The sequence below is a fragment of the Cryptomeria japonica genome, chromosome 2 (assembly GCF_030272615.1).
Source record: "Cryptomeria japonica chromosome 2, Sugi_1.0, whole genome shotgun sequence".
Lineage (NCBI taxonomy): Eukaryota > Viridiplantae > Streptophyta > Pinopsida > Cupressales > Cupressaceae > Cryptomeria > Cryptomeria japonica.
The window spans coordinates 670,364,784-670,508,962 of NC_081406.1; the positions used below are offsets into that span (position 1 = coordinate 670,364,784).

The 144,179-nt window shown below is 35.6% G+C and overlaps 1 long non-coding RNA gene across 1 annotated transcript; it reads right to left on the reverse strand.

The window, feature by feature from the left end:
- Positions 1-2,443: 2,443 nt before the first annotated feature.
- LOC131034050 (uncharacterized) lies at positions 2,444-65,291 on the reverse strand. Its single transcript, XR_009103732.2, has 3 exons — positions 65,049-65,291; positions 64,901-64,929; positions 2,444-2,686 (listed from the first exon to the last, which is right to left on the reverse strand). It is a non-coding gene; the product is annotated as an uncharacterized LOC131034050 (long non-coding RNA).
- Positions 65,292-144,179: the final 78,888 nt, after the last annotated feature.

Consider the following 144,179-nt stretch of genomic DNA (forward strand, 5'->3'; position numbering starts at 1 on the left):
TCTCCCATCATGTCCACCAATTATGGATCCAACTCATGATCCAAGGTTATATATCCATCCTTTAATTTCATCTCAAAAAATCTATCAATTCAAGTTTAATACTCTATTTTCATCACATACCAAATTGAGCAAGCCGATATTGCAACACCAAACAATGAGCATGCAAACATCACATCCACTCCATTGTAGTTGGCCATTTGTATTAGTTATTCCCTTCATTTTTTTTGGTTCAAATTATTTTTGCACACAATCAAAAGTTATGAGTTTTTAATTCATTTAAAATTTGTTTTTTGCTATTTTATTCTACTTTTTTTTTGGTTTGATTTTCCTCACATTATTTTATGTGTTTCAAATGTTGGATTGAGCTTGTATACAAGTACTTTAGTTGATTTTTTGAATTTTTTATTGGGCTTTATTTGAAGGGAGTGTTGTATCAAGTTAGGCTCTCCAAGTTATATGAAAACAACCCGTGTTGAAAAATTACAATGCTTGATGTATAAGTTTTGGCTGGACAAGTTTAACTAAATTTTATGAATTTTGGTGGTGTGGTTTTAACTTGGAGTATTATGAGATTTTAATGAGCACCGCTTAGATTACTATGTTAAATTTGTTCATCTATGGATATCAAAATTGTTTCAACATTATTTGTGAATTATGCATCATATCTATATTTCCTTGTAATATGATATTTTAAACTTGTTTCCCCAAATGGAGAGAAATTATTCTCATCTTCCCCTAATACTATGAATCTTGCCAAAATTTAATAGCTTAGGGGCATTGGGCTTGTAAGCAAGTCCTATGGTTTGGAGGTGAACAAACCTCTATTTACTTAGATATAAAAAAATATGTTTTTTAGATTTGTTCAAGGCTAGAAAGAATGCATTCTTGTGAACCAAAAAAGGTTGTTGAGATCTTGACAACCCATCTTGAAGCTAAAATGACACTTATAAAACCTTATTATGACTATAAATTTATTTTCCCAATTGTATATTTGGATACCTTGGACCTTATTTAGAATAAAAAAACAAATTTGTAGAAAAACAAATATTTTATTTAGTTTGAAAGAATTCATGATGAAATAAAAGAATACATTTACACATTTTTTATTTATATAAAATATAAATTTTATTGTTAACTTTCTTCCTTTCAACTTTATCAATTTTACATATAATATAGAATAAAGAAACACACATACATATATGTACTTTGATGAAAAAGTATTGATTATTATGTTTGATTTTTGTTAAATAAATAAACATCAACATCTAAATCTAACCAATGTAATAATAATTGATAATTACTAATATTTAAAAAACTATTATTATTTTTATCATATATAAATTATTAAACTCTTGAGAAAAAAAATCTAATGCAGTAGCATTCAAGTGTAGGAGCAATCTTTGCATCATCCAAAAATATTGTTTCTTTTTCAATAAAGGCTAAAAATGGTAGGGTTAATATTTTTAGTAAGTTTTCATTTGTGCATACATAAACCTAAAAACCGACCCCAAGGTGTGGAAAGAGAATATATAATGATTGTTGAAAGAATCATGTCAATATCCTATATATTGTTTGGGAGATACTAATATTTCAAGGTTCAAAAATGTTAAAAAAATGTTCAACCTGAATTTTAGATTTTTAAATAATCGAATGAGACTTTGATGAAGTTCTAATCAAATGACGATTTAGGAAAAGAAAGGTGTAGATCTCTTTGAGATCCTCTGATTAAAGAAGAAAAACTAGGTCCGATCGAGTGCCCACATCAAAAGTTATGGTCTCTGAAAGTTGCATTACTTTATGAAGGAAAAAAAAAATTCAAAATACCTCGATGGACATCAAACCCCCTTTTAGACATTTTTGGCATATTTTGAGGGAAGAAAAGGGAGAGAAAAGTGGTTAGTCACAAAATAGAGAGGTGACACCTTCCAGAAGATTCTACAATAGTTATACTCCATACAATAAAAAAAAGCAAATAAGGGTTACATAGGGCAGTTTGATCGTGCAAATGGTTACCCTCACTTGAAGATTTTTGTAATGAGAATATCCATGTGGTTGTAGATGTTATTTTCCAAATGTTGTAATTTCCTTTCATTGAGATAATTGAAAGCAAGCGATTTTTTCTTGCATTTTTCTATTTCTTTCTCTATTGTTGTTGTGTTTAAGTTTGTAAAGAGTACCATTCAACGCAATTAGATTAATTTGCGAAATTTTATCAATAAAATAATAATTATTAAAAAAATAAACCTGAAATAAAATAACATAATAACAATACATAATTAAACAAAAGATAAAATATACCTATAAATCTCATCACCAAACAAATATATTTAATATACTTTTTTCTTATAAATAAAAAATAAAAAAATCCCTTCCTCTTTGTATTGTCCTTCGCCCCTTGTGTCACACATGAAATTAAAAACATGAATTAAAAAATAAATGAAAATATATTTAGTATTAATTATATTTTGATTATTCATTTACGTATACAAATATGTGTAACAAAATATAAGCATATAGTTTATATAAAATTAGAATAATAATAATAATAATCTCAAAACCAATATTTATTATTGAAATTATTTCTAATACCATAGAAAGGTAAATAAGGAACTATAAAAAGGGGGAAAAGGTGATTAAGGTTAGGAAAATCTAATGCCCTTCTTCAAAATTGTCGTCATATTCCTCCCTGCAAATAAGAAACAAAAAGAAAAATGAGTATTCAATCAAGAGTATAGAAAGAAAATAATTTATATTATGAAATAATGAGTAGTTGTCTTAATTTTAATAATAAATTAATTAAAATAATTGAAAAATAATTTCATTTTATAATATTAAAATTAAATTTATTGATTTAATAATTAAATGTAATTCAATTTAATTTAACTCAATTAATTTAAAAGAACTTTTAAACTATCTTTTTGAAATCTATGTTTAATAAATTTTAAATTTATTAATTATTCATCTAAAACATAATTTATTATCAATTATATTTATTTGTTTTTATAATATTCATTTGTCATGAAAAAAACTTATAAAAAGGAGCCGCGTACGAAGGGTTTTTCTGTCGTCGACGTGGAGTGCAGGCGGCCTCCTCCACGTGGGTAAGTTTCCTCTTTTCATTCTTTTATTTTGCCTACTTTTCATCTATTTCATTCTTCATCCTTTGGCCACCATCTAATCTTTTATGTGACCTTAGCAACCATATGTGAGAGTCCACAAGCTCGTACTTTTAATGTCGAGCGATTCGAGTGGGGATCCCCCTGACAAGGGTTCGGCCCCATTTAAGACTTTCAAATTGGCCTTGGTTGATAATTTTGACACCATCATTTTGGATTCTACCAAGTTCGAAGTTAGGGTTTCGTAGTCTACTGAATGTGGCAATGGTGGGGAGAGAGAAAAAGGTAAGCAACCCCTCACTTCTGGTTCTTCCCTCTTTATTGCTCCAAATTCTTCCATGGTCGATGCTATTAACAATGAAAGGAATATATTAAAGGATGTGGCCATATTTCTTGTAGCCATAGATACAACGTTGTGTCCTACCTGCAGATTTATGGAAGATTGACTTAGAAATATCTAGCTAAAAAAATAGGGTTTCAATGCTCTTTCTACCGTATGATTCAAAAATGATTGTTTATAATAATTTTTAAAGATCATAAATCTCAAATTCAAGCGGTTGATAAGCAGTTCTGGTCTACTGGCAAGTGTACTTTCAGGGCGATTAAATGGATGCTTGAGGCTATGAGTGATGAAATTTTAGCCCTATCCTGCCCCAGATGCCTCATAGTTAAGAATCTCCCCCCCCCCTTTTGTGGAGGTTCATTCCACAACTTTTGGAACCAATTGGCAAAGTGATTAGGATTGACCACTCACTCTCTTTGCTTCCACACCTCGATGTTTGGGCCCTCATTTCGATTGATCGGAGTAAAGATATCCCTAATTCCATCGAAGTTATGATGGAGGATAAAAATCTCACCTGCTCTATTGATATTTGGGGAGGAATTAATGCTTGTTTCCTTTGTCGACAAGAAGGGAACCTACGAAAAAATTGCCCTATTTTGGGCAAAAAAAAATTGAATTCAGGTGCCAAAGTTGACTCCAGCAGTTCTAGAAAAAAGTTTCCCTCATCTGCTTCGTTCGAGGTCCAAGCTCCCATTTTAGAAAAACTAGGTAACCTTAAGCAAGAAATGGCTAAGGCAATGGCTGATTCGGCTGCCCCCCTCCCTTGTTTGATACCAACATGGACTTTGGTTATTTTGTGGCGGATCCCCCCCCTCGGATCTCCCCACCCCCCTCCCCCCCCACATTCCGCGATTGATGTCTCTTTGGCTCAAATACATAATGTTGATTCGAATCCTCCCCAATCTCCCAAATCAAGGAGAATGAGGATTAAAAACGCCCAAGAGTTGGTCAGTCGGGTAGTCACCCTATCATCTGCGATCAGGAAGTTGTTAGCATTGAAATAACCGAAGCCAAACCCATTGTTAGCAATCAAGACTCGATCCATACTGCAGAATATATTCCTAAACATTTTGGCAGTATTAGAGCCAGCCCCTTATACAAGGATTCTAATGGAGAGCAGGGATCTCTAGCTAGTGACCCAACCAACATTGAAGATAATACCTCGTTTATGGATTCCGAAGAAGGAGAGATCCATAATGCTAAGGTTGAAGGCCCCTTCATTATGGTGAAAAGAAAGAGAGGGAGACCAATAGGTAAAAAAAAGGTGTCCCCCTTCCTAAGAGGAACAAAAACAGAAAAGGTACTCCCAAATGCTTTCATATCTTTAAAGCTACCAAGGACTCATCTACCTAAACTTGTCTCTTATGGAATTGAAAGCCATTTCTTTGAACATCAGGGGTCTTGAATCCCCTGATAGAAAGCACATTACAAGGAGGTTCTTAAACCAACATAGAAATCTAGTGTTGGCTTGATGATGTTTGTAATGTATTTATCACTGGTTGTCATTGATGAAACACTCTCACACACACATATGATTCCATTGACTACCGGTGTAACTTCAATTAGTTTACACTGTCAACTAGTACGTTTAAGGTTTATCTCTAACCGATACTCTGTGTCAATCGGTATGTGCTTAAGAGATAACCCGTGGCTACACTAAGTCGGCATCAAATGAAGATGAAGATGAAGATGAAGATGGAGATCAAGTGGAAGGTTCCAGGACAACAATTCACATATTTTGTTCCAACAAGTATTGACTGTTCTAACCGGTATCTGATTTTGTGACAAGTTACCAGCACCATTTTCTTGGCAGTCATTTTTGTGATGAGTTATGATTACTTGTCTAGATACACTGCACCTAGGAAATTGTGTTTTGATTTCCTTAGGCTGACATAAGATTTGAATATCTATATTAAGACATATTAGTGAATCATTTAAAACTGATAGAGATAGAGAGGATGTTATGCGAATACTGATATGCATCAAGAGTGAAAGTTTTTGTTGAAGAGCGATAAGTGTTAAGATGAAGAGCAGTGTTGAATATACTTAGAATGATCTGATCAAGCAAATATTGTGCTACTCAGAATAGATCAAACCATTCTTGTTGTTTTCTAATCATTACAACAGAATCAAATCCCCTAACTGGGTAAGCTCTAACAAGCTTCATTGTACAAATCCTCTAACAAGGTGATCCATTAGTTTGGATTCTCAAATCCTGCAACGAGGTTACTCCTAACAGGGTAGTAAACTTAACAGGGTATAAACTTCTAATCAAGCTTTGGGATCTCTAACAAGATTTGCTCCTAGTAGAGCACTTTGTAAGACCTTAACCGGCCAATTCTCTATTACTGCAGATAGTTAACTTGTGAGTTCCATCTCAACTTGGTTTTTACCTATTTGGGTTTTCCACGTATAAACACTTGTGTTATGGTGGATGCTTTACTTTTTGTGGATGTTGTTATATCATGTTGGATAGCATGTATTTGGTTTAAATGATTGGTTAAGTTCATCTACTGGTTAGTGTTTGAAGTAGTGTTTTATTTGGTGTCACTGATTCACCGCCCCCCGCCTCAGAGCTTTTCAAGTCCATCATCTAGATGTCCTCCTACTCCAAGAAGTTAAGGCCTGTAAGTTCCAGGTAGATGTGAATATCAGATTCATATGGAGAGATGCGGTCCAATTTGTCACCAGTCATGAAAAAGGAAGGGGGATGTAGTTATCATGATCAATAAAATATGGTCCCCGTTGATTAAGGAAAGTGGGTCCTCCCCTTGCAACAGAGCCTCCTGGGTAATCTTGGAGAAGGATAACTCAAAAATAGGGTTCTCCTCTATCTATGCCCCTAATGACTATAGGGACAAGATCGAATTATGGAAGTGGCTAGCTAGCCTCCCTAACCTCCCCTAGATTTTGGGAGGAGATTTCAACATGATAGAAAATCAAGAGGATAAATCTGGCGGTCTAAACACGGATTGGAAAAGTGATAAAAAATTGCAGTAGCACAAAATGAAATCAAGACTTCACCTTTTTGACCCTCTAGAGGGTAGTAAGAAGGATAATAAACACATCTGGTTCACTTGGTTAAATTCCTAGCAAGGATCCAAGAGGATCTACCCTAGGCTTGATCGCTTCTATCCAAATTCCAGTTGCTACTCCTTTACCCTTGACTCTGATGGTTGTGTTGTTAAAGTTTTACCCATTACCCTCTCCGACCATCACCCCATCCTTGCTCACATTGTTGTTAATGACCACTTTCCTCCCCATTCTAAGAGGCCCAGCAACTTCATTCTCAATTCCACACTCCTTGAGAACCAAGATGTCAGAGATGCCTTCTATATAGTCATGCGAATCAGCAAGTGGAACTCCCAGTGCCAGTTTGCCATCAGTATGTGGAATAAGAATGTAGAGTGCTAGAAAACACTCTACCAAACACTAGGTACTAAGTTTGCTAAGGATAGCAAAAGGGAGGAGAGAGAATTCACCGATCTACTTACCACCCAGGAAGCACTCATTCAGCAAAATCCTCACAACTCGGATCTGTCTCAAAGATTAACATCTACCCGAGATAAGCTCAGGAAGATTCAACACAAGAAAGCCCAAGGGGCCAACATCCCAGCTAGACTTAATTGGATGAAATTCAGTGAGATGGCTTCCAAGTTCTTTTTCAACATGCTCAGACAAAAGGAACACAAAGAAAGGATTGACAAGATTTGGGATGAAGGGATTGAGCTGGTTAGCACAGAGGACATTCAACTTGCCTTCTCTTAGGACTATGAGAAGCTATTCACCACAGACCGGGACCCATCTAGGTTTGATCCAACCCTTAGACAATGCAAAGAACTCATCCCTAAGAAAGTTTCAGACTAGGATGTTGGGGCCTTGGATAGACCCCTCAGAGTTGAGGAAATCAAAAAGGACATTCCAAGTATTAAGAATGATAACGCCCCTGGTCCTGATGGGCTCCCTCCAGAATTCTACAAGAAAAATTGTGAATGGATCTTGGATGACTGAGTACAAGTGTATGAGAAGGCAATACACATAGGCTCCCTGGGTGCAAATATTAATAAGGGGGTTATCAAACTTATCCCTAAGGAAGGAGACAAGTCTCTTGTGAAGAATTGGAGACCTATAACTCTGTTAAATGTCTCCTACAAAATCCTAACTAAAATGCTAGCCCTCAAATTAGAAACAGTCCTCCCTAAAATTGTCAGTAATACTCAGACAAGATTTATCAAAGGAAGATACATCCTAGAAAATCTGATTACTAGTTGGGAAGCCATGAATTGGGCTAAGCACACCAACTAGCATGTTGTTATGTTCCTGATAGATTTTGAAAAGGCCTATGATCGGGTGGAATGGAGATTTCTTCTGATGATGCTCGAGGCATTTGGCATCCCCAAAAGTTTTTTTCCATATGGTGGAGACACTCTTAAAGGATGCTTCGGTATAAATTGGGATCAATGGATCCTGATCCCCAAGTATCCTCCTCAGCAGGTCTTTTAGGCAAGGTTACCCCCTAACCCCAACTCCTTTTGTTATAGTGACCGATGCTATGTATTACTTGCTTAGAGATAGAACACTATCCCCTAAAGTGAAGGGGGTTATCCTTCCCAATAGTATGTACAATTTGTCGATGACACTACATCCTTTCTACAATCAGAAGAGGACAATTTCAACTCTCTGATTCATAAGATTAATATCTTATGAGAAGCCTTAGGAGCCAAAATTTTTGCTCCCAAATCCATATTGCTAGGATGGAATGAATCTCCTCCAAGATGGATAACCAAGTTTGACTTCCAATGGGGAGGTCCTTCTAAACAAATCAGATACTTGGGTATCCCATTTGCTCTGAACCCCTATCTAAAAGATATGTGGGTTTGGATCAAGGCCAAATTGGACAATAAGATGAACAAATGGAATAATATGTACCTTTCACTAGAAGGGAGATTGCAAGTTTGCCAAAAAATCCTATCATCCTACACCCTATATTACTCCTTTGTTTGGATGTTCTGTAACTACTAGATCAATGAAATTCAGAAGTCTATCAGGAGGTTTCTCTGGTTTAATGGTAGAGGTAATAGTAAGTGGCACTCAGTTAAATGGAGGTGATGTTGTTTGGATAAGTGTATGGGTGGTTTAGGCCTCAAAGAGTTAAGGCTTCAAGGCATTTCATTGGCAGCTAGATGGATATTTCATGTCATAGAAGGGGAGGAACCCTAGAAAATCCTAGTGAGAAACAACATTAGCAGAGCAGTTCCTAAACAATCTAAGGGGTGGAAAAATCTTCCCTTTGTTGACTTGATCGCTGGTAGATTCCTTGTATCCCCAGTAGGATCCTCAGTTTTCAAAACCATTTGGAAGGCGTGGGATTGTATCGGACACTTGATTGCTAACAATGGGGTGGTGGATAATAGTAACACCATTGCTGGAGAAAAATCAATATGGTGGAATTTAATGCACAAGGACAAACCCTTGGCTCTTATCCAAGGGTGTTTTACTAAAAATTGGGCCCAAAAAGGCATCAATTCTTTCAATGATATTATTTCTAATGGTACACTCATTTCATGGGATATTTTACAGGATAAGTATTGTGTTCCTAAATCTATTTGGAGAACATACTCAATGCTTAAATATGCTTTGAGCATACTGGACCTATCCATTCCATGTATAGTGAAGAAGGATTGTCCTTCCTCCTATACATGGATGAATGGGCCCCCTCTGCACACGGTTAATGCTAAAGTTATGTATAAGGCTTTGCTGACCAATGAGGATATTGTATTACACCTTAACATTGTATGGCATGTGCAGTACACCAAGGAAGACTGGCAAAAGTTACTCTCTACTCATTGGCAATCCTATGTTTCATCGAAGCTTAAATGCTTCAAGTGGCTACTCATTCTACAAAGGCTCCCTATAAAAAATCTACAAAGTAACTCTCTAAATTGCTCTATATGCAAGACTCCTGAGAACATCATGCATATCTTTTTCAGTTGTATATTTGCTATAAAAATTTGCAGTATGTTTTGTATTAACTTTTACAAAAGTATTGTTAGAATTTTGGCATTAATTTGTCATTGATGTCAACTGATTTGGCAAGGTCACTGGTAAGAAAGGAAGAGTGACCGACATGATGGCAATGTACATGAGATTGAGCAAACAAAATGAAGGCTTATCGATAAGGCATAAACCGGGATGAAGGTTGTGTGTGTGTTAACATGTTGAGCAACAATCAATAGAGCAATAAATCGGTCTGGAGGTTGGCTGCCTGTTTATGATGAAGAGGCAGAATGTTGAAGTTATCACAAACCACCAGAGGTGAAGATGTGTTACTGGTACAGTATGCACTATCGATTAGCAGAAGAAGAAGGTCTCACCGGTAAAGGCGTGTACCGGTATGAGTTTGTTGAATGTTCAAGTATCAACCGACTGTGTGTTGGTGAGCTGAGTGATTGACCATGGTGATGCCAGGTGGAGCTAAGGTGACAAATATGCAAAGGTTGACAAAGTCACCATCGACTTGGTTGTTGAAATAGCTAGTTGACATTAATATAACAACTGCAAATCACGAGATTGTAACTGACTGATGCGGCTCAAAGAAGAAAGAATAACAAAGGAAGATCAGGGAGCAGTTGGTGCCTATATCAATGCAAAGGAAATCTAATCACAAGAAGACCTCGAAAAGGAAACAGCTAAGTGTTCTATGAGTCGATAGATTTCAAAGAAGGAAATCTTGTACGTGATTGCTATCTTTAAAAAATATGCATTGGGTAATGGGAAATGTGTACATATGCATATCTGGAGTACATGTGATCGACCCATGATAGACTGCATTGGATCTCATGCAGATTGTGTCGAGAAAACGAAACCCTAACTGCTCCGAATTTGAATTGTTTTTTGGCGGGCAACCATGGAATAAAGAGAGGAGCTCGAGATAGAGCAAGATGATGCTATAGAGAAGAAGAAGAGAAAAGAGAGATTGAGTGCAAATAAGAATTGTCAGCCTTAGAACTTATTCTAAGAAAGTTGCAAGGTAAGCGAGCAAGCAAATCCGTGAGAGGGTTTAACCGGCACTAATTGAGTACCGGTATAACTATAGTTTTACAGTTATGCAAAACCGACAAGGTGTGGTAGAACATATAGCATCCAAGTGTGACATAGTGTGTGTGTGTGTGTGTGTGTGTGTGTGTGTGTGTGTGTGTGTGTGTGTGTGAGAGAGAGAGAGAGAGAGAGGCCAAGAATCAGAGAGAGTAATCTCACAACCTTTAGTGTGAGATTCAATGGAGGAGAAAAGACTGTCAACCGGTAGTAGGATGTTTAATCAAGAGTTACAGAATTAATTTGCAAAAAGAAGCCTTAACTGTATTCAAATTGTATTTCAATATACATCACCAAGTTGGAGCTTGGTGCAGGGGTCGGTGCTCTAAAAAACAGAAGGAGTTGATGCTCCTTGGGTTGGTGCCCTAAATCTTTGTAATTTAGTGTTTTACCTATGAGGCTGGATTGGAGCAGTAGTCTCCAACAACTTTTCTCACTGAGGTTTTTCCCACATTGGGTTTTCCTTGTACATCTGGTGTTGTGAATTGCATTTGTGTGATTTATCTTTTGGCTCTCCTTCTTGCTTTACAGGTTTGATTATTTAGTTCTTAAGTGGTTAACTGGTATTCTAAAATTTGCTTTGAAAGTCAAAAAGTTTAGGAACCACTGATTCACCCACCTCTCAGTGGTACTCTATGTTCAACAGGTATTTCTCTCCTTGATGTTATTAATGGTTACATTAAATGATTGAAAAAAGATACTAATGGTTTCTAGTCAGTTTTAACGTGTGAAGTTTTATGGATTATTTAGAAATATTATAATGAGGATAAGTATCAGAATAGTGAGAGGTTGCTTACTAAGTCTCTTAGGAGACTCATCTATTACAATGTTTCTTCGCAAGTGACCCTTATTATGAAGATCTCAAAGGAAAAATTTGGCAGACTCTTGAACAATCAATCAGTCTGAGTGTATATCAATGAGCTCTCCTAGGGTTATGGATGGTCCAATATCACTGCTGAGAAAGCCCCGTTCATCACAACACTTAGAACCACAATCAGAGAAGTCTATAATCATGGAGGGATGCCCCAGTACTAGCCAGTGCAACCTACGCTTGCCATTTTCCAAACTAGCAAGACATCCTAGGTTGACAATTGAAGACTATTAGCTGAGGCAACATTTTTGCTATACTTTTTACCTCATAATGGACAAAACTCACGATGCATAGATTTAGGATAGTATGAGACTTTCGATATCACTATTTTTGACAGGCTATGTTTTTTGGCCAAACTCTTTGAACAGTAATCCTAATTTCTTGATGTACCAAGGATTTGACCTCATAAGTACTCTTATGTAATGTTTACACCTTTTATTTAATATAAAAAAAAAATCATTTGTCATGGAAATGCAACTTGTTAATAATTAAATATAAAAACAAATATTCAGCAAATTGATATTATTTATAATTATTTTAAAAATAATTTAATAAACCTCATAAATAAGTACATATTTGTAAATATAAATATAGTGTTCTTGTAAACACCATATTTATTAAAGCTATCTAAACATAAGATAAAAAAAAATTATGTTGGTTTTCTTAAATTGAACATAAGAATTTTTTGTTTTGTTATTATAATATGTTTTTTGGAATAATTGAGAAAAACTAAAAAACCAAGTCAAAAAATACATACCACTACAAAATCCGTAACAAATGAACCTTTCAACCTACAAACAACCTATTGAACAAGTCAAACAAAACATCAAATGATAATAACGTCATTGGAGACAATAGTAGCTACACGATAACCATCAACCAAAGATAAAAGATATTCTAAAGTAAACATAACAATTGCCTCTATCAACAAAAAGTGTCTATTTTCAAGAACATAAAGGCACAAAATTAAGTCATGCCTGCTACCAAAGTTTCATTATTGCATCGTGAAAGAGGATTTAGCCAATTGTAAAAGTAAATGTTTTCATAAAGCTTATACTCTGTAACCATGGCAGTGACACAACCGCTGCAATAACAATCATCCTCCAAATCATGAGAAACTTTAGTTGTTGTCCTTTATAGCATGCAATTTAAGAACATTCTTGAATTACTACCTTACATATTGGCTTAAAAATCTTGAATTTGTGCTTGCAAATTGACCAAATTGTTTAAAAGATCAAATAAGCTTTGAGATTATGAACTATAAGATGGTAATATAGAGTGAGAAATTTGCACTAAGCATCAAGTCCACAATTTGCAAAGAGAAAAAGGTATGAGATAAGGATTCTAGGCACCAAAATCTCTAAATAAATTTATGGATAATTTTCTTGAAGGTTTGAGCAATGATACAGTGGTGCTAGGAAAGTCTAAGAACTATAGATCGTCAAGTCTAATTCTAGGGAAAAATCTAGCAAGAAAAATGGAGAGATACCACCATAGAATATGAGCATGAGTGTAGAGCCAAAAAGAATGCTTAATAACTCCCTTTTAGAAGTAGAGGCAAAGATGAAGGAAAGGAAAGCACCAATAGGCAATTTAAAGTGAATAACTTTCCTCTCTATTTGTTGTGACTGACTATCAACTTTGGAACTCCAAATCTAGGAGCTTAACTTGTTCAATGTAGACTAGTTAAAATTGCATTTCTATTTAACATTGAGTCGATGAGAAAAGGACAGGGGAGGTAGGGGCTTCCATAAGAGGAAAGTAAGGGACGCTACAATTATTGGGCCATTTCAAATCTTTTAGGAACTTATCACAATATTTGGATAACAGACATGATAACTCAAGGTTAACAAGATGTCATATTTTTAAAATAGGATCCTTGTCAACTGAAGAAAGGTTGAATTATGCTTTGAGACATTGCCAAGAATTTTAATAAAGGTATCTTCATGTAAGGCAATTAATCTTAGCATTGGGAATATTGTCTTGCTGAACTAGTCAATTCCACCAAATAAAATGCAAAGCAAAGCTTGTGCCATTACTTAACAATTGATCATACAAAAATATTTTTTTCAAAGTGATCTACCCTATGGTCCAAATGGAGTTAAATGGTCCAAAACCATAAGCCTTGAAAAAAAGTGGTATAAGAACCTTATGTTTCCAATTGACCAACTCCCAAGATCGACCACCTAAAGCAGTTTGTATGTCATGCCAAACCAAATGCTTCCAAGAAGATCCCCATCTAATGCCCTAATAATCAATTTAGTTGTTATACAAATGCCTTGAGTAAAGGGGTCAATGATTCCCAACCCCCCTCTATCTTTTACTTGCATGCAATGAATCCATGAAGTAGGCAAAAAAATTTTTTGTCCAAATTAGCCCAACAAAAAACCCCTAATAAACTGCATAAGTTGAATCTTAGAACACGTTTTAGAAGGATTCCAATAAGAAGGGGTGTACACATGATTGGCCAAGAGAAACTTGTAGACATCTTGTATCAATCAAATCAAAGATAAGAATTGATTAGTCGAATTTAATACTTTACATTTACTTTTGGATAAGAATGAATTCTACAAATACCCCTATAGAAAAGGGAATACCAAGGTATTTGATATCATGTCATGTGTTAACTTCAAGACGTTCACTTGGAATCCAACGTAATCAAGAGCTAGGTCAGGTAATATAAAAAACTCATTTTTATGTGTGACTAGCCTTGATCCATAAATAGAAGGAGAAAAGGTTCGATATGTGAAGAGTGTGGGCTACTTCATCCGTTTTATTATAAATAACACTAATTTATCAATAATAACCTTCTATAAAAGCAAGTTTCAGAAACTATATTCCTAACTGTTCGGAGATTGGTCTTGCCAAGAATGGGTTCATGCACTCCAAGGGAATTCTGGGTTGGACTCGAAGATTCAAATTTAGAATGAGATAAATGAGTATAACTACCTCAACTACAATCTAAAGGGTGCTCCACAATGTTAAAATTAACCCCCAAAACCAATTCTACATTGAAGAGTGAAATACTAAGCTACTCTCAAAGAACACTTCTCTTAATAAAAGAGTTAGGAGCATAAATAGAACAAAATCTCATTAGCATGCCATTAATGATGGTAATAGTCTAAACATAATAATGAATAAGGTTTGAACCTGTAGCCACTATATGCTTGGGTAATCATAGATAGGCCAAACACAACACCTCCACCCTCATCAACATTGTTGGTATGATAGAAGAGAGCATTTAGCCAGATGAAAGGTAGGATTCAACTTAACAACTCCAACTTTTTCTCCTAGAAGCATGAGAACAATAGTCTAAGTATTTTAGATAGAATGTTTCATATGATATTTATGAGAAAGGGTTCTTAGGCCCCGCATGTTCCAAGATTGAATGTTACACCTTATTAGGAAGAGTCAATGAGTCACTTCATTGAATTTTTAATATAGATAACTCCAAATTTTTACTAAGCCCATTAATATTCACTTAATAAATTTATATCATCAGTTTCAATTAAGGAATATTTATTAAATCTCTTATTTTATTTATTCTATTAAGTTCTATTAGATAAAACGGGAAACAATGGCCTCGATTCTATTACACAGTCAGCACTTAGTCTGGGGCAAAAAGAACATCTCAAATAAAATATGACAACCTCTTAAATGCGAGTAAGAAAACTAAAATCATATTCCCAAGAATGAACCAACATATCAACATTAACTAAAAGAGAACCCAAGTATCTAACCTAAACAATTAGAACTCCAACATTATTCAATCCCACTATGACAACCTATTAAATGTGAGTAAGAAAACTACAATCATATTCCCAAGAATGAACCAACACATCAACATTAACTAAAAGAGAACCCAAGTATCTAACCTAAACAATTAGAACTCCAACATTATTCAATCACACACCCTTCACTCTAGTATGAGATTGGTAAACAAGTTTGGGAAGACTTTTCTTTTGTCCAATTATCCAAGAAATATTACTCTAGTATGAGATTGGTAAACAAGTTTGGGAAGACTTTTCTTTTGTCCAATTATCCAAGAAATATTATCTTCAAAGTCATTAGATTTAGGAGAAGGGGGTTTCCTTGAAAAGCAAGTTTGGGAAGACTTTTCTTTTGTCCAATTATCCAAGCAAGTTTCATTAGAGAGAGAGAGAGAGAGAGAGAGAGAGAGAGAGAGAGAGAGAGAGAGAGAGAGAGAGAGAGAGAGAGAGAGAGAGAGAGAGTTTTCAAAACTTAATTGACCACAATAATAATATTTCAAAACATAATCATCCATAAAAATAACACACATGCAAGATCTAGCAATAAAAAACACAAGACAAACACACAATTTACATGGTGTTAGCTATCAAATTTGACACTTAAATTTGTATTCTCGCGCCCAAACAAATGACAAATGAAACTAATAGTTAAGTCAGATACAATGATATTTCATATCAGCTCTCTACTTATTCTACAAGGTGTAGCTACCTTCGAATAATATGCAATGAATGAAAACCATATGTGCTTTTAACCAAAAAATAGATGAAAGGTGTAGGTTTTTACCAAAAAGATTTAAAAGGGGGCAATAACAATAACTAAATTTAGAATAGGATAGAATACAAATATCCTATACTAAAATAGCCAGAACACAACAACTTCCAATTTAAAGGTTGTTATAATATCCATTCAAAGATGAATCATCCATACTAGTGGCATGAATAAAATTTTAATCACTACTGAAGACAATAAGAAATTATCCAAACAACGATACATTCAACATAAGAAGAATAAACTATTTGTCAATCATAACACAAAGTTCATGATTTTCAAAAACCTATTCGGGTAGCTTTCATTAATTATCCCTTCAAAAATTATATTAACCTCTCTCAAAAATAGAAGAAAGAGAGAATCCCTATAGAGGTACCTCCCACTCTAATTTATAGCCAACTCTCAATAACTGTCATCAAAGATAACGACTTCTTGAAGACATTTATTTTAAAGATAATTAAATAAGCTACTAAAATAGAAAGATAGGCCTATAGAGCCTATAGTTTATGAGATGGAATCAAATCCTTCAAAGCTTGAAAAATAGAGCTAATTAATCACAATGGTCCAATGTCTTTTCTCTCACTGAAATGATTCCATCCCTTCTTTGTAGATACATCCACCAATTGGTCCTAGTTAGGTGTTTTCAAAGCTTGTGCAACAATTTTTGGATCAATTCTTTTTATTGTAGAGCCATCATGAGTTTGAATTTACTAGAAATCAGTAGGAGAGATATTTTCATGCTACATTTTTTCTCAAGATATATTGAAGGTATGTCTCTCCCATATTTGTATCCTTTATACCATAAAGGCCATCTCCCATTGTTGGTGACACTAGAAAAACCAAGCTTTCAAGCATGATAAACAATCATCCAGAAATTTTGTAGTACTAGAGTTCAAGTCGAGCTTACAAAAGACTCGGAGGGGGTACATTACACAGAGTCGTGAGAGAAATACTACAGCTTTCAAAACAACTCTCTTTAAGAGAGTGTTGACATTAAAAAGAGAGGAGAAAAAGGAAATGGGATAGATTGATTCTAACATGTCTCTTTGCTTCTCTGCAACCTCCTTCGTGTCGTAGAAAACTCAATTCTTCTTGTTGCGTGCTTGGGAGGAAATTCAAATTAGAAAGATGGTGGCCATTTTAAGGCTCAAGACATTAATTGCATTTAATTTTGATGACTAGGGTATTGCATTCTTTCTTCAAAATTGAGTTAACAAACTGCACATGTCTTCCACCACCTAATGGCTATTAATGAACTGAACCGACTAAATTCAAAATTGAGTTAACACACTGCTCCTCCTTGTACTTTTAGATGTAGTTGTATGTCCTCCTTGTACTTTTAGATGTACCTCTACAATGTCTTGAACTCTTTGAAGGTGTTTGATCAAATTCCCTCCCTGCATGTTTATTTTTACATAACCCTATCATGATAATTCTTTTTACTATCCAACCAAAAACCAAATCCAATCACACCAAGTGAATGCAATTACCACCCCATAGGCTCACAGGTTTATGCTCTAATACCACTAAAAGATGCCAAGTACTGATTGAAGCAATCTGATTTAGTTTTCTGATTTTGATCTCTTTGGCCAACGGTAGGGGAATCTGGTTTTTATATGTTTGTTTTTGAGGTTTTATGTGTTTTTTGTGTTTTGTAATATATATGCCTTGGGAATTTGACAATGCAACTGAACAACAATGATAAAACATGAACTAATGACTCGAAATAAATTTTTCAGGTTGACTGATTTTATAACAGCAATTAACAAATGCCAATAAATAATGGAATTCAACAATGGTATGCCAAAATTGGCCTACCAGGAGTCCAACTCCTTGTCTGGAGGACTTTTTTATTGATTAAAATGAATCCAATTGCTGCTACAGGAGCTTCCAAGGTATTCTAACTACTCCTTGAGGTTTTATTCTCCTAAATAATAATTATCAAAAACAAATCTTACACAAATAGATAGAACTGCTACTATTTCCTTCAAGCCCCTAGGAGACTTCACTGAATTTGGTCAATTTTCCCCACCGATTTGCTCATATCTCTTTCCAATGATATCATAAACCTGAAAGAATGATTCTATTTTGTATTCCTAATGATAACAATAAAATTTGGACAAAAACCCAGATGTAAACCCCTCCAATTTATTTTATGTGAATCCCCACGGAAGCTAGGAGTGTACGGCTAGGCTGGAAGAGGTATGGTTGTCACAAACTGCAATAATTCACCAAAATCTGCCCTCTAATTGTTCAGATTTGATTCTGGCAACCAATTGCTACTTTAAGTGTCAACATTCTTCTGATTAATCCCCTTTGTTGGATAGATATAAGCATTACCAACATTCTAATTTGACAAAATATGAAAGGGTTTTCATCCTTTCTCTCAGAAATGGAGGTCTACATCCCCAATTCCAATCCACACACCTGCAAAATACGTTGCAAACCTGCAAAAGAGTTTTCTTCTCAAAAATTCTCAATCACATAATGCAAAAAAGAGCTCCCAAATTCTCTTTTAACATTCCTCAAACCCTAATTCGAATTTGGGGTTAGGGTTGGACTTTTAGCATCATTAAACATCTTAAAATGTTTATTTTTATTTAAAAAATATTTCCCCTAAGTGGTTTGACCCATTGAGGGTCTAATTCCTCATTAAAAGCGATCATATATTTAAGTTATAACTTCTAGGAAAATTAGCCAAGGGGCCACTTTATTAATATAAAGTGATTGTATTATTTCACTTTATTATTATTAATTTTATCCAATTTAGGAAATATTTAAATATTTCCTAATTTATTCATAAAATGAAATCCACGACTCAGATTTGAATTTCGTTTGAAGCACTGTGATCACTAATGTTGTCTAAGTCCCAGAGGCCTCTTGACAGTTCCTCCTAAAAGGTAGGGACTCACCCTAAAAAATAGGAACATCTCTCTAAACACTTGCAACTGCTCAAAAGGATCCTGCTCTACTCCCTGGTCCCCCAGGTGGTCATCCAAACAAGTGCCAGTTCTCCTTAAAAAATAGGAGACTTCCCTAAAAAGTAGGAATTGTTGTCTGAAGGTCCAAAACGGCTCACAGAGCCCTTGCAAAGATCCATGACCCTCTAAGTAAGTCCCCTAGCCATAAGGTTGACCTATGGGAACTCGAATGGTACGTCAACCCTTCTCATCTTATATTGCCTAGAAAAGGGGATATTACATAAACCCTTATGAGTAAAAAACCTACCACTAAAGCCAATCTCTTGTATTACAGTAAAATGTATATTACATACAAGGTATAGATTTAGCTCTTAGGTATATATTACACACTTTGTTCTAGCAACACTCAACCTACAGATAGAATTCAACCCACACACCACATAGGCAAGAGGCACAACATTCTGCACTTCGACATCTAACACAAACCAACCACTCATCAACCTCAGCATCCAACCATCAAAATTAGTCGTTACTAACTTCTGGTCTACAAGGTAATGGTCTTTCAGGCCTCAATTACACACCTTTCTACAACAAGTCTTCTAGACTTCTCACACCTCGTATTTGCAACCGTTTCTTCATATGATTATATCTCTACTCCAAGAATGGTTTGTTTATGTTTCTTCTATACTAACTTCAACCATCAAACTTCAAACCGTCGAATAACACACAGTATTCTGCACCAAAACCTCTGATTCATTCCGACATGAACTTATCAATAATAGACAAATTAGCAGGTCAACATGAGTCCTTCATGGTCCCACCTAGTCTCAAGGACTATCGACAACTATTCCCATTCAGGCCAATCATTGGCTTCCAAGTTAGCATGACACCAAAGTTAGTCATGGTCCCCACCAAGACCATCTCAAAGCATATCGAAAGATTGCCACTCGGTGGAAGTGTAACTCATTAATTCTCATTGTCACCAAGCTTTGTTCCACCTGATCTTTAATCCCCAAAATTGGGCCCCTCACAAGTCTCTTGTCGATTGATCGCCATCTGATGGTAATGTAACTCATTAGTTCTCATTTTCACCAAGCTTTGTTCCACCCAAGCTTTGATCCCCAATAGTGGGCCCCTCACAAGTCTCTTATTAGTCGATCACCACCAAGTGAGACTTTCGTTACTTCCTTCAGACAATCTTATTGAAACCCCAACCTACACCAAAATCTTTGTCTTCACCAAGACTCACCAAAGCTATATCGAACTCGGACTTGTTGGTGTAGCAACATTACTTCGGTTGGTTATTGTGGGAGACATACCAAAACTACAAGTTATACCTATATACCACTTCATGTCGGCATGACACATCTACTATCTCAGTGACATCGGTAAGAGGAGTGACTTCTCTGAACTACCTGGTAGTCATACCGAACCCAGATGCGATACCGAAATCACTGCTTCTCCAGATAAGTGTGTAAAGAACGAAAGGTATTCAACCGCCTTTGGAGCTAGTCAACAACATGATAATTTTCCACACCGAACTGATCACTGCAAAAACCAAATGCCATCTAAATGAGATCTCAACCAGTGAGTTTGAGACATGCCATGGTGAGATCTATATTGATCAACACTCTAACTTATCCTCCATATCTTATATTGACCAAAAGAGCATAATCCAAACAAGACAGATCAACAAAACAACTAAGACTCAACACAATAGAGCATGCTGAGCACATACCAACATAACTAACTTGTGAAACAAAACCAACACCTAAAATTTAAATTGGAATAATGCACAAATCAAATGAACATGTCCTTTGATTTGTAACCCTCAAATCATCATATTTGGAAGCCAGCAAGTAATTTTCAAACCAATCTAACAGACAACTTTATTGTTACAAAGTAACAACTAACCTCAACATTTGAGTAATCAGAGGACCTGCAATCCTAATAGTACATCATTAACAAAACATAACCAATGTATCCAAATTTGCACATCATGATCTTCACAACCTGGAAGGATGCAAAACATTCTTTCAATAGAATATTAAATACTCTTCCCTACATATTTTAACCTTCAAAAACCAATTTATGTATGCAAAACATTAGTAATAGGCAACGCAACATCTGAACATCCTCGATCGTATACATTACTAAACATTTGCAATCAAAGACAAATGACTAAGAATGACATTTAGGACTGATATCCATGACAACACAATGCATCAACAAACATCTAGTAGTTTCCATACATCCCTATCATAACTAAATATTTGTTGCATATTCTGCATAAACTAATAGTGACAAACCAAACAAGGTACCATTTTCTGCACATATGACATAAATACTAGTTCCTGCATATTAAAGCTTACTCAACATTACTATCAAATTATATACTAGTTCTCTTCTCCATCCTGAAACATCCACAACTATAGATGATAGAAAAGACGCACACATAAACAACAACTCCAATATTAGACAAAACATCAAAATCTGAACACATAATTAGCAAAATCTACACGAATATTTTTGAACCATGTAGTCTACACGAGAGATCATAACTGGGCACCAAATAAATAATCAATAGCTAAAGAATCAAACAAACCCATCAATTGATCAGTACGAAAATCATCAACTGAAACACATCAATTGAACATCAGACAAATCATCAATTGGATCTAAAACTAGACAACCACCATATAGGTAGACCATATTCAGCATCCATGAAACTGATCATATATATCAATTGATTATGACAAACACCAGACAAGTTTTTCATCAATGACAACACAACAGAGCATTATTTAGGTTTTCAACAAAGGTCATATAAACATGACTAGAAAATGGATCTATTCACTCCAATGTTGTTTATTTATTTGAGTGTGTGTGCATGCGCATGCACGTGTGTGTGTACGTGTGTGTGCATGCGCATGCACGTGTGTGTGTACGTGTGTGTGCATGCGCATGCACGTGTGTGTGATTTTACTATTGTACATAAGGGGCATTTTAAGAAATGCACGATTGTTAACATTGTATCAAAAGAATTTCTAATATTATTATATATGAAGAATATTAATTCTAAGTCTTTTTATTAAAATGAAATATTATAAGCATAAAGAAAATATGTTATCAAAATTGTTGTAATTATTAGTTTATGATTCATGTAAGTGATAAATTTTGTAATTATTAGTTTATGTTTCATGTAAGTGATAAATTTTCCTTTGATTCTTCATATTTCTCTGAGAATATGTCTTGAAATATCTATCTTTTTTGTGAGAAATGCATCTTGAATGAAATCTTATTCATGAAAAAATCACAAGCTAAAAGAATTTTATAAAAAAAATAAAAAATTTAATAAGTTTATAAAAAAATAAACATAGAGTTGGCCTCTTTTATTATTCACAATAGAATTAATTAAATGGCATTTTTATTCTTCTTTTTCTTCTTCTTCTCCCTTCCTTATCTCAACTTTGATCCCTTTGCTTGAAATTCATGTACTTGTTTAAACAATTTGTATACCATGTAATGTTATTAATTACAAATTTACATCAAAGTAGGTTCTAACTACCTTTTTGTCTTCTTTCTCTACTTTTCCTTAATTTCAACTCTTGTTCCAGATATTAAAAATCATATGACATTAAATAAATTAATGACTATATAATTTTATCAATCAATGCATGTAAAAAAAAAATACAATAAATAACAATTTTACATCATAATAATCTTATGACAAGCGACTATTTAATAATCTAAGACAAATAAGTATTATCTAAAAGTCTTTTTAATAATCTAAATATGAATTCATTTATACCTGTAGATAAATTACTAACACAACGTTGGTTCACTTCAAACTAATCAAGGTGAACCAACAAATTGACAACAATTAGGCAATTGTTGTAATACTAGTTAGTTAGGGAAGAGGATTTTAAGGGTTTGGTGGAAACTAAATACTAAAAATATAAAGCGTCTGTCAATGTTGTCCTTTTTGACAAAGTCTAATATAACTATTGTTCAATAGTAAAAAAATGTTTGGTGTAAACCAAATACATAAAAATATCAAGTGTCACTTAGTACTCTTCTCCTTGAGAAAGTCTAATATACCTCTTCTTGTTCAATATTAAAAAAAATAACTCTTAAAATAGAAAAGGCAATTTGAATGACGTGAAACATAGGTATATTTATAGACAAGCACATAGTATAAGATATTCCATATCTTAAAAGAATACAAGCTTCTTTTCCGTTCCAAACAAAAATAGAGTTTCTATTTCCATCTGGTACTTCTAATGTCAAGTTTAGTCATCTTATATACATAGATATTTTTTTAAAAACCTTTATATAGTCCTACAACCAGGCCTGGAATTTAACGGTCACCCCTACTTGTCATACGAATTTTTGATGACGGTTTAGTCATTTCAATGCCTTTCATTTGACGTTTTAAGAAAAATAATAACTGTCAAAAAATATAAAAGTAGAAGATTGAAACAATTAATAATTACTAATTTAGTAATAATAAACATTTAAATTTTAAAATTATATATATTATGACAAGTTTCTATGACAAGCTCAATAAATATATTTAAAAAATTAAATTGACTAAGTTTCTAAATTCATATATAAAAAAATAGAATATATTGTAAAAATTCATATTAAAATATTTTATCAATTATATTCTATCATTTCAATTATGACAAGTTTCTAAATTCATATGAAAAAATAGAACTATTCTAGAAAATCATATTAAAATATTATAAAATTAGAAACAACTACATTCTTCCATATTCTAAATCCTTCCATTTCAAAATATTCTAAATAATTTGTATTTTTATAATAAACATTATATATATATATTACCTAGTATTTTTTTTTACGGTTTATTTATAATTTGAAGTGTCATCTATACGGTTTTAGAAAAAAATAGCATGTCAATGTATACGTTTTACGAATTTTTTAAGTTGTCAAATACGGTTCAAAAGTGAAAAAACGGCCATTTTGACTGTCAAATTCCAAACCTGCCTACAACAATGTAACTTCTAATTGCAAACGACGACCATTCAAATTTCATCCTTATAGCTTTGATTTACTTTTTTATTTACATAGATGTACATTTTAGAACTATTACAAATAATTAAAATAATTGACCTACTTAATCTATTAGAGAAGATGATCTAACAGTTCTTTATCGTAATGTAGCACCTATCAAGCTCATAATTGATAAGTTTAATTTATGTGAAAACAATCAATTTGAAGAATTAGATTAAAACATACATGTCCATGCATTTGTCATCTACCATATTCTATATCACCATACAATTTACACTTTTTTATATACATGATTTCCAAAAATAAAATAAAATAAATTAAAAATCCTCCCTACTTAACACCATAACAACTACTATTAGGGTATGGAATGTGTGAGCCAATAATGAAACCATAACAACTACTATTAGGGTATGGAATGTGTGAGCCAATAATGAAATGAAATGATATACACCATCATTGTCTGTCAGTCAATGTTTCCTTAACACACAAACAAAACGTTACGGACAAAATGGCCTAAAAAAGAATCTACTTTAATGGCAGATTGTGCCGTTTGATGGGAAACATGTGGTCTCTGTGCTCCATCAAGCATGTGACTCTTTCCATAATCACATGCTTACATATATAAAATAGAGCCCACAAATCATTTCTATCACTGGATACGAAAAGTCATCACCTTTTTAATTTCAAATGATTTGATTTCAAAGTGAAATTTGCATAATGATTTGTCTACATATTAGCTTTTAAGCCTTTATTTGGAAATCCACTACACCTCATGGTTGATAACAACTATAGTAAAGTAAATTTGTGCAATGAGAACATAATAATTTAACCATAACGTAATAACATTCTCATAGAATTTTAGTCTTGGGAAGAATCACAACATAATAATTTAACCATTACATATCATTATGATAAGATATTAAAATATTTTTTTATAAAATTTTAATTTACATTTTTTTTTTTTAAATCTATTTTAATTTATCTTAGAGTCTCATTTATAAATACTAAAACCACTTATGATTCGGATGTATACCTAATCAAATGGTTATAAGAAATTATATTTTCATTCTATTAATTTTTATCAAACATTTATCCGTAGAAATTGAGCCCTGCGCCCTTCTAATTACAGTCGTTTATTCAAAGTGTATTTCATTGACGTAAAGTATAAAATTATAAAATAAAATAATGAAGAAAAGAGTTAATGATGCTTATAAAACGACAAGATTAGACATTGACATTTTGCTTCATAGATATTTTGGTAGATTTGGTAAGAAAAGCCTTGCCTCTGCCACTTGTCGTAAAATAGGAGTTTTCTTCTAAAAGAAACGGTCCCCACTTCCGTTGCATTCTCCATGAGTTGTTTGAAAAATTCAAAAACATTAAAATTGCAATTATCAAAAAGGAAGAAATGTCAAATATATTGAGTATTTATTATCCTATCACCTCTCTATACTCCACCATATTTATTAGTTAAAGGTTTTAAGTTTTAATTAATTATTAAGATTTAGAATACAATTCTATAATGACAATGGGTTTATATGTGGAAGCAAAACAAACAACAAATCTGATATAAACACATTCTACTTTTTCAAGATTTGAAAAGCATTTAAAGTAAAAAGTGTAGTGCAAAAGCATTGTTTCTAAAAATGGTTATGATTTTTTTTATTATTTGTTTGGAAGCAGATTTTTTATTTTATTTTTATAAGACTTTTTGTGCATGTGAATCTTTATCTTCATTACTTTCTCATCATATGGCATCTTCATAGTCTATATTTAGTACATTTGAGCCTTGCCCCATGTCACAGATTTTGATGGGAAATCATACATAAATGGATGTGATTGGGAAAGGATCTATTGCCATTGGGGATAACTCCTTCAATGATGTGTCGTGTGTACCCCATTTGACAAACAATCTTCTTTCCATCTATCAAATCACAAATGGGGCAACTAAGAAAACTGTGGAGTTCACACCTAATTCAGTTATCATTAGAGACTTGGAGAGTGGAGCTATCATTGCGACTAGGGTGGTTGATCATGCATCTTAGTTGTACTCTTTTTCACATTTTGGTCCCTATTGATGAGATTGATTCTTCCTATGTTGATGATTTAGATTTTGAGAACTTTGGGCACTTGAACTTGGGGATTCTCACATGTGACCTCGTTCTTGAGCCTTTTATTTCATCTCCTCCTCTTGATATCACACCACCTATTGCACCTGATGATGCAACTAGAGCGACTCTTTTGCCTTCTTGTTATTCAATGCAGCAGGATATTTCTTGTCTTCCAACTTCAGTTGATTGGGATGCCTACTTGACAGACATTGCAAGTTTGTTTGTGGAGTCCTGCATTGCAGATTTGCGAGACATCCTTGATGACATTCGTCTTCTCTTTGATGAACATGATCCTTCTTCGATTGTTGCAAGGGAACACTTCGACCCTCTTGTGCATTCTCTACATGAACATTCTTTCGACGTTGACATGATTGTGGATACTTTCATACAACAGTTGGAGAAGGTCTATTCTTTGAGGAGACGTGAGTCTTTGGGAATTGTTCTAGTTTCTTCTCCACTAGATCTTGGAGTGCCCTTTAAGGGAAGAAATCATAAAATGATTTTGCAATCTTTAAAAAGACTATAAATAAAAAGTATTATTATTATTATTATTATCATTATCATTATCATTATCGTTATCATTATTGATGAGGAAATAAATATATGCCAAAATCAAACTCAAACTGGTGAAAAAACCACGCTCACAGACCAAAAATCTTCCTGAATACGCAAGGAATAGTACACACTTCCCCACTCTCTACATAAATGCACACTCCTCAGCCTTCGCTGCCACTGTAGGATAAATCGGCATTAATTGCCAACTTCAGTCGAGCTAGCATTTGTTCTCAGAAATAGAACTAGGCATCTACACACGCTTCACATTGACAACTAGGTATAAAAGCGTAAAGGCTGATTAAGAATGCCATTGGACATTGGCATCATTACCCCTCCACCATCTCATCACACATCTATCCAATTCACACGACACGTTAGATAATGCATCTGCCAACACATTCCCTCCCCCCCTCCTGATATGAGAAATAAGAAAATCCTGAAAAACATTCAATTTTGAGCAAATAATTGATACAAATTTATTTAGTCTCTAGCTCAAAGACACTCCTTTCACAATTACATCCACCACCACTTTAGAATCCCCTTCTAAATGCACTCTTGGGATATTCATGTTACTGGCCAAGTCTACCGTTAATAAGGCAGCCTACATCTCAGCGTCATTGTTTGTCCCATCTTGCAACCTTTGCGTCGCTTTGAAAAGAACCTTCCCCTCATCATCACAAGCTACACACCCAACACTTGAGATGCTCGAAATACCTCTCGATGCCCTATCAAAAGTGATCTTAATCCATCACTGCTCCAGCTTGGTCTTCACCTCTCCTAACCACCTTACTTGATGGATGAACCCTAGAAAACCCACGAACAGGTATTTTAAATGATACTGATATTGATATGTATGTTTTTAAATAATATAAACTAATCGTTGGTTAAAAGCTTTAAAATGATTTATGTTTATAATTTTTTTAAATTAGTTGGATATATGTTTTTATGCATTCAAAAAAATAAAATTAATTGCTCAATTTGTTTTGAAATAAAAGTGAAGTCATAAAAGATTTAACACGTTTAATTTTATTTTTTAAAAGACTTCTCATTTAGATAGCATTAAAATTTAATGGAGGAAAAAATGATATATATATATATATATTTTTAAGTTAAATTTACAATGTAACATGTTCTATGGGATGTCTATCTATGTCTAAACTTTTTATGATAAAAAAACTACACTTTCTTGGAGAAAAGTATCTCCTCTAGCATTATATATTTTTTAAATTTTAATTTTAATTTTAAGAACATCTTGTTTGATTATAATAACAAATTTATAAATAAAATAAAAATATACATACTATAAAAAAAATATTTTTGAAAATAGATTCTATACTTTGCTTGTTATAAAAGAGTGTTATTTTTATGGAAATACTTTTGGTTCCAAAAATCTAATTTTTTTTTTCTTGAATTCGTTTAAAAGGAGGGTTAGGATAGCTACATTGACAACTTTGAACAAAAGTGTTTTGCTCAAAACTCTTTGCTTCAAACATGATTTAAACTCATAAAGAGTAAGAGAAGCTTGAGTGGTTGTACAAGCTTACAAGTCTTATTGAAAGTTTGAGTTTAATATAAAAAATATATGTTAATTATAAAAGATAATAATCTAATACTTAAAGCTCTTCTTATAAAAAGATGATAAAAACACTTTCAAAAATTTACTATTCAAATTTGACTTCAATACTTAAAAAAGTTAAAACCTATTGCTTTAATATTTCAAAACTCTTCTTATTAGGTAAGACAAATAAATTTCTATAGCAATCCATTATTAAAATTTTGATTTTAAGATAAAAATGGCCATTTGCAAAATCTTAATAATTCATGGATAAGGCAAAAATATTTTTTTATAGAAATCATCATTAAAATTTTGCATGATCATTTATAAAAACTTCATAATTTACCTAATAATTTACCACTTTTGAAATCTTATTTTATTTAATAAGGACAATAAGACAAATTTTACTATTAAACACATATTTTAATATTAAAAGATATATCATTCTCAATAATTTACCCATTAAAAATTTATAAATCTTTTAAAAATGTTATTATTAAAAACATGACTTTAATACTAATAGAATATTTATTCACTAAAATATAATAATACTTTTTGAATTGAATTTTTTTACATCTTAAAACAAAATGTTTTAAAGATATACTATTAGAAACTTAAGAAACACTTGCATAAAATTCAATTATGAAAATTTAATGATTTAAAAATTCTTGTGTAACAAACTTTGAATTTCAAGTGGGCCATAACCTAAATTTGGTAGTTTACCTTTTAAATAAAGTAGATTTTTTAAGGTTGGGAGTTACATTCTAATTACCAAAACGACCAAAGATAGATGGAGTGAACCCTCTAATAATGGCCTTTCTACACCCTCAAAGATTTATTTAGCTTTGTAGCAATGTGACCACTTTTTTTTTCCAGACTTCTTTATTGAATTTTAGAAGCATAGCCATCTTTTATGTGTACTATTATAAATCATTCTTATATATTTTGACACAAAATGTGGACTACAATTAGTCATGGCTTCTAACGATTCTCTTGCCCTACCCATTTCAAACAGATCTATTAATGTAGTTACCCTTGTGTCTGTTGCCCTTGCATCCTCCTCAACTGTTGTTGTTGCGTTGGCAATGGGGGGGGGGGGGCGATGGGGGTGGTGTCGTGGATACCCTTCCTGGTGTTGTTGTTGTTATTGTTGTCATGGGTGCAGGTGTTGTAGCGGCTCCTTCTGGTCTTGTTGCATCTGTTGTTGATGGCGATCCTCTGGGTACTAAAGTCCCTCCTATACCTCCTCCTTTTGTTGGTGGGCTAAGCTTTGTTCCCATGGCCAAATTTGCTGCTCATCCCTCCAAGGGAATTCCCCTGTGGTGATCTATGGCCAAGAGGTTGTGAAAAATGTTAATTTCTACCAAGGTTGTGTGTTGGTTTACAGATATTCTAGGTTTTGGCCTTCTCTCCCAGACCTCCATCACTAGGTGATTGATTATGGGAAACTTTTAGTTGCTCATACCACTGAGCCTTTCCCTTATGCTAAAGACTTTTTCATTACTTCCTTTGCTTCTTCTCATGATCACTCTCTCTTTGTCAAACCCTAGACAACTCTATTGGCTAATTTTTCAAGGTTGATGATTCTACGTCTTGCACGGGTCATTCTACATTTGCTCGCATTTTGGTCGATATTGACATCTCTAAACCTCTCCCAAGGGATGTGGTTATTGTGGTTGGGATAGGCCATGGACTCAATCATTGCATTATGAGGGCCTTCGTTTTTGCGATCAGAGATGTTTCTCATTAGATCACTTAGTTTCGAATTGTTCTCACTCTTATTGCAGAGGTGCTACAACACGGTGGAAGAATGCTATTATTGACCACTTGATCATCAATGCTTATGATTCCAATTTTGATGACTCCTCTTAGGAGGAGGATGTCTCCTCCCAAGATGAGGTTGCCCCTCTTATGGTTGTTGAAGCTTTTGTTGACCCTCTCGTTACTACTATTGTTGCCTCTTATGTCCTTGAGGCTCCTACACATGTTGCTCATGTTCAACAACATCATTTTGCTCCTAGTGATTTATTAAGCTTTTTAGCAATGTTTTCTATTTTTCTAGACTTTTATATTGAATTTAAGAAGCATGACTCCATTCTAACCATCTTTTCTGTGTACAAATATAAATCATTTTTATATATTTTAGCATAGAATGTGGACTAGTCATCATAAGAATGTTATTAAATATTATAACATCTTTTGTTTTAAAATATATATCATATAAGATACATGTATATAACTATTATTATATAGAAATGTTGACAATCTATCTAAAAATATTTTTCACGTGAAATAGTTTTCTTAAAATTTTGATTGTATTTTAAAGAAATTTAGACTTCATGCTAGGTTGTTTTGAAAAACTTTGTACAATTCTAAAAGATAAAAAACCATGAGATGCTACAAAACTCCAAGTAAATACACTACATTACTAACAATGAGGTATTATCTAAATTTAATAAAACTTAAATTTCAAACTACTTAGTGTACACATGTCTGTGTTTTCTCATTTGAATAGCATAGAATTGAATGCTCAAGCATTCAATAATGATTTTATATTGGATGAATCTTGAATTGATTACTCTTTAATTTCTTTCTTTAAATTTCTTAAAACTGTAATTTATTTCATCCCTAATCAAAAACAAAATTTGTTACAAATTAAATTTCATTGTTCATTTTTAACTCTTTTGATTGAGTAATGAGCTTGGAGTTGGCTCCATTTTTATAAAATAACAAAATGCAGAATAAAAAAAGCTTCAACCTTTTAAACATAGGTGCTCCAAAGGTACAAACTCTTATAAGTTCTTTCCATTTCCACCCTTTTTGTTGGACCTTAATGTTATTACGGCTTTATATTATGATGAGATTTTTCTAATTCTAACCAAATTAAAATTGCAATTTGTGGTGGTGAATGTTTCTTTATTTTACCCCTTAAACCACCATCTTAGTGTCTATCTTTACTATTGAACATGTTATAGCCTCAAAATCTAATCTAATATTGTCACTATTTAAAACCTTCACCATGAGATATGTAGGGAGTGTAACCTCAAAGATCTTTGGTAGAATTTGCTAACCATTAAATTTTAGTAATGAGACAGCTCACAAATCTCACAAATCTGGTCAAATCTCTCAGAAATTTTTTTGACATTGAAAGTAAGGAGTCAAAGAGATTCAGCTTAAAGTTCATACTCGTATCATACACCTAAAATCGATTTTGTAGATAAATAATCCAACTACTTAAAAAAAAAACCAATAGAATAACATGTACACCTAAAATCAATTCTTCTATAACCTAAAAGATGCCTCCAACTCTTATTACCAACCCCTTTACACAGATCGATATCTACACACAAACGCACATTGGTAGATTATGCTAAATCAATCGTCTCCATTAAAATACAATGATAATTACCTAGTCTATCGCCAATAGTTCTTAGCCTTTCTAATTCCCAAAATTAGAAAACTTAAATAAGTCAACCGACCCCATATGTAAACTCAAGGAAAGGAATCAGTTCGAGGATCGAAAGTTTGAAACCATGATTTCCTGCAGAGAAAATCCCCCTGAAAGTTCCACGAACATTCTTCTGATCCTCTAGAGAATCAACTTACAAAAATGAAAAAAACCCTAGCAAAGGGGAGAGTCCTGATATCTTCCTTTATTCGTTCTTTCCAATGCTCTGTGCTCGAGCGTGAAGATCGCACAGCTTGGACCAGAATCTATAAAACCCTAGCAAAGGGGAGAGTCCTGATATCTTCCTTTATTCGCTCTTTCCAATGCTATGTGATCGAGCGTGAAGATCGCACAGCTTGAACCAGAATCTATAAAACCTACAAATTAGAGCGCTTTCTTCTATATATAATTACTTCTTCCATGCTGCCTTCTGGGGTGGGACCTGAATGGTGGAAGGGAAGAGGATTTTCACGTCTATATCCCCTGAAATCTTCACGACCTTATCAGAAATCGGGAGAGTCGTGGAAACCCTAATTATGCGGATTCCTAGTAAACGTCCCTTTCATTGCCTAGTAAACAATGCGGACTATATAATATTGATTTCATTAAATTACTACTTCAAACTCTTTATTTACTTAGATAGCTTCGAAGTCTTGATAATTATAAGTTTATCCTAATTTGAAATTGAAACTACCAAACACACTGTTTAACTACTGACCAGTATATACTGTGTCAGAGTTGATCTAGCAGCCCACTGAAAAAGCTTGACTATCAAAAAAATTTTTGTAGAAATATGATTGTTCCGTAGATCTGTTCAATTCTGCGTGTTGTTGCATTACTATATATGTAAACATGTATTTTATAAAGACTGACTTTTTCTTTGAATATTTTGCTTTTCACAGACCAAAATTTATGATTGTTCCCTCTCTATTCAAAGCTTCTTTATATCTTGATTCATATATTGCCAAAGAATTTTACATACAAAACAACAAAATGTAAATTCGATTTCTATTTCTTGAAGTAGATAAGTCCTCTGTGATGTATGCATGCTTCAGAAGCAATCTTTCATTCGTTAGCTTATATAGGGAACTAAAAGTTTAGAAAAAGGATATGCCCAAAAGCTGAATCCAGGGTTTTTAACTTCTGTTTTCCGCTCGGGCTTAATAGTGCAGCTCCATTTTTTCAGAAATGTAGCTTTCAAGGCAAGTTATGTCACTAGTGGTAGCCACAGCACGTGAGTTGTTAATAGTTTCAAACACCATACATATGATGTTTATCCATAGTTCCACGGAGTTTCTTAATGGGGATGCGGAGACGCGGACAGGTTTCTGAGAGGTTTCTGGGACGGCAGGGGATGGCAGTACTGATATAAAAATTGAAGTGGATTGAAATCTTTAAGCTCTACAAGTGTTTAATGAAAATTAATTTTTTGAAGTTCAATTAGTATGTAATGGCATGTGTAAATTAATTTTTTGAAGTTCAATTAGTGTGTAATGGCATGTATCATATAGCAAGCAATCTGTTCGCGTCCCCAGAGCTGGTGGTTCTGTGGGAGGACGTTTACTCCAATTTCCCAAGTCTTGAAAACGTCCTTCTATAAGAGACACCGGTTATTTTGGGGGAATGCATCCTTGAAGAAGACCATGTCAATATCTTCCACCAAAGCTTAGACTATGCTGATATCTACAAATTCATCACATGAGATTCAGATCATACCAGTGCCTTATCACATGAAAAAGCTCCATATTTATGGTAAACTTTTGAGTAAAAACCTTTGAAATATTAAGTGATTCATGTACTATTGTCAATGGGTCTTTGATTTGTTAGTGAAGTTAAACAGTTCTTAATGAGTCAATTAGAGATAAAGTTGTGTTGAGTGCAAGGCTCCAACATTGTAAGGGATGAGGCCAGGATCATGCCTCATGAGAATTTGGTTGTATGGATACTCCTAGAACTCCTTCAATTTTAATCAAAGAGACTTCAATCTGAAAGCTAAAAATGATATCAACTACATGATTTTGTGAATGATATAAATTGTTCATATAAAATATTACATTAAAAGAAAACATACTACTATTGAATGCTAAAAATGCTAATTAACAGTTGATATTTATTGCTATACTTGAGAATAATTCCTCAAGTTGAAGAATTGCTTTCAAAGATAGGAAAATTGCTTTCAAAGATAGAATCCATTGCTTTTAAGTCTTATGTTGTATAGCCTTTGTCATCATGAAATATAGTGTTGATTTTGAAGAGTTGATACCTACAATTAGTAATCATAATGCAGAAAGGTATTGACGATGTGACTACTTTCATGTGTTTGATGTTATTTATATTTAATGGTTCTTGCATTCTAGAGGTTTGTAGAAGGGAGGACCAAGAAATGCTAGACAAAAATTGTGATATTGGTTAGTTTAATCATAACTTTGCTTAGTGGGCTTAGTGCTAGAGTCTGAAATTATTTAACTCTTTTATGATGTTCATGGAAATGTTTGAGACTATTTTACAAAAGAAAAGTTGTAATGTTGATTATAAAGATTCTTGATAAATTTAAAAAATTGGGTTATTGATCATAGAGATTAGTGTTATATTGTTATATCTAAAAGCTTGTGATGTTGATTGTAGAGATCGTGATTTTTTTTTGTAAAAAGTGTAGCATTGATCAAATAATTATTTTACAAAATTCAAATTTTGAATTAAATAAAAATATTTAAAAAAATTTGAGGTGAATTAAATAGATGCAACTATATTAAGATTATAAATTAAATGAGGAAAAGAAAGAATGGGGAGTGAGAAATAAAATTACAAGCAGAAGAAAAGAAAGAAAGTTGTGAGAAACAAAGATATATGAGGATTAGGGAGAATAAGAGGGAGGAGAGTAAGTGTAGAAAGAGAGAAAAAGACAAGAAACAAACAAACCCATGAGAGAGGAGAGATGTGAAACAAGAAAAATTAAGATGAAGAATAAGGCTTGTGACTAGTATAGTTTATAATGAGTTTGATCATAACTTAGATTCCAATCATCATCTCTTTTAAAATTATATAGGGAGTAGGTGCAAGAAGTTGAGTCCGCTTTTTGACAATAAAGTAGAAGTGTTTTTTTGTTTTTTTTTCAGAATTTGTTGCAATTAATCTAAAAATTTAAAGCACTTAAAGATTGAATTTTAAATAGGTTCAGTGATATGAAATATAGTGCTTTGAATCTAGTTTTCAAGTATGTAATTTATTTTAATATCCAGATGATAAAAATTGAATTTCAAACAAACATGTCTAAAAACATATGTTTAAAAGTCGCTTTTTTAGGACCATGCCATGCACAAGTACAAGCACTATATTTTGACCTAAATAAAAGTATTTTTCTAAATCCTCTTGAAAAATGGTGTAAAACATTGAGTATTGATGAGAATAATTTTTTATAATTTTTCTTAATAGGTTTTCATTAGTTTTTATCGGCTCTAATTGTTGTTTTGAAAACCCCTCATGTACAACCACCATAATTAGAGCAAAGTTTTTGTTTTTTAAATTCTTCTTTTCACTATAAAAAGGAATTGTTTGTTGATTGATGTCATATTTTTTTCAAATAAAAAATAAAATTAGAAGTCATTATTAGAAAAAACTATTCTTTCACGTTTATTGACTAATTTCATTAAAAATAAATGAAAAATAGAAAAATAACCCAATCCAAAAAGAAAATACATATTTGAAATCCAAACACTGGCATCTATGATGGGTTTTAATTTTGTAAAAGAATTCTATAAAATAGGTGATCAAACATATGTCCAAAGTCACTCTTTTCTATTGACATTGACATGACCTTGTACTTGTAGGCCCAAGGCTAAAGATTGGTTCGCCATACCTTTTTCAAGCTAAAACCTAGAACAAAACATGAATCAACAATTCAAATTTATAAAAAGAATACTCATTTGTAAAATAAAACAAGTACCTATTTTCCAAATAAAATAGGTACCCATTGTACCTATTCCTTATATATCGAGTAATCTTTTTTTAACAATAACGGGTACTCATTTTTTCAATAACGATACCCATTTTATTTTTTCAATAACGAGTACCCATTTTTTAATAATAATGGCTCTTTATTGTTTACAAAATGCGTCCCCATTTATGTTGACATTTTTTGGTATTTTTCTAAGGCAAAAGATTCCCCTAGAAGTGGATGCAACTTCTTGCGAGTGCCCTACGTGTGTGTCAATTTTAATTATAATGTCATTAAATTCTATGATGATAATTTTCTTCTTTCACAAGCATTTTGATAGCTTATATGTAGATATGGTGTTTAATATGGAGATGATATTCTGAAACGAGTGGACGTTTCATTGCATTGACAGCTAAATTTAATTAGTATTAATGGCAGTGCCAAAAATCAAAAGGGGCATACATGTGGTCTTCAAATTTGATAGTGTAGTTAGGATAGCTTGTCAAATGCTAGGGAGTTTGGTAGGTACATTATATTTTATAACCCCTAAATTTGAATGATATTAATGGTAGTGCCAAAAATAAAAAAAGGACATAAATGTGGTTTTGAAATGTGTTAGTGTAATTAGGTTGTATGTGTGATATTAATGGAAGTGCCAAAAATTAAAAGGAGTATAAATGTGGTTTTAAAATTTGGTAGTGTAGTTAAGCTAGGTGTGTGTGTGTGATATTAATAGAAGTTCCAAAAATCAAAAGAGGCATAAATATGCTTTTGAAATATGATAGTGTAGTTAAGCGAGGCAGGCATGCGTGTGCATGTGTGTGTGAATGTTTCATTGCATTGATATTAAATGAACCAATGTGGGGGTTTTGTAAGTACATTATATTTTATAGACCCCTAAAATGGGTGTGTATGTGCATGTGCGAGTTTCTCTATGTGCATGTGTGGCACATTCTCTCTATAACCCCTAAATTTGAATGATATTAATGGTAGTGCCAAAAATAAAAAAAGGACATAAATGTGGTTTTGAAATGTGTTAGTGTAATTAGGTTGTATGTGTGATATTAATGGAAGTGCCAAAAATTAAAAGGGGTATAAATGTGGTTTTAAAATTTGGTAGTGTAGTTAAGCTAGGTGTGTGTGTGTGTGATATTAATAGAAGTTCCAAAAATCAAAAGAGGCATAAATATGGTGTGTGAGTGTGATATTAATAGAAGTTCCAAAAATCAAAAGGGGCATAAATATGGTTTTGAAATATGATAGTGTAGTTAGGCGAGGCAGGCATGCGTGTGTGAACGTTTCATTGCATTGATATTAAATGAACCAATGTGGGGGTTTTGTAAGTACATTATATTTTATAGACCCCTAAAATGGGTGTGTGTGAGTTTCTCTATGTGCATGTGCGACACTCTCTCATATAGAGGCCTTTAAATCACTATTGTAAGATTTATTATGAGATGTGGTTAAACAAATATTTAAATATTCATTTGGTAAGTCCTTCATCCAATTTAAGGACTAGAAATTCCCAAAGTTATTTGTGTTGGAATCAAGGAACACTATGAGGGGGAGGAGAGGTGAATCAGTGTTCTGCAAATTTTAACCTTATAACTTGTCTTTTTAACCACTTAATGCAAACGAATGAAAGAAAGATACAAATTCACAAAGCAATCAACAACAACACCATAACACCATATTTTCTACATGGAAAACTCGATTAAGGGAAAAACCACGGTGGGGATGTGACCTACAATATAAATATACTTTTTTATAAGTATAAAAATATTACAATTGGAATGCACATGCATTCAAGCACACTACCTAGAGCTCACTGCTCAAAGAAAGAAGGGCAACAACCATAGAAGGCTCATTGCGTTATAAAATATTTTACAACAAAAAATTGAAATGTATGAAATGAAAAAATAGCATCTACAAATGCTAGGGTACAGTTTCGATTAAGCACAAAACTCTTGATCTCACAGTGCTCTGCTACACTACTCTATTATATTTTTCTTCAATATTTTGGAGCAGAAATCCTTCACTTGCGCGCAATCAATCACTAACACTTTCCACATATCCACCGATATGCAAAATGATCATATCCATTGGTCTTTTATATCTGCAACATGAAATTAGGTCTTCTTCATGTCGACCTCAAGAACACATAACAAATGATGAAACGTGCATACAAAGTCAGCTCAATTCGAACTCCAATGCATATGCGGACCAAAAAGAATTGTCCACACACTACCCATATGTTGGCTAAACATCCTCAAACATAGAAATGATCACCAAAATTACTCCACCAATTCAGCACAATGATCAACTATTCAAAACGGCCATACCACATTGTTCAACCCAAAAACTTGTGCACTGGATCTTCCAACTCACTCAAGAATCAACATCGAAGGCTAAGATTCTGGAATGAGGTACTCCAGACATCTAACTACCATCCTCTAGCTCCACAACACAAAACATTCAACAAAAATGAAATGCCAATCAAAATATTACTCTACCGAATACTCTATTCTAACCCACCGGACTTAACCAACTCTTCATTCTGACTTCCAGTAGGATCAGATCACACACTGCGGATGGAATATTTGACTTCGGTTGCCATCAATGATAACACCGGATGATCTATATAGTGTCTCTTGCCAACAATTTGAATATCAATGTCAAACTAGTATAATAAAGGATATTCCAATTCCTAGTATTTTTCAAAAACCTAAATAGAAAAATATGGGCTAGTTGGCAAAAGAAATTGATAAACACATTGAGGAATTAGAAAAGATAAAATAGTTGTTTAAAAAAAATGTGTTTAGTAAACATTTGAATAAAATGAAGAGAAAATTAGTTTGAAAAACTCCCCTTCAAAAGGGATGAGAAGGGGAAAGAAATTGTTCCCAAATGCACAACAAACAACTTCCTTATGAATAAGGAAGAAAAGGAAATGTGTGAAAAAAAAATGAAGAAATTACTAGAGTATGCCTATAAGGTATGCCTCTAGCACGTTCACACAAGCTAAGAAAAAATATCATCCCACTCATAAGGAATTGTTAGTCACTGTCTAAACTTTTCAATCATTTCAAATATTTGTACATGACACTCATTTCTTGTTGAAGTCTAATTTGTAGCATGTTCAAAGTTTTCCCATCTTGGATACAAAGAACAAAATCAAAAGGAATCGCCTTCTTAAATGGGGCTCAATATCTGAACATGTTCGATTTTGATATCGAACACATCCAAGGAGAAAAAAAATTCCTAGCTAATTTTCTTAGTCGAGAACATAGTAAAGGTAAGGTAAATATCATCACCCATCAGATGATAACATTTTGAAGAAGTTGTTCTAGCTATCAATCTTCAAATATTCAGAGTTATGGATAAAGTCGGTTACTTGGAAGCCAAACGATAGCTTCTCTCCCAACAAGTTATTAAAACTTGAACACCATACTCTAAGCCTTGTCAATACGACATACACTGTAATCCTTACGCGAATGAGTTGCAAGGAGGATTATGTGAAATCACCTCCTAAGAAATTAAAATTCAACAATCAAGGTCTAATAGTATGCAATGGGTTTGAGATCAAGGAGAGTGCATGTGTCAACTTTTTGACTTACCATGTATGGTACCTCGACCAGGACATCCAAATCATGAATTATGCTATGGACAATTGTTTAAGGTAGCATTTTCACCTTAGTTCTATTGAGATAGCATTGTACCAAAAATCTACAAGACTGAGGTGAAAATTCTACACAAACATGCACTTTGAAGATAACTTAGACCTATTAGCTTGGCTTGATTTATAATGATTCTAAAAGAATCAAAGCATACTCTCTACAAGCACTTACAAACTCTAGACTTAAGACTTAAGCTTCACAAAGCTCAGACTTATGTCGAATATTGAATGAAATGCAAGGCGTCCCTCTTGGCCATATATAGGCAAGTGTGGGCATATCCTTAACCTCAATTCATAATACATTTTGAAATCCATCCATATAAACTTGACACGTGGACAAGGAATATTTTTCATAGCCTTTCACAAGAAGCTATTCAAACAACTGACAGTCGAGAATTTGAGACCCACTATCCTGAAAAGTGCTCTCTTAACATCTGTAAGAGTATGGTGATTCTATTTTGATACGAGGTAGTTACTTGTCTCTATTTTAACGTTAGTGGAGTTACACCTTTAATCACGAGGTAGCATCTCACTTTATCTTTTGAATAAAGTGGAGATAAACTAACCACTAGTTTTTTGTTGATGAATCATTTTCAGAATCAAGATGGAGACCTTGCAGGTTGTTAGGATTGTCAGCCCAAGTTGGTGCGAGACCAACGGTGTCTTGATAGTAGACCATGATGTAATGCCCTTCTTCCTGGTTTTCTGTGGTAGTGAGTTGGTTGTGCCAATAAATGATGACTTGTTTTAGCCGAGTGTCTTGTTCTTGTGTATTGTTGGCATTATGGGTAAGGCAATGGTGACTTTGAATCCATATAGGCATCTCTCATTCCATCATGTGCGTTTCTTGCTGGGGAGGTATCATTTCTAATAATCTTCCTCCTGGTTCGTAATGATTGCAAAGCCATTCAAACATTTGAGAGACATTTGGATTATACAAATTGCATTGTAAAGTTACCTTAAACAATTGTTAATAGCTTAATTCAGGATTTAGATGTCCTAGTCGAGGTTCCATGCATGGTGAGTCAAAAAATTGTCAGAACAAGCGTTGTCCTTGATCTTGAACCCATTGCATACTATTAGACCCTGATTGTTGAATTTCAATTTTCCCGAGGGTGATTTCACATAATCCTCCTTGTAACACATGCTCGTAAGGATCATGGTGTATGCCATATTGATAGAGCTCAGAGTATGGTGGTCATGTTTTAATAACTTGTTGGGAGAGAAGTTGTTGTTTGGCTTCCAAGTAACTGGCTCTATCCACAAGTCCGAATGTTTGAAGATTGTTAGCTAGAATGACTTCCTCAGATGTTATCATCCAATGAGTGATGATATTGACTTTTCCTTGACTATGTTCTCAACTGAGGAAATCGAACAAGAAATTATTTTGTCCTTTAATGTGTTTGATATCAAAGTCAAACGTATCCAGATATTGTGCCCATCGAAGAAGACGATTCCTTTTAACTTTGTTCTTTGTGTCTGAGTTAAGAAAACCTCAAACATGTTACAAATCAGACCTTAACAAGAAATTATTGTCATATACAAACATTTGAAAAACTTGAAAAAAATTTACAATGACAAATAACTCTTTATGAGTGGAATGATATTTTTTCTCGGCTCTTGTGAACATGCCAGAGCATACCTAAATGTTCCACTTTAGGCCGCTTAGATACCTAGCCACCTTAATAGATTCATATTCTTGGACTTTGGATCTAAGAGAAAGTTTTTGAAATTCTTCGATGTAGGAGGTCACATCAAGGTCTTTTTGCTTCAAACCCTGTCTCTTCTTATGAAGTTGGACTTCATAATCCTTTGGTAAGTAGTTCTCTTTGATCTTGCTCACCATGGCCTTCCAATTGGCAATAGGTAGCTTCCCCATGCTAACTCTCTCTTCTTGCAGATACTTCCACCATGTCAAAGCTGCTTCCTTGAATCTTGATTTGGCAACCTTAACCTTCTGAGCCTCTATCACTCCCTCACACTCAAAGTGGTTTTCCATGCCCTCAATCCATTCCATGACAATGTCAATGTCCATCCTTCCACTAAAATGTGGCAATCCTTCAAAAGCTTTGGTGGTCCAAGCCTTAATAGCCTACAAAAGGTTCTTCATTAAACAAGGGATCTGGTTCAGGTATGATATCATCTATGTCTATAGTTTTCTTACCTCTATCCTTGGTGTCTTCACCCCAAGGTCCTTGTGTCCTCTGATCCACCACTTCCTGCAGTTTATCCCTTATCTCACGCATAGCTTCTTCAAGGAGTCTATTCTTCTCCTTTTGTTCTTCTACCTCTCTAGCTAGCTCTGCATTAGTGACCATTTTTCTCTCCCCTACTGATTCACCAGTATATAGAGACATACACAGTCCTCCAAATCTTTAACTTGCTTTGATACCAATTTGATGGGATGGTGCTTGGGATAGACTAGCCTAGTCTATGCTCCTGGATCCTTTCCTTGGATCACCTGGTGTTCTCTACACACCCTAGGGTCTCTAGGACTTCCTTTGCTTGAGGAATCCCTTGACCTTGCCCAATTCCACCCACCAATGAGTTGCAATGCTTCTCCTAAGGTCTCACCTACTCATGAGACTCAAAACCCCTTACTATGGCTAATAAGGGCTAGGCTTGTTCTACACCTTCCAAGGTCTTAGCAAGGTTAGGACAAGTCTTAAACCATGTTTTACATCCATCCATGCGCCCCCAAGAAGTTACAACCTTCATCCCTCCTACCAATTTCACTATTTTGTGTTTTGCCTACAAAATAGGGCTACAAGGATTAGGACTAATTAGGCCTCCTACCCGGTCCTTTAGGGCTCCCTCTCACAAACGATACATAAACTACCCAAACTCCCAAAATGGACTACCATTCTTTTGGCAAGGGCTCAAGGATTTCTCTAGTTTTGGGCCTCCAAGTGGCTGTACAGTGCCTTGGGCGAATTTTGGGGTTTTTATGGTCTGCCTGGGTCACAGTGGATGTTTTGTGTTTTAGCCACCTTGTCTAGATTGGTGGAGGCTTCTCCTTCACACTAGTGGTGTTTCACACACTCCTCTACACCTCCTCCAAAGGGTGCACTCTCCTCTGACCAACCTTGCTCTCCAAGACCTCTGCACCACCAACCATTCCTAACCGAGCACTGTCAAGTCTCGCCTAGGAATGGGTCTTCAAATGGCTTCCTTGCATTTTCAAGGGCCCTGCTTACATTGAACTATGGTACAAGGTCTTCACTCCCATTCCCCATGGTTTCATGGTGATTCCACAATGGGGAATGGAGTTATGATTCCATTTGAACAAACTAGTCCAAAACCGGACAATGAGAAGGCAATTTACAAACTATTTACAAACACACACAACCTGCAAATAAAAACCTAATCTAATTGCTCACAATGAAAGTATTTACACCATAGAGGACACTCCACATAGTTTTACATGCAAATCAATCCATTAACTTGCTCGGCAGCTTCATTCAAACTGACTGGTAACCAACAAACAGTCACAGTCAAGCTTTTCTTACTTGGGTCGTACAATGTCTGACATCCAACCCATTAACTTAGGGTTTGGAGGTACTTATACTACCCTCTCCTCGGTCTATGTGCCCTTATTAGGGTTGTCCACGCCAAACTAAGAATTTTGGCCTCATGGTGGAAAAGTTGCTTGACAACTTTTAAAAGTTGTTATGCAACTTTTGAGCAACTTTCCCAATGTTGCTTTTCTTGACTCCTAGACCCACATTGGGCCAGCCTAAGGACTCCACCATGCTATGAGGGACCCCTAAACACCTCAAAGACACACATACCCTCTATTTTCAAGAAAACCTCAATTTTGACTCATGACCCTAAGACCTCAACTAGGACCCTAACTAGGACCAATGAGCACATGGCTCTTTATTTTATATACAATGGCTTCAAAAGAAGCATAACACCAACAAAACAAAGAAAGAGGAAGATCTTGGAAGGGTGCTCCTGCACCACTTTCCCACACATTTCTTTTTCTTCCTCATTCATAAGGAAACTGTTTGTTTTGCATTTGGGAACAATTTATTTCCATGTCTCATCCCTTTTAAAGGGGAGTTCGCAAACCAAATTTCTCTTCATCGTTTTTAAATTTTTAATTAGCACAGTCTCTAAACAATTTTTTTATCTTTTTCTAATTCCTCAATGTGTTTCTCAATTTCTTTTGCCAACCAGACTATATTTCTTTGTTTAGGCTTCTAAAATATACTAGGAATTGGAACACCTTTTATTATCCTAGTTTGGCATTGATATTCAAATAACCTTGGGAACTTTTATTCCTTAAACTAGATGAAGGACTTACCAAATAAATATGGTTCCCATTATGTCCTGGTCTGTGTGCCAAGCACTACATCCTGATTTGGTACCTCTATATGAACAAACTTAACCAGATGCATTGTTTTGTCAAGAAATTCCATGTCAACATAGGTAGACCAGTATGAGAATTATTCATTACCTCCAAAACAAATTATTGTTTTCTTCAATGCCCATTTATCCTTTGTGGATGCAACAAATCTCGCAATGTTAATGTTGACACCTACATCAACAAGAGTCATTAGTGTATAAGGTTTTATACCTTTGAAGTACACAATGATCTCTATTACAGGACTAACTAATTTCATCATTAAGACAGGTTTGCTAGGATTCCCATAGATACTGAGAGGCGGGGGTGAATCAGTATCTGACCGATAATAAGAATTTCTTGAGTTAAAACATGCAGAACATAAAATAACAGTGTACCGATATGCAAGAATTAATGCAATAAACAGAATCAGAACTATCCACATGAAAAGAACACCATAACACAAGATGTTTAACGAGGAAACCCGGTGTGGGAAAAACCTCGGTGGGATTTGTGACCCACAATATTCACTCACTGGCCAATAAGAGAATATTACTTACAATAGGGGCCTGCACATGCAGGAAGGCCAACTGCCTAGAGCTCACTGCTCAATGAGAAGTCACACTGACTTACAATAAGGATTATACTAATCCAATGACTTGTACTGCTTTACAATAACATCTCCAATGCCAGATTCAGTAACGGTTCTTGCTCTGTTCTTTACATATACCCTTGACCTATAATTCGCACATTAGGTCTGCCTAATAATTTTCTTTATGCTTGCTACATTTTTTATGTAAATGTCTACAATGATCTCCTTTATATACAAGAGTCATTTTACAATTTGCCAAGTCAGCTTACAATAATAAACAAAATATTACATAACAAATCTTGGCGGCCTTTATGCCGGTATACATGTTTTCTTCTGTGCCAGTGCCGGTGTCGGTGTAGAGTGATTTGTTGATGCCGGTGCACGGTCTTGCCTATGTAATGTTTTGTCGGTATGATGTCTTGACGGTGCCATAGGATTGCAAGGTTGCCATCAATGACAAAATCATCAATCACATACAATGTCTCATTGGAGTGTCCATATGCCAACAATCTCCCCCTTTGGCATTGATGGCAACACTCATGAGAACTTTCAAAAAGTGTCCAAAATGTGTAGTCAAGAAGTTTACCAAAAATGTTTACCAAAAATATTAGGGCTTCCCTTGAGCATATGATTCCTATCTTGAACTTTCTCATCCTACTACTTCCCCTTTGGCATCAATGACAAAGGTTGTCAAGATGTTAGCAGAGTTTGTAGTTATATCTATCCATATCCTCAACCCTGTAGTTGGTTAGTTACTATCTGAAAAAGATCTCCCAAAATTAAGTTTATACTATCCATAAACTTTTTACTATCTTTTATTGGTGTTTCAGTCCTCTTCACTACACCGATGAGATGCTGCAAATGTTCTGTCGGTGTTTTGCTTCCCTGTGCTAATGCCTCTGAGATTTCCTTCCGCAGAGATGATAAATAGTCCAATCTTGGACTCAGTTTAGATCTCAAGTGTTTTGCCTTGTTTATTATTCTTTATTTTTCTCTTTCCAGTTTGAGCAATTCTTCTTAAAAATTTGCTATCTTCTCTTCAAAAACTGATAATGAATCTAGTGAGTTGACAAAATTGTCTACAAGCTTATTTATCTCATCCTGTGTCTTGCTTATTTTCTTGTCAATATCTATAGTCAAAAAGTTTGTTTTACATGTATCTTTATACAGATTTTTATATTCTTTCAACAAACTACATAGTTCCGGTAGAAGTGTGTCAAAGTCTCTGTTACACTTCTTTATTTCTTCATCAAATAATTTTTGTTTCTCTTTTTCTACCTTGTCTTTTACTGATTCTTCCTTTATTTTCTCAATATTTCCAGAAATATATTTACATAATGTGTCCAATTGTCTTAAAGAATCTATATTATCTATGTTACAGCTAGGAGCAATTATCTTCAAAATTGGTATTGAATCATCTATTGCTTTATAAGCCTGTGAACTGCAGTCAGTTATTTTCTTTATAGAGTCTAATAATACCTCAGTCACATTTGTTGACTTGAATGTTGATGATGATCCAACAATTTGAGTGTCGGTGGAAGTAACCATGCTTGTGTTGACCTCTGGCAGGTCAGTTTGTGTCTGCATTTCTTTTAGCACTGGTTTTCCTGCTTCACTACTTACCAGTGGCACTGTTTCCTTGTGAACCTGTTCTGGAGCCTTTATCTCTGTATGTGCCTCAGATTCTATCTTTTTCCCTATATCCTCTGTCGGTTTCTCTGTTTCTCTTGTTACCGAAGGCTCATTACCCATATCTGACTTGTCAGTTGTATCTTTATCAACTATTATGTTGATCTTTTGGGTATCAACGTTTACAGTGTATAGGACTTCAGAATTAGGATTGCTATCCTCTACATCCATACTTTTTGCTGCCGGTTGGTCTTTAGTGGTTGTAATTTTCACAGGTGGGGGTAGGTTGTCTTTAACCTTTATGCTTGGTGGTCCACCAACTTTGCCTTTCCCCTTGTCCCTATCCTTCTGATATACCTTTATAGGTTTAGGGTTCCTGTATTCTTCTTGTTTTTCCTTGTCAACCAAGAATATATCCCAACCATCTTCTATTTCCTCTGTTACTTCAGTAACTCTTCCTACCATTAGTGAAATATGCCGATGTGTAGTAGAGAATACTAACCGGTTTGCCTGAGCAATCAAATCATCAATTTCCTTGGGAGAGTTTACCGGATATACAACAAGTAGCTTTTCTATTTTTATTTTCTTATCTAATTCAATCACTGCTTGCCTTCTCGCCTCAAGTCTTTTGTACAAATCATCAGGAATTTCATTGACTACTTCCATCAAAAACTTCTTGTACATGTCCATATACAGTATCACACTTTCCTCAACTTGCCTTTTCTCATCAGCAGATAGTGTCATAAATTTTCTCTATGTTTTTCAATTTTCCTTCCTCTGTGATTTCATTTAACAATATGTCTAGAGGTGCCAAGTCAGTTTTTGTCCTTTTCTTTTTCTTTGGTGTTAGCATCTTCTTGGGTGTGACCTTTCTAACCGGAGATCTCACTGCTTGTTGCTTCTGCCTTGTCCTTCTAGGTGAAGGAGTGGTTGCTGGTGAGGAATCTCTTTTCCTAACAACTCTTTTAAAAGTTGTTGGCTTGTCATTTTCCGAAGAAGTACCTACCGGGGATAGATGAGCTTCAGGTTGTGGAGCTGCCAACTCATCTTCTGTTATGTCGGTTATCTTTAGTACATCTTCCTTAATGGCCTTTGCTTGTCTGGATCCTTTCCTCACAAATGCCTCAACCTTCTTTACTCTTTTCTTAGATTGTATTTGGCTTTCTATGGTCTCAGCACTACCAAATACTTCTTCCTTAGGTTCTTTGGGGGCTTCTAGAAGTGCTTTAGCATAAGTTTCAACTATGTGATCATCTATCTCATAGCCCATTTCGGTTACCCAAATTGTCCTTGGGATGACTGCTTCCATCCAGATTTCATCTTTCTTAATAACAAAGCATATGTCATCTTTGTATTTATCTACAATTTTCTGAGATAACCTTATTCTTTTCTTCATTTTTGTCTGCAGTGCTTGGAAAAAGTCATGAATGTTGTTTTCCTTGTTCTCACCCATGGTATTAAACAGTTCTATCAATTGCTTTCCTATCGATATGTTATATCCTAGTTCTTTATATCCTGTTTTGTTATGTGAAGCATTAGGCATACTAACAGATTTCCAAATCTGAAAGTTCCTTTCTTATCCTTCTTTATCTTTCCAAGGTTGTCTATCAGTTCATCTTTTAACCATTCACAGATGTCAATTTTTGCATTGTCTGTTACCATATCATAAGCACTCGTAATGCATAAACTTGAAACTGAGTTAAGTCTATTAGCATGAGTGGCTTTGTAACCTAATATCATACTTATGAATCTCACATTGATATCTTTTACATCATTAACCCTTAGAGATCTTTTATCGAATGTTGCACCTGTTAGATCTATAACTAAATCATTTGAAACTTTCTTGTTTTTATCTGGTCTCTTACTGGTGGTCGGTAACCCTGTGACAGCTTCCACAGCTTCCTTAGTGATCTTATGAATTGCATCTAACCAGAAAAATTCTCCATGAACTCTGCTTAACACTATCCTAATCACATCCTTAGGAAATTCAGGAATGCTAAGGATTTCTGTGAATCCTAGGGTTTCAATAACCTTGTGTTCAGCTTTAACATTGTCGGTATCATCACATATCACGGTTTTATACATGGTTTTGATTTCCTTATCTCCTAATTCTTCAATGTTGTAGTGGATGTACATTCTAGGGTCTTCAGCATATACAACACCTTTAGGAATTTGAGAAAATGCACCTAAGGTATCATCCTTCTTTGCTATCTAGGGGACTAACTGAAATACAGGCCTAGGTCTTTTAATTACTTCCACAATAGTAGGGTTCGCTATGTATTCAATTGCAAAGGTGGATGCCATGATTAAATACCTTTTTCTATCTTGGGTGGATGATTGCTTGGGGTGTGCTTGCTCCTTGTTCGAAATGCCTTAGCTCGAACTCTTCGCGCTCTCTGAAAATTTGAAATCATGGTGAAATGAAATGGAGCCAAAACTTTACTTTTATAATGTCTTATCGCCATCTACCACATTAATTGCATGCCGGTTGAGTATTCACTTAACATTGTCTGTCGGTAATAAGTAATTTTCAACTTCTTATCTCTAACCGAGGGAATAATAGCACGTGTCATTGGATTGCCAAACCCTCAAGGAAATTTTCTTCAATTAGATGAAGAACTTCCTGTCGGTGGAGCACTGCTCTGTCCTGCCAGTGAAGCATTTGTTGGTTCTACCGGTGGAGAGTATTCCCAATATTTCGATCAGCTTTTCTAATCCATTGCTTTGAGAATTCTTGCTTAACCTCTTCAACTTTTTCTTTACCTTTTAAGCTAGCACTTTTGTTGTCTACCGGTGTACCTTTACTTCTACAAAATTTAGCAATATGTCCAATCTTGTTACATGCATAACAAGTTACATTATTTTTCTGAATAGCTTTCCCATAATCTATGCCGGTTTGTGTTCTTCATTGATTAGATAAATGTCAAAATCTTTCACAAACATAACATCTCACATTCATTCTGCAGTTTTCAAAGTTATGACCAACTTTGTTGCATTTTGAACATTGACCGGTGGGTGTATTGATATTCTGATAATTCCTAAATCTACATTCATTTGCCCTATGACCATACTTATTACAGTTAAAGCATTTTCCATTGAATTTATAAGTATTAGGTTGTCTTACCGGTGTGTTGTGATCCTGAGTATTTGCAGTACTGGAGCTTTCACCAACTTCAAAGCCAATTCCAGAAGTGTCACCTTTAGGTTTTTGATTTTTCAACAAGGTGCCAAGTTCCTCTGAGCTTTTCTTGAATTTTTCTTTATGTTGATTTGCAGTTTCCAGTTCCCTTTCCAAGATTCCTTTTTGTCTCATCAGTTCATTTTAGTCATTCTAAGTATGCATCAGATCTGTCTTCAACATGTCATTTTCATAGCTAAGTCTTGTGTTCTCATTTGCTGCATCACTTAGTCTTCTGGTCAATTATTCTTCATTCTTCTTTCTATCCTCAATCTCTTTGCAAAATCTCATAGTCATATCCTACATTTCATTTTTTGTTGTCATGTTCTCTTTTTTCAGCTTGCTTATTTGATCATTAAGTGATTCATTTTCATCATTCTCATTTTGCAATTTTTCACAAAGTTCTCTTCTCTTATTTCTTGCAACAGTAAGATTTTCTTGAAGTGGCTGAATGATATCCTGAGCTGCTCTTAAATCATCTTCTAATTTGATATTTTTCAACTTCTCTGCATCATAGTCTGTAAGAGCTCCTTCAAGTTGCTTCATCAGATTTTCCATCTTTACCGGTGTCAAGATCTTCCTCAAGCTGTTAGGCTTCTAAAAATAGAGGACCATGCTCTGATACCAAGGTTTACTATCGTATGTTTCTTGTTGTTCTTCTTCCAAGGCTTCTTTTGCTTCTATGGCTTCTTCTATTGAAGGTCACATTAAAGAACCTTTGGTTTTGATTCCTTTTCTTTCTATTGATTCTTGCATCAATGTTTTTGGTGGTCATGGGGGTTTTCCTTTGAAAAAAGATTATACATGCAACTAAAAATATGAAACTAGTTTGTATTCCTTTAAATTAATCATCTTAAATGATAGTTACTTAATGTGTAACCCAATATCGAACATGCACAACATTCAAAGTATATGGTGGCAAACCTAAACTACACTAATCTACATGAAGGAACCGAGGAAGATGTTTTAGTAAAGGAATTACCATTTAGCCCCTTAGGTCGTTACTTATTCTATTTAAAAATATAGTTAGAAATTTCAAGAGGGAAGAAATAATTATGTAAAATTACACATAAGAACTAGAGATGAACACTTAATGCAAATAAAAATAGAAGAGATCACAAAATAAGATCTTTGATAATCCATGCTTACTCAAAGAAATCTCATGTCATAAAGAGAAGTTCTCCCAAGAGACATTGGGAAGGTTTTCCACTCGATGTGATGATCAACTACTGAAGAATCACATGTTAATGAATGTGACCCCAAAGACCAATTATAATATCTCCTATAATATCTCAATGAAATATGGAGACATCCAAATCATGAAGAAACCTTTGCATGACTGCATCTTCTTTAGAATCAAGACAAAACTATCCCTCAAGTATATCAAACTATTACATACCTCATTTGACTACTCTAATTAATACTATAGACAAACTTATACAAAAATGGACAAAAGATCAATGTTTGGCAAGAAGACTAACCCTCCTCACTTAAGAGAAACGTGTATAAATAAAATCAAACTACTACCCAAAATTCTTCAAGATAGCAATAATTACTGCAATCTCTAGCAACTATTCGAAGATATGTTCTTTCGAGGGTTAGTGCACTATCATGATGGGCCAAATAGTGATAGTAAAAAAAAATTCGTGGGATGGAGAAGTGCTAACATTTAGAATTAAGTTTAGTTTGAGTTGAAATTTTGTTAACATTTCTAGCTAGTATGGATTCCCTCTAAAATGCCTTGGCATTACCTTAAATTTAGGCAAGTGGAAGTCCTAAACTTGCGAAGTCAACTTAAAAAACGTGTTATTTTTATCCTATAAAATTTCACTTTATCCTTGACATAACAATTTTTTCGTAATCGAATTTAATAGAATGAAAAGGATTTGAAGTTAAAACTCTCAAAATTCTGGAAATATAATATATTCCTCTTATAACTTGAAGTTATTACTTTTTCTGCATATGCTATCTATATAGATATCCATATTGAAAAACATTCATATTCCAAACTTTTTTTACTTTTTTTTTTAAATTCAAAAGATGCATCACATTGTTTGCTTCAATGTACACATGCTTTACAGAATTATTTATCAAATTAGATTGACTGAAAAAAATATTTTTTAAATTTTAAAACTTGTAATAAAAAAAAATGAAAATTCAAAAAAATGTGTCACATATACTCATGCCCTTTATTTATATCTAAAGTTTGAAGAAAAATATTTCATCTCAGATTTAAATTGGTTCAAAAGAATCACCCATCTTTTATCGTATTCTAAAAATCTAAATAATGCCTCGGTAAAATATTCAATTATCATCGAATCAATTCAAAATAAATAATAAATAATAACTCAAATTATATAGAATTCTTAACAAGCTTTTTTGCAATCTTATTTTTAAATTGTGTAGAGAACTTATTCAATTTTCAACATGAAGTTACTTAAGTTTGCTTTTACCATTTCCAATGCCATTTTGAAACATTGTTTGACCTATCGTAATCGAACACTCGTTCTTCAAAAAAATTGTGCAGTCTCTACCTAAATAATGAATTCACTACAACATTCTGTATACTCCATCAGATTTGACTTCCATGTCTGGATAGAAGAATCTCCATTAAATCATGTCATATACATAAACATTAAATTCACTTCAACATTCTGTATACTCAATCAGACCTGATTTTCAAGTCTAAATAGTTGAATCTTCATTCGATCCTGTCCGAAAGGAATCTCTAATCTTCATTAGTTCGTGTCATATGCATAAACATTGAATTCCCTTCAACATTGTATATACACAATCAGACTTGATTTCCATGTCTAAAATAATAGAATATTCATTAGATCATGTCCATGCATAGAAAAAGAGAATTCTCTTTCATTCATGTGCACAACCTCCTACAGGCAGCTAATTTCATTGTTTTCTAAAGCCAAATAACTACTTACACTATCACCCATTCCTCAAGGACTTTGTTCTATCTTGGTTGCTACACTCCATATTCTGGATCTACATCTCTATGCATGTCACACAACTACACAATATAAAATCTGCTTCTACAAGTAGCCTCCGATCTCCTTCAGTAAGTTTAGAGGTGCCGTTACAACTTGTCTCTAAACTACTCCTTTGGTGGCATCAAATCCTTGTTCATGTTTCCTTTGAATTGAAACCATACTTTTGCTTTGACTAAAACCTTTACATTTTTGTACCGGATCAAGAGTTCCAGTTAATCACCTTTAGATGAACTATTAGGGCTGTAACACCTAAACCCCACTGTTGCCTTTTCTACCGCCATTTCTTATAACAATCGAATACATTCTTACTTTACAAAGCAAATTTAAAAACTAATCGAGCATGTTTTCCAAGTAAGCAACATAAGCTCACCAAGTATGCCACCTCAGACAACATGAAGACACTATTTGTCTTATGACCTGTGAAAACCAGTTATGTATTCTGCCAAGTGTCCATTTATATTTCTTTGAGCCATTTTACTGGCTAAATATGAACAGAAAATATGGAACTTCTGATCTTTATGAAAATTGGACCACATAGCATGGAGCCATGGGGGTTATCTAAGAATTCTCCACTGGAGAAATAAAATCGTGTGAGATAAAGCCACATACACAATGAAAGCCGCCAACTAACCATGAGCCCACTAAACACTACATATGTTGGACGAATCACGCTGATAATTAGAGATCAATGGGAAGGGCTTAAATTTAGTTGTTAAAGATGTAGGCCAAATATTTAGTATTCTATTATCGTCAATCAGAATTGAACGTGTAACCTCTTCCCTTCTCCTTTGTAGGTGGAGTATTCCTTCAAATTAGATCGAGAACATAAAACATGGATCATTAGGCAACCCAGCAAACAACAATTGGATCTTTTTGATGCAGGCACGCTTAGGTGTCCATGTACCTGCCTCCGAATTAAGAAGTAATAAACAAAACATTATATCTTGTCAATCATGCTGCTGAACCTGTTGGGGTGGTTCTTATGGAGAGAGAAAAATAAATAAAAAAATTGGGATTTTTTAAGATCATTTAAAACAGATTGTCATGAATTTTGTAGTATAGTTGAAGTTCAAAATTTATGGAAGTTGGTGGTCTCATGAATTTTGTTATTTTGGACATTCAGTTCAACAGACTAATAATATAAAATAATAAAAAAATTTTTTAATGAAAATGCAAAAACTTGAGTTCATTGACAAGAGGCAGAAAAAAGTTTAAGCTGGTGGGCCAATTTCTAGCCTCTCACCTTATCCACCCACTGAAATTTACAATCCTAAAAAATAAGGACTGCTATTTTTTGAAAAAAGATTCTAATTAAACTTATAAAAAAAAAATTGGTTCATAAGACCTTCTACACTTTAAAATAGATCTGAGACCTCCATGAGACCTCAACCTTATCTATCTAATTGTCCAAATAACAAAAACTAAATGCAAGTCTCAACCATTGTTGTTAGTCCACAGCGCATAGAAAATTTTTGCCACTGTATATGACCAATGCACCATGAAAAAAGATGCTCCACTTAAGTTGCATACCATAACCAATAGCAAGTCTTCAACCAATTCAAAATAAAGTGTAGGGACTAAACCAAGGGCTCAAAGAAAGATGCAGCCAACAAGAGACTCAATCTTTTTCTTCACAAGCCACCATTGAAACAACTTAGAAGATTTGACAATGCACCAGCAATGGGGGGATTATTACAGGGAGAAAGTAATGAAACCTGGCAAAAGCACAAGGATAGTGTCGTAGCTAAAATGTCTCGGCTTATTTATCAATATTGAAGGCACCAAAGTACTAGGTAGAGTCATAATTAAGTTATCTCAATTTGAGTGTCAACAACATACGCTAACAATATGGTTAATAACGGTGTTTCTAAACGTTGCTTTACAAAAGTGATTATTAGCATGTCTATATTGAGCATTGCTCAACACTAACAGTTGCAAAGACTTGAAAAAATTTCGATGCATAGCCATGATAAAAATGATGTCTCTCGAGTTGTCGATTTGAGTATAAATATATTATTTGGATATCAATCCACCTACAATTAGATAGATTCTTGGGCTGCAAGGTTGAAATCATTGGGGTTGGTACACTTTATAAGCAGTAGCGTATAGGAAATTGAAATTTTTGAAGATGTCTTTAAGGTTAGTAAAATTTTTACCACTATTAAAGATTGGTGAGAATGGAAACTATTTCGTATAAGAAATAAAAAAAATTAAATTTCACAGAATGTAATTGATTTGGGTTTTCGAAAGATTTCTTCATAAGCATAAATAAGTCTTTATCTTTTGAAGATATAATAGAAAGGGGTTCAATGATCAAGAAATGGTCTACGGATCTAATGAAGTGCTTTAGATCAGATTGAGAACCCTCAGCATGTGAATTGAAAATTTCATAAACCATCTTTAAGGGCATTGAGAGACAACATACTATATCATTTAATAATCCTCATAAAAATCTCTTAATCAAAAAGAACAATGAGATAATACATGTTATGATGTATATGGCATAGGTCAAGAGTGTGCAAAATAGATGGTTTAAAATTAATATATCAATTTATCAAATTATATTTCGAATTGAGTTCCAATCAAATATATAAGGGATGTTTATGCTGCGGTAGAACTCCTACATTGCACTCACTATAACATGTTTCATAATTTATAACCATTTATAATAGGATAAGTATGTTAATCTACTAAGTGCTTTGATGCATATAGGAAGTTGATAAAGACGCTATTTTGAGGGAAAACATACTTGCAAGCAAATCCCCAATATCCAATGGAAATTAGACTTGATTTACTTCTCCTATAAAGGGATGGATATCCATTTAAATTATAATTTCACTCCATCTATCACGGAATCAATCTCAAGTAGTTTAGAAATGAACCTAGGCAAGCAAGTAATTATCTAAACGTAAGGAGTGACTACATAAAAGTATGAATGAGAGATAAAATGCTAAATACCTTGGATTAAGTGTGAAAGAGACTAAATAAGGATGAAGAGGGTATTAAGTCATGGGCCAAACCTAACATAAGAGTGTTGTTAAAAAATCGTATAAAAAAGGTCTCATTAAAATAGGGCCAAAACTAAATAAAAAATGGTATGAATATACTACTCTTAGTATTACAATATGATGTGATAAGAGTTGTGAATTAAAAACATAAATTCATGTATTAAGTAATTGAATGCTATCTAAAAGTGGCTCTCAAGTTGTAATCAAGATTGTCACTGTCATTAATTTGAATTTCATAAGATACTATAAAGCTAGATTGAGACAAATTGCGATAAGAATTAGCACATTCATTACTTTACTGGGCTTTATATGATAGAAACAACTTTTCTTTAATTATAAGGAAAAACATTAAGATATTGTTTTCATTGAGAACCTTTTTTTTGCATTACATTAAATTTTCTATAATAGTTTATACCCACTCAATATCCATTTCTATGATTTTCTACTTCCACAACCATTCACATGCCTAGTAAACTATGAATACATTTACCGTATGTCAACCAATTTACACCCTTTTGATTACACACCCTTTTATTTTTTATATTCCTTCAACATATACTCATATAACCTTGGTCTTCCTCAATCCATCCTTGACCACTTCTATGACACCCAACCTTTTGAACACAAACATAAGTGAGTTGTAAAATATAAAAATTGTATTGATGATTTAAAAGTCTCGTAACAAGGATATAACAAGTGAGTTGTAATATAATTTGTCGATATATGGCCCATATTGGCTTATACTTTACCAAATGGATTTGTTTCACCTAGCTTATAATGTATGATGGTGGAGATCATATATCAACTCACATCTATAAAGTTTAATGCAAAATATCTAAGTTTTATGTGCCCATGCATGCTCTTTCTAGGAGAAAACATGTTTTCATCTTTGCTACACATCATTCATCCACTCAACTTTTAACTATTTTTTATTTTTATTATCTCCTAAAAAATGTGGCCTCCCTTTCATTGTATACGTAATTTAAGGAGGGCATATTAATGCTAATTGGATTCCCAATGATGTACATAATTTTCTAAGTTGGTTTTTTCCCTTCAACATAACAAAATGGTGGGCATTCAATGCATATCGAGCATAAAAAGACACACACTTGTTCTAGTTGCTTAAATTTCTACATTTTTAGATATTTTATATCCTTTTTGCAGGAAATACATTTTCCATTTATACTTTGGCATGCTTCCTTACTTAAAATTTTGTGCACACTAGTTGAGGGGGGGGTGGGCAAGGGTGTTGTTTGTGTTTGGAGGATATTGAAGAAAAACACATACTTCACTCTTTCACTTCTACAATTTACACCAGTTTTTGTGGATATCACTAATTTGTTTTAGCACGCATTTATATTCTTGAGGGGTCAACATCTAGAATTAACTTTCTTAATGAACCTCAAGTCCTAAAGGATATTGAGTTGTGTGTCTAGGTTTGTGCATTTGAGGACATCATCCCATTTTATTGTTATTATTACATAAGATCTATTATCAAATTGGAGAGAATTGTCTATTAATCATACACATCAAAAAATATATTGGTAATATTGTCAATTTAAATCATGCAAACTAATAGATACTCATTATTCTCTATTTCCTATTTTGATTGACGCATGGTGATTCAACCTAGGGGCATAGAGAATAGTTGCGATAAATTTTTTTCTAACTTCTATTAAAAAAAGTTATATGCTTCTCTATGTGCATAGTAGGATCACGAAGGTGCTTCCTAGCACCACCCCCTTTTTCCCAAATACAAATAATCCAATAAAAAAATGCACATGTGAAATGACGAATTGAATATTGGATGAAATCATAGCACCTAGATAGAATCTCACCACCTAAATCATATTGTAAAAGCTATTCTACTATAAGCTCTAGGATTAAAAGGTTAAAATAACCTCAAGTTTTTTATTTCAAAATAAATTCAAATTTTTGAATTACAAATTTTTGTTAGAAATTATAGTTGTTGAAGTTAAGATTGCACTGATTCGTTGATAATCCATAAATCCTCACTTTCATTTATCAATTTTATTTATTTATGTTAGTATCAAATATATCTATTTATTCTAACTTATTATTTTTACTGAATTAGTTTACAAATGTTCCACTCATATAAGTAGCAATGTGAGAGAAATAAGAGCTCTTATGAGTATTTACTAGAGACTAATACTAGCTTCTTATGAGCAAGGACACCATAAATTACCTAATACAAGATCTTATGAGCACTTATTATAGACCAATACGAGATCCTTACAAGAAATCATAGTAAAAAATACGTATGGAATACCAAGAGGCACTACTTAGAAATCCATATATCTAGAAACAAAATCTAGATGTCAACTATGACATATGAAGAATCACAACTTTAGAATTTCATGTTAGATGTCCCTCTAGGAATTTGAACTTGGATCTCCAAAACCTAATGCTTTGACCAATCAAACCCAAATCGTTGGAAGATTCTAAATTATTGTTAATTCCTTTGTCACCATTTAGATATCTAAACTAATGTCGTTGCATTCCACTAGAGCATGAATCATATAATTCCAACTATCAAGAAATGATCCAATCACAGAAATGATCCAACGAAAGATTCACAAAACAAAGATAAAACAATAAACAAATTTATTGAAAACCTAAACTTTCATACAAGTATAACAAATGTAAGAGAAATATTCCTCATTGAACATGAGGAAGCTCAAAATAATCTTTAATTCTCACCAAGGAACATATTGAGGTGTCCCAAGGCAACTTTTAAAGCTTGTATTCCCTTGATTATAGCATCTAAAAAAATACTAGAAGATAAAATACATAAATAAACTGATCACAAAAGACGAGGAAGGTATATATCTCAAATAAAAAAAATCAACCACAAAACGTAGTAAGATTAAGAAAATATTAAAGTAAAAAATATTATTTTTAAAATTTGGTTGAAAAAGTAAAAATACCATATTTAGGCCCAAGGATTGTATAGAGGGCCAAAGAATGTTATAGAAGCCAAATTCATAGATAGTATCTTTACTACGGTCATATATATATATATATATATATATATATATATATATATATATATATATATATATATATATATATATATATATATATATATATATATATATATATATGAGCTTTGAATTATTGGTATAAGTTTCTTTATGCATTTAACCTCTTTCGTTGTTATCGTTCCATTCATTCCCAATTCTGACAGGTATTTGGGGCTGCGATAGTGCTCAAACTAATGGCTTGGACATGTAACCTTGTATTTGCTTACTATATATTATCTCTTCAGATATATCTGTTATTGGTGTTAATTAGTGTATTTAGCTTCATGGTGTTATTGGTGAATATTGGGTTTTTATACAAGCTATAACTAATATTTGGCTTCAAGCAAAATGGTGGTTGTTGGCTGTTTTGCAGATTAGATCTTCATAGGTTGACTAGTGTACTAATTTGGATCTTCGGGGACCCCCTTTATGCTTCTCGAACTCTAACTCGAAGAAGTGGTGGCAGTTGCCTTTGTATCACGATATTATCATTCTTCTTATGTATCAGTTTATTGGTTAGCCTCCTCGTAGGTTTATTATGTAAGGGTCTGGCAAATAGCCACCTACTGTATCTTTGTCAAACTTTATTCACACGAGCTACGACCAGAGGTTTTCTTCCTGGTTCTCTCCTGCCGGTATGCTCACCTGAACCAAGAAGCTTTTTTGTAAACTTTTATTTGATTAATAAAATTATTCAGCTACGACCCATTATCTATCATTAAAAAATAAATAAATAAAATTAAAGAACATAAAATTTGTAAAAGACAAAGGAAATGGACCAATAAAACATAAAAATAACTAAGGAATCAAGAGAAAGAAAGAAAATGACAATATGATGAGGACACAAATAAAAATGACTTATTAAAAGTGAAGGATAAAATAAGAAAGAAAATATGATGAAAGAAGATTATAAAGTGAATATTACATTTTTTAATATTAGGTGAAAACAAAAGATTACATGTTCAATCAATAATAATTAAGAACATAGACATTCAACAATAATCGAAACGTATAATATTATATCCACTTTTACAAAAATATGATTGAAGGTGACAAATAAACTATGTTCCATAATATTTTGGGAATGGGGATGATGGGACAATACACACACAGATCTCTACAAGTTAAAGCTATGAGATTTCCACAATCCATATTGTATAATAGTTTGTTTTTCTGGATTCGATTGTGTGTGTTATTTTTCCATCAACGTTTCGAATCACACTCCGTGATTCATCATCAGGATGAGAAGAATTCTAAAGATATGAAAGATGTTGAGTTGCAGATTTGAGACAAAATATAAAGAGGAGTGGGTTGCGGGAGGGCATGAGGAACGAGGAGAAAGGAAAAGAAAAAGAGAAAGAGAAAGGACCACCTGAGGGATGGGAAAGAAAAAGGACCACCTGAGGGATGGGAGACCAAAAAACTCCAAGGAATAACCACCCAAGGAAAAGAAAATGGAAAGCCAAGCAACATAAACAAACCACTAAAAAACAAAAAAGAAAGAGAAATAAAGTCAACAAATTAAAAATAGATCAAAACGAAAATAAAAACATATATATATATGTGTGTGTGTGTGTGTGTGTGTGTGTGGATTTATACACATATTCGTAAATGTTATATATATATATAAACACTTACAAATATGTGTATAAGCCCATACCTATACCAAAAGGTAGAGAGATGCAACCAAAAATGAACAAAAGCATTAACATAAACAAAAAGCCAAATGCAAATATAAAAATACAAATGCAAAAAATCAATAAACGAATAAATCAATGAAAATATACAAATATGCAAAGAAACCAAAGGGGGAGAGGGAGAAGCACAAAGGAAAAAGAAAGAGGGGGAGAAGTCAAGGCGGGGGGTGGGCATGGAACTGGAGGACAGAAAGAAGAGGGTGCCATGAGATGCTGAGGTTTAGCCCATCGTCACGATTAAGATTGGAGGGGTGATGGATAATAGCAATGGCCTCTTTAACTTTTCTCTTGAAAAAATTGTTCTCCCTCCACAATATTTGAGTGTCCTCCAAACAAATATGGTGCTTGGTAGTAGACGAATGCTTAGCTAAGGCTGATTTGAGGGCCCGTTCATGCTTAATGTCGGCACAGTGCTCTTTAATTCTAGTCATGAATGAACGAACTGTTTCACCAATGTATGGAGTACCACAAGAGCATACAATCTTCTAGACACCTGACTCTAAGAAGGCATCCCTAGCGTCCTAGAGTAAAGGGGCATGCCTCTTAATGGTGGAAACAGGTTTGAAGGCGCACCGGAGACCTTTTTTCCCAAGGATTTTTGAGATCTTGTGCGATATGCCTTCAACATAAGGGAGAGAGACAAACGGGGCCTGAGATGGCTGGGAGGGCAGGGGATTAGAGATGGAAAGGAAATGAGATTTGGCTTGGAGGAAGGCCCTAGAGATCTGCTTGTTCGAGTAGCCATTCCATTTGAAGACTTGACGAAGATGGGAGAGCTCTTGGTCTAAGTTGTCCTCATCACAAATCCGATGGGCTCTTAATGCCAGGGTTTTAAGAATCCCAACTTTCTGGCTAGGGTGGTGATGAGAAGTTGAATGAAGATAAAGGTCAGTGTGGGTAGTTTTGCGAAACACCCGACGACCAAGGGATCCATCTGGCTTCTTACAGATTAAGACATCGAGAAAAGATAAAAGGTTGTTGGATTCAAGTTCTTTGGTGAAGGCAATAGAAGGAGAAATGCTATTGAGGTGAGCATGAAACTCCTCTAACATGTCCAAGCCGTGGGGCCAACAGACATTGGTGTCATCCATGTCCAAGCCGTGGGGCCAACAGACATTGGGGCCAAATGTTTTTATTTTCGTTTTGATCTATTTTTAATTTGTTGACTTTATTTCTCTTTCTTTTTTGTTTTTTAGTGGTTTGTTTATGTTGCTTGGCTTTCCATTTTCTTTTCCTTGGGTGGTTATTCCTTGGAGTTTTTTGGTCTCCCATCCCTCAGGTGGTCCTTTTTCTTTCTCTTTTTCTTTTCCTTTCTCCTCGTTCCCTCCCACAACCCACTCCTCTTTATATTTTGTCTCAAATCTGCAACTCAACATCTTTCATATCTTTAGAATTCTTCTCATCCTGATGATGAATCACGGAGTGAGATTCGAAACGTTGATGGAAAAATAACACACACAATCGAATCTAGAAAAACAAACTATTATATCTCTACAAGTTGACAACAGTATAACATGACAATGTTAAAATGAACTTGTATGATATTTTCTCATATTGGAAGGATAGCTAGGGTATGTCCCCTAACATCCCCCTCCTATCTCCAAACTACCTCAGAGATGAGAATGGGGTTAGATTGGGAAAACGTTCTCATATAACAAAACAAATATACCTTAAATGTGAGATGCTTCATTTCCATAAATTCCTATAGTCTTAACTATCGATACCCTCACTTGGATTTTATTAAAAAAGTCCCAAAAAAATAATTAAAAAAATTGAATAAATTGTTAAAAATATCACCTACACGATGGAAAAACTCAATTTTCCAACAATAATAATCACCAGAAGAAGAAGGTTTATTAAACAAAATATACACTAAAAGATTTATCAATCTTCTTAAAGAAAAAAGTAATGCATACAAAATCCTTATGTCGACTTCTCTCGGTGCGATCATTACTCAGAATTTATATCCTGAAGATTACGACACAGCCCGCTAGTTGGGAAGAATTATGAGACAATAAAGATCTCATAAAAGTGCACAAAAATCTTTGTCATCTAAAGGTTTCTTAATTTAAAAATGAGATGGATTGAATTATTTTTTCTTAACTAAAAACTTTTAACATCTTTTTGGTATCAAACTAACCATCATTCTGGTTAAGAGAAAAAAAAAACTGGTGAATGCTTTTCCCTCTAAATTTATACCGACTAGATCTTCTTCTTAACTCCATTGTGGCACAGTCTACTCTTTCTGTGATTATAAATGTCTGTTAATGCTAAATTGCAACTTGGTAAGTGGTTCAATAGTATCTAATAATAACAATATTGCTAAGTCTCTATGAGAGAAATTTTAAACAACAAAACTAAATTACTAAGTTTAGACTACGTCTCATCTCTCCGAGAGAAACCTTTTTAATAGATTTATGTAACTTTTTTGCGTTACCAGTCACGAGAAATGAACGTCCATAATTTCGTTTAGTGAAATATAAGAGCTCAAAAGCGTCACTGCAGATAGCAAATCAAACTCGCTGAAATACAAACGGACCGACCTTCAAATCCTATTGGTTGCAGAAGTAAACAGTAATGACTTAGATGAAATGAATTCAATCTAAATAAGTAGTGAGCAGAGATATGAAAGAAATATTTGTCTCAGATGAGAGATAAATTCATTTTGAACAAAAATGAGATACAGCAAAGCGAGTTATCTGAAGTTATTAAATTTTTACAATCCATTTAATTAGAGTCAGATGTTTGTATTTTTTATTTTTTTTTGGTATCAATTTCTGGTGTTAGAGTGGAAATAAGGATGAAAAATAGACAAGTTGCAAATCTGGAGGCTACAACAACAATAATAGATATAAATTGATTAAAATGATAAAAATATTTGATAATTAATATAAATGTAAGATAAGAATAAATTAAGAAATTTATATATAAGATAAAATAATGGAAACCTCATAAAATATGAAAAATAATTAAAACAATTAAATTTATTATAATTCAGTTTAATAAACATATAAATAGTTATTAATAATAACCTATATAAACAAGAAAAATCAGAAAGGATATAATAAATAAAAGAAAGAAAATATGAAGATAACTGTAAAAGATAAAAAGGAAAAGGAAGAAGGGCATATTCTAGATATCTATAATATATATTAACAAAAAAAAAGAATAAAGACAACATTCAAAATGAATAAATAATAACCACACTATCTATGATATCATAAGAGAAAGTAAATAATGCATATATGTGATAAAGAACTGATTAAAAATTATGGTCATTTGAAATTTAAAATGAATATAAAAAAAATTAAAAATTAAAAGTAATAAAATAAGGGACATCTAATAAATCCTTGTAAAAAATATTAAAGAAATCAAATAATAAAATATTTGATGTTTAACTAAATAAATATCAAAACTATAAATAAATGAAAGATTATATATACACATATACACATATATATATATACAAATAAATACATATGTATATATAGATACCTATGCATATATACATACATATATATACATATATATATATACATACATATATAAATAGATGTATATGTATATGTATTTTATATATATATGAATAGCAAATAAAACTTGCTGAAATACAAATGAACCTTCAAATCCCATTGGTTGCACAAGTAAATAATAATGACTTACATAAATAAATTCAATCTAAATAAGTAGTGAGCCAGATATCAGAGAAATGTTTGTCTGGTATGAGAAAAAAAAATCATTTTAAACAAAAATGAGATATAACAAAGTGAAATATCTAAAGTCGTTTCGACTCACAGCTAGCAGAGCTGTGAGTGTATTCAAGTGCTTAACTAGATCTTAGCAGTCATACATTCTATTTTACACTTTTGTCCAGATAATCCTAAGCTGTGAGAGTATTCAAGTGCTTAACTAGATCATCTAGTCTAGTGGAAAACAAGAATTTGTTGGTTGTTTAGGTAAGGTACTGAAAATTGCCTAAAGATATTTCTAACAGTACTGTATCTAGTCAGCCATGGTATATTTTAGCTTTTGAATATTTTTCCAGATTAAATGATAAAAACCTTATAAAGATGACCTATACAATCAATCCAAATTCTCGCTATGAAAGGTTTGTGCTTTTTCTCAACTAAAAGTGTTGAAAGAACTAAACGTCCAGCTATTGCTCAATCAGCATATATAAATAAAATTTAGAAAAATGTGGAGAAATGAGAACACTTATTCAAGGTTGGACGAAAACCCACCAGTAAAAACCATTAGAATAAATGACATGATGAACCAGATTTCTGCTTTCAGGAGTCTGTACTATTTTGGAAAGAAATCGGCAATTTTATCAGACAACCAACTCGTTAGGGAGAAGCATTCTTAAGGTTTTAAAAAATAAAAGAAAAAATGACGAAGTTTATGGCCCACAACCTTGTATGAGCACTTTATAAACTGAGAATAATATTAATATCAATGTTTCTTTTTGCTAGCTATCAGTTTTGTAACATCTATAGAAATGGTTTAATATAAACCAGATTTAATAAGTTTCTTAATGGTTTCAAGAAATTAGGTATTCCTTATTGTGATCAAGCTTAAGACAATCCATGTGGTTAGAATGCTGCTTTGGAAAGACCCTTGGAACATTATCTTAGGATCCCAAATCACCTTATCAAGATAAATAACGACTTAATATCAGTCTAACATCGCTCACGGTATCTCTAACTTACTCTAACTTACAGATCCAGTGAGTATTCCTAAGCATCGCAGACTTAGTTGGAAGGAGTGGCGATAAACAGATTACGGAAATATTTATTTTGCAGAAGTTCCAAAGTGAATGAATGTTATCTTAAAAGAAAAAGAAAAAAACCCTGAAAAGAAATTAGGGACGTGATTTTAATGGATTCGGGAGCTAGTCATCATCTACAGATGGATCTGCTCAGGGCACACTTAACCATTAAAGTTCTATTTTATAATTTCTTCATTTTAGAGATCCAAGCATAAAAACCATACTCGCTGTATTAAACAGACAAAACTTACTGAAGCTCACAAGGAACCTAAATAGAACGGTGTTTGCCTTACAAACCCTGATGAGCCATATGAAACTACCATCTATTAAAAGCACAATCTCTTCTTCTTTTCCTTCTCTTTTTTATAAAGAAATAGATATATACACAGGAAAACCTAGAATTTAAAAGAGGGGCAGAAAGACATACATACAGTTCTGAGAAGATCTTGTCCTTGGCTGCACCAAAAGAAACGAAATAAGAAGGCTGAAATGGACAAAAGACTTGCAGATAAAATCATTTTATAAACGCCCAAGAAAAGGGCAGATGAAATGTGGACCTTGTTACAGATTTGTACCTCTGCTTCAAAATATTTTGCAGGTGCGTACTCTTCCAAATACACCGAAAATCTTGCCATATCTTGCCCTTCTAAAGGACAGACCATGAGGGCCTATTATTTAAAACAGCATTAATGGACGATTCATTCATGTCTGGTCCTACCAAACTGCTTAACTAGAGCGCATACAAAGTGCAGAACGGTACATCCTAAAGATATGTTCATTCTCCGGTTTCGAACGATATCACAACCAGGAGGAGAGTTGAATACCTATTTTGTGGGCGTTCAGAAGAGTTGCGAATTTGCAAACGTGGAAGGTGCAGATTCATTCCATAGGGCTCGGACTGTGCGAACACCGTCCCGTACAATATTTCTGACATTCTTTGAAAGTACACTTAATTATAGGTATTGCTTTTCTCAGGTGGTCTTCATTGAATGGATAATAATTTTTAAAACTAAACTATATGGTTAATTCAAATAGATTGGACCCTCAAATTTAAGTCTTTCCCTTCAAAGAAAATGATATGTGGTTAATTTAAATTTAAAATAATTCAATTTTACATACTATAAAGTTAGAAAAAGATAGAAGATATATGTTGATTGTGCATTGTTTTTGGTATCTATTTTAATGAGGAAGAGAGCAAGATATGAGAAGAAGAACCATTAACCAAGATATGAGAAGAAGAACCAAAAAAATAAGATAACAAAGAGAAGAGGGTGCATAGATAGATAACAAAAGAGAGGTAGGGTTGATCAAGTTGTTTAAAATTTAAATCAACTTTCTAAAGTGAGATGGGAAAACAAAAGAAAAAGCAAAGAAATTAAGAAGAGAATAACAAATGAAAAAAAAAAATTATATAAAAAATAATTAAAAATTATATTAATAATAAGGAAGATAAAAGAATGAAATAGAATAATAAAAATGGGATTAGGAAGAAAGAATAAAAATTACTAAATTAATATCTAAATAGATTTAAAAAATTGAAAAAATTGAAAAAATAATAATATGATGTACACATAGATAACAAGAGAATAAAAAACATGGCATATTAATGGGCTTGGTAGGATAAATTCTATAGTTGATCTGATGCAAAGGGTAGTGTGGAGTAAACCAAAGAAGGGATGGATAAAGATCAATTTAGGTGGAGCTTTGAGAGGGAATCTAGGGGTTTCAAGTGCAGGGTGTATTGCAAAGAATGATGAAGGTGTGGTCTTGGTCAGGGGTGTGCAATGACTTTTAGATAAAATAAACAATGAGGCAGAGGTGAGAGCGGCCTTACTGGCCATTTTTTTAATAGATAAACTTTCGATGACAAGATTACACTTGGAAGGAGACTCAAAAATTGTCACTAATGCTATTGTGAAAGGGACCTTACAATGTTGGAGAATTAATAAAATCATTCACATTATTGGTGAAATTTTTTTAAAAAATTCAAGACTTTAAAATTTTACATGTGCGTAGAGAGGGCAACTATGAGGCTCATGTGTTGTCCAATGTGGGTTGTGATTTGGATACCCAGGTTGTGAAGTGATGGAAGGGAGGAGAAGTACATGTGGATGGTATTGTTTGATGTTGAAGGTCTTTTTAATGAGATGACACATGAGACGACATGTTTTTTATTTTCCTTGGGATGATGTAGAGCTATTTTTATTCATGTGTTTAATGCACAATACTTATGTACGCCATCAATTTTTGCATCTTCATTAGCGTGGCGCTTGGATATGGAACGAGTTGTAGGTGACATGGGAAGGGCATTCATGATTTTGAGTGGGTCGAAGGAGGTTGTCCTTGAAATGAGGGCACATTAATTAGAAACCCTTGAGGGGAGGGCAAAAGACGTGGCTTTTTAAATTGAGGTGGTGGACTAGCTGGCATTCATTGGTGAAGTTTGGAGAAGAACAATCTAGATAGCAGCAAAAGGCAAGAGTTTAAAATTACAAGAAACACTCATGGAAGTGAACTTCTTGCTTCACTCAATAAAACAACAGTTAGCATTTTTTGGGAAGGTCTCTGAGAAGAGACTTAGAGGAATTTTCAAGTTTGATTAAATGATTTGTTTTTGTAGATTATTGAAACTCTATTGGGCGAAGAGTATCTAGTCTTTGAGTTTTGGTATCGCACCAACACAAACATCATCTCAATGATGGTGGCGTGGGGCTTGATGTTTGGAACGAAGGAGGAGGTGACCTGGGTAGCTAAGGCTTGCGTCCTAGACCATTCTCTATGTGAATTATCCTCTCTGATGGCAAGAGAAATCGCAGGTCATGGTTTATAGTGCCCTTTTGGAGAAGGGATAATGTCGGTGGGATGATGTGGAGTTTAGGTTGTTTGTGTTGTGGCAGGATGGAGCGAACAAAGAGGCAAGGACAAAGGAAGCTCATTTGGACTGGGAGAATTTAAAAGATTACCTTTGGGAGAAAGAGGTGGAATTGCAGGAAGTGAGGAAAGTAAAGAAGAAGGATGAGGCAAAGACAAGGAAATTCGCCCCTAAGGACTATTGAATCAATGACCCAAGCAAGAAAAAATGAAACTTTAAATGTTTCTCTGTGTTTTTATAACGTTTAATGTTCAATGTTAATATTTTAGGCTTAGAATTAGGATGGTTACATGTCATTTTTTGGGATGGAATAGTAATTTCACAGTTTAGATAGTTATGGTGTAGCAGATGGGTAGATAGTTTTTCAAATCTCATGGACAGTTTTGGGGGGTAACTCCCAAATTTGATATTTGCAAATATGTACTTTTTTCTTAAATATTAATACAAATATATACATTACCGAAAAAAAAACAAGAGAATGAAAAAGATGAAAGGATAATAACTATAAAGAAAATGCTTAGAAGATAAAAAAATAATAAAAAACTAAAAGAATAATGTTACAAATTTATAAGGAACATAATATAATGAAAATTAAAAGGATAATGACTTCTAAGTAGCTATTGAAAAAGATAAAATTTTGAAAATTTAACTAAAATGATAAAAATTAAAAGAATAAATCTAAAAATATATAAGGCTCAAAAAGAATGAAAAAAAAAGAAATAAAAAGGATCCAAAAATTAAAACTACTAAATAACATGTAAGGTTAAAAAAATTAATAAAAATGAAAGCAATGAAAAATAATAGGATATTGAGAATGAAAGAAAAATGAAAAAATAAAAGAGAGATGGTAAGAACTAAAAGAAAAATAGACAAGGAAAAAATAAAAGTAAGTAACCCATAAAAGACAACTCAAAAAGAGAAAGAGGGAAAAGAAGAGGAAACATCTCGGGAAAATGAGGAAAGGAGCATGGCATGCAACCAAAAGGATCATGAAGAAGAGAAATGGGATGCTTAAGGAAGGAGATATGAGAGAGGAAGGAGACACAACAAAGGGAAAAGAGTTTTAAGGATGATACAAAAGGATGAGGGGGTTTAGAGAGGAAAGGAGGCAAAAAAGGAAACTCTAGGGGAGGTACACAAATCAACAAGTGGGGATGGATTTGTGGGGTGGAAGGATTTTGAGGTGAATTTATAGGGGTTTTCGAGAAAAACTAACACGAACAAACATTACAATTGAGATTGGAGGAATGTTGGTTGATTTCTATGGGCTTATATATATTGATGTTCAAATTTACATTTGAATGTAAACTCATATTGAAATCTACATAAACATGGGAATCTTTATAAACAAAGAAAGACAACCTTCAATATTTTGTAGGCTAGCTCTTTGCAAGATTTTCAATTAATTTCTTTGTTAGTAGAGAGAAAAAGGAAGAAGAAAAGTAAAATAAATTCCTATCCTGAAAGGTGAAATGTCGAATGCAAAGCCCTCTTATATTTGCATATGAATTATTCACACAAAATCTAGAGTTGGGAAACACAACCAACTTAAATACAATAATGAAAGGTGAGGATCACATAGAAATTTGCAAGACGTTAATCAATTTTCAGATTTGTAAAGAGAGAATGCACATACAAAATAAAAGCTAAAGCTAAATATACTAGCAAGAATCAAAATAAGAGTCAATTAAGCCAAACAATTTATTTCATTTACAAAATAATTTAACCAAATCCACAAAAGGCAACTTGTACATTGACATAAAGAACATATCAAGTTTTCATGATTACAAAATATTGGCTCTAAAGACCAAAGGACAAAAGGAGATTTAAAACATGATGGGAGACTTATAATCACACTCATCATGAGACAAAGGAATGAAGAATTCCTATCCATCAAAACTCACTATGACTATCATGACTCTATGAAACATATTCCTATATATTGTTACTATATAAATGATTTGATTCTTTGGAATGGCTCCTCAAATATCTTATGTATAAATATGTAGATAAAGTAGAGGAAAGGTATTTGGAGAAGAAAATGTATGCTTATAAATAAATACAACTTTTTCTAATAAGGCTCGCCATAGATACTTTAAATTCATCTAGAATAAGCATAGAAGTAATGAAGAAGTGATGTGCTTTTTAATTTATAAAATAAATTAACATAGTATTTACAAAAGTTTCAAACTTGTCATTTTACTAGATATGTAAATCCGATAATGACATCTTAATATTGAAGTGGTAGTTTCTAAGAATACATCCCCTATCACAAATTCAAAACTTTCCCATCAATCTTCTCCTCAATGGTCTATTTACTTTCTAGTTGCATTCAATTTTTTAATAGACTTGACCCATTATTCTCCTAACTAATTATTGAAACACACTATGGAGTGTAGTGATTTCAGGCTTGAGGTTGTGTGCAAGGGTTACATGAGCTATCATTTAATCTTATGAGTAGAATGTAGAGCTACAGGTTATCTTTGTAATTTCAAGAGATGGAATTAGGGCAAGTTATTTTTGTACTTGTGTGCTGAAAAGTGTGGTGTCTGCAAGAGAGAATCAAACACACACGTGAAACATTATGTTACATTTAGAAATAAAAATAGAAACCAAACTAAGTTAGCTTCAAAATCAAGAACGCCAAGCACGTCTTGTGTTCCTCTATCTCCAAGGATCTTCAAGATTCAAGGTGGCTCTCTGGTGCAGGAGCACCTAGTGAAGCTCATGGAGCACTTCATCAAATTTTGGTTTGAAATGGCCTATGTTGGTCCCAATTGAATAATGGATTTGTGGTATGTCCAAAGGGCATGTTTTGTGTTTTTAAGTGTCTTTTGTGTCTTATTTTTGTTGTTTTTTGAGTTTTTGGTCAATTTTTGACCTTTTATGCTTTGTAAGCCTCGAATGGGCAAAATATGGGAAAATGGTCAAAATGCCTTATAAAGCCTCGTTAGGCATTGAAATATGTTTGTGTGGCTATATTAAACCATTTCACATGGTAGAGTTAATTCTATTTGGCTCACAAGTCAAAAATGCTCATTATACCAAAACTTGTCAAAGTTGTCAAGCAACATTTTGACAATTTTTGAAAAATTTGTAAAAATAAAGAAAAAGGTGGTTATTGGTCCATACCTGGGTATGATTTAGGTTGTAAGTGACTATTTAAAGCCTCACACAACTTTTTATCAGGTTGAAATTTGAAAACAAGAAGAATTCAATACAAAAACTAATAATTTTATCACTTTTCTTGCATTTTTGCTCCATATGCTATAGCAGTTCGTACTTCCTAAGCATTTGGTTGTATTGTTTTTATTTGGGAAGTTGTTCCATGATGTGTTAAATATTTCTCACCTGGTTTGTGTGCTGGTGTGAATTTTTAACATTGTATCAAAATTATTTTGTTTTAGCCTTGTTCTCAGTTGAGTAAGGGTTTGGCTTCAACAATGGAAGCAACTTGATTTTCTTTGGTTCTTTCTCCATGGCCTCTGAGAGTCAAGTTTTTGTACATATCCTTCTTGTTTATACAAGTTTTTTTTTTATGTAAATGACAAAGAAAATGGTTTTTGTTGCTTACTAGGCGAGCTCCTATAGCCTGGCTAGTGAATTTTTATGGTGTAAAACAAAGCTTCTTTGCAAACCCCCACCAAGTGGACCTCATTTTCGGTTTTGTAAGGTGGAATGAAGTTTGTACATATCTTTTAGACTAGATGGGAGGATTTTTCAATGAATAGTTTGTTGGAATGCATTTTGAGTAGCCAAAGTGTTGAATACAATGGTTTTTGAGCACTTTTCCTCTTGAAACTTGGTTGCACATCAAGTGTTTGTCTTTATGCTTGCAGGGAAGGAATTTGGAAGGATTTATAATTATGGTATAGACCTTCTCAAAAGATTTGGTGGTCTGAAGAAGAGTTTGGAATGGTGATAAGGTGTTTGAAGACTCAAAACCCTTGAAAACCCTTGTTTTTAGGCACATTTATAGGACTTCAGTTGTACGGTCCTGTCAAACCTCCTCGTAGCACAAAATTGAAATATCTCCATAAAGGGTATCCATAAATGCAAATTTTTCATGAGGTGTTTTGGCAGTTTGTGGAGTTATAAGCGTTTAGCAGTTTTGGAGGGCTAATTGGGGCTCTTTCCTTGTAGCCCTGTTTTGAGATTTTCTTCAAATTGGGTAAGAAGACAATTGAATAGATCACCAAACCAAGTTTAATAAGCCTAGTAGGATGTTAGACAATTTCCTAGACCTCCTGCAACTCTTGGTGAGAGATTTTGGTGTTTGGAGTTAGGAAGCAAAGTTGCACTTTTGTGAGTCTTGAGAGCAAGTATGAATGAAAATAAGAACTAACATGGTAGGAAGATCTCAGGGTTGGTATGAAGCATAGAGTAGGAAAGAAATAAAATAAAAAGTACCTAAACAAGTGGCAAAACCTTCAACAATCACCTTTGAGGGAACTTTCAAGCCAAATTGATTACAAACACACCGTTTGAGCCGGTCCTTTTGAGTTTCTCCCTATCACTCTCACTTGGAAGAGCACTTGATCTTTTAGATGTCAACCTAAAGAACGAGATTGAAGGATATGCCAAGATCAAAATGAAGGCAACTAAGATCCTAGCTAGATGATCAAATGATATGAAAAGATGGAATGCAAGATGGAATGCAAGATATGAGACTAAGATTGATTCCAAATTGAAAGCTTAGGTGTGCTAATTAAACTAACATGGAGATTGCTATGAAATTGATATACAATGGCTATGAATTAAGCTAGCATGAAAATAGGATTAGCATGATACTATCAACATGATGAAAGCTAAACTAGCATGCAACCAAGACGAACTAACTGCTTGAAGATGACAAATTGAGCTCCTTGATAACCTACAAAATGACTATAAGGTTGATGCATAAGATGATTGATCTAGAATAAAAAAAAGCATTATAAGACTATGATAAAAAGTCTCTCCTTGATTCATGGATAGAGGCTAAATTTATAGAGTTGGAGGCTTGAAAACAAACGATAAAGATTGAAGATTGATCAAGGGCTTAGATTGAAAGGGAATGTGGTCCCAGGTTTGAAGGATTAGCCTTGCAACAAGTGTCAAAAGGAGAAGTGGGTGCAAGGGTAAATGTGCTCACACGTGTGAGCAAATCTTGGGAAGTCCAAGAGGTGACAAGTGGAAACACTTGTGGAAAGGTGTAAGGGCTAGTGGAAGAGAGATTATGACACACGAGCCAAAAGGGGAAAGAGTAGGGTGACTCTATGGGGAAGAGAATCCTCACACATGTGTGAGAACCCATTGGTCAAAGGTGATGCAGACATGTGAAGTGACTTGTGAGTCACACGTGGGTTTGGGTAGATGTGTAGTATTTTTAATTTAAACAAATACTAACATTGGTTAGGCTTTAGATTAATTAGGATAATGAGGGGTTCTAGAAGAATTTTAGCATGCTAATGAAAAATGTAGGAGAATGCAAGTGGAGGGAAATAGGCATTTTTAGATAAAATAAAAGATTTATTTTAGCCAAAAGGGGTGCAACTTCCATTTGTAGGATTTTGCAAGTGGGGGGACTATTCACAAATAAATAATGATTTATTTAAATGCAAAAGGATTTAATCAAATGTAAATTCAATTAAAATGGGAAAAGGGGTTTTTAATTAAATAAATAAAATTTATTCAATTAAATGGCTAAAGGGTACTTAATCAAACCTTAGTTTAATTAATAGGTTAGGCTAGAAGAAAAGGATTTTAATCAAATCTTTAATTTGATTAATAGGTTTATTGGAGGAATAGGGATATTAATTAAACCTTAGTCTAATTAATAGGCGAATGAATGGTGATTAAATGAATAAAATTCATTTAATTAGTTGCTCGGACTTATTAGGTGTCCACAATACTAATTACAATTTTTCCAGTATGTTTATTGTAGACACCTAAAATTGTTCTAGCCGAATTAAATAAATATTTTATTTATTGAATTATTTTATCCTAAGCCTTCTATTAATCAAATAGATTATTTATTTATTTAATTAATTCATTTATTCTCTTTTAACCTTTCCATATTTAAATAAATATTTTTATTTATTTAAATTATCCTTTCCCTAAAATAAATAAATATTTTTATTTATTTATGTAATTGGTCCCACTTCCTCTATTAATTAAATAGATCTTTATTTATTTAATTAATTAATTAGCTTTTTCCCTCCATGACACTTGTCGTTCATCTCTTGATTTTATCCTAACCACCCCCTTCGTATTTTATTATTTCCTCCACCTACACTTTAATCCTAGCTAACCATTTATCCTTTCACCTCTTAATCCTATCCCTCCATTTTCTAAGGTGTTCTCTATATAAGAGGATTCCTTCATCCTTTCACAACCGTAACTAACCAATGCGATCAATCAAATTTTAAGAGATCGGGCAATCAAGCATCTACACAACCACAATCCATTATTTGTTGAGCTCTTGTGCATAATATAAAATCTGAGAGCAACCATATCAAACAAGATCAATGGAGTTAGGAAACAATGAAGATCAAACCCTACTAAGCATGTGAATGATATAATCTTCCTATTTTTGTTGTGATTTACATGTTTTAGGTTCTTCATTGGTGTATGGTGGATTCTTAATTGTAGAACTAGGGTTTTATGTGGTTGGATCTTTGTTGGTTTTACAATAGTTTGTCATTCCATTTTGACCATATACATTTATTATTCTCAAGTATATTTTAATGTTGGCCTGTTAATGGGCCTACTAGGGTTAATCCAATGTCTAAGGCACATAGGAATGTGGAATGGAACAAAACAGAGGTAGAGTGGATCAAGGTGAACTTTGATGGGGCATCTAATGGAAACCCTAGACCCTCGAGAGCAGGGTATGTGGCAAGGAATTGGAAAGGGGGTATTATTGCCTTTGGGGCAATGAGGTTAGCAGAATGAACGAATAATGAGGTAGAAGCATAGGCAACTTTGTTGGTAGTAGGAATGACACAAAAATTAAATATTTCTATGCTTTGTTTAGAAGCTGGCTCCTGGATTACTGTTAATGAATTGACCAAGGGGGAGAAAAATGCGTGGAGACTTAATAAATATATTAAAACCATAAGGCATAGTCTAGATTCATTCACTAAATTAAAAATTTCTCACATAGTGCGTAAAGGGAATACGATCGTTGAGACAATTTCAAAGGTGACAGTGGATTTTAATGAAGAGGGTGAGCAAGATGTTTGGGAAGATTACCATGAACTGGATTTAGATCTTTGAGGTCCCCTATATGCCACCACTTTCGAGTTCATCATTTGAGTAATGGTGCATTAATGGTGAAAAAAATGAGGGTATGATATCTCGAAAAGGCAACTTAGTAGATGAATGATTTAGCCAAACGACATAAGGGTTGGTGGTGACAGGTGATATGGGTTTGCAACATGGAGGCCAACATCATTCTCAACATAATAAAACAACAACTTGCCTTCTTGAGTAGGGTCATAGAGAAAATCCTGAAGGGTTTATTTAAGTATATGACAACCCAATTTTTTTATAGATCATAGAAATATTGTTGGAGGAGGAATTCATGCAGGCAAGGCATCAATATCAAAAAAATAAGGGCATTGTCTTGATGGTGATGGTGTGGGGACTAGAGTCAAGGAAGAAGGAGGAGGTGTCGTGGGTATTGCAAATATGTGTAGACGAAGAATGGTTGTATGGCATGTAAGTGCTTTTGGCGAAGGCTTATTCTAGTGCAGGTTTCTTGGTTGATGAAGAGGCACTGATTCTGGAGGAGGACGCAACACAACCACTCTTTCCATTTATTCGTTGGGGCCTCAATTCCAATAGAGAAGAATGTAGCATAGTGGTGGTGATTGGATAGGATGAGTAGAAGGCATTTCTATAATGGAAGGAAATAGAGTGTGGTTGCAAGGAGGAAACAAAGAGGGATAATAGAAAGGCAAGAGTAGAGTTCAATCTCAGTGACTACTAGGTTAATGGTTCAATTGTGCTTGGTTTGAAAGAAAAATGATCTCTTTTCTAAAATGGATAATAAATTTGTGTAGTTTTGTATATTTTGTATGGCTAGGTATATTTTTTATATGTAGTAAGTGGGTAGGGTAAATCCAGGTCTCTAGTTCAAATGCACATTTTGATGGACTATATGTTTTGAATGATTTTCATGGAGGGATATATTTTGGGCACCAATTTTGAGTTGTTCCACACTATAGTTGGGGAGTGGTAGGGTTGATGGTAATCTGAAGCAGATGGTAAGGTAGGGTTTTTTACTAAAATTCTCAGACTCGATCAATGTAATATATTTTGATATTAATACCATTATTACTGATCTAAAAAAAACTATATTTTAATGTTCCAAACATTGTATTTTAGGTTCTAATTTTTATGTACTAATTTGTATTCTAAACCTCTGAGAAGATATTCCAATGCATAATATTTTCTTTAATCTTAGTGTCTCTAAGGGTTTCTTGTGCATTTTAGGAGATTCATATCATTTTTAATGATACACAAGTTTTGGGAAATGAATAATATATGTAATTAGTTAACTTGGATTGAAGTTGTAAATTTTCTTTTATATTTCTCAAGTAACCATTTTACTATAATATGTGGATATACACATTAGCCTAGAAGGATTATTCGAGAATGTTTGAATTCTAGAGTCTTGTGACACGTTTGTAGTATAATTGAGCAATTATACAATGAAGCTTATAGGATTTTAGTGCACAACTAGTTCTTTATTTTATTTTTGAGTTATATTTCGAGAATAAGCATTGATGATTTAAAATGGGTGTAATATCTAAATCATTTGTGTTAGAAAGTTATCCAAGCAAGGTGATGTAACAAGAATGGAACTCAAATTGTTAAAGTAGATAAGAAAATATATAAGAAAAAAATTCAAAATATTTTACACATTTATATACATCATAAGATAAGTCTACTTAAATATATTTGTATTATACATATTCTTCATACAATATGAATTATGGAAATGTAATAAGAATATACATGATTTGGTGATGCAATTTTTTCTTATATCACACTCAGTATATATATTTTCTCCTATAATTATATTTTCTACTACCTCGGTATAATATATGGTTACTTCATATAGGACCTCTAACTAAGTAGAAACTTGTCATTCTATATATCTTCATGGCTTTTCACGCTTCAAAAAGTACAAGACTTTATTAGACATTTTACCATATTGGCCTTGTAATGATTGCAAGTAAGTCTTTTCTAATCCTGGACCTAATCCATTATCTTTTCCTCAAAACAAATTTTTTCTATTAAAAAGGAATTTCATTCTTCAAAAATACTTGCTATGTTTGGTTCTTCAATATCAAAATATATACCTCAAAATTTTGGCAACTTGTTGAGATCCTTGGTTAAGTAGTAGATGTAACTTATAAATGTTCTTTTTTCATTCACACAAATATTTCCAAGTTAATCAAATATGTTGAATTCATTGTATCCATATTGAAATGTCAATATTTTAGCATTTTACAAAATAATTGTAGTTGACTTTATATTAATTAGAAATTTCTATTTAATATCTTCTACAAGTCTAATAATGATAGATCAATATTTACTTTTAACTCCATGGAGTTTTAAAATTGTGCAATTAATTGCATTCTTTATTTAATCATTTGACTATGTTGTGATTGGAGGATTCTCAATTATTGGCATTGTGACTCATCTAAATCATTCATGATATTGTAGTTCCTCGAGAGTTGCAGAGGTTGGGTATCCAGTGTATCAATTTAAAGATCTACTATGACATAGTGATTTGTGACCAATTCATGCAATATTGTTATGATGTGGAGATATTTTTATAGCTATATTCTAGCTTCCTAATTTGTCTAACCAAATCTTCCCAACCATTCCTCTATCTCTGCTACATGTGGCTTAGTTTTTTATTTCATAATCAATGATTTTTTATTCTTATAGTTATTTCTTCTCCTATTCTTGATCACTAATTTATCCTAAAACACTTTTATTAGATCCTTCTAGAGGTGTTTCATGGCTATAGAGGAATCACTTGAATTTTTGCCTGGTGTTTTCATATCAATTTTATCACCTCACTCATGCATTCTTTTAAGGTGACATTTGTTTCACCAAACCTTGTCTTGTATTGTTGTTGATTGTCTTGTTTAACTTTAACTTTTCGATTGGTGGATTCCGAGTAATATATGCTTGTGGCACTACAGGGGCCCTTAAGAATACATTTAGGCTCATTGTAACATTGGGAGCTTCTTGCTTTTGTTGATCCCCATATTCCTTAATCTTGTTAATAAGGCCACTAATTAGTTATCTTACTAGAGTGATGATTGGTTCATGATATCTTCTACCTCCTCTTTTCTTTAGCCTTGTCAAGGAAATTAAAGTAGAAAATGGAAATACATAACTACACTCAAAAGGGAGAACAATTTTAACTATCAAGAATAGGGGCATTTTATTCTTACTTGACCCTCTAGTTTACACACCCATTAATAATTATCTTATGTGTTGTTGTAATCAGAAATACGTGATTATTTTTAAACATACTAAATAATACCATTATAATTAAAAAAGAAATGAAACAAAATGAAAATTTAAATGACATCTACAAGACTAGTCAATCTATGGGAACTAGGATTGGAAATAACATTATAACTTCTAAGAGACCAAAGCAAAAAAACCAACCCCTACTTTTGATTATCTACTATTCCCTTACTGGTCATGTTTCTTCTATTATGGATTTGGATCAAGTAATCTACAATCTTTACAATCTTCTCCTCCTCAAGAAAAGCAATACGATGGAAAAATATCACTTCAACAACAATTCCGTTGTATTTTACTATTTTTAAGAGCTTGTATTTTTTAAATTAAATTTTATTGGCCTCGAGATTTTAATTAGTGAGTACAATTCTATTCATTCTTTTTTTTTTGAGGTCTGATTAGGCTAATTTCTACTCTTAAATAATTTTAAGAGATTAAATATCCATATTCATTACATGCTCCCTCGAAATATTGGAATCAATAATATAAAATGGAGATGGTATATATAAATTTGAAAAAGAAGAGGGGGTAGTCAACTTTGCATCACTTTGACAAACTCAATTCCCTTACACGTAGTGAGTTATTCTTTGAAAAAAAAATCTTGTTCTTGTTCTTTACTTTCTCTCGTACTTTTTTCAAGGTCTTGAATCTCAAAACATGTAAAAAAAATTTGAGGATCTTTAGGTCATTTTTTATTTTTGCACATTTTTTTTACCTAGTTTTCCTTGGCACTTTTTCTATCTAGCCCTAGTTTCCCATTTCTCACAATTTGGTATCTCAAGATTTCCCTTTGTAGCATTCCTTCCTCATGATCACCAAAACCCCGCTTCTCCTAATAATATGATTTAAGGCTTTCTCTTGCCACTACACATATTGATTTGACTCCCCAAATCCCTAATATTTCTCGTGTTGCTCTTTCCTTCAACCCTAGTTCTAATGCCTCTATGTTTTCACTTTTTCTCATCCCATAGGATTTCAATGTTTTCCTTAACTTTGTATACATTTGCTAATATCTCAACCTATTTATCCTTTCTTTCCTACTCCCTCATTCCCTACATGTTATTGGAGTTCCCCTTCCGTCTTTTCCTTTTAATACTAAACAACTTGATCATACCAAGTCTTGATCCCCACTATTGGTATATTTACAAGATAAATTCCCTATATTTTACATTAATAATTCAATTAAAAATAAAAATTATTGAGACATTAAACCTAATAGGCTTTGAAGTTTCCCTTTCCCCCAAATTATGGTATAAAGTATGTCAACTCCTTGATCCCCTGCTTCTCTTCAATGCCACTCACAAACTTTCAAACTTCTTCATCCCTCTAGCTCCAATATACATGATGTGTACAAATCCTAAAACCCACCAAAATGATGGAATTTATAAGTATCTTTTCTCTCAAGGTAAGTTTGTAGCAATTATCCTAAAACCTCAAGCTCTCTTAGCAAAAGTTATCAATATTCCTTTTAAACTATCCTTTGACTAGCAAATTTTCTCCTTGTATCTTAATTTCTACTACTCATTCTTCCAATCCATTAATATTCACCTTCATAGAACCTTGGGATTCTCCACACTTGTATCCTCCTTAAAAAATAGTGATGATCTTAATCATCGATGTCCCGTCATTCCACCTTCTTAGGATCATATGCATTTACTTCACCATTCAATTTGTATCCCTATATTTGACCCCCAACTCCCCAGTCTCCTTTAGTAGAGTTATATCATTTAGGCATGGAGAACCCAAACCCCTATTATTCAAATTCCAAGTTCTATCTACCTCCCTACACTTTCTAGCATACTATTTATATCTAAAATTGACAATACCAGAGTTGTGCAATTATTTAAATCCTACTATTTGAAACATTATTAGATGCCTTGAAGGCCTAAATTTGTATGTAAATCCATGTGAACATGATTAAACTGGGTTTGAACATTTTGAATGTTATAAATTTTGGGATAGGAGTCCAAATTTTTTGACATTCTACACATTGTCAAGAATATGCAAGTTAGAGGAAATAATTTCATGTGTTTCTTGACCAATTTGGAGCCAAGAGAAAAATTATCATTAATAAATTTCATAAAATTACATAAAAATAAAACAAATAATTATTAATTTGTTAAAATTAAAAAAAAAAAGGCACATCTACACATAAATCCTTACATTCCTAAAAGGTTTTATAAGATTTTTTTTTTCTTAAAGAAATTCTCAATGAAATAACTACTACTCTTTATGTTTCACTATATTTTAAAGTAGCACCTATGTGAAATATATTTTTTTCACATAAATAAATTTTAACTATATGAAAAGAAATTAGTAACTTTTAAACTACATTTTAAATACTAGGAATTCTATTACTAACGTTTTTTTTGAGAATATTTTTGTAAGCCTTTCAATTTATTACAAAAAGTTACAATATATATATTTTTGACATTTTCAATACCACTTAAGGGTGTTGTTTGGCCCATTATCATCTTGTACACACTCATACACCAATTAAATAAAGCAACACTCCTTAATTGTATTCCAACTTATTCTTTTCATATTATACACTTTTTCGTCTTTATTTTTTGCTCTTGTGGCATCATTATTCTAGGGAAGCATTTTCTTTTCATATACAAGTTTTATAGGGAACCCATATTGCATTAAATTTGCTCTAAAATGTCATTCTTTGAAACATTACCTACTGGTATGATTGGTTTTGTAATGTCTAATGTAGCTAAATCTGAAGTGGTAAAAATAATACCTTCTAGATTTGTCCAAATGCTCTTGCTACATCATTATTCTAGAGGATATCACCTCTCTTCAATAATATTGTAAGAGAAACATTTATTTAGTATAGTTATTAAAAAATAACTATACTATAGTTATTAAATATAAGACATCAAGTAGGATCTTGAGTGTTTGGCATTTTTGTGAATATAGTAAAATTGCATTTTTTTACACCAAATGAACAATTTAAGAGTCTATGAATATTTTTGAAGTATTATAATCACATGTTGGAGATATTCATGCCAAGATAATCACAGTCTGAAAGAGTTGTTTCTAGTTGCTTCCTCAAATTTTCCATCTCTACCGGTGTCAAGATCTTCCTCAAGTTGTTAGGCTTTCAAAAATAGAGGACCAGACTCTGATACCAATTGTTAGGATTGCCAAAGATACTAAGAGGCGGCGGGGGGGGGGGGGGGGGGGGGTGAATCAGTATCTGACCGATTAGATGATTTTCTTAACTTATAACATGAAAAACATATTAAAACTGTGTACCGGTAAACCAGAAATAATGCAGCAAATAAGAATAGCGACCACAACATAAGAGACACACCATAACACAATATTTTAATGAGGAAACCCGGTGTGGGAAAACCTCGGTGGGATTTGTGACCCACAATATTCGCTTACTGGCCAATAAGGGAATATTACTGTTTACAATAGGGGCCTGCACATGTAGGAAGGCCAAGTGCCTAGAGCTCACTGCTCAGGAAGTCACATTGACTTACAAACTTGGATTATACAAATCCAATGTCTTGTACTACTTCAGACCAGCATCTACTATGCTAGATTCAGTACTGGTTTAAGCTCTACAATATACATTAACCCTTATCCTAATAGTTCGCACATTAGGTCTACTATTATCTTTTCATACTTCGCTTCCTCACTTATATAAGTGATCTACAATGATCTCATACATATATAAGTCATATTACAATCTGCCATGTCGGCTTACAAAAGATTTTACAATTAATTACAAAATATATTTATACAAAATTCATGTCGGCCATGGTGTCGGTAATCTTCTTTTTGGTGCTGATGATCTGTATGCCGGTGTAGAGTATGTCGGTGTCAATGCCTATGTTAGCCTGTCGGTATCACATGATTGTAAGGTTGCCATCAATGACAATACCTTCAATCACCTACAATTTCTCATTGGAGTGTGCATTTGCCAACAACTATATTAACAATGCTCTAATTCCCTCTCCTCTTTTGCTTGGGGAATGAGGTCCTTTTATAGGAAAAAAATATTGATTGAATGGCCAAGATTGAATACGCTTGTGAAGGGTCAATATTGATGGGTTTGGGATCCATGTGATGGCTTTCAACCCAATCCCATGATGACAAGTGTCAACATGAGATGGCTTGAGAGGAGAGGGAAGAAGCATTAAATGCTTGAGATGACATGAGGGTTACCCAAGGAGGGTTTGGTTAGGCTTGAGTTAGTAGATAAAGTTTTTATCCAATGGATAATACTTTTATCCAATGGTTAAACTCTTGTACAAGAGTTAATGGAGATTTGAGTTAACCATGGTCAAAGCAATAAATGCTTGAAGAGACTTATGAGTTAAATGAGGGTTGAGTTAGAGGAAAAGTCTCTAACCATGTGGGGAAGTTGATTTAACCATTAATGGTTATGTAAGAGCCATAAATGCTTTGAAAGACTTTGGGGATTAACTTGTTGAAGAATAAAAGTCTTTAATGCATTTCAAAGACTTTGAGGCATTTTTGAGAAATGACCTTTGTTTGGGAATGTGCAAATGATTAGAGAGGGGGATTAGGCTAATTAGAAGAGGTTAGAAGAGTCTAGAAGGGGGTTAGAAGAGTCTAGAAGGGGGCTAGTGAGCAAGTGGGTGAGGATAAAAGAGGGTTTTAATTAAAATTAAATCCATTTATTTCAACTAAAATCATGCAACTTGCATTTGCAGGAGAATGCATTTGTAGTAGGAGAATGCAAGTGGGAGGATTTTAGAGATTTATTTATTTAAATGTGGAAAGGGGTTAATTAAACAAATATGTTTTATTCATTTAATTAATTGTCAGAATATGGGTTAGTGAATTAATTTAAATAAATTAAATAATTTATTTAATTAATAGGAGAAGAGGTTCAAGATGAATTAATTAAATATTAATTTAATTAATTGTTGATCAATGGTTAAATAATCAAATAAATACTAAATATTCATTCAATTAAGTGGACAGATTTGGGTGTCTACAAAAATAATTGACTATCTCCAAAGGGATGCAATCCTGACTGTTCTCATTCTCATTCCAATCTTCTTAGTCATATTAAAATGTTCGAATGAAGCAAGTTTATTCTACAAACACTTCTAATGGCTGATGTATGTCTAATTACGTTTGTTTCCTTTTTAATCTTAAATCTTCTATAATAAGTCTCCACAAAAAAAATCTTAATGTTCTGAGTTCTTTAAAACAAAATAAAATCTTAATGTTTCGAATCACAGGATGTGATTTGAAATGTTGATGATAAAAAATTGGCATACACAATTGAATGCAAACAAAATCAATCCGTGGAAATGGAATGGCATTACATCATGGATCATGTAGCTTTTGATGATATCCAGAGAAAATATACAGATATTCTAAAAGTTGAGTCTCTAAATACCTTGTTTGAAGAAGTACGAATTGTTCAAGTAGAAACTTACTTGGTCAAAATTCACAGCAGAAGAAATCTGACCAGCAAGGATTAGTGGTCATCCTTAGACTGCTTCTTGCATTGATCGACCGGTTGGTTCTTTTTAGATCGATGTGTTGTTTTCTATTTTCAATCCCATAAACTACCTGATCTTATAGACATCGTTAAAAATCTTCATTCATTCATTCAATCGTTACAAAATTATCAAAAAACATTTGATCTCACATATCTAGGCAGTAGGCACTGCTTTTCGAGAAACAAAGGAATGATGATTATAAAGAAAGTCATTTAAGGTTCCATGATCCATGGAGAATTAATACAATCCTTAAGCTTATATAATAAGCATGTAAGTACTTGTTCATATACGTATAGATCAACAATCAGATTAAATTTAAAAACCAAAGGGATAAAAACCAAAGTACTTTATTGCAAAAGTTGAGAATAAACAAAGGATCCTAAGGGATGCATCTATTCTGGCTCCAAAATGGACTTGTCATACCAATGACATGCTTCAATATACATGTCTAAGACAAGCAGACCATGCCAACTTGCCGCAGTGCCCGAACCCACAGTATGTGACGTGGAGTTGCTTGTGGAGTTCGTGGAGTTGTCACTTTCACTCCTCGAGGCCCACGCAAAATTATGTGGACATGTCGGAGGATGACCACAACTGGCTTCATGGTTATCGATGGTTTATTGTGCATAACACACACACATTAAAAGCAAGTGAATGAAGAAGCTGCATTCGGATGACATCCTGACAGGAAAAAGAGGGTGTGAGCTCCAAAAATTGGTACGTTCTTCAGCGAAAAGACTAACATGGCACGATTTGATGTACCTAACGCAAGAGAAATCACATTGAGGTTAGTTTATCATTTGTGTGATATGGTTTGGATTTTGTGATTAAAATCACTATGGTTTGCATTTATAGTTTTAAGCTATTACGGTTAGTTTATATTGCTTGATATAATACGGCTTGGAGCTACACACACATAGGTCAGTTGATATAATACAACTATACACACAGAGGTCGCGTTAGGGTTAGACACCTTGGCTAGGAGCTATACACACACAGGTCGCTTGATATATTACGGCTATACACACAGGTCGCGTTAGGGTAAGACACGTCATGGGACGCGTCTATTCTGGCTCCAAAAAAACTTATGGCACGACTAACACGTGAGTTAGTCCCACCTTTTGAACCATAGAATTTTGATTGGATGGCTGAGATTGCACTAGGGTTAGAAGCCGCATTAGTGTTAGAAGTCGTGTTAGATTTTTGATTGGTCGCATTAGGGTTAGAAGCCGCGAAAATATGTCGTGTTAGTTATAATCGTCGTTTTGCAGGTTAACATGTTGGGCTTAATCCGTGAAGTAGTGAAACAATGAAAGTCGTAACCGGCTGTGTCTAAAGCGCTTAAAACTGCGTGTTAGTTGCAATGGTGAACAAGTGTGTTAGTAATCATAGATTTTTTATTGGACGACTGAGATTGGGTTAGAAGTCGCGTTAGATTTTTGATTGGTTGCATTAGGGTTAGAAATCGCAAAAAACAAGTCGTGTTAGTTATAATCGTCGTTTCACGGGTTAACAGATTGGGCTTAATCTGCAAAGTAGCAAAACGACGAAAGTCACAACCGGGTGTATCTATTCACATGAAACTACGAAAGCGCTTAAAACTACGTGTTAGTCAAAATCGTCGTCCAGCGGGTGAAAAAATGCTTTGACCAGTGAAGTTGCAAAATTACGAAAGCGCATAACAACCCATGTTAGTTGCAATCATTGTTTCACGGTGGTAGAGAATGCATTTAACATTTTAGGCGCGAAACTCTGAAAGTACCTAACATGTCATGTTAGTTGAAATCGTCATCTCGCGGATCAACAAATGGTATAGACTTGTGAAGTTGCAAAATTGTGAAAGTGCTTGACATGCCGTGTTAGTCTCAATCGTTGTTTTTGCAGTAGTAGAGAATGCATTTAAAATGTCATGCATGAAAGTTTGAGAGCACCTAACATGTCATGTTAGTCGATAATGTCATCTCACGGGTCAACAGATGGTATTGATCCATGAAGTCATGAAATTGTGAAAGCGCCTGACACACCGTGTTAGTCGCAATCATCGTTTCGTTGTAGTATAGAGTGTGTTTAAAAGGTCATGCACGAAATTGCAAATGAGGACAACACGATGCATTAGTCACCATCGTCGTCTCATGATCAACAAATTTTATTGGCCCATGAAGTAGCAAAATTACGAAAGTGCACACACACCGTGTTAGTCACAATCGCTTCTTCGCTGTAATAGAGAATGCGTTTAACAGGTCATGTGTGAAAGTGTGAAATCACCTAACATGGTGTGTTAGTCGCAATCGTTGTCTTGCGGGTCAACAGATGGCATTGACTTGTGAAGTCACAAAATTGTGAAAGTGTATTACACGTCATGTTAGTCTTCATCGCTGCTTCATGGTGGTAGAGAATGCATTGAAGAGGTCATGCATAAAATTGTGAGAGCGCATAATGCGTTGTGTTAGTCGATATCGCAATCGACTTAATGAAATTAAGTTTTCTGTTAGATGTGTGCATAAGATGAATCAAAGGTCTTCGTAGGAGAATATTACATGTGATGGTATAGGGGACATGGATAGGTGTAAGTAAAATATTGAGACCTACCTTAATAGGCAAGGTTATTGTACCTAGCGATTATCTACCAACATTATCAAAGGCACAAATAGATAGAGAATAAGATTGAATAATATAAGTATCCACAATGATTTTACACTTACAGCTCACCATCTAAACAAATTCAATCATATTTAATGTTAAACTGTCAGTTTCAAAAATTTATTCGTGCGTTTGAGTAAAAACTCCTTTTAGAGATAATACAATATCTAAAAAGGCCACTAATATTGTTACTTTTTTTTTCCACATATACAATATTTCACATTAAATTTTTCTGAATATGTTAACACATATTATCTGATCTTTATATTTGTATCAATAGTTATAAGTTGTGCCATTTATAAATTATATTGGGATCATGGTGTGTTTTTCTTGATTGGTGAGGCTTCATGAAAAGTGTTTTGTTTGCCGAGTAGGACCTAGTACTTGAAAAGACAATTATAGCCAACCGAACTAAATACCACAATGCTATCCTCAACCCTATCTACCCTAAACAATGTTCCATCAATCTTCTATCCTATACCCTATACCTAGATAGGAGAGAGAGGGGAGACATACATACAGGGGCATAGAGAGAGGTGCCTAATGAGACATAGATGGAGTGGTATAGAGGTGGAGAGAGGAGGGAGAAACCTAGAAAGGAAAGAGAGGGAGAGATATGCTAGGAGGAAGAGGTGACGACCTAGACAGTGGAGAGAGGGGAGAGAGAGAGTATGAGAGAGTAGGGGAGGAAGATATATATGAGGGTAAGGAAGGGGGAGATAGAGAGGGAGGGAGAGACCATGGTTAATGGAGAGAGAGAGGTGAGAGAGAAGAGTGAGAGAGAGAGAGGAATATGGAGAGATAGAGGGAGGAATCAATACGACCACTACCCTCAACCCTATTTTCCCTAAACTATGTACCATCAATCTTGTGCCTTATACCGTAAATTTTATATCCTACAACCTATTATCTAAATACTATATTAGGGAGGGAGGGGTGATGATCTGGAGAGGGGAGGGAGAGAGAAGAGGAGAGAGGGAAGAGTAAAGAGAAAGATAGATCTAAGAAGAGAGGGAGAGGTGAATAGGGAGTGACTGAGAGACCTAAAGAGGGAAGAGGTAGATAGGTGACGGAGAGAGAGAGAAGAAAATAAGAGAGAAAAATAGGTATGGAGAGAGAGGTTGGGAGGGATAGGTAGTGATAAAGAGAACAAAGAGAGAGTGGAGAGAAATAATAGGAGGAGAAGAGAGATGGAGGGGCGGAAGGAAGGATAGATATGGAGATAAGGAGGGAAGGTGAGAGAGAGAGGGAAAGAGTATAGGAGAGACCTAGAGAGGGAAGAAATAGAGAGAAGAAAGGGAGAGTAATAGGTCTAGAGTTTCTCGAAGATAAAGAGGTGATAGGAGAGTTAAACGAAGGAGAAAGTTTATAAAGGGAGATGAGTAAGGGGTGATGGAGAGAGAGGTAGAGAGAAAGGGAGAGAACTAGAGAGGGGATAATATACCATCCTAATAATGTGGGATTATGTTATTCATTTTCCTCACTAATAACTTACAAAGCTAGCTATAAACATGGCATTCCTTGCATAAAAACCCCATATTTCCAAAAAGAATGATGAATCCCAAGTTATTCTACTCAAATTCATTGTCAAATGTTATCTTATATTTTAATGTTCTAGTTTTCCTTGGTTCTTGATGAGTCAATTAGATTGTGAGATCTAAATTTTATAATTATTTTGATATAAGGAATTAGTTCTGTGGTAACAAAGTTGACTTGAGTCCTCATTATCCTCTTGTTTGTGTTTTCTTTCTTAGCTAATCCTTGAGTTACTATCATTAGAATTCTTGATTTGAGTGTTTAATTAGACTTTTTTATGTTATGTTACTATCATTCTATATTGTTGTAAATTGTAATCCTTTACAAGATTCACGCTCTACTTGGGCCCCTACTTTAGTATGCTTTCTCTTGGATCATTTTAACCCGATTTGGGCCCTATCCTATCCTATTTTGAGAGGACTATGGTGCCCAAAACCCTAGTCCTATGTTCTAGATCTTGATACTAGACCACCCCTTTCTCTTGTCAATGTTTGAGAGGATTATGGTGCCCAAAACCAGTAGTCTAAGTGGACTAGGGTGCCCAAGACCCTAGTCCCTCCAAAAGGGGCCTCAATTCAAATGTGTCTCAGTTATGCCTCTTTTCTTTATGATTGAATCTCAATATTTTGATGTCTATGGCTCAAAGGAAGCATACCATTTTACTGTTTTTCTTCCTTGAACCTCATGTTTGTCTCGGGGGGAGTTCTGAAATTTTTGTAAGTAGTATTGGCACAGCTTTTTATATTGTAATAATGGTTCATCTTGCTCATCTCTACAATATCACAGGTGGAGAATGCACTGCCTGGTCTATGTGTTGACATCAATGCCAAAGGGGGAGATTGTTGGCAATAGATTGTCATTGATGTCAATGATTGAGAAGATCCAGTGGAGAGACTTGTAGAGATCAGATTGACAGAGATGGTGTTGTCCTAAGTGTAAGGAAGTTAAGTAGCGGAAACAACTTCCTACACTAACCTTGAGAGGAGGGTAATGCAAAACTTTTTCAGATCATTACAACAGTTACAGAAAATAGAAATAGATATAATAGCAATCATACCACAACACAATGATTTACGTGGGGAAAACCCTTTCGGGAGAAAAACCCCACACTCCAAAAGCAGCTCAATATTTTATTCAGCAATCAAAACAGATTACAACATACTTGCAGAGCAAGCTCTTCGCAGGAGTACCATTAATCAGAGATTCAGAGGCAACTCAATAGCCATAAGACTCTTACACACAACCTCTATCTCACACACCTCATAAATAGGAGATACAATACAAGAAACCGTCAAACGGTATTACAAAACCATGGGCTAAAATCACCCAATAAGGTGTAGCTGACCTTATCTCCCTTCTAGATGCCCTATGACATGTTAAAGCACACATCAACACGTGTCGCTCCCTTTTACAGCTCATTTATGTATCCGATACAAATTATTTTTCCTATTTCAGGAGTACAAACTTCCGGAGGCCATAACTTGAGAACCGGGTGTCCGATTGACGAACCGTTTGAAGTGTCGGAAAGCTCGCGAAGTGCTCTATCACCTTGTAACTGGCTTAGCCGGTTACGAAAACTTTTCAGGGCGTTTCGGAGCCTCTAAAGTCCCCAAAATTAAGTTTAAACATTTTATTGCGCCCCTCCAAGATGAAAACTTTAATATCTTCAAAACTAGCTGTGACCTTGCGACGCAACTTTATCGGAATGCTTATCTAGCCAACCAGAAGCTTCAGGGAGAGTTTCGCACCATTTCGTGCTCAAATGAAAACTTAATATAAATAGTAACCTCACATAAATGCAAGGTTGAGACACCATTTTTCCCAACAAATCTCCCACTTGTCGAACACCTTGCATGAGCGGAAGGGAATGTCAACACAATGAATCAATTGCTAGGGGCCATAAGGCCCATAGACTCTGAACACCATCTGAACTTCTCTGTGCTCACAACCTTAGTTAAAACATCTGCAACATTCATCAAAGTTTCCACCTTAACCAGCTTCACCCTACCATCTTCGACCATATCTCTAACAAAATGATACTGAACATCAATATGTTTGGTCCGGGCATGAAATGTCGAGTTCTTAGCTAGGCTAATTGCACTCTGACTGTCACAGTAAACTGTCACTGTACCTTGTTTTATTCCAATATCCGAACACAGTCTCTTAAGCCAAATGGCCTCTTTACAAGCATGAGTAGTTGCCATATACTCTGCTTTAGTAGTGGATAAAGCAACCACAGCCTGTCGCTTACTCATCCAACTAATTGCACCACCAAACAAAGTAAACACATAAGCACTGGTGGATCTTCTGCTATCAATATCACCTGCCCAATGTGAATCCACATAACCATGGATATCAAGGGAAGTCATGTCTCCAACTGAATTACCATGATAACACAAAGAATACTCTGAAGTACCCTTCAAATATCTGAAGACTCTTTTGACTGCATCCCAATGAACTCTACCAGGATTAGACATATATCTAGAAAGTACTCCCACTGCTTGGGCAATATCTGGTCTAGTACAGACCATAGCATACATCAAGCTTCCAACCGCACTCTGGTAAGGCACTCTGCTCATGTCTTCCATCTCCAATGGGGATGTAGGACAATCTGAAATAGATAGTTTCATTCCAACTGTAAAAGGAACACTCAATGGTCTACAATTCTGCATGTTGAACCTCTGTAACACTGAATTCACATACTTACTCTGGCCTAGCCATAGCTTTCTGTTCACCCTATCTCTTCTAATTTCCATCCCAAGAATGTACTTTGCTGCACCAAGATCTTTCATTTCAAATTTAGCAGCGAGCTGAGACTTCAGTTCTAAAATCATACCTTTCCCTTTGCCAATGAATAACATATCATCAACATACAATGCAATGAATAAGAAATGATCACCATAAGATTTATAATAAACACAGTGATCTGATTTAGAACGTTCAAATCCCAAACTCAACACAAATGTATCAAATTTCTGGTACCACATCCTAGGACTTTGTTTGAGGCCATACAAAGATTTCTTCAATTTACAGACTAAATTACTTTTGCCTTTCACCACATAGTGCTCCGGCTGTGTCATATAAATATCTTCCTCCAAATCACCATGAAGGAAAGCAGTTTTCACATCCATTTGCTCAACCTCTAAATCATAAGCAGTAGCAATAGAAATCAAAAATCTAATGGACGTCATTTTTGCAACAGGAGAAAATATCTCACCGTAATCAACACCCTCAACCTGAGAGTAGCCTTTTGCAACCAACCTTGCTTTATACTTCTCAATGCTTCCTGTAGTCACATAAATCTGTCCATTTTAATTAAATGAATATTTTGTATTTATTTGATTAAAAATCCACTAGCCATCAATTAATTAAATTAATATTTAATTAATTCATCCCCAAACATTCTTCTATTAATTAAATAAATTATTCAATTTATTTTAATTAATTCATTAAAATCAAATTCCCATTAATTAAATAAATAAAATCTATTTATTTAATTAAATCCCCCTATTCCTCTTTTAAATAAATTAAATAAAACATTTATTTAAATCATTATCCCCCCCCCACTTGCATTTTCCTACAAATGCAACTTGCACAACTATTTTAAATAAATTATTTATTTAAAATCCTATTTTCCCTCACCCACCAAATCCACTTGCAAAATCTAATCCCCTTCTAGATTCTTCTAACCCCTTCCTAATTAACTTAATCCATCCCCTAATTATTGTCACATTCCTAAGCAAAATGGAGTCACTTCTCAAAGACTCCAAAGTCTTTGAAAAGCATTTAATGCTTTGTGTGTTCAACAAATTAACCTCCAAAGTCTTCCAAGACCACTAATGGCTCTTACATGACCATTTATGGCTCTTACATAACCATTTATGGTTATTTCATTCTTGTCTCCCCAAACATTTATTGTTTTGACCATATTCATCCATTTCACATTTGCACAAGAGTTTATCCATTTGATAAAAGCTTTATTCTTTGAATAAAGAGTTTATTCATTCAACCAACCTTGACTCAAAATCCCAAGGTCATATCAGGCATTTAATGCTTATTCCTTCTCCTCTCAACCTATCTCACATTGACACTTGTCATCCTGGGATTGGGTTGAAAGCCCTCACATGGATTTGAAATCATTCAATCCTGACCCTTGTTGAGATTACTCAATCTCAACCATCCATTGCTCCATTTTTCCTATAAATAGAGCTCATTCCTTCATACTCCAGATCCTGAAAAACTTGTATGCATTTAGACTATAGCCATTTTAGAGAGCATTTAGCAATAGCATAACTAAATATTGTCTTTTTGGTTAAAACACATCATTTTAGCATAAAAAAATAGCTTTTCATTTCATGTTTAGAGCTATTCTATAAATCTCAATCCTCCATAAGCATCCATAGTGCAAAAAGCTGCTGAGAGCTACACTATTTTGGAACTTGGAGAGGAGAGGAACAAGGGAGAAGGAACTAAGAGTATGTTAGGAGGTATTTGGAGATGCCTCATCATGTTTGCTTTGATAGTTAAATATGCTTGCATGCTTTTAGTCTCTCTTTTGGTATGCCTTTTTAGATTAGTTTTCGATTGACTAACACTAATGTTTTGTGTGTTTTGTGTTGATTGATCTTGGACTAATCTTGTGCCATTTAGGAGGGCATCATTTGGTGAACCCGACGTGAATCGAACACGCAACCTTCTGATTGTTGTTTTTGAAAATTAACATTTTTGCTTGTTGAAACTGCCACACAGGTCGCGCTTCGGCGCTATTGAACACGTTCTAGCGCTATTGCAACATTTTCTTTTAGCGCTATTGTCAATATAATAGCGCTAATGAAAAAGTTTTAGCGCTACTGATTCCATTCTGGCACCTTTGTCACAGTTCTAGCGCTATTGAAACTATTTTAGCGCTTTTGACTTTCCGGATTTTTCTATTATTTCAGCGCTACTGTGTAAAATAGCGCTTCTGCGACCGCAGACTAGCGCTATTGTATTAATTAGCGCTTTTGTAAAAAAAAAAGCAGAATAGCGCTATTGCGACAGAATGTTGTCCAATTCGCTTTGTAACCCAAAATCAGCATTTAGGCTTGTGTAAGCCCACACTAACGCTTTGACTATTGACCAGGTGCAGGTTCTAATCTTTTTGTGTGCAGGGAAAGGAGTTAGTAGATACTCTAAAAAAAAATCTTTCTTTTTACTTTCTTTAAAAAGTTGGCTAAAAAGAATTCATTTTTCCCTTATTGCATAGGTTAAAATAAACCTCACATCTCATTTTGGAGTGCATAAAATGAACCTCGAATTTGTTTTTGGTGCTTAAAACAAAATTCATCTTTCTTTATTTGCAAGGTAAAAAGAACAACAAAATTCGAACATTTGTTTTCTTGCAAGTTAGGAAACACACTTTATTTGGTGCTTAAAACCAAACAATTCCATTTTCTTGCATCAAATCTAAAAATCACAAGCCACACTTCAAATTTTGGTGCAAATAAAATACACAATCCACTTGTTTTGATTTTTGCAAGCAATTTTTACTTCATGCAAACGTGTTTTCCATTAAGTTGACCAGGATTTCAAATTCTAGATTACAAAACACATTGCCTTTGAAGTTAAAACGAACACCATGACTGTTGGAGCAACATCTCCAAATAGTTAAATCATCTTTGCAAATGCTGGATTAAAAAGAACAAGTGTTTTACGTATCTGGCACGCTTGTGCACAAAAAGTCAGTCGAGTGGTCCTACTTCTAACACACACTATCCTCTTCCTTGGCTCTCGTGGTCCTAGGTGCAAGAGAAAAGTGTTAGTAACGCTCAAAATTTTATCTTTTTAAGAGAGGCCTGCCAAGGGATCGATACTCTTGGGAACGACCTCGAGCGGTAAATCCTTCGAGCCGCTATAGAAATCAGGTGAGAGCGAAAGCTGTAGCCTTGGGTATAGCTGTTCCTACAGTGTAACTGGCCGAAAGGACAAATGGGCCCCACCACCAGTTACAAGGCTCTTAAGTGAGTCACTGCAGAATGAACTTATGTCCAAAGCCATCGAACATGACTAAACACTTTTAAGTAGTAGCCCACCTGTTCTATTGATTGAGAATATTTGAGGTATAATTTAGTGCAAGAGCATAGAAGGTTTTGCTCCCAAGATACTCACCATACATATTTCCTTGAGTAGAAACATAGCTTTTTGAAAAGTCACTTGTGGCTTGATAAAAGTGGTGACTCCCCCATCATAGGGATCATCTATTTGTTATGCTCGTGCAAGACTTAGTATATCACATCCTTACCTGCCACGGCGGGATTCATAAGGTATGTAGTACCAAAGTCGAAGAAATATCAAGATGTGGGCTAAATTTATCACAACTGGCCATTTGACCATAGGGATAAAGAGTGTTTGAAGTGTGTTCGTTTTACAGACCTAGTGCAAATTGAGCCGACTTCAGGCTTTGGAAATACACCTTAAAATACATCTAAAGGAAGGGTCAAAAACAAGTCCAAGAATTGGGTTGATCTAGACCCATACTCATTTGTGCCTTTGAGGCTACATTCTTGTGTTTGTGTGCTTGCTTTGTTTTCTTGTCAAAAGAAAAATCAGAAAATCAATCCCAAAAACAAAGTATTCATCCAACATCTGTCAACACAACCAAAAACACCAAAAACAAAGTGCAAACAACACAGAGTCACAATTTTTATGACCATTCTTCACATCTTGCAAAAGAAGAAGTGTCATCAAAATATTACCTTAAAAAGGAGACCATTGAGCTCAAAGGCTTTAATCAAAAGGAGGAAATTCTTCTATATCAATAGACAAATCTTTGTCTCACATAGAGTCTTTCTACATCGCATGCGTCTATACCTTCAAGGTAAAACAAACGAGTTTGATTCAGAATCATTAAACAGCAGAGCTTTTATGCAATATAGAGCTCTGAGTTATCACAAAAATCAAGGAGGAAAGATTGATCCCAATTCCTTCCCAAACATCTGTATCACCTACAACACAGCTCGAGAAGTGCCACCAACGCCTGAAAGGGAAGAAACAGAGTTTGTCCCATTTGTGACACAGAGTTTTTATTGAAGTTAAAAACAAAACATCCATCATCTTACTCATACATTATCATTCCATCATCAATCCATCCCAAAACTCTCAAAACATTAAGAGGTTCTTGTCCCAAGATTCCTTTTTAGATATTGCTTGAAATCAAACACATCACATCACTTTTAGATTGTTTCTACATCTAGGATAAGCTCATCCTAAGAGACACATCTACGCAGGTTAAAACTAGTTCATGAGTGAATCCTCTCATTGCTAGGTAGTCAAAATCTGTAACACATCTCAGATTTCTCTACACCTTATCACATCCAAACTTATCAAGCAAACAAGCAATTCAAAGAAAGGAATTTCGGTTACATCTACCTTAAAAGTGCTAGAGATCCCCATACAACACAAATCACCAACCAATCAATCTTGCATTTCATCACCACTCATCATCATCTTCAATCAACTTCAAAACCAAACTTGTAAACAAAATGGCTCAAACCCGATCACGATCAAGGCAACGAGAAATGGAAATTGAGGAAGAAGAGGACAACCTCAATGAATTTCAAGAAGCACTAGGAGGAAATGGGAATGATGAAAACCCAAGTACTCCCACTCCTTCAACAATCGAAAGGGTTCAGCATAACCCTCATTTTAACAGATTATTCGATGAAATACTAAGGAGCAATGCGGATGCTCACTTTTTAAGACTCGCTCAAGAAGGAGCCAAACTCCCCTCAGACTTTGATCTTGCCCAATTAAGACAAGCATCAGAAAGACAAAGTCGCCATGAGGAGGAAAGGGGTAGAAATCAAGTCAGATATAACATTCCTCGAGGTAACCCACCACCTCCTCCTCCAAATGAAATGGAGATGTTGCGGCAACAAGTCGAGAATCTCGCCCAACAACTTCATAGTGGTGTTAAAACCAATCAATTCTCACTTAACGACATCTATCCCTATCCGTTTGACAGGAATCTTTATATGCCACCCTTTCCACGCGGGTTCGAAACACCAAAATTTGAAAAATATAGAGGAAAGGGAGATCCCCGCGATCATGTCCGAGAATTTCATTCCGCTTGTCTCGAAGTCGCATATGAAGACACATACTTAATGCGCCTTTTTCCCCAAAGCTTGGGAGGAACAACCACATCATGGTTTTCCCGACTACCAGGTGGCATAAGAACATTTGAGGAACTCATCCAGAAGTTCCTATCTCATTACTCTTATAATATTGAACGCGACATCACCATGGCTGATCTATGCAACACCAAACAAAAACCAGGTGAATTATTCTCAGTATTCCTGCAACGATGGCGCCAAATGTCTAGCAGACGTTCTCTTCAGTTACCTGAATGAGAACTAGTGGAAATTTTCATTTCCAACTTAAACGAAGAAATGGAATTTCACCTGGATGTCAAAGACACAGATTCTTTTAACGATATGATCACAAAAGGTATAAAATGTGAAAGGGCACTCATCAAAAAAGGACTCATCAAAATCTTTAATGAACCCAAAGATGGTCCTCGCCCGTGCTTCAATAGCGATAAACCGAACTTCTGGAACAAGAATAAGAATATCGTTAACGATGGAGTTGTGGATGCTCGGACTGTCCAAAATGCACAACCTGTGGTTCGATTTGCAGGACAAAATCCTCCACCTCAAAATAACACAAATGTGCTTCCTAATCAAGGTCGTATCACATCTCATGATGAACCAAGACCTCGTCCACAAAAACAAAAACGCACATACACTCCCTTAGGGGAACCCATTGAAACAGTGATGCGACAACTCATTTCTCAGAATTTGATCACTCTACCTAAGTTATCAAATTATGAGCCTCAAGTCAAACCGGCATGGTGGAGAGATACTGAACATTGTGAGTTCCATCAAGGAAGAGGACATAAGACAAGTAATTGTCATCGATTGAAAGATCTCATTCAGGATCTTATTGACCGCGGAGAAATTGAAATTGAAGGACATGACCCAAAAACAACCAATAATGATCATTAGATGTTCAAGAATCCACTTCCATCGCAAGATCAAAGGGGTCCTTCCACTTCCAGACGAGGTCCTGATACCACTGATTATACGCAGGCTGCGTATAATTACACTGTCAATCACCTGTATGATGCCAGTGAACAAATTGCAACTATCACCTTCAAAAATCCCACCTCAAATTGCAATGTTGTTACACGTCGTGGCAAGGTCACCATCAAGGCAGCTCCACAAGGCACCACCTCCATCCCAAAGCAGTACAATCTTGTGGAACAATTAGACAAAACGCCTGCACTTATATCCATCTTGGAGCTTTTGCGTCTGTCACCCTCTCATAAAACAATCTTGGATCAAGCACTCCAAGAGGCGTCAGTCCCTGCAAACCTGAACACGGACCAATTTCAAGCCATGGTTGGAAGTCTAAAGTCATCACCTTGTCTCACTTTTTCCGAAAGTGATAACTCTTCCTTCCAGCAACCTCATAACGCCTCACTCCACATTGAAGGCTTTGTCAACCAACACAGGATCAAGCGAGTCTTGATTGATAATGGAGCAGGCCTAAACATTTGCACACTACAGTTGGTCACAGCATTGGGCTATGCAGTAGAATCAGTGGATCCTCGCAAGAAGATCACCATCAAGGCCTATGATGATGCAGAGCGTTCATCCAAAGGAGCTGTGGTACTACCAATCCGAGTGGGCCCTGTGGTAAAGCACATCATCTGTCAGGTTCTGGACCTTCCTCTGCCATATAATCTATTATTAGGGAGACCTTGGATACATGCCATGCAAGCCGTTCCATCTACCTACCATCAATGTATCAAGTTCCCACATAACGGTGTAGAGATCACAATCCTGGGCGATGCAAATCCCTTTGCGTTTTGCCATAATATCAGCCATCAACCAGAGATTACTGTTCCTAATAATAGGGAAGCCATTTCCTCCACATCATATGTAAATCCCGCCTCTCTTGCCAATTCAAACACTCCTATACCCAAGCAAGAAAAGCTTAAGATGAAAGTCGCAGAGGAAGGTCTTGGAGAATACAACTTGAGTCAGCTCTTTTGTGTGGGACAAATGCCCACTTCTCCAAGAACACATGGTAAACCACAACAGTTGCTCCAGCAACCCCTAATCACGCCAGCATGTGCCTTAACGCCTTTCATCCTTGGAAAAAGTCAAGAGGAAGAAACACAAGATGAGGACCTAGCGGACTGGATCTATAAGGATCCCATCACCACCGACATGCCGCGAGTTACACTTCCTACAGAACAGTATGGCAAAAGCCTCCTCATTATGCAAAGAATGGGGTATGATGGTCAGAGTGCTTTGGGATACTGCAAACAAGGACGACATGAACCGCTGCTGCCAGAATTCAAGCCCAAAGGTAATACAGGCCTAGGCTTTGAAAAAGAGATCCTTCCTAAACTCAGATTCAAAGGAAAACCTAGCAAATCATTTTGCCCGCCTACTGTAAAGAGGACACCTTTCATAATCAAAGCACCATCAAGCACTATCCCCACTGCCCCATCAAGGCTCACAACTCCACCGCAACTATCTACAATGCCAATCATCCCACCAAATGAACCAGTAATCCCATCAAGAACACCAATAGCAGCAGCAACTATCTCCGAACCCGCAGCGACATCTATGGCACCAGCAGTTCCTGCAGAAACCACTGAATCACCATTGCCGATACTTCCAATAACAAATCCTTTAATCCCCATCATGGTTCCTGCAGCACCAATCACCTCAAAGGTACATAAACCAATCACGCCTGTCGTGTTTAACTCCAAAGACGTCCCAGTATGGTATAGCAATCGGATGCTGGAAAGTGATTCAGAGACTGACTCACATGAGTGGGAATTCGATTCAGTGCAACTTAACACTTCAGATGAGGAAGACACATCACCACCTCCACCACGCAAAGACATCCCTGTTTACGGAGAAGCACAGATAAAGACCACTTGGGTACCTGAGCTGGAAACATCTTCCACAGACCCTACGTCTCATCCTACGCCTGATTCTGACAGGGAGAGTACTATCAACAACCTTCACCACACCGTCTTAACCCTCACTGATACATCACCCGCACTTAATCTAATCGATGAAGTAATGCCTATTATACACCCTGAACTCATCGAATGGAATCAACCAAATCCCCCATGTCTTGACCTCTTCCAGAACGATGAGGCTATCATTGACTTTTTAGAATTACGGGATAATCTACCAAGCGGGGATCACAAAGCTGGATTTGCCATTCAACTTAATAGCACAACATATTTCAGGGCGGATGCCAAACCCTTCAGCTGCAAAAATATAACAATAAAACATGGATCTTCCAGTGAAAACCACACTGTGGCACTGTTTGATCCGACAAAAGTAAAAAGAAAGAGCGTATCCAATGGTGAAAACCTCTCTGAGGCGCCTGAGGATGAAGGGTTTGACATTCTTCCTGCTAGTACACAACAAGAACGATCGACGATTCTCATTGAGGAGACTAAAGAATACAATGTAGGGACTCCTGAAAACCCTCATATCATACATCTGGCATCTCTTCTCACTCCAGAGGAACAGCCTAAGTTTATAGAGTTCTTCCAGAAGCGTCAGATCAACTTTGCATGGTCATATGCAGACATGCCTGGGCTTGATCCTGATTTAGTCATGCATCATCTCACAGTAGCAAAAGGAGCCAAACCTGTCAAGCAGAAGCTTCGTAAGATGCATCCCCAGATTGCAGTGCTAGTCAAAACCGAACTCAAGAAACTCCTAGATGTTGGTTTCATTAGGCCAATTGATTATGCAGAATGGATCTCCAATATTGTGCCAGTTGGCAAACCAAAAGGGGGCATCCGCATTTGTACTGACTTCAGAGATCTGAATAAGGCATGTCCTAAGGATGACTTCCCCCTTCCAAATATCGACATCATAGTAGATCTAACAGCAGGACATGCCATGCTTTCACTCATGGATGGATTTTCAGGATATAATCAAATAAAGATCGCACCAGAAGATCAACATAAGACAGCCTTCACATGTCCATGGGGCACATATTGCTGGAATGTAATGCCTTTTGGTCTAAAGAATGCAAGAGCGACCTATCAAAGAGCAATGACCACCATCTTCCATGACATGATGCATACCATGATGGAAGATTATGTGGATGATTTACTAGCAAAATCACTTACTAGAGAAGGACATCTCCACATCTTAGATCAAATCTTTGATAGACTGGAACAATACCATGTTCGACTCAACCCAAAGAAATGTGTCTTTGGAGTAACCTCCGGGAAGCTTCTAGGATACATTGTCTCAAGCAAAGGTATTGAGGTCGACCCAGCAAAGGTAAAAGCAATCATGGACATGCCACCTCCAAAGAATATCAGTCAGCTAAGGACACTACAAGGACGGCTTCAATCCATCCGCAGATTCATTGCACAATTAGCCGATAAGTGTCACCCATTCACACACCTGCTACACAAGAACATCCGCTTTCAATGGGATGACAGATGCCAGCAAGCATTTCAGGCACTTAAAGACTATCTCATGAATCCACCCTTACTGATGCCACCAGATCCAAGTAGACCGTTGTTACTTTATATCTCAGCAACAAGTACAACATTGGGTGTGCTACTAGCACAACATAATGCAGAAGGAAAAGAGTGTGCTATATACTACATCTCTCGTACACTGATTGGCTATGAACTCAATTACACACCTATTGAGCGAGCTTGCCTAGCCGTAATCTTAGCAGCCACAAAATTAAGACACTATCTGTTAACACACAAGGTACAACTCATCGCAAAGATTGATCCACTCAAGTATTTACTCAGCAAAGCAGCATTGACAGGTCGCTTGGCCAAATGGGTAATGATTTTAAGTGAATTTGATATTGAGTATGTGGACCGTAAAGCTATCAAAGGTCAGGTTATTGCAGATCAGTTGGCCGATGCACCTCTCATAGGTGATCATCCTCTCATTTCCAATTTTCCAGATGAAGAGATATTCATGATCACAGAAGTACAACCATGGAAACTATATTTTGATGGTTCATACACTAGGCACGGCTCGGGGGCAGGCATTTTGTTTATCACACCTCAAGGTGATAGCATCCCGAAGTCTTACAGGCTCACATTTCCATGCACAAACAACATAGCAGAATATGAGGCTTTGATCACAGGACTCAGGCTAGCCATACAATGGAAATTAAAAGAACTTCAAGTATATGGCGACTCACAACTGGTCATTCGACAAGCAACTGATGAATATCAGACCAAAGATGATAAACTCATGCCATACAAGCAAATGGTGGACACTCTAAAGACATCATTTACTACTATCACTTTTGAGCAGATACCAAGAGATCAGAATCGAGCTGCTGACGCTATGGCTACTATCGCATCTCTCCTAGATCTTCCACAGAATTCAACACGCTACGAGTTCTTGGTAGAACAGCTTTGGATTCCCGCTTATGATATCCCCGAATCCGAAATGATATGTCGCCTTGTCGGTTCTGAATCCCCATGGTACGGTGAGTTCTACACCTATCTTCGCGATCATACCCTTCCTCCCGACCAATCAAATAACCAACGAAAAACCTTCATTCGCCAAACTGCTCGATATACCATTATTGCCGAAACCCTATACCGACGTAGTCTTGATGGTACCCTCCTTCGATGTCTGGAACAGGATGAGATAACAAAGGTTCTGGAAGAGGTACATGAAGGAATTTGTGGGACTCACTCAAGTGGTCCATCACTAGCCAAGAAGATCATGCGAGCTGGATACTATTGGCCATCTATGGAAAAGGATTCCTACTACTTTGTCAGAAAATGCAAGAAATGTCAAGTTCACGGTGAGCTGATACATGCACCAGCACAGGAAATGCAACCAATCACAACACCATGGCCTTTTTGTCAATGGGGCCTTGACCTTGTGGGTAAAATCCATCCATCTTCATCCAATGGCCATAAATTCATTATTACGGCCACCGAATATTTCACCAAGTGGATCGAAGCTGTTCCACTTACCCAAGTCACCGGCAAGCAGATCGCCTCATTCATCCTCAACTACATCATCTGCCGGTATGGTGTACCCATGTCCATCGTCACAGATAACGGTCTTCCTTTCAAAAATCAGGATGTCCGTGAGCTTTGTGAGAAATTTCATATCCAACACCGCTTTTCCACTCCCTATTACCCACAAGGCAATGGTCAGGCCGAAGCATCCAATAAAAACATATTGAGGATCCTAAAGAAGACAGTCAATGATGCCGGTCGTGATTGGCATGTTCAATTGAATCCAGCATTATGGGCATATCGCACTAGCATTCGAACCCCTACAGGTGCAACTCCTTATTCATTAGTCTATGGTGCAGAAGCTATCTTACCTATTGAGGTTGAGATACCATCATTACGAGTTTCCTTGCATAATCTCATCGATGATGAAACCTACAGAGTATCTCGTCTTCAGGACTTAGAGTTACTTGATGAGAAATGACAAGCTGCATACAATCACCTCAAAGCCTATCAGCAGCGCATGAGCAGAAGTTACAATCACCGAGTTAGATCTCGTACATTTGAGGTAGGTGATCTTGTTCTTCGAGAAAATCCTCGCAACCAACCAAACAGAGAACATCAAGGCAAGTTTGAATCAAACTGGTTGGGCCCATATGTTGTCACTGCTGTATTCGGGTCCGGGGCATATCAGTTGGCTACATCAGAAGGAGAACCGCTTACAGATCCAATCAATAGCATGCACCTCAAACGGTTTTATACCTAAGGTGTACAGAGCATCAGGCTCCCTTGCATATCAGAAAATACCAAAAACATTCAGAAAATGTCCTAAAGAAAATACAAAAACATTCAAAAAAGTAAAGAAAAATCATGCATCCAAACGGTGAACAACCACTCCGGTGGCACCTTGGGTAAGTACGATGGTGAAAACCTGGCAAACAGGGGCCACTCGTAAAGGCAATGGCTCCAGTATCTTTCAGGCTCGTTGCGATCACATTCATGCACACATACATCTAGCATTCCACCTTTTCATAGTCAGGTCTACAAACTGGGGGCAATACCCTTACCCTGGTGATGGAAGTGGATTCTACATTGTCTTATGTGTCATTACGCTCTTCATTCAGGGAATCATCAAAAATATCAAAAACATTCACAAACAATACAAAATCCAAAAACATTCAAAAATGACTCACAAAATCCACAAACATTCAAAAACTATTACACAAAATCCAAAAACATCGAAAAACATTGAAAAACCATCGAAAATCACACAAAAACATGGCAGCACCTTGTACATATTTATCCAATCAGATACAAAACCAACATTAACACAGTACTCACACAATGACCATTTATCACTCGACCACACAATCCACATCCAACAAATCAGAAACTGTCTTTAAACATAAGGATGCATCCTTCCTTATCAAAAACAAAGACAAGATGACGTTTTCTTTGACAAGAAAATTCTGTTAAGCTATCAAATGCTTGGTTGATTCGTGAGTAATTCATTTGTTTATCTGTATCGGGATCTTTCAGCATTGTTTTGTATCGTTTGCGCATTATTTCCGATGAAGTTTTGGGGCATGTACTAATGGTGTCTACGTGGGAAGTTCACCAAGCTACGTGATCTTATGCAAAAATACAATCATAGATCACTACGGCTTGCTGACTACAGCGTATATCTCGACCATATGGACATGAACCACTACCAAGGATCCTCATTCTTTATTCTTTATGTATATATACTGTTTGGTTGCAGGTACAATGCTCATCCTTTGATTCCTCTTCCTCCAAATTGGATAAAGGTTTTATTTTCTTAGTACGGTATGTACTTGTCTCAGGATCTGATCAACCTAAGATCAAGGAGGACGATCCAAGTCATGCACGAAAGGAGATAATCCTTGTCTGTTCCGCAAGCAATACTCTGATCGACTTGACCCTTATATCAAGTCGTTTGTATTAACTTGCTATATTAAAATACATGAAAGAAATACTCAGGTCATCTTGAATCATTATGTCAAGGTGCTTGTATTCTCTTCCAACATTTTAAAGCTCAATGATGAAAATAGAGCACTATGGATCGTCATTTCATCTCATCTGTTTATATATTGCATTCCGTTGCATATCACCCATCCGTTTACTTATTCATATAGATGTTTTATATGCAAAAATGACTAATAAAAACTGGTCTTGGATACAATCACGACCGAGTACTCTGATACATCATCAAGTGCATCATGCAAAGTCTTAAAAACCTTGCATTCCTCATGACAATATCATCATTGCATTTAGGTGCATCTTGCATTGCGACCATTCATGTCATTTTTAAACTTAAACATTGCATATAGTTCATTATTGACATTAGTTTTCATTAAACAAAATCATTTTCATCATTGCACCAATCATAAATAATTAGATTCATTCATGGGATCAAATTGTCTTTGATTGTTTTAAATCATTTACTAAACATTTCATCCAGTGTAAATTATCCATTATCATCTTATCAACTTATTATTACACACATTCATTTATCCATTTAGATACAAAGTGCATGCATTCATTCATTAATAAGCATCTTATTATGTTCATTTTAGAATTCATTTCACATCGCATTCATTATCCTCTTTTTAATTGTATTAAGGTACAGTTATTACGAATATTAGTTATAGTATCATCCCACTTTCATATTTAATGCATTTTAGATTCATAACACCATTTGTTTACAAAACATTGGTTTATACCATCTCATGTAACCCTTTTACATATGCATTCATTTAAAACACATTATCCTAAATAAACACTTGTACTTTACATTTGTTTATCCATTTGCATTCATTTCGACATCATCATATAAACATTTGTACTTTACCTTTTGTTTATCCATATGCATTCACTTAACATTTTGTTTATCCATATTACATTCATCTAAACACATCTAGATGCATATCCATACATAAAATCATTCATCTAACCATTGCATTGACATCATCACATAAATCATCTCATCATTACATCGCAAAAGGAAACATCATCCAATCTTGTTCATCCATCAAACACATAAGCATATATCATCCTAGTATATTTATACATAACATCATTTATTCAACCATTACATAAATCATCTCATCATTACATTGCAAATAGGAAACATCATCAAATCCTGTTCATAAAATCCAGCATACGCATATTATCATCATAGCGTTCCATACATAAAGCATTACATAACTTAAGAACATATCATCCTGCATTCATATGTCAGTATCTCACATCATAACTCATCATAAAAACATGCATAAAAGAAACATCTCATCAAATGCATACATGTCCACATATACATCAAAACAATAAATCATCATCATGCATAAACATCCATACATAATCACATGCATAATCATCACAAATATGGGATCTCCTCATATATATCATCTCATATATCAGAGTACAATGAAGTCTACAAAATCGGCTACCAAAGAGCCATCCAAGATACAGTCCAAAACATAGACAATGATACAATACATGTATGCAAAATGCTCTCTCAGATGCCGCTCTGGCCAGATGCTGTACCTCCCCCACCCCTACCTACTCCACCGCTGGTATCGGCACCACCTGATCCATCTCTCCGTGGAGGCCTCATCGAACCCCCACTCCCTCCTGCATCTCCTGATCTATCCTGCCGCAAAGGACCCATCACTCCCCCACTGCTCTGCATCCTCTGTGATCGCTCGGATCTGGCCTGCCGCATCTGTGAGTAACTGAGAGCTCGCTGGCTAATTGGTACCACCTGCTCATATAACCCCCGCCAGTACTCTATCTCCGCCTGTGCTCGCCGTATCTCCCTCATAACCTCTCCTGAAGGCCCCTGTGCACCAGTCCGCACTCTCTCCTGCAGCTCTGCCAATCTCTCCACCGCAGTATCTCTCTCCCGCAGCACCACTGTCAGCTCTGACTCACGTGCAAATAGCTGCACATCTCTAGCTGCTACCTCCGCCTCTAATCTCTCTACCCGGGTCTGCAAATAACCTATCATGTGCTCCCGCAGATCCCCTGCACCACACTCCCCTATATCCATGGCTGCCGCACCTGTATCACCCCCTCCACTAGGTCCCTCCTCTGCACCACACTCCTCTGCACCACCCTCCCCTGCCCCACCCTCTCCTGCACCTGTGTCCATCAGGATCTCTCTCTCTCCATCCCCCTCCCACTCAGCTGCACTCCTCCCTGCATCAATGGTCCCTGTGATATCTGCAGAGGTAGTCCACCTCTCCCTCTCCGCTGTCTCGGCATCCCCATCCCTCCTCCTCCTCCTCCACCACCACCACCTCCTCCTCGACCTCCTCCTCTCCGTCCTCGTCCCCTCTCATCCTCAAATGCTGGGATCGGCTTCGCTGGATCTGATATCCGTCGAATCGGGTGCGCCGCCCGATACTGGGTATACTCTGCTGTAACCCCTGCATCAACGACCCTCGGTCGTAGATCCCATGGCCTCGCCTGCAATGTCCGAAACTCTGCTAGTGCCTGATCATACGATAGCACTGGACCCCATGCATACCGCTCTCGAATAACTCGAGCATACTCTCCTGATCCGCTCGGTAGTCCCTGCTGCCGTCCAAACTGCCTCATAACCCGTCCTGGCACCTGTCTCTCTACGTGATAAGAGGTCCTCCCAATGAGGAATCGGGTCATAAAGCAATACGGCAGTGCCTCTGCATCATACTCCCATGGCTCACACTCCAAGTATGGCCGCCAGATCACTGCATCTAGGTCATCTAATGCTCGCCTCCACCACTCTAGCTTCCCCAAGTGGGGCTGGCTCATCATACCACTCTACATGAATATATAGGGCTGGTCTACGGCTCGGAATCTCAGACTCACTGGTCGAGTCACTGGTAGATGCTCCCATGCCCACACATGCAGCAGCGTCATGCCTACTGCAAGCGAACCTCTCCCCCGGTACACTACCTCGTGCAGCTCCTGGTACATGTGCGCTAGCACGCACGGCCCCCAGGCATATCGGGTCCTCTCTGTCACCATCATCTCAATAACCTGTCCCCATCCGACCGCCAATCCATGTGACCGCCTGTCTGGACACAAAAGTCCTCCCACGATCCCTGACAAAACTGCTGGAAGGGGCTCATATAGTGCCGCTATATCCTCCCAGGCGATCGACCCATCATCAATGAATACGTCCTCATCAAAAATCCTCTGGCAAGACACTGTCCCCCAGGATCGATCATACGTCACCAGCTACCCTCGAATCGGAATCCGAAGAATACGCCACACGTCCTCCAAAGTCACCGTCATCTCGCCCTGAGCCAGATGGAACGTGCATGTCTCACTGTGCCATCGCTCTGCTAAAGCTGTAATCAGGCCGTGATTCATCCGAATCACGGGCATATGCATCACCTCATAGAGCCCAATAGCTGCAATACAATCTATCTCGATCTGAGTCAAACAATCTCGCAACCCCTGTGTCGCGGGGTGGCGCTCGTGTAACTGCAACACGCGTAGATCCTCCTGCACATAGACATTCATCAAACCACTATCAGTTGTTTTGTTATCAAACTTTCTTAAGTTTAAACCTAAACTATCATCAGATACTTTGATCAAGTATCTTCGGGTCTCAACAGGTAAGCAATCATGGCCGCCTAGACTTCAACAGGCATTTTTCCTAACAAATGACCTAAGTCTCATCGGGCTGCTATGGTTCAAAACAACTCCCACTTCACCTCGTCATCCATCAATCGCTAGGCATCAGGAGATTTGTTTTGTCCGAAACTGGGGCATTTTGTTATCCTAAGGCAAAAGCGCTATTTAATCTACAATAGCGCTCATTCTTAACAATAGCGCTACAAGAACATCAATAGCGCTAAAACAGCTACACAATAGCGCTATTCCGGTCAATAGCGCTCAATTAACTACACCATAGCGCTATTTAATCAAAAGCGCTAAAACCAATATACAAAAGCGCTATTAAACATCAATAGCGCTCAATTGACCCTACCGTAGCGCTAATTTATCAAAAGCGCTCAAACTTGCTTGCAAAAGCGTTAAATTCATACAAAAGCGCTACAACTAGCCTACAAAAGCGCTATTGCGGCACAATAGCGCTAATTTATGGAGCAAAAGCGCTAAAAACATAGTTCCAGCGCTCTTGCTCCGACTTGACTTGAACTTAGCTAAAAACATACCAAAAATGCATAAAAAGTGAGTTTTCGAATTTGCGTACCGCTGGTTCATAGTCGGCTGGGCGCTGGTACCGGCGGACTCGCTCAAATCGGTGCTCGGTGATCGGAAACGGCATCGTTGCTCCTCCTTGCTCCTCCAAATGTCACTGTCAGAGCTATAGTTTTCAACTGGTCGCGGTCACAAATGATCCTATTTTCACCCCTTTCACCCCATTTATACCCCCCCGACGTCACCGTAACTTCGCCCTGCTCATCGCCGTGGTCCCCGTGAACTTCCCGAGCCCCCCATTTCTCCATGTTTCCCCCAATTTCTTCTATTTTTCCCCAGTATACCTAATTTCTTCTATTCCACCACCCTGCCAATTTTCATTCTTTTTCGAGAGATCACCCGATTTTTTCGAAATTTTTCGGCCCATCTCTCGAGGGGGCATACCACCCATTAAATTAAAATTTTAATGGGGCATTTCCTCACACCAGTTTTTCTTTCTTTGAAACGATGCGATAAACTGCACCGTCTCAAAGAGGGGCAAATGTAGTCACATAAATCTGTCCATTTTAATTAAATGAATATTTTGTATTTATTTGATTAAAAATCCACTAGCCATCAATTAATTAAATTAATATTTAATTAATTCATCCCCAAACATTCTTCTATTAATTAAATAAATTATTCAATTTATTTTAATTAATTCATTAAAATCAAATTCCCATTAATTAAATAAATAAAATCTATTTATTTAATTAAATCCCCCTATTCCTCTTTTAAATAAATTAAATAAAACATTTATTTAAATCATTATCCCCCCCCCCCACTTGCATTTTCCTACAAATGCAACTTGCACAACTATTTTAAATAAATTATTTATTTAAAATCCTATTTTCCCTCACCCACCAAATCCACTTGCAAAATCTAATCCCCTTCTAGATTCTTCTAACCCCTTCCTAATTAACTTAATCCATCCCCTAATTATTGTCACATTCCTAAGCAAAATGGAGTCACTTCTCAAAGACTCCAAAGTCTTTGAAAAGCATTTAATGCTTTGTGTGTTCAACAAATTAACCTCCAAAGTCTTCCAAGACCACTAATGGCTCTTACATGACCATTTATGGCTCTTACATAACCATTTATGGTTATTTCATTCTTGTCTCCCCAAACATTTATTGTTTTGACCATATTCATCCATTTCACATTTGCACAAGAGTTTATCCATTTGATAAAAGCTTTATTCTTTGAATAAAGAGTTTATTCATTCAACCAACCTTGACTCAAAATTCCAAGGTCATATCAGGCATTTAATGCTTATTCCTTCTCCTCTCAACCTATCTCACATTGACACTTGTCATCCTGGGATTGGGTTGAAAGCCCTCACATGGATTTGAAATCATTCAATCCTGACCCTTGTTGAGATTACTCAATCTCAACCATCCATTGCTCCATTTTTCCTATAAATAGAGCTCATTCCTTCATACTCCAGATCCTGAAAAACTTGTATGCATTTAGACTATAGCCATTTTAGAGAGCATTTAGCAATAGCATAACTAAATATTGTCTTTTTGGTTAAAACACATCATTTTAGCATAAAAAAATAGCTTTTCATTTCATGTTTAGAGCTATTCTATAAATCTCAATCCTCCATAAGCATCCATAGTGCAAAAAGCTGCTGAGAGCTACACTATTTTGGAACTTGGAGAGGAGAGGAACAAGGGAGAAGGAACTAAGAGTATGTTAGGAGGTATTTGGAGATGCCTCATCATGTTTGCTTTGATAGTTAAATATGTTTGCATGCTTTTAGTCTCTCTTTTGGTATGCCTTTTTAGATTAGTTTTCGATTGACTAACACTAATGTTTTGTGTGTTTTGTGTTGATTGATCTTGGACTAATCTTGTGCCATTTAGGAGGGCATCACTTCCATCTGAACCAATCTTTTTCTTGAACACCCATTTACAACCAACAGGTTTTCGTCCTTCAGGCAATGGTACAAGATCCCATGTATCATTCTTTTTCAAAGCTGCCATTTCTTCCTCCATAGCAATCTTCCAGGATTCTGCATCATTCATACCTAATGCCTCTTCTACAGATTTCGGTTCATCCACACTAGCATTCAGAGCAAAAATACATCTCCAATCATCAGGTGAATACCTTTCAGGTGGTTGTCTATGTCTTGTAGACCTTCGAACAAGCTGAGTTGGAGGTTCTTCCTCCTCTTCTGAAGATTCAGAGCTAGACGAGCTCTCCTCAAATTCTTGTCTATCTAGGGGTCTCAATTCAACTCTTTCAGGTGTAGAAGGAAGTTGAATCACATCTTCTTTTTTAGTCTGTTCTGGCTGCAATGTAACAGAAGGAGACTTAATTTCTCTAAAAATAACACTTCTATTGTGAATTACCTTTTGTGCAACAGGGTCCCAAAGCTTGTATCCTTTCACACCATAACTATACCCGATGAAGATACATTTCACAACCTTGTTCTCCATACTTTGTTCGCTTCTCCTTTGGCACATGTGCATATGCCTCACAACCAAAAACTCTAAGATGTCTCAATGAAGGCTTGTGACCTGACCATGCTTCCATAGGCATTTTATCAACAAGAGCTGATGTAGGAGACCTGTTAATCAGGTAGCAAGCAGTGGCAACAGCTTCAGCCCAAAACTTTTGTTCAAGACCAGCACCACTCAACATACTCCTAGCCTTTTCCATCAGTGTCCTATTCATTCTTTCTGCAACTCCATTCTGCTGTGGAGAATACGGAGTTGTCTTCTGCCTGTTAATTCCACAGTCTTTACAGAATCTATCAAAATCATTAGAGCAAAACTCACCACCATTATCAGTTCTCAAACATTTTATTTTCTTTCCAGTCTGCAACTCAACCATTGCTTTAAATTCTTTAAAATGACTAAAAACTTCAGATTTACTCTTTAGAAAATAAACCCATGTCCTTCTACTAAAATCATCAATAAATGAAACATAATATGTGGATTTTCCAATCGAAGAGACATCTACTAGACCAAACACATCAGAATGGATAAGATCCAAAACACCACAAGTTTTATGAGAACTCGAGTAAAACTGAACGCAGTTTTGTTTTCCATAAATGCAATGCTCACAGAAATCAAAGTCAAGGTTACAGTCATTCAAACCTTCAACAAGGTTTTTATTTTTCAAGGTCCTTAGACCCTTTTCTCCAATGTGGCCAAGTCTCTGGTGCCATAACATAGTCTTCTCTACAGGTAACTTTGCTTCAGACGAAAGAGCACCCTTAGGTACCCAAAAACCATTTCCATCTGCTGAAGGTGAAACCTTCAAATCTTCCAGTGAAGTATCCGCAGATTTACTTTTTACAGAAGTGCTATTACACTCAATAGTGTATGCTTCAAGCTTATACAAAGTGCCAAACCTGACACCTCTAGCAACTACCATAGCACCCTTAATCATCTTACATCCTGCTTCAGAAAAGACTACCTACACACCTGCATCTATCAGTTTGCTCACAGATAACAGGTTTCGTTTTAATCCAGGGATATGCAGCACACCATTAATCCTTTTTATTCTACCATCAGAAAACCCGATTCTAACTTTACCTCGACCAACAATGTCTAGATGTGAATCATCACCCAAGTACACCTTACCTCCATTAAATCCTTCATATTCAGAAAACCAATCTCTATTGGAAGTCATATGAAAAGATGCACCTGAGTCAATTAGCCAGGCATCATTACCTGCATGAGTCGCCAAAGCCGCAATAAATGCATCGCCATCTTCCTTGTCGGACTCAGAATCAGAATCGAACCTTTTCTTTTTCTTCTTCTTCTTTTCTTCTTTGCAGTCCTTACGGATGTGACCCGGTTTACTGCAATTCCAGCAAATGACTTTGGATTTTCCAAGAGATTTCGATCTCCCTTTGGATTTGGACTTGTCGCGCTTCTCATTCTTCTTGCCTTTCTCCTTAGGTCTTCCACGAACGGTTAGGGCTTCCTTTGAACTGATGGATACCTTCCTTCGCATCTCTTCACCAAGTAGGGCACCCACCACGTCTTCAGATTTCAAAACAACAGAAGTACTACCGATAGCCATAACAAGAGAATCCCACGAATCAAGCAAAGAACAAAGCAAGATCTGACATTTCTCCTCCTCGTCTATCTTAACACCGATGGATACTAATTGAGCCACCAACATATTGAATGCTTCCAGGTGGTCTGCAATTCGTCCACCCTCTTCCATCTTCAAGGAATACAATTTCTTTCTTAAGAAAATTTGATTTAATAAAGATTTCACTTGATACATCTCACCAAGCTTAGTCCATAGCTTCTTTGCAGAGTTCTCTTCATGGACATTGATTAGAACAGAGTCTGTCAGGCACAGTCTGATTAGACCCTTGGCTTTTCGGTCCATAACATCATACTGAGCTGCCGCAGTAGGATCTGAGGGCCTTTGGACATTCACATCAACAGCATCCCAAAGATCTCGATCTATTAGCAGATCTTCCATCTTCAGCTTCCACATCTCAAAATTACTTCCATTAAATTTCTCCACCTCTATTCTCCCTGACGAACTCGCCATCTGAATATTCCTGCAACAAGATCAAAAAGTGTCTTCTGCACAAGCTCCCACTCAAATCTGGATTAGTTCAAAAAACCCAACTGCCCACAATTGAAACCAAAGGTGATCAGGCTCTGATACCACTTGTAAGGAAGTTAAGTAGCGGAAACAACTTCCTACACTATCCTTGAGAGGAGGGTAATGCAAAACTTTTTCAGATCATTACAACAGTTACAGAAAATAGAAATAGATATAATAGCAATCATACCACAACACAATGATTTACGTGGGGAAAACCCTTTCGGGAGAAAAACCCCACACTCCAAAAGCAGCTCAATATTTTATTCAGCAATCAAAACAGATTACAACATACTTGCAAAGCAAGCTCTTCGCAGGAGTACCATTAATCGGAGATTCAGAGGCAACTCAATAGCCATAAGACTCTTACACACAACCTCTATCTCACACACCTCATAAATAGGAGATACAATACAATAAACCGTCAAACGGTATTACAAAACCATGGGCTAAAATCACCCAATAAGGTGTAGCCGACCTTATCTCCCTTCTAGATGCCCTATGACATGTTAAAGCACACATCAACACGTGTCGCTCCCTTTTACAGCTCATTTATGTATCCGATACAAATTATTTTTCCTATTTCAGGAGTACAAACTTCCGGAGGCCATAACTTGAGAACCGGGTGTCCGATTGACGAACCGTTTGAAGCGTCGGAAAGCTCGCGAAGTGCTCTATCACCTCGTAACCGGCTTTGCCGGTTACGACAACTTTTCAGGGCGTTTCGGAGCCTCTAAAGTCCCCAAAATTAAGTTTAAACATTTTATTGCACCCCTCCAAGACGAAAACTTTAATATCTTCAAAACTAGCTGTGACCTTGCGACGCAACTTTCCCGGAATGCTTATCTAAGCAACCAGAAGCTTCAGGGAGAGTTTCGCACCATTTCGTGCTCAAATGAAAACTTACTATAAATAGTAACCTCACATAAATGCAAGGTTGAGACACCATTTTTCCCAACACTAAGTTGGTAGAAGTATTGTTGCAAACATCATATAACACATCATGTTAGTCACAATAGGAGAAAAGCATGTGGAATGTCAATAGGATGTGAAAATAATCTAATTGATATCCTTGGAATATTGAATCATTTTTAGTGATGTCACAATAGGAGGAAAGCATGAGGATTGTCACAATAGGATGTGAAACTAGCCTTCTCTGAAATTGGGACCTCAATCACAAGAGTCCAACACCTTAATGTAATTTCCATTATATCCTTGAAACATTGAGTCATTTAATTTAGTGAAGAGTGTAGTTCCAAGCAATAACAATTTCAAGAGGGGGAAAGGAAATTCTAGTAATCTATAAATTCCAAAGGAGGAAAATGGAGGATCGAAAGAAAGAAAGGGTGAGTGTAGGAGAAGATATGGATTTGATGGTCTTAAGGGCTCCAAATATTTGATATTCTAAAAACTATCTTGTTATGCTACTATGTATGATGGATTTATTTCTAATCAATAAATGTAGATGTTTAATTATGAAAGAGAGTGTGGTTTCTAAGTTTTCCAATTGATACCCCTTTTATAAATAAAGGGAAAATAAGGTTAAATTGAGTTTTGGGTGAGGTGACCATTGTAGATATAGTAAGGATTATAGGATATAAAAATGCTTTCGAAAAGTCAAATTTTAAATTTTGAGCATGGACACGAGTTCCCACCCAATGCTCATGTCCAAACACAAGTACTAGTGTTCTTGAGGAGTTACATCTTTAGATTTTTAGGGATGACTAGAGTGGAGTTCATGAAACTTCCTTTCCATGTCATATATTTTTGTAATCAAGGAAAATGGCAAAAAGTGATTCAAATAATCTCAAAACATGACCGAGAAGATGGAAACCAAAATGTGTATGTAAACATGAGTTGAAAGTTGTAAAGTAGTTTTTTTTATCTTTACAATTTGATAATCCTTTTTTCATCCTAGAATGCTCGTTGTTGATATCCTAGACCTTCTTCTCAAATACAAGATCCTAGATGCCCAATTAAAATTTTTAAGCATGCAAGTTGGTAGGCCATGAATAGAATTTCCAAGAGGAATAGTTAAATAAACTAGAAAAATGTTTTTTTTATTTAGGAGGGTGATGTCACAAATGTGATTGTCTTTCTAGGACACAAATACCCTTGTAGTTTTGTCTAAAATACAAGAATACAGGTAGTGAAAATTTGGTCCAAATCATTGGAGATTCGAATAGAATAATTGAGGATTAATTACATGATCATGATCACTCATAAACAAAAATGTAGACTAAAATAATATATTTATAACAAAGCCAAAGTAAATCTAAAAAAATAAAAGAAAATTTTACTTTATGTGATTGTTAGTTACAATATTCACCATGTCACATCATGAAAACCCAATTATGTAATAAAGGAATAACTAAAAAATAGTTATCTATCAAATCATGATTTTTTTTTATAATAATTGTGAAATTTGCATATCCACATTGGTGTCCACTTGTCTTTGGACCATTTTGAGAGAATGTCTTAGTATGCAATTAATATCAAAAATTAATGCACTCTTGTACAAAGTTGTTCTCATTAACCTATGCCACTCATCCTCATTTTACACATTCTCCAACATATGGCTCTATCTTATTTATCTCTAGACATATTCCCATGTATTGAATGTTCATTATGTTTATTATTTCTCACCATTCCTGTAAATCCATTCCATGCATGTAGATATTATGAGTTCCATGTATAGGGACAATCTTATGGGTGTGGGATCAATCTTGCACCAACAAATCTAATCACCAGAATTTTAAAATTCAAATTCAAATTTTGGTTCACTCTTGCTTGTTTCTGTTGGCATTTTGATGATTATGTTGTGATTGTCATTGATGGACACACACTTGCTATGAGATCACTTTGAGAATGTATGAGTAATGCTCAACCGGTAATTGTTCCAAATTGGTATCATGTTGTAGCCTTTAGACTACTGTTATTATGGAGAAAGTGTTTACCGATCTCAAGCGGTATAAAGACCCAAGCGGCATAGAGAGATCAAGCGGTTTAAGGATCTCAAGTGGAGTGGAGCAAAGGAGCCAAAAGCGGCAGATATCTTTTTCCCAGTCTTCAATTTTTGTCAACCGGTAATCTGTTAAACCGGTATTACTCTAAGTCACCAACCGGTAACCGGAAAGTTGGACAAACCGATAATACTCTGTGATGAGTTACCATCCACTGACACTTTGACGGTGTTTTTGTGTCATGTTATCAAATGTGTCTAGCTACAATGAACCTAGGAACTTGTAATGTAATCCTATTGGACCGACATGAAATCAGATTCCTCTTAAGGACATCATGTCTAGGGTTTTGAAAACATATAGAGAGAGAGAGAGTATCCGAGTATAGCTGTTAGGTTTTGTAGTGGTTGAAAAACCTCTTGAATGTGTGATCTTAACTGAGAAGATCAAGTCTGTGAGTTGTAACAAAGTAAGGAGTTACTGAAGAATGAAGTAATGCTGAAATGCATTAGCTATGAGCTACAATGGATCTAATCAAGCAAATTGTGCTATTTTCTAGATCATTAACTTGTTGATTACTCACATTTTTGACAAGTTAGAAACCCTTAACCGAGTAGGCCCAGAAAAGCCTTTGTAAATCCTCTAACAAGGTGGTTCACATCTGAGGATATGAAATCCTCTCACAAGGTAGTCTTTAATCAAACTTATCTCCTAACAGAGATTGAGATTCCTAACAAGATATGTTCTAGTAAAGAACATTGTATGACCTTAACCGGTCTGGTTACTATTCTGTAGATAGTTACTTGTGAGTTTCATCTCACCGTGGTTTTTCCCTGATGCTCTACGAAATGGACAAGGTTAGAAAATGACAAACAACACAAGACATAAGAAATCGTTAGTGTTAGTCAATCAAAAACTAATCTAAACAGGCATATCAAAAGAGATACTAAAATCATGCTAATATATCTAACAAATGAAACAAAGATGATGAGGCATCTCCAAATGCCTCTTAGCATGCTCTTAGCTCCTTCTCCCTTGTTCCTCTCCTCTCCAAGTTCCAAAATAGTGTAGCTCTCAGTAGCTTTTTGCACTATGGATGCTTATGGAGGATTGAGATTTTAGTATTGTGCTCCAAATGTAAAATGAAAAGCTAAAATACTAGATGCTATTAAAATGATTGATTTTAACCAAAATAACAAGATTTTAGTTTGCTATACTAAATGCTCTCTAAAATGCCTATAGGTTAAATGCATACAAGTTTTCCAGATCTAGATTATGAAGAAATGGGCTCTATTTATAAGAAAAATGGAGCAATGGATGGTTGAGATTGAGTAATCTCAACAAGGGTCAGGATTGAATGGTATTCAATCCATATGAGGACTTTCAACCCAATCCCATGTTGACAAGTGTCACCATGAGGAGGCTTAAGAGGAGAGATAAGGAGCATTAAATGCTTGAGGGGACATGATGGTTACCTTAGTCAAAGAAATAAATGCTTTGAAGAGACACATGGGTTACATGAGGGTTAAGTTAGGGGTCAAAGTCCTTAACCATGGGTGCAAGTGGAATTAACCATTAATAGTCATGTAAGAGCCATAAGTGGTTTGGAAGACTTTAGAGGTTAATTTGTTGAACACACAAAGCATTAATTGTTTTTCAAAGACTTTGGAGTCTTTGAGAAGTGACTCCAATTTGCTTAGGAATGTGACAATATCTAGGGGATGGATTAGGTTAATTAGGAAGGGTTTAGAAGAATCTAGAAGGGGTTTAGGCATGCAAGTGGATTTTGTAGGAAAATGCATGTGGGAGGAATTTTGGTATTTTCAATTAAAATAAAATCATTTATTTCAATTAAATGGTGTAATTTGCATTTGGGTAAATATTCAAATAAATATTAATTTATTTAAATGAGAAAAAGGAAGATAAAACATTAAATGCTTGAAGACTTTAAGGGAAACCATTAAAGGCTTAAGAAGACTTTAAGGGAAGCCATTAAGTTTGAAGACTTTAAGGGAAGCCATTAAGTTTGAAGACTTTAAAAGAAACCATTAAAGGTTTGAAAAGACTCTAGAAGGAAGCCATTAAGTTTGAAGACTTTAAGGGAAACCATTAAAGGTTTCAAGTGGGTGAGGATAAATAGGATTTTAAATAAATAATTTATTTAAAATAGTTGTACAACTTGCATTTGTAAGAAAATACAAGTGGGTGGAGGATAAAGGTGATTTAAATAAATGTTAATTTATTTAAATGTGAGGTGGGATTTTGGGAGATTTAAATAAATAAATATTTATTTAAATGTGAGAGAATATTTAATTAAATAAATATGATTTATTTATTTAATTAATGGTCTGAATTTGTTAAGTGAATTAAATCAAATAAATTGAATAATTTATTTAATTAATAGGAGAAGAGGGTTAAGATGAATTAATTAAATATATTAATTTAATTAATTATTAATTGATGGTTAAATAATCAAATAAATATTAAATATTCATTTAATTAAGTGGATAGATTTATGTGACTACATTTGCCCCTCTTTGAGACGGTGCGGTTTATTACGTCGTTTCAAAGAAAGAAAAATAGGTGTGAAGAAATGCCCCATAAAATGTAAATTTAATGGATGGTATGCCCCCTCGAGAGATGGGCCGATTTTTTTTGAAAAATTGGGCGATCTTTCGAAAAAGAATGAAAAGTGGAGGGGAGGTAGAATAGAAGAAATTAGAACTAATGATGAAAGAATGGGAGAAAATGGAGTGAATATGAAGAAACAACAAGCCAACGAGTACCCTGAGGTCATGCAAGAGATACATAGCAGATGTAGTGTGGGGTTTGGATTGATGCTATACAATTGATCAAAATTGGTTGGACAATCTAGTGCAATCGGTTTAATTGCCCCGGTCAAGTCAAAGTGTGACAGTTGATGTCAGTTGGTCGCTTGGACATGATAAAGTCTGAGTAAGTGAATCAAAGTGACCTGATGTGACTTAAACAATTGATGTAATTGCCCGATGAAGTCAAGGTATATGAAGCAAAATACTCGTTGAGACGTAGACAATTGATGTAATTGTCTGTTGGATTGTGTTTGATTGGTTGATCAATTGATAGTGTGTGCGTGTGATGGATGGTTGTGGGGAATCATGGCAACCCCATTGAGACTAGGTCATTATGATAAATGCTTGATGTAGTCTAGGATTACCATGATCGATTACTTGTTGAGACCCGAAGATACTTGATCAGAGTATCTGTTGATAGTCTAGGTGTGTGGGAGTTGATGTATCTGTGTAGACAGAGTAACTGGCTTAATTTTGTGGATGAGTGAGGATGGGAAGCGATAAAGGGATTAGGATGATGTTGATGATCAAGATAGGGAGGGTGAGGGGGGATTCGATGTTAGATAGAAGATATAGAGGACTAGGACCGAGTCCTCTGGAAGAAGATGAGTAAAATAGAGTATGCATTATTATGACTATGTATGCATGATATGCAGCTATTATGAATGTATGGATGGGTGGAATGCAACGAAATGCAATATATACATACGAGATGAGATGACGATCTATAGTGCTCTATTTTCATCATTGAGCTTTAAAATGTTGTAAGAAAATACAAGCAACTTGACATAAAGATTCAAGATGACCTGTGTATTCCTTACATGAATTTTGATATAGCAAGTTAATACAAGCAACTTGATATAATGGATCAAGTTGACTAGAGTATTGCTTGCGGAACAGACAAGGATTATCTCCTTTCATGCATGACTTGGATCATCCTCCTTGTTCTTAGGCTGATCATGTCCTGAGACAAGTGCATACCGTAATAAGAGATAAAACCTTTATCCAGTGTGGATGAGGTAGGAACCAAAGAAGGAGCATTGTTCTTGTAAGCAAACAGTATATACATAAAGAATAAAGAATAGGGATCCTTGGTAATGGTTCATGCTCATATGGTCGAGGTATACGATGTAGTCAGCAAGCCGTAGTGATCTATGACTGTATTTTTGCCTATGATCATGTAGCTTAGTGAACTTCCCACGTATACACCATTAGTACATGCCCCAGAACTTCATTAGAAATAATGCGCAAACGATACAAAATAATGCTGAAAGATCTCAATACAGATAAACGAATGATTGTACTCACAAATCAACCAAGTATTTGATAGCTTAACATAATTTTCTTGTCAAAGAAAATGTCACTTTTGTCTTTGTTTTGGTAAGGAAGGATGCATCCTTGTTAAAGACAATTTCCGATTTGTTGATGTTGATTGTGTGGTTCGATTGGTAAATGGTCATCGTGTGAGTATTGTGTCAATGTTTGTTTTGTATCTGTGCGGACGAGTATGTACAAGGTGTTGCCATGTTTTTATTTGATTTTCGATGGTTTTTTCATTGTTTTTTGGATTTTGTATTGTTTTTGAATGTTTTTGGTATTTTGTGAAACAGTTTTGAATGTTTTTGGATTTTGTGAGACATTTTTGAATGTTTTTGCCAATGAATCACCAGTAATGTAGAATTCACTTCCATCAACTAGATTGTAAGGGTATTGCCCCCAAGTTGGACATGATTATGAAAAAGCAGGATGCCAGACGCATGAAGTACTTTCTCTGATTATAGATCAAATAACAAGCCATGGTTTTAGATGGATGGATGTGTGTATGCATTGAATGTGATCGCAACAAGCTTGAAAGATACTGGAGCCATTGTCTTTACAAGTGGTGCCTGTTTGCCAAGTTTTCACCATTGCACTTACCCAAGGTGCCACTGGAGTGGTTGTTCACCATTTGGATGCATGATTTTTCTTTACTTTTTTGATGTTTTTGTATTTTCTTTAGGTCATTTTATCTTGATATTTTTGGTATTTTCTGGTATGCAGGGGAGCCCGATGCTCTGTACAACTTAGGTATAAAACCGTTTGAGGTGCATGCTATTGATTGGATCTACGAGTGGTTCTCCTTCTGATGTAGCCAACTGATATGCCCCGGACCCGAATACAACAGTGACAACATATGGGCCCAGCCAATTTGATTCAAACTTGCCCTGATGTTCTCTATTTGGTTGGTTACGAGGATTTTCTCGGAGAACAAGATCACCTACCTCGAATATACGAGGTCTAACTCGATGATTATAGCTTCTTCTCATGCGTTGTTGATAGGCTTTGAGGTGGTTTTATGCAGCTTGTCGCTTCTCATCAAGTAGCTCCAAGTCCTGAAGATGGGATATTCTATATGCTTCATCATCGATGAGATTGTGCAAGGAAACCCGTAGTGATGGGATCTCAACTTCAATAGGAAAGATAGCCTCTGCACCATAGACCAATGAGTAAGGAGTTGCACCTGTAGAGGTTCGAATGCTAGTTCGATATGCCCATAGTGCTGGATTTAGTTGAACATGCCAATCACGGTCGGCATCATTGACCGTCTTCTTGAGGATTCTTAATATGTTCTTATTTGATGCTTCGGCCTGACCATTGCCTTGTGGGTAATAGGGGGTGGAAAAGTGATGTTGGATGTGAAATTTCTCACAAAGTTCACGGACATCCTGATTTTTTAAAGGAAGACCGTTATCTGTGATGATGGACATGGGTACACCATACTGGCAGATAATGTAATTGAGGATGAATGAGGTGATCTGCTTGCCGGTGACTTGGGTAAGTGGAACAAATTCGATCCACTTTGTGAAATATTTGGTGGCGGTAATAATGAATTTATGGCCATTGGATGAAGATGGATGAATCTTACCCACAAGGTCAAGGCCCCATTGACAAAAAGGCCATGGTGTTGTGATTGGTTGCAGTTCCTAGGTTGGTGCATGTATCAAGTCGCCATGAACTTGACATTTCTTGCATTTTCTGACAAAGTAGTAGGAATCTTTTTCCATAGATGGCCAATAGTATCCATTGCGCAGGAGTTTCTTGGCTAGTGATGGACCACTTGAGTGAGTCCCGCAAATTCCTTCATGGACTTCTTCCAAAGCCTTTGTTATCTCACCTTGTTCCAGACATCGAAGGAGAGTACCATCAAGACCGCGGCGGTATAGGGTTTCAACAATAATGGTATATCGAGTAGTTTGGCGAATGAAGGTTTTACGTTGGTTATTTGATTGGTTGGGAGGAAGGGTGTGATCACGGAGATAGGTGTATCTTACGAAGTTTCTGCTTGACAGGTTTGGCTCCTTCTGCTACGGTGAGGTGATGCATGACTAAATTAGGATCAAGCCCAGGCATGTCTACATATGACCATGCAAAGTTGATCTGACGCTTCTGGAAGAACTCTATAAATTTAGGCTATTCCTCTGGAGTGAGAAGAGATGCCAGATGTATGAGATGAGGATTTTCAAGAGTACCCACATTGTATTCTTTGGTTTCCTCGATGAGAATTGTTGATCGTTCCTGTTGTGCACTAGCAGGGAGAATGTCAAACCCTACATCCTTAAGCGCCTCAGAGAGGTTTTCACCGTTGGATACGCTCTTTCTTTTTACTTTTGTTGGATCAAACAGTGCCACAGTGTGGTTTTCACTGGAAGATCCATGTTTTATTGTTATATTTTTGCAGCTGAAAGGTTTGGCATCCGCCCCGAAGTATGTTGTGCTATTAAGTTCAATGGCGAATCCAACTTTGTGATCCCCGCTTGGTAGGTTATCCCTTAATTCCAAAAAGTCAATGATGGCCTCATCATTTTGGAAGAAGTCAAGACATGGGGGATTTGGTTGGTTCCATTCGATGACTTCTGGGTGGATAATGGGCATTACTTCATTGATTAGGTTAAGTGTGTTAGATGTATCAGTGAGGGTTAAGACGTTATGGTGAAGGTCATTGATGGTACTCTCCCTGTCAGAATCAGGCGTAGGATGAGACGTAGGGTTTGTGGAAGATGTTTCCAGTTTAGGAACCCAAGTGGTCTTTATCTATGCTTCTCCATAAATAGGAATGTCTTTGCATGGCAGAGGTAGTGATGCATCTTCCTCATCTGAAGTGTTAAGCTGTACAGAATCAAATTCCCACTCATGTGAGTCGGTCTCTGAGTCACTTTCCAACATCTGATTACTATACCATACTGAGATGTATTTTGAGTTAAATACTGCAGGTGTAATTGGTTGATGTACCTTTGTAGTGATCGGTGTTGTAGAAAGGTTGATGGGGTTTAAAGAATCTGGTATAGGGAGTATCAGTAATATTGACTCAGTGGCTTCTGTTGGAACTGCTGGTGCCATAGATGCTGTTGCGGGCTCTGATACAATTGCTGCTGCTAATGGTGCTACTGATGGGATTACTGGTTCGTTTGGTGGGATGAGTGGCATTGGTGATGGTTGTGTTGGGATTCTGAGACTCGGTGGGGCAGTTGTGATGGTGTTCGATGTTGCTTTGATAATGAAAGGTGTCCTTTTTGTAGTAGGCTGACTAATGGTTTGCTGGGTTTTCCTTTGAATTTGAGTTTAGGAAAGATCTCTTTTTCAAAGCCTAGGCCTGTATTACCTTTGGGCTTTAATTTCGACAGCAGAGGTTCATGTCGTCCTTGTTTGCAATATCCCAAAGCACTCTGACCATCATACCCCATTCTTTGCATAATGAGGAGACCTTTGCCATACTGATCCGTAGGAAGTTTAACTTGCGGTATATCAGTGGTGATGGGATCTTTATAGATCCAGTCCGCTAAGTCCTCATCTTGGGTTTCTTCCTCTTGACTCTTTCCAAGGATGAAAGGTGTCAAAGCACATGCTGGCATGATTAGTGGTTGCTGGAGTAACTGATGTGGTTTACCATGTGTTCTAGGTGAAGTGGGCATTTGTCCCACACAAAAGAGTTGACTCAAGTTGTATTCCCCATGACCTTCCTCGGCGATTTTCATTTTAAGCTTTTCTTGCTTTGGTATAGTGGTGTTCGAACTGGCAAGAGAGGCGGGACTTATATATGATGTGGAGGAAATGGCTTCTCTATTATTAGGAATGGTAATCTCTGGTTGATGGCTGATATTATGGCAATACCCAAAGGGATTTGCATCGCCCAAGATTGTGATCTCTACACCGTTATGTGGGAACTTGATACATTGATGGTAGGTAGATGGAACGACTCGCATGGCATGTATCCAAGGTCTTCCTAACAATAGATTGTATGGTAGAGGAAGGTCCAGAACCTGACAGATGATGTGCTTTCCCATGGGGCCTACTCGGATTGGTAGTACCACAACTCCTTTGGATGAACGCTCCGCATCATCATGAGCTTTGATTGTGATCTTCTTGCGAGGATCCACTGATTCTATGGCATATCCCAATGTTGTGACCAACTGTAGTGTACAAATATTTAGGCCTGCTCCATTATCGATCAAGACTCGCTTGATCCTATGCTGATTAATAAAGCCTTTAATGTGTAGCGAAGCGTTATGAGGTTGTTGGAAAGAAGAGTTGTCACTTTCGGAAAAAGTGAGACAAGGTGATGACTTTAGACTTCCAACCATGGCTTGAAATTGGTCTGTATTCAGGTTTGCAGGGACTGACGCCTCTCGGAGTGCTTGATCCAAGATAGTTTTATGAGATGGCGATAGGCGCAATAGTTTTAAAATGGATATAAGTGCAGGCGTTTTGTCTAATTGTTCCACAAGATTGTACTGCTTTGGGATGGAGGTGGTGCCTTGTGGAGCTGCCTTTATGGTGACCTTGCCACGATGTGTAACAACATTGCAATTTGAGTTGGGATTTTTGAAGGTTATAGTTGCAACTTGTTCACTGGCATCATACAGATGATTTATAGTGTAATTATACGCAGCCCGTGTATAATCAGTGGTATCAGTGCCTCGCCTGGAAGTTGAAGGACCCCTTTGATCTTGTGATGGAAGTGGATTTTTGAACATTAGATGATCATTATTTGTTGTTTTTGGGTCATGTCCTTCTATTTCAATTTCTCCTCGGTCAATAAGATCCTGAATAAGATCTTTCAATCGATGACAATTACTTGTCTTGTGTCCCCTCCCTTGGTGGAAATCACAGTGTTCAGTATCTCTCCACCATGCGGGTTTGACCTGAGATTCATAGTTTGATTTTTTAGGGAGAGTGACCAAATTTTGAGAAATGAGTTGTCGCAATACTATTTCAATGGGTTCCCCTAAGGGAGTTTATATGCGTTTTTGTTTTTGCTAACGAGGTCTTGGTTCATCGTGAGATGTGATGCGACCTTGATTGGTAGGAACATTTGTGTTATTCTGAGGTGGAGGATTATGTCCTGCAAACCGAACCACAGATTGTGCAGTTGGTATAGTCCTGGCATCCACAACCCCATCGTTGACAATATTCTTGTTTTTGTTCCAGAAGCTGGGTTTATCACTATTAAAGCGTGGGCGAGGACTATCCTTTGGTTCATTATAGATTTTGATAAGTCCTTTCTTGATGAGTGCCCTTTCACATTTCAAACTCTTGGTGATCATATCATTAAAAGAGTCTGTGTCTTTGACATCCAAGTGAAATTCCATTTCTTCGTTTAAGCTGGAAATGAATATTTCCACTAGTTCTCGTTCAGGTAACTGAAGAGAACGTCTGCTAGACATTTGATGCCATCGTTGCAGGAATACTGAGAATAGTTCACCTGGTTTTTGTTTAGTGTTGCACAGATCAGCCATGGTGATGTCGCGTTCAATGTAATGAGAGTAATGAGCTAGGAATTTCTGGATGAGTTCCTCAAATGTTCTAATGCCACCTGATAGTCGGGAAAACCATGATGTGGTTGTTCCTCCCAAGCTTTGGGGAAAAAGGCACATTAGGTATGTGTCTTCATATGCCACCTCGAGACAAGCAGAATGAAATTCTCTGACATGATCACGAGGATCTCCCTTTCCTCTATATTTTTCAAATTTGGGTGTTTCGAATCCTCGTGGAAAGGGTGGCATATAAAGATTTCTATCAAAAGGATAGGGACATATGTCATTGAGTGAGAATTGGTTAGTTTTGACACCACTATGAAGTTGTTGGGCGAGATTCTCGACTTGTTGCCGCAACATCTCCATTTCAGTTGGAGGAGGAGGTGGTGGGTTACCTCGAGGAATGTTATATCTGATGGGATCTCTACCTCTTTCCTCTTCATGGCAACTTTGTCTTTTTGATGCTTGTCTTAATTGGGCAAGATCAAAGTCAGAGGGGAGTTTTGCTCCTTCTTGAGCGAGCTTTAAAAAGTGAGCATCTGCATTGCTCCTGAGTATTTCGTCAAACAGTCTGTTAAAGAGAGGGTTATGCTAAGCCCTTTCTATTGTTGCAGGAGTAGGAGTACTTGGGTTTTCGTCATTCGCATTTCCTCCAAGTGCTTCTTGAAATTCATTGAGATTTTCCTCTTCTTCTTCTTCTTCCATTTCTATTTCTCGTTGCCTGGACTGTGATCGGGTTTGGGCCATTTTGCTTGCAAGCTTTTGTTGAAGTTGTGTGAAAATGATGATGAGTTTTTGATGAAATGAGAGATTAATGGTTGGTGAATTGTGTTGTATGTGGATCTCTAGCACTTTTAAGGTAGATGTAACCGAATTTCCTTCTTTGAATTGCTTGCTTGTTTGATAAGTTTTGATGTGATAAGGTGCAGAGAAATTTGAGATGTGTTATAGATTTGAACTACCTAGTAATGAGAGGATTCACTCATGAATTAGTTTTAACCTACGTAGATGTGTCTCTTAGGATGAGCTTATCTTAGATGTAGAAACAATCTAAAAAGTGATGTGATGTGTTTGATTTCAAACAATATCTAAAAGAGAACTTGGGACAAGAACCTCTTAATGTTTTGAGAGTTGGGACGGATTGATGATGAAGTGATGATGTATGAGTAAGATAATGGATGAAATGTTTTCAACTTCAATAAAAACTTTGTGTCACAAATGGGACAAACTCTACCTCTTCTCTTTCAGGTGTTGGTGGTATTTCTCGAGCTGTGTTGTATGTGATACAGACGTTTGGGAAAAAGTTGGGATTAATCGTACCTCCTTGGTTTTTGTGATAACTCAGAGCTCCATGTTGCATAAAAGCTCTGCAGTTCAATGATTCTGAATCAAATTCGTTTGTTTTGCCTTGAAGATAGAGACGCATGTGACGCAGAAAAACTTTATGGGAGACAAAGATTTGTCTATTTATATAGAAGAATTTCCTCCTTTTGATCAAAGCCTTTGAGCTTAATGGTCTTCTTTTTAAGTTGATATTATGATGACACTTCTTCTTTCGCAAGATGTGAAGAATGGTCATAAATTTTGATTCTTTGTTGTTTGCACTTTGTTTTTGATGTTTTTGGTTGTTTTGAGAAATGTTTGGTTGGATGAATACTTTGTTTTTGGAAGTGATTTTCTTTTGATGTTTCTTTGACAAGAAAACAAAGCAACCACACAAACACAAGAATGTTGCCTAAAAGGCACAAATGAGTATGGGTCTAGATCAACCCAATCCTTGAACTTGTATATGACCCTTTTTTTAGATTTTTTTTTTATTTTATTTTTTTATTTTATTTTTTAAGGTGTATTTCCAAAGCTTGAAGTCGGCTCAATTTGCACTTGGTCTTGACTAAAACGAACACACTTCAAACACTTTTTATCTCTAAGGTCAAATGGCCAGTTGCGATAAATTTAGCCCACGTCTTGATATTTCTTCAACTTTGGTACTACATACCTTATGAATCTCACCTTGGTAGGTAAGGATGTGATATACTAAGTCTTGCGTGAGTATAACAAATAGATGATCCCTATGATGTGGGAGCCACCACTTTTATCTAGCCACAAGTGACTTTTCAAAAAGCTATGTTTCTACTCAAGGAAATATGTATGGTGAGTATCTTGGGAGCAAAACCATCTATGCTCTTGCACTAAATTATATCGCAAATATCCTCAATCAATAGAACGGGTGGGCTACTACTTAAAGGTGTTTAGTCATGTTCGATGTTTTTGGACATAAGTTCATTCTGCAGTGACTCACTTAAGAGCCTTGTAACTAGTGGTGGGGCCCATTTGTCCTTTCGGTCAGTTACACTGTAGGAACAGCTATACCCAAGGCTACAGCTTTCGCTCTCACCTAATTTCTATAGCGGCTCGAAGGATTTACCGCGCGAGGTCATTCCCAAGAGTGATGTGTCTCTTGGCAAGCCTCTCTTAAAAAGATAAAAATTTTGAGTGTTACTAACACTTTTCTCTTGCACCTAGGACCACGAAAGCCAAGGGAGAGGATAGTGTGTGTTAGAAGTGGGACCACTCAACCGACTTTTTGCACAAGTGTGCCAAGCACGAAAAACACTTGTTCTTTTTAATTTGCCATTGCAATGTGATCTAACTATTTGGAGATGTTGCTCCAACAGTCATGGTGTTCTTTTTAACTTCAATGGCAAAATGTGTTGTAATCTAGAAAATGGAAATCTTGGTCAACTGAATTTGAAGCACGTATAAAGAAAAATCACTTTGTAAAAAGTTTTTTTTAAACAAGTTGATTGTGTATTTTATGTGCACCAAAAATAGAAGTGTGGATTGTAAATTCTTTTGATGCAAGAAAAATAGAAGTGTTGATTTTAAGCCCCAAATGAAGTGTCTTTCCTAACTTGCAAGAAAACAAATGTTTGTTTTGTTCAGTTTTAATGCACCAAAGAAACAAGTGGCCCTAACTAGAAAGCAAGGAAAGTTTGTTTGTTCAAGTTTTAAAACACCAAAATAAAGTTTGTGATTTTAAAGGGTGAGTTTTTAAACCTGCACAAACAACAACCGATTAGTAAAATCCATGTCTAAGGGGGGCTTCCACAAGCCTAAAACTTTCACTTTTTTGGTTACAAGGTCCTTTGTACAACGTTCTGTTACAATAGCGCTAGTCTGTGTTTAAACAGAAGCGCTATTTAACACAAATGCGCTAAAAGAAAAAGAAAGACAGAGAAGGCAAAAGCGCTGAAACAAGGTGAATAGCGCCAAAACAGTGTCAAAAGCGCTAAACTTGATACAATAGAGCTATTGTAAGAACAATAGCGCTAGAACAACAAGTATCAATAGCGCTAGAACGAGATCAGTAACGCTAAAGCGCAACCTGTGTGATAATTTCAACATTCAAACATGTTATTGGTTAAAAAAAAATGATCTTTTTGATGTTTGGATTCGGGTCGGGTTCACCAAATGATGCTATGCAAAATGGACAAAGTTAGCAAATGACAAACAACACAAGACACAAGAAATCATTAGTGTTAGTCAATCAAAAACTAATCTAAACAGGCATATCAAAAGAGATACTAAAATCATGCTAATATATCTAACAAATGAAACAAAGATAATGAGGCATCTCCAAATGCCTCTTAGCATGCTCTTAGCTCCTTCTCCCTTGTTCCTCTCCTCTCCAAGTTCCAAAATAGTGTAGCTCTCAGTAGCTTTTTGCACTATGGATGCTTATGGAGGATTGAGATTTTAGTATTGTGCTCCAAATGTAAAATGAAAAACTAAAATACTAGATGCTATTAAAATGATTGATTTTAACTAAAATAACAAGATTTTAGTTTGCTATGCTAAATGCTCTCTAAAATGCCTATAGGTTAAATGCATACAAGTTTTCCGGATCTAGATTATGAAAAAATGGGCTCTATTTATAGGAAAAATGGAGCAATGGATGGTTGAGATTAAGTAATCTCAACAAGGGTCAAGATTGAATGGTATTCAATCCATGTGAGGATTTTCAACCCAATCCTATGTTGACAAGTGTCACCATGAGGAGGCTTGAGAGGAGAGATAAGGAGCATTAAATGCTTGAGGGGACATGATGGTTACCTTAGTCAAAGAAATAAATGCTTTGAAGAGACACATGGGTTACATGAGGGTTAAGTTAGGGGTCAAAGTCCTTAACCATGGGTGCAAATGGAATTAACCATTAATAGTCATGTAAGAGCCATAAGTGGTTTGGAAGACTTTAGAGGTTAATTTGTTGAGAACACAAAGCATTAATTGTTTTTCAAAGACTTTGGAGTCTTTGAGAAGTGACTCCAATTTGCTTAGGAATGTGACAATATTTAAGGGATGGATTAGGTTAATTATGAAGGGTTTAGAAGAATCTAGAAGGGGTTTAGGCATGCAAGTGGATTTTGTAGGAAAATGCAAGTGGGAGGAATTTTGGTATTTTCAATTAAAATAAAATCATTTATTTCAATTAATGGTGTAATTTGCATTTGGGTAAATATTCAAATAAATATTAATTTATTTAAATGAGAAAAAGGAAGATAAAACATTAAATGTTTGAAGACTTTAAGGGAAACCATTAAAGGTTTGAGAAGACTCTAGAAGGAAGCCATTAAATTTGAAGACTTTAAGGGAAACCATTAAAGACTTGAGAAGACTTTAAGGGAAGCCATTAAGTTTGAAGACTTTAAAGGAAACCATTAAAGGTTTGAGAAGACTTTAGAAGGAAGCCATTAAGTTTGAAGACTTTAAGGGAAACCATTAAAGGTTTCAAGTGGGTGAGGATAAATAGGATTTTAAATAAATAATTTATTTAAAATAGTTGTGCAACTTGCATTTGTAGGAAAATACAAGTGGGTGGAGGATAAAGGTGATTTAAATAAATGATTTATTTAAAATAGTTGTGCAACTTGCATTTGTAGGAAAATACAAGTGGGTGGAGGATAAAGGTGATTTCAATAAATAATTTATTTAAAATAGCTGTGCAACTTGCATTTGTAGGAAAATACAAGTGGGTAGAGGATAAAGGTGATTTAAATAAATGATTTATTTAAAATAGTTGTGCAATTTGCATTTGTAGGAAAATACAAGTGGGTGGAGGATAAAGGTGATTTAAATAAATGTTAATTTATTTAAATGTGAGAGGTGGGATTTTGGGGGATTTGAATAAATATTTATTTATTTAAATGTGAGAGAATATTTAATTAAATAAATATGATTTATTTATTTAATTAATGGTCTGAATTTGTTAAGTGAATTAAATCAAATAAATTGAATAATTTATTTAATTAATAGGAGAAGAGGGTTAAGATGATTAAATTAAATATATTGATTTAATTAATTATTAATTGATGGTTAAATAATCAAATAAATATTAAATATTCATTAAATTAAGTGGACAGATTTATGTGACTAAATTCCCATTTGGGTTTCCACGTCAAACTCTTATGTTATGGTGATTGTGCTTCTGTGGGTGAATGCATTATTTTCTATTTGGTTTGCATGTGTGTTAACCGGTTTGTTTGCTAAACTATTTTACCGGTTTACTGCTAGACTATTAAAGTGTTTTAGTACAGTATTTTTTGGTATACTAATTCACCCCCCCTCTTAGTATTCATCAATCGGTATCAGAGCCAACCTTTCTATAAGTCTAACCACTTGGAAAGAGATATGGGGGAATACACTGTGAGGGAACTTACTCATCGGCTCACTCAGTCTGAGCAAGGCTATGATGAACTTATGGTCAAATATAAGGCCTCTCAGGCAAAAAGAAAAGAGCATGCTGAAAAATTGATGGAGCTAACTGAAAACAGTTCTTCTGATGAAGCGGACATGGAAGCCTTAATTCAAGAAGTTGAAAAACTGAATGAGTCCAATGCCAACCTAAGAAGGGAACTTGAAGGCCTAACTATCAGAATGTGTCAAGAGCTTGAGAACTGGAGGAAAGCTGAAGATCTGGTAAAAGACAAAGATCATGAGATCTCCAAGTTGAAGCAAGAGATCAGTGTACTTACCGCTCGTCTTCATGGAAGCAAAATGGAAAAAGAAGAAGTGCAAGGTGAACTAAACATGGCTATCTCTGAGAATGCAACCTTGAAGGAATCCAATGCTTCCATTTCCAAAGAATTCACTGAGTCAAAGGAAATACTTGCCAAGTTCAATAAGATCTCTGCCAAGCTAGAGCAAAAGCTTGAATCAGCTAAACCGGTAAAGAATACCAATGGACTTGGTTTATCTGAATACGAGGAAGGTGAGACCTCTGGAACAAAAAGTGGAGTATCAAAGAAACAACTGACATCAAAGGATGAAGGTAAGCAAAAGTTCAAACCTATTTTCTTTAACTGTCTCAAGGAAGGACACACTGCTAATGTATGTAGAAGTAAGGCTTACAATAATTTTCATTATTTTTTAAACGATAAGCCTAGATCCAATAGATTCAATGGTAATTATTATGCATGCAACAAGTTTGGGCATAGAGCATTTGAATGCGAGTCTATCATGCACAATACCGAAAGGTATCCTCAAAAGAATCAAGGAGTTTTTCTTGAACCCTCTGGGAACCAGAATCCAAACCAATTTAATACCTATAGTCATCAGTCAGGTAGTGGTGGCTATTAAGCGACAACCGGATGGAGAGCAATCTGTGTGATTTTTCATGGTCATGGTCACACTACTGCAACATGCAGAAGGAAGAATGGAAACATGAATAATAGACCTTGGAGAGCACCTGGAATGGTTTGCTATCATTGCAACAAACCAGGTCATTCAACAAGATTTTGCAGAAGTAGAAAGAGTATATCGGATGATATATTGGTCACTCCGGAAGAAAAAATTGATGTTGAAATTGTTCAAGCAGATATGAAGAAAACCTAGAAGAAGAAGCCAGAAGAAGTGATTCAAGAAGAACCAGTTTCTGCACCCAGTGTGGAAGTCGCTGAACCGGCAAACTAAGCATCAGAAAAGCTTAGGGGGAGCAAATGGTGAAATATCTCGAACCCCCAGTTGACACCGGTAAAAGACCTTAACCGGTATGAGATACCTGTCAGATTGGCAGAAGACTGGAAATGGTATAAGGCAAAATTAGGGTTTACGCCCTAATAAGTGGAGCATTTATTATGGTAGGTGGAGAATCTGTTTAAAAGGAATTTTCAAAATCATTTCTCACTATCATTTTTTGAGCAAAGAAGTTTTCAAGTGCAAAGCAAAGAAAAGTGATTTACATTGCAATTCAAAGAATTTATCAAAATCCTGAAGAAGAATTTGAAGCAAACATCTATTGGAGAAGTGTATAACGCAAAGCGATATTTCAACAACCGAAGGAGTGTGTAGCGAAGCCCTAAATTTCAATCTACAAAGGTATTTTTCAAAATTCCCTGTTTATCATGGCTTCAGCATCACATGCTAGCTCTAGTGCACATGTTGATTCTGTAGACTTCATTCAACGGAAGGCAAAATAAAATGCCCTATCTCAAATACCCACTGGTGTCATAGTGGAAGAAGGCATTTCAGATTTCATTGACTGCAAGATTGAAGACCTAGGATCTCTAATGATCTATTCCTAGTTGAGTCTGTTCTGCGGAAAGGATAAGAAGATTAAACCAGAATTCAACATTCTGGAAAAGAAGAAACTTCACAACGTAGTCTATTTTCTTGAAGAATTTTTGAATGATCACATTCGCATTATTTTGAGTAGAGTACACAGTGATAAGATGTACTTAGAGCGGATGCATGATATCACACCAGAAGTGATTCATGCCATCATCGATTTCTGCAACGTCAGTGAAGTGCCAGCCCTAAGAAAGATTAGCAAGACAGAAATGACTAAGCTCACTGGTTTTGTGAGCGATTCACGGGGAATGACTGTCAATTCCATCAAGGACGATCTGGTCAAATATGTTGTATGGTGATAGGATACCGGATGTTCCATGCCAGCAGAATCAACTCTATCTCTGTTGCAGCGGTAAATGTCGCCCACAGGATGAGATGATCAAGGAAGATGCATTGTTTGATCTGTGCACTGGTATGCAAAGACAACTTTTGTTGAACCCCAAATCGATCAAACAGGACAATGCCCTAAAATTCAAGTTTGGACAACTATTGGTTGAGTTGTTCTTCTACTTCCAAGGCTATTTTCTAGGAGTAGGTGATATTCAGTGGTCTGCTGACCAACCGGTGACAAAGCAAATCAAGGAAAGCCTACAAGCGGTTGGAACCGACTATCCAGAAGTGTTGAACAAATACTTTGATGAGTTTAGATGCAAAATGAACCAAAGGGTAAGAATATCCGGTGATATAGTCAAAAAAGTATGAGGAAGACATCTGCTTCACCATCAAAGTTGATGAGTGCATAATGGAGGTGGTTGAGCCTAGACAGGAAGAAGTGGAACCAATGGGATATGAGGTAATGTATGATATACTGGATGGATATGCCTCTACCCTACTTGCCTCGCCTCTTGATCCAAAAGCAAAGAGAACCGACACCTATCTAGAAAGGGTTACACCTATTCAAGAACCCTCAGTAAAGAAGGGAAAGGCAGTGCCTTTAGCATCGACACCAGTTACTCTAGCAAGTCCCAAAGTGACCAAGCAGTCACCAGTAAAGAAGAAACCAGAAGCGACACTTGCCAAAGTCTTCGAGAGGAAGCGGAAGAAAAAAAGCAATACACCAGACTCAGAGAACACTGTGTCTGATGAACAACCTAAGAAGACTAGGCAAATGAGGAAAAAGACAAAGAATGAACCGGCAACATCGGCACCGGTAAATATTGATATTGCATCTTACAAACCTTTGACACATTGTCAAAGAACAATTAAGAATATTAGAAGAAAAGTACTTGGTGATTTGAAAGAGTGCTTTGATGATTTTAATGATGATGAAAAGAAAGAAGTTGAACAGGAAGTTATCAATTATTTATGTATTAATGACCGGTGGCCTTCAGAAATTAAGTCTGAGACACCTGATTCTTTGTATAATTCTTTAGACAACAAGTGACGCATTGCCATAGAAAAGGAACAAGAAATAAGAGAGGAAGTATTTGTACAATACTTTCTTGATGTGCCTAAAACAGAACTGTATGAAGTGGTGGAGAGATATAAGGGCCTCTTCTTCATGAGAAGAAGAAGAAGACTCTTGTTATTGGAAGGAAAAGTTCCGGAAGTGGTCAAAGATACCCACTCCCTTGCTCAATCAGCTTTAAGACTGAATGAAGTGGCTAAAGCCAACATGAAAGCAGAGCAAGAACTGGAAATCACTTGACCAGATGAAGTATACACCAATGAAGGAGAACCGGTCACCACTCAAATGGAACCGATTGATGTTGATGCCTTAAATGGTGACAATGTTACTCCAGATGCACCAGTAGAAATAGAAGGTCAGGAGAAACAGAAGGAAGACAAGAGAAAATAGGAAGAGGAAGAGAAGAAGAAACAAGAGGAAGACAAGAGAAAACAGGCAGAGGAAGAGAAGAAGAAACAAGAGAAAGAAAAGACAAAACAGGCAGAACAGGAAAAGAAGAAAGAGGATGAGAAGAAAAAGAAAGAGGAAGAAAAGAGAAAAGAAGAGGAGAATAAGAAACAAGAGGATGAGAAAAAGAAGAAGGAAGCGAAAAAGGAAGAGAAGAAGAGAAAGGAAGAGGAGAAGAAAAAGGAAGAGGAGAAGAGAAAGGAAGAGGAGAAGAAAAAGGAGCAAGAGAAGAAGAAGCAGGAAGAAGAGAAGAAAAAGAAGGATGAAGAGGAAGAGAAGCAAAAAGAAGAAGAGAAAAAAAAGGTAGAAGAAGACAAGAAAAGAGCCAAAGAGAAAGAAGAAATGACACAAAGCACTCAGATGGAGACTCCAAAGGCAACCGGTAGTCAAGCCAAACCGACTGACATTACCAGTCCTATTGACCTCTAGTCTGCAAATGAATCGGAGCTCCTGCAGAGCATTAAACTTGCTCAAGAGAGATTGGATGCTCTAAGGAGGAAAAAGGAGGAAGATGTTATCCAAATTGTAGTGGAAACACTCACCAATTTGATACTCGGTACAAACCTCCCTAGTATCGATTCCTCACTTGCCCAATTAAAGCTTCTATGTATAGTTGTGGAAGACCAAGTCCAAAGCCTGGAAGAAGTTGCAGAAACAAATGCCAAGGAGCATGAAAAGGCTCTGAACATTACCTTGGTGAAGAAGTTGAATGAGCTTTGATCAGAACTTTAGAAGACACAAAAGGACATTAGAAATGGATGAGGGCAATCTACTACTCAGCAAGATTTGTCAACCTCATTTATTCTATGATGATGTGCTCACTCAGAAGCACAAACTGCAGTCTGATATGCAGTCATTTGTTAGCACCTTCAAGATGCCATATGATTCCTTCTCCACATATGGACAAACTGCTCACCGGTTTCAACTTCAGTCTGCAAGAATAGAGGCAGAGATAAGCAACCGGACATGTAATTTGCAGGAACTTCAACTGGTCCTACTACCAAGATTGCAAATTCTTCATAAATGCTACCTCAATATAGATGCCCTAACAGTTACTCAAGAGATGAGTACCATGGATGCCATGGAGGAACAGATTTATCAGATGCAAATGGAGAATGAGGTTGCTACCTCATTGCTTGAATCATGGTCTTTATCCATGAAGACATTTATGCAGGATTTTAAATCAGTTTTTGACAAATTTCACTCTTTATTGTCATAAACCTTTTAAATCAGTTTTTAATGCTAATGGAACAGGGGTTTTTCAAACTGTACTTTGTCATTGTTGGCAAAGGGGGAGTAGTATTTTGTATTTAAAATTTTGATGCATGCTATGTATACTTTCATGTCTATCTCTGTAAGAAAGTAGTATACATGGTATTGTCTGCAAAAGGGATAGTGTATATGCTTAGGGGGAGTAATTTTACTTATGGCATAATTTTGTTGTAAAATACTTAGAAGTCAAATTTTTTCCTAAGTGTTGCCATCAATGCCAAAGGGGGAGATTGTTGGCATTTTGATGATTATGTTGTGATTGTCATTGATGGACACACACTTGCTATGAGATCACTTTGAGAAAGTATGAATTATGCTCAACCGGTAATTGTTCCAAACCGGTATTATGTTGTAGTCTTTAGACTACTGTTGTTATGTAGAAAGTGTTTACCGATCTCAAGCGGTATAAAGACCCAAGTGGCATAGAGAGATCAAGCGGTTTAAGGATCTCAAGCGGAGTGGAGCAAAGGAGCCAGAAGCGGCAGATATCTTTTTCCCAGTCTTCAATTTTTGTCAACCAATAATCTGTTAAATCGGTATTACTCTGAGTCACCAACCGGTAACCAGAAAGTTGGACAAACCAGTAATACTCTGTGATGAGTTACCAACCGGTATATTTTTGTGATTAGTTACCATCCACCGACACTTTGACGATGCTTTTGTGTCGTGTTATCAAATGTGTCTAGATACAATGAACCTAGGAACTTGTAATGTAATCCTATTGGACCGACATGAAATCAGGTTCCTCTTAAGGACATCATGTCTAGGGTTTTAAAAACATATATCCATAGAGAGAGAGAGAGAGTATGCGAATATAGCTGTTAGGTTTTGTAGTGGTTGAAAAACCTCTTGCATGTGTGATCTTAATTGAGAAGATCAAGTCTGTGAGTTGTAACAGAGTAAGGAGTTACTGAAGATTGAAGTAATGCTGAAATGCATTAGCTATGAGCTACAATGGATCTAATCAAGTAGATTGTGTCATTTACTAGATCATTCACTTGTTGATTACTCACATTTTTGACAAGTTAGAAACCCTTAACCGGGTAGGCCCAGAAAAGCCTTTGTAAATCCTCTAACAAGGTGGTTCACATCTAAGGATCTAAAATCCTCTCACAAGGTACTCTTTGATCAGACTTATCTCCTAACAGAGATTGAGATTCCTAACAGGATCTGTTCTGGTAAAGAACATTGTATGACCTTAACCGGTCTGGTTACTATTCTGCAGATAGTTACTTGTGAGTTTCATCTCACCGTGGTTTTTCTCATTTGGGTTTCCACATCAAACTCTCTTGTGTTATGATAATTGTGCTTTTGTGGGTGAATGCATTATTTGCTATTTGGTTTGCATGTGTGTTAACCGGTTTGTTTGCTAAACTGTTTTACCGGTTTACTGCTAGACTATTAAAGTGTTTTAGTACAATATTTTTTCGTATACTAATTCACCCCCCTCCTTAGTATTCATTAGTTTCCCTCCTCTCATGAACTGATTTGGTATGCATTTCATGCAATTTATTAGTATATTAGTATTTAAAATTCATTCACAGTCATTCATTTAAAGCACAATTATATCCAAGCATTATTGACATATCATTCATATTTATTAAAGGAAAAAATGTTAAGAGCACTTCAACTAGAGTATTACAAAGAACTGAAATCTAAATCATATCTACATGTTTGAAGTTGTTGTTCTATATTATTTTTTTCACAATCATAAAATTGGTTCTACCATGGGGTTTGACCTATGAGGACACGACCCTTACAATCTAGTGATCTCTACTAGGTGTTTATAAACACTACCAATCCTCAACATTCAAAAAAGCACAAGGAATAAATCAAGAATTAGGAGTACCCATTATACAAATCAAATCTATAAACTACAATTCTTATATAATTCCATAGAAAAGATCTAGAGTCATAGTTTCAACCTTCCACAAAGTTGACAAACTATGTAAATCTCAAGATGAAGTACAAAAAAAAAAATGAATTCCAATATCATGACAAGCAAAATTCTGAACATCAAAATCATTCTTCCTCCATTTTAAACAATCTAAAATATGTAACCTACTTTAAACAATGGAACATAAACATTGTTAATTTTGCCATAAAATTCCCCACTAATCCAAAAACTATTATTTAAAAAGCAAGACAAAGCACTACTAATTTTCTATTATGCTCTAAAACTTGGTTTAAAAATTATAATCCAATTTAAATATTTCAAACTTTCTTCAAAATCCTAAACTGTGCACAACCAAAATTAAGTAGCAAAACATTGCTAATTTTCCACAATGCACTATAATCCATTGCCCAAAAACATTGCTACTGCCCTAATATTTATGTAAAATCCATAACCTAATTCAAATAGAAGGGCAACATTGTTAATGAGTAAAAATATAATGAATCAACAAGAAAAATTTAAACTCCTACATAAAAGTGTTTAACTCATAACAATCAATTCAAAATAGTAAGATTTTTCACTACATCAAAACCGATATGTATTAGTGAATTTCCAAACCAACATCTTCATCTAAACAATATGAATGCCCAAAAATACAACATCGAATTCAACCAATACATAATAATCACTCAATCTGAAAGACCCACTTACTAACTTCTACATAATTAATATTCCTCTGCAATTGTTTTCAAGCATGGCCTCCATGCTTTTCTTGAAACACAATCTTGATGTTGAGTAAGTTTTCTAATATGTCGTTCCACTAAAATTTCCTTCACACAACTATCCAAAAGCATAGTCTTCAACTATTGTCTTGAGACCACAATCTTGAGTGTAAAACCCTTCTCCACATTAACATCCTTTGCTCTTTTCTTGCCTCTACAAATACCATTTTTTGTGTGAGGGAACAAGATAATAAAGTTCCCCACCCTTGAGTTTATTTTCTTGGGGAAGAGCATGACCAACATTCCTTGAGTCTACAACCATACAATCCTCCTCAAAATCACTCTCCCTCACCAAATCTCCCACCACAATAGGAAACCTGTATTCTAACATTCTCTCATCCATTGCCACTACTTTTATGAATTTATTGCATGTTTCTTGTCGTACCTTGGATTGCATGCAACTACCCATTACGTGGGCTTCAACACAGTAGACTGCAATCCAAATCTAGAGATCAAAACCTATAAGAAGGAATGAGAAAGTGAACTAATTCCTTTATTAATGTTGTTCAGAAAGCCCTAAAATTGTCACAGGAACCTGTATACACCTAAAAATGGTATGAAGATAATTAATTAAATAAGCAATTATTTAATTAATCCCCCTTCCCAATTTAATTGAATTCACTAAGCAATTTGATTAAATTCCCCCTTTTCATCTACTTATTAATAAATCTAAGGATTTATTTAATAGGTTCATTTCATAATCCCCTTTAATTAATTAATTCCCCTCATCAAATTCATCATCAAATTCATTTCCTCTAAATCCCCTAATTAATTAAAACAAAATAATTTATAAGTTGTTGAGATTAATTAGCCTTTTCCTATTATTTGAATTTTTAAATTCAAATTCTCCTAACTTCTAACCACCTAACCTAACCTAACCCCTTCTAAACCTAACTCATTCCATCTAACCTCTTCTAGAAGCTTCTTGACACTTGTCACCATGGAGATGCCATTGTCCTCTTTCATCCAACCCCTTCTCCTACCAACCTCCAATTGTCCCCTTTCATCCAACCCCTTTGCCAACCTCCTCCAATTTAACCATTGATATCTTCAGACTTTATCTTGACCATTGATTCCTACCACCTCACCCCTAGCCTTGGGAAATCCTATAAACAGACCCCATTTTGGAGCAATAAGGATCCATCCCGATTCATCCCATCTCATTTGCATTCAAGCATTGTTACTATAGGCATTTAGCTTCTAGTTTATCATTTTAGCAATGTTATCATGTTCAATTTTAGCTTAATTGCATCTTCATTCTAGCTTATTTTCTAGAATAATCATGAAATCATATAGCTTAATCATGCTATAATTGCTAGATCATGCATCTTCATCATTTAAATCCTCCATTTAAGTGTAGTCAAGTCACTGGAATTTGCATAACCAGATCTGAGAGCAAAATTCATACTCGCATTTACTAGGAGGCAATAGATCAATTAGCTATGGTTTTATCTGTCGTTGATTAATTTTCTAACCATTGCTTGTAATGATTTATTGAGTGTTTTGTGTTGCAGCTGCAGGTATAAAAGGTACACTCACAGGCACGACAGAACCCACAAAGCGAACCATGTGAAATAAGAGAACAAATAAATGTTAATAAGTGATTGCAATGAATCTTTTCAAAGATGAGATAACGTAGGGCACTGGGTCTTTCAAAGATGGAAAATTTCATTACATTGAATGTGAGATGAAAGAAAAAAGTAAGAAAATGAATCTTGCAGTATAGTAGTTTAGAGTACATAATGAATCTTGCATTGAATGTAGCAAAAGACCTAGTTTAAACGTTTTCCCAAATGATTTGATTGAAATAACTAGTAACCCATGTAACAAATAATCAATGGCTCTGAGAGTAGTGAAAATAATAGGAAACCTTTTTCATGATTGCAAAAACTACAATTTTAATGGCATCACGGAGCTTTGTGAAGAAGGCTACAATGAGAAATACCGAGAGCAGAAGAAATGCAGAGGAGTGGAAACAAGATTTGGGCAGGGGAGGCCCAGGTGGAGGATTCTTGGCATCATCCTCATCTTCACCAAGGAACCCACAAAGGAGTCAATCTTCATCTTGGCCTCCTCATCACCGTGCTCTCCCTCGACGAACTCAAAAGATCACTCATCACCATTACCCTTGAACTGGATCTTGATCATAACCTCCTCCTCCCTGAGCCTTAGAGGAAGCACCGTTGCCAAAGTGTCGAATGTCGTTGACCGAATGTCATGCTCTGACAAAATGGGTGAGCAAACTATGGAGGAGAAGTCGTAGGTGAGCTTGCTTCAGCTACTGCTCCACTTGTTCTACCTTGCAAGTTTTGATTGTATACCCAACTTACATACCTGAACCTACTTCCATATTATTTATTCTTGGAGCATCAACATCATCGACCAGTTGCTCCATTCGGTTTGGTATTCCTCAAAATGAGAAACTAAAAATATGCTAGGCGGGAGAAAGATTTAAATATGTTGGGCGAGAGAGTGGTTTTAAAATAAATGGTACGAACAAAAATGTGAGCCGAAACGTCTGTCCCTGCCTGTGGTTGTGACCGTGAGAGCGGTCGGAAAATGTTAGCCGTGTAGAAATGCTTTCAGTCAACCGCAAAATGGTAATATGCCTCCACGTCAGCCAAATGGTGGGTCTCAGAATGTGTCTCATGGAATCATGGAGGGCATGCAATTTTGGAGCCGCATCATGGCATGGCATACCATTTTGGAGCCAGAATAGCTACATTTGATCCTAAGTAGCCCAGTTGAAAGTTGGGAACGTGTGAAGTGCAGATTGATTGCAGGTACATTTGGAATTTTGAGTCATTTAGGTTTGGCAAGTTCAAAGGCCAGGGTACAATCTCGATTGCCCAAGTTCTGAAAAGCCATTCATTCAAGAGTCATAGTAAACAAGACATGAACAATGTGCAAATCAATCAATAATGCACCTTTTTGTTGAATGGCACTCTTATAATTTATCAATTTAATCACTACTCTTGATTACCTTTATGTGTGTGTACATAAGCTTGGGACTGTGATGGTGATTTTATTGTTTTCTCCATGGATTCTTTTCTTTTTGTCTCCTCAAAAGTAGTGTCTATTGTCTTAGATTAAGCTTTAAGCTATACATGATTATGAGTTTTTAGATATTTTGAATAAATGGGAGTCGTCTATCCAATCATCTAAAAAGTACATCATACAATAGAATTTTTTAAAAATGATTAAGTGTCTTGTCTCCTTAGTATGATGTGTATTTTAGGTGGCTAGATAGCCATGGGTAGAAGTTGTCTATCCAACCACCTAAAACTCACATCATTCTAAGGAGGCACTTAGTTTTTTTTCTCTCTATTGTATAATGTACATTTTAGGTGGTTGAATAGCCATGAGTGAATAAATGGGAGTTGTCTATCCAGCCATGTAAAATATGCATCACACAAAGGAGACACTATCATTTTTTAAAAATTTCATTGTATGATGTATGTTTTAGGTGGCTGGATACTAGTGCAAGAGCACATAGGTCCTGAAAGGCCTCATGAAATTTTTTATGTTGGTTTTTGTTTTCAAGGTTGTGTTAATGATGTACAAGGTCCAAGAGACCATTTTCAATCATTATAAATCATATTGTAAGGCATTTAAGCCATTTTTGTTCAAAGTAGACCTATTAGGTCCTAAGTTGGTCAACCATGGTCAAAGAGTTTGGAAAATGTCTAAAATATGGTAAAATGGTGTAGATGATGTTTTAAAGTCATTTTTGATTTATTTTAAGGGTCCTTGCAAATTTTTGTGAAGGTTGGATCAAAAGTGCAAAAGTTGCACCAAAAGTTGTAAAATTGCATCATTGCAAAATTGCAAATAGTTGTCAAAAGGTGGGTTAATGGTTTTGGGTAGTTTGGGATCGGTTGTAACTGATCCATCAAGTCTATATGGGTCTATAAAACATTTTTCCATCATTGAAAGTAAGGGGGGTGGAGTTTGAATGTTGAGAAGATGAAAAAGTAATGAAAATAGTGTGATTTCTGTAACTTTCCCACGTTTATCTTGTAACAGTCATTTATTTCTTGCTGAGATAGATTGAATTCGATGGAAAACTGATTGGATTTGACAGTATTATGTGTATTCTTTCCAATGAATCCTTTTGCAGTCAATTCCATGAATTTTTGCGAGAGTTACAATGGTTTTTCTAAAAACTGCCTGGAACCCTGCCAATGGTTACCCATTTTGGTAAAATCCTCATAACTTTTGTTTTAATCATTGGATCTGGCTAGCTATAAACTGGGGAAAAGTTGTGTAACTAGGTAATATACAATCTGATTGGAGCGATTGGCTTCATGATTAATATTTCAAAATTTATTAATGACTATTTGTTACAGTTCGTAGTGATAATCAGACCCGTGAAGACATGAACAGTCACATTGCAGCAAGTTGTATGGACACATATGGCCTGGTATTGGTATGAAACCACTTGTATTTGTTGCGAACATGAATTAACTTTAATTTTCTTCGAGTTTCCTCGATTTTCATTGAGAAATGAGTAGGTTGTGACCACTTTTGTAAGGACAGCCTGTTCAGAAAATGGTTTCCCAAATCTGCAATTAGAAAATGTGTTGGTATAGTTATGTATGGTCGAGTAAGGACCTGAAAATTGGTGTGTGGATAGATTATGATTTTGTGAACAAACTTCCTTCTTATCAGAAAAATTCATCTTATGATTAGAGGGGTCAAATGAACCAATTTCTAAAAATTGTCATGTCATTCCCTATGTGAGTTCCTGTCATTGCTGCTAAGGAAGGTTGCAGAAAACTATTATATGATTTGTTTATGTTCTTGGTGACCATGTGTGGTCTTTTCATGTCACATTTTTCATTCCAAAAGTGTATTAAGGTGTTGACTTGTAGAGTTTGGAGTTTCTGAAGGTATGGTAAGAGTTGTTGTTAAGCATTGATCTTTGATGAGTCTTTGTGCTTTAGAGAAATTGGAATACCAAGAGGTCTATATTAGAAGCCTTATGATGAGTTTAGTGAAAGGAATTATTCCCATTGTTGTGAAATATGTCTGATTGGCATTGAAATGTTTTCATGTTGTTGAGAGTTGAACCCGAGCCTCTACATCAGATAGCCACGGGTGAATAAATGAGGGTGTGCTCATTTCAAATTTTAATGGTGTCAAAAACTACAAAACAAGAGAATGCCTTAAGAAGCAATTAAAACATTCTTTAATCTTTATAAATATATTTGATATTTTCAAATTTTTAATTATAATTATAAGTATAATTTATTTTTATGGAGGACTTTTCATTCACAAAGTCATTTTTAGCTATCTGAGAAGGGAGCATGAGCCTTAGGCTAAACCTCTTTGACTAAGAGCCAAGGATTGAGGGTATCCATACTGCCAAATTCATCCAGGGCATTATCTCTATTGAAGGGTATCCATTCCACCAAATTCGCCCAATGCACGATCCCTATTGAAAGGTTCCATTCCGCCAATATCGTCTAGGGCACAATCCTTGCCTCATCCAATTTTGATGTCAAAGCCTTGCACTCAACAAGACTTGATCTCTGGTAGGCCCATTAAGAACCTTTCAACTTCACAAGCGGAGCAAGGGCCCATTGACAAAAAAAAAATTGGGTTTGTTTTGTGTTGATGGAAGAAGCTAGAATAATATGAAGATTTATAATGGAGAATTTAAGAATAAAAAGGAAATGAATATAGTTCAAGTGCAATCAAGACAATATTTATTGGGGAGTGTTGGTATAGGAAGCATTTTTATTATTATTTTTAGTTCTCAAAAAT